Genomic DNA, 118,205 nt, shown 5'->3' on the forward strand with positions numbered 1-118,205 from the left:
GAAAATAAACATTTGTGAAGTCCTTAAAGACATTTCACAGAGTTGATACAGCTACAAAAACATTAGACTGCAACTTCTGCAGCCTCAGAGGCTCCGACATATACCATATGCTGGCAGGGCATGACAGATATCTACAAATAACTTCGTATTAAAAGCCTTCCCTACAGGAAAACTTTGTTTTCATTAATGAAGAAAAAAAAAAAAGGTAATTTCTGCAAGCTATTTCCCTGTTTTGTACTTACACAGCACTTAAACCACCCCAGCCACACGTCCTGGGCCATCACATCTAGCCCATGATGCTGCAGAGCAGAAGATGCAGCCCAAGTCACCTGGGGCTCAAAACAACTGCCTGCCAGTGCCACGTTTTTTACCACAGGCCTGTCCTTTTTCACCTCCAGGACCTGTGACAGAGAGAACAACTGTTTAACAACAAGATCAGGTTATTTGCTTGCATAGCTTTCAGGATAAGCACAAGCAAGGAGCCATCTTCAGAATAAATTCTTGAGAACCAACATGCATAATCAGAGCATCTTCTCTACAAGGGAGAGATGTAAGAGGACTGTATAAACAAAAGGCTGCCATATGAGATCCATCTATTTAAAATACTGTTTATTTGTGATTTAACATTAATTAGCATTACATCTATGAGCAATTTCAGATAACATTTATATATTTTCCACAGGACACAAGAGTTGGCTGGCTCATTCTTTATGCCAAAGCAAGTAAATAGAGGCATTAGCAAAAGGTGCAAATAGTTCACGGTTGCATTTTAAAAAATATTTATGCACATTGCATTCATTTAGATATATTTTTAAAAAAGTTATGAAAAGCGTAGTTCACAGGTTACTGTTTCTACATATGTTGTAATACAACACAAATAATGTAGAACATAAAAAACAAAGTAAGCAACTGAAAGTTTCCACTATGATTAAAAACACTGATTCCAGTATTTAGTGATAGCTAGAAAATTGTTTCCAGGATCCATTCCAACATCGCATTATCACACTTACACGGTCAAAGCTAACCAGCCCCGAACATGCTATAATCAACATTTTTGCATGCCAAACCACTCTCCAGCCATATTTAACAATTATATATGGTATAATATTTCAACCGGCAATTTGGGAATCACATGGATGTTAAAAACATACTTCCTATTGCGATGACTGATTTACAGACATTTGACACAGCGAAGAAACCCCTATGTTAATTTCTATGTTTAGTTTGTATTTACAATACAGTAAAAGTACTAAAATGACAATACAAGTAAAAATGAGTAAGTGGCAGTACCACCCTTACCCATGGCACTAGGCTCTGATTTGCTCTGGGTTCATCCAAAGGACAACACAGATTCACGAGACCCTTTTACAATTTGAATGAAACTGAATTAAAAACCCACAGTGTTGCACTCTGTATGAATCCATACAAATTATTTAAAACATCTAATATGGAAATGTCACTCTGCTGATTTAATAAAAATATCCCGCAATCCATATCATATATTTAAAAAAAATAATCACCGAACTTTTACTTTCTTTGTCTCCTCCTATTTTCCTACTATTTCACTTTCCCTTTTAACAGTTTTGTTTCCTTCATTTGGTTATGTTAAGAGATTATTTTTCTTCATTCATTAGCAATACCATGAGAGAAAAAAAGAACAACCCATGACTAATTTTTAAACATGAATCCAGTTCAATTTTATATGCTTTTATCCTTTGATTTCTAAGTCCCTGGATTCCTGAATTATATTTAAGTATATTCTAAACCAAGCATTCTTAAATACACTCTAACTATTAAATGCTTGGTTCACATGCTTATCATACCTTTATACTGAATGGTATACAAACATTTGAACATATAAAATCTTCTTTTTGTTTTGCCAGTTAAACTAAATTATCAATGTTAAGTGTATAAAATCCCCCTTCTTGAAAAATAAGGGTTTCCCCCGCCCCAACTGATAGAATAAAAAAGAAGTCTTCAAAAATTATATTTCACTAAAATGAAATATTTGGCAAAAAAGTTATTGAATAATGGAATTCTTTAGACATTTTGTATAATTCCAAATAAACTTTCTCTTACACAGTTTTTCCCCTAATATTATGTGCCAGTGTATAATATTTCTATGTGAGCTAATCTTAAAAAAGATTTAAAGGTGTGCTGTTAATATGTACCCACTCGAACAGGGGTACAGAAACATAAAATATATGGTCAAAAATCACAATACAAAAATGTATGATCTGGTTTCCAAATGAGACAGCAGTTTTAAAAAGTCATATGATCACTCAACAGTAACTTTAATAAAGACTTTAACTGTACTGAAAATTTTAAGGTCTGCAAAATACTCCAAGCAGAACTTGCTGCTGCATACTGTGATGGTATTTGACCTTGCTATGATGGTAATGGAGCACCTGCCAGTGTAGTTCTACATGAAACTAATCAATGTTTCCAGCCCTCATAGCAATTTTGGACACAGTTAAGTGAGAGATGAATTAACTTTCAATTAACATGTAAAGTTTTTTTTGTCTCTTTGTTTTTTTTTTTTTTAAAGCAAAACCTCTTCCAGTTTCTTTTTGTTTAGGTTAAAAGTCCAGTTACTGCACACCCCTAACACTACGCTGTTAATGGAAAACTTAAACGTTTAAAATGTGCAATGTCTCCTCACAACAGAACTGCACTTATGCTTCTACTTTCTCCTTCTTTTTACTCTTTTTCAGGAAGGATGGGGTGCGGAATTTCTTCTTTTTCTTTGATGGGGATTTGGAAGGTGACCCTTCAGGAGACAGGGCCTCTTCTATCTTTTCAGAGCTTTTGATGGTAATCTCTACACTCTCCACAGTACTTGTGGTTAACTGACTGACCCTCTTGGTGAGATCCTCTTCCACGTCATGTGCATCTTCCTTCCCATTCACCACCACAACTGGCATCTCCACAGATATTAGGTTTGCATTCTGGGTATAGGAATCCTCATGGTTTTCTGAAAGAGCAAATGATTTTGCAATCATTTATGTACAACACTTTGCAAAAAAACCCCCAGTATAGAAGCAAATACTGTGAGTCTGGACTCTGATCCAAAGAATGAAACACAGAGTGCTTAGATGTGGGTTTTTTCCCCTTTATCCACACTCTTTGTTGTTGTAAGCAGATAATACTGTGAAAATGTCATCAAAGGAAAATGGGCTGAAAAATCTAACTTTATCTCTGCCAGGTGCATACGCAGATCAAACTGTACAGAGTATGTACAAATACAGTCTACACTGCATAGATGTGTAGTCTGTAGCATAGTCTCAAGCACACTCAAAATTACACTTTACTGCAGGAGACTAATTCCATACAGAAGTCTTTGGAGAACTTCCCTTTCAAAATGCCTATGTAGACTTTGCTAGGAAAGTCTTAGGCATAAAATCTAATCTTAACATATTCAATAAAATAAAAGTATAATATCTATTTCCTTCATCATATTAATATCCAAGTTTCAGCATGCCTTGTGTTGTTTTCTGTTTGTGAGAATTATGTATTAGAAAAGACTGGGAAAAATAGTTTTCTGGACAAAGTCCCTCCCAGACTTTGTAGAAGTGGGCTCTTTCTGGCTCAGTTGACTTCATGCAAGTGTAAGAATGCAGCAGAAAAGTGGATAACTTGGGTTATTGGAGCCATTGGCATTGTACAGAAATTGCATGGAATACCTTCTAATTTTTCTGGGACATTTTGCGGGGATTGAGTTTGTGACTGAATTTGTGACACAGATGAACCGTCATCTGAGAATAATTCCTGTTCAGCATCTGCAGGACAAGATTGGAGTTAGTAGCCATGCAAAAGTGAAAGTCAAGCAAGAGTGTCAGTGCTAGTGCTACAAGATTTACAGCTCTGCTATAGCATTGCCTTGCTCAGGCTGACAACTTCACGAAGTTACAATACACAATTGAAACACTACAGAATTGTGGATTTACATGTTTTATCCACTAAAAATCATTATATATTAGTTCTTTAATAGAAAGCATTAAAAAGCTGGCAGGGTTGCATTTCAAGTGCCATGCCCCGTGGTATTCTCTAGCTATAAGTCACAGTCTGCTGTTACAGTAAGCTACTATAGTATGTCCTGAATGTGACATATAACAAAATTGGTTTATTACACAGTATTAGTGAAGAAGAAATCACAGTGTTATTGTTAAAAAAAAACCATATAAAAGATCAACACTGAATTAGTAATTCTCTATGAAACAGTAGTATTGGTAGTATTGGAAAAAGATGTAAAAAGTGAAAGTAGATGAGTTGTGCACACTGAGAGAACAGAAGAAAAATTAAAGGAGCCGAGACCAAACATCCCAGTAAACTTTAGCTCAGTTGGGCACATCTAACTTTAATATCAACTCTGAGGAGGAGGTTGGACTAAGATGACCTTCAGGGACTCTCCCACCTGAAGTTATTCTATGATTCTGACAAGAAAATTCATCATGTTAAAGTGTGTTTCTGTCAACCCTATTTCTGTGCAAACCTTTCATTGCTTCAATTTTACCACTAACTAAAGTAAAAGAACAAACAACATTTAAAAAAGAATTCTACCACCTCAAGGAACGATGAGTTCTAAAGTAGCTGTATGTGTTAATAATTAACACATATACAATTTTACAGTAGGTATTTTCCCACTCATTATTAAAATGTAAACCCCAACAATCTAAACCACATCACTGACCTTCCAGCCCTTGCTGCTTGCGCTCAATTGTTTTCTTGTACTCTTCCAGTTCCTTTTCAGTGAGATGGCTGAACGGGTTGGGCGGTGCCGGTGGCGCGTGCTCGTCATCAAATTGCATTGGCTGGAAAAGAGAAAACCACAGAATTTAACAGTTAAAAAAAGAAGCAACAAGCAAGACATACAGAGATAATGTCTCTTTTTTTTGCCCAGAGTTTGTGACACCAGATTCACAGGGAATACAGAACTAAAACACGGATGCATCCAGGCAAAAGTTACCCCATCTAAGAGGCATTCTCATAATAATGAATACTGACTGCTGAGTTGTAAAGGAATCACCCTTTTGCAGCAGTTAAGTAATTAGTTTGGTTTTTTTTTTGTCTGGGTGCTTTGGGTTTTTTTTAATCAAGGGGGGACAGCTCCAGAGTAGAGACCTGCCTTAAGAGTTTACAGTTCAGGGCCTCTTCACAGAAGTAAAAGTCCTTTCACACAGTTGATCCTAACAGGGGATCAAAAATGAGGTTTCCCTATTTTCTACAGATGCCCAAGCTCTAGGATTTTTTTTTGCAGGAAAGTAACTGTGCTCACGTTCTTGTTTAGGAATCTAAGTGAAAGGTCTCCAAGATGAATCTTAAAATGACAAATTTTAAAATTATTCTCATGTTGAAAGAAAATTCATTTGCAAAATATTCTTTTTGTCTGAAATAAATAAGGAAACCCAGTGTTATCTCAAAACAATAGTTGAAACCAAAATGAGAAAATAAGACTTACTAACTCATGGACAGTTGAAAACTAGATTTATAGGTTTCCAATTAGAATTCATCACAGTTTGTTGGATAACCTTATTAGGGATATCTGTGTTGTCTGGAAGTAAGTATATTCTATTCAAGAAAAGATTACTGTGGACAGGCAAGAAACCGAAAAACCTCCCTCCCAGTAAGAAGCCTGTTTCTAATGAAAGCTGTGTCTTCTACATGGTCAAATCCCACCTTTTAAACTCAGATATTTCAGGGCCTCAATCACTGCTGTGGACATCAGTTCCACAAACTAATGAAGATTATTTTTGGCCCCATGCATTGCAAAGTTCATCCTCTCTCACTTAGACAGGGTCCTACTTCATTAATATTAATAGTGGCAAACTTAACGTGCATATCGTGGTTTGAAACTAACATTTTAAACCTTTCAAATGAAATATGAATAAAATGTATCACACCTCTGAAATTTGGCGTGAAAATAATCAGTTCTAACCAATTACTTAAAAAGACAATGGCCCGAACTGACATTTGAAAGACAGGCAGCCAGACAACCCAAACAGTTGTAAACTAGTGAATTATGTTGTACTCACTGAACTTGGCTTTTTATCCACAACGATCCCTGCGAGCAGCTGAGACTGTGGTCCTGCTGTCTTTAGGTCATATCGGTTTTGCTCCCTTATCTATATAGAGAAGGTAAACCTGGTTAGAAACAGGTATTTCTCTTTAACAAATCCTACACCCATGAGCTTTCCAAAGCCATTAACACAGTGAGTGGCTGGAGGATCAAGTTGTATGCTGCTGCACCTAAAAACTAAGAACTCTTCTTCCACCTCTGAATATACAGCATATATTATTTAGCTATTGCAGTACTCCCAAATATCCACCATAGTCCCAGCTCCTGCACTTCATCATGCAAGCCAATATTTAGAAATAAGCTCCAAGGAATATTCTCTGAACCTGTCCTCCCCACCTCATAAATGACACATGTTCAGCTACTGGAGAGAACTCAGTGGTCATAAAGGTTGGTAAAGTTTTTCCTTTTGTGAATAGCTTATTATTTTCCCTAAACTAACAGCCCTAACTTCAAATTGTCAGTGCTTAAGAGACTGACAGATCAGATATAAATACCAATACAGATCTTATAAAAAAATTCTAAACCAGAAAATTAGGAATAAACTATCTATGAGACAGTGACATGAATTTAAAAATCATTGCCTGGGACACGTATTATTAATCCCTAGATGATTAGAGGGTGCCTTTCCAGTTCTGAGGAAGGGATTTGCTCCTTTTAACTCCAGTCTCCAAGGATACTGATGTAGTGCTTTCCAAAAAAGAAAAAATATGTAATCAAATGAAAAATGTCCTGAATATCTGTTAATATAGTTATGCCGAGGGTGGAGTATTTGGTCAGTCTGATAGTCAGTGACTTATGTGCTGGAAGGGAAAAGCGGTGAGATATTTCTGTTTACAGAGAGGTCCAAAAATAATCTCTCATTTTCTTTTTTTTACTGCCATTAGAAAGAGGACTGGGTCACAAAAACTCTAGCCTAATAAGCACTAGGCAAATTAAAACAGAGCAGAGCAAGATTAGAGTCTGAGATTGAATCATGCTGTAGATGATGCACAGCAACTCGGTTCATGTTGACACCTAATTATCCACTAAATATTACACTAAATAGTAGGGACTACCCTTTCCAATCTATAATTTCCAGAGTTAATACTCATCCTTCAGACTACTGCACTCAAAATTTAAATATATACATACTACGTATGTATCTCCAGACTTCATGTATGTCACACATTTAAATACACGCTTTTGAGTGCCAAAAATCACACATAGTGTAAGAAACTTCTTAATAAAATCAAAACATCTGAAAATGTTATTTTACTGCTCTGCTGAATCATTGCTCGAACATATAATTTTACTTGGAAATGTTACAATTTTCAGTTCATCACACTTCGTTTACCTTATTTCTCTTTTCCAACACTTCACTTGGGTTTGTGTTTAGAGGGACAAATTGGTTTGGATCTTCAATTTTGATTGGCGTTCCTCCACTAGTCTTGGAAGAGTCGTCAGCTTTCATCCACTTAAAGGGGAAGAAAATAAAAATAAAGAAGCTAAAACTTCCAGCATGATGGAGAGGAACAATTCTTAGTGTTGTCTTATTGCTAATGAAGAGATATAAAAGAAAGGACTTTCTGCCTTTATTTTCGATTCCACATGACACTCACAAAATAATCCCATCTCCTTACAGGTTTATGTGTTTGCCCAAGAGGATTTAAGTTGCCTTGAACATGTACAATTAAGATTACTTTTTTGTAACCACTGAAATACATTCCAGAAAAATGCAGTATTACGGTGTACTTATGACTCTGTATTTAGGAAGGATCACAATTCCTAGTAACTGGGACATAGATCCAGAGCCCATGTTCATGCAATTGACTTCCACCTCTGCACATTTTGACTGCAGGTTTTTTCTCTTCATAAGCAGGGTTTCCTTCTAAACTTAAGTTTAGAAACCTGCCAGCCTGCCAGCAGGAGGAGCTGATGCTTTTGCAGTTGTACTGCGCAACTGGGAGTAGTCAATAGCAAATAACACACTTTGTAGTCCCATGAAAGCCACCTCTCTGCAAGCTGGAAACTTAAGTAGAAGCATCTTGGTGAGCTGCAGGAGGGGGAAAAAAATCTTGATCATCATTAAAAGCCGTAGCATGAACAGACTCTTTGAAAGCTGTTTTCAGCAGGCTCACGAACAGGAAAGGGGCAGCTAGAGATGGATTAGAGCTTGTGTCTCCCTTGTATAAAAAAAGAGAACCACCCCTGGATGATTTAAAACCTTACTATGTTTGTTGGTTAACTAATAGCACAAAAAGATCCGGCGGAAAATCTGTTGTCTGCTTCAGGAATCAGAATAGCTAGTAACAACAGGGAAATAATTGTTAAATTTTATCATAAACTGTTACTCTTACAAACTACTAACCCCCCCCTCACCAAACAGAGGGAACCCTTAGTACTAATGTCATTAAGTCTCTGAAAAGCCTATTTTAATTTGCTTGATAAACTTACTTGCTAATCCTGTTAAAGATTTTCTCATAAAAACTGTGCATAATTTACTTTCAAATAGGGCAAAAATGAAGTGGCTGCCCAAAATCTCTACCTACCGTGATCTTAGTCCTGGGACTGGTTTCCCCGTTCCAGGACTCCTCAGGCACATTAACTTTCAAGTACGTGTTTGGAGAGTTCAGCCATCTTGTCTTTTCTCTCTGTTGCTTCTGTGCAAGGAATTTCAGGGGGGAAAGTGGGACTGTATCATCTTCAAAGGAAAAGGCAGTCACAGTGGCTGGGATCTCAACATCACTCTTATGTCTGGGTTTTTCCCTGACTAATGGTTGCCTATAGGCATAGCCAGTTCTGTATCCCTACAGAGAAGTAAAAAAGAAAAATAATTAAAAACATAAATAGAAGGAATTATTTATTAAAAATCAGAAAAAGGTATCCAAAGTAGCAATGGATTTTTTGTGCTGCCCTATATGCATTAAGCAGGTCTGCTGAGTTCTCTTCAGAGACCTGGTTAGTGGTGTTGTCCATCATTAATTCATACTATTTACATTCAAGAGACCCATTTACAACACAGTACAGCAGCAGTTGAACAGGACTCCACTCTCACTTCACCTTCCTCCTGCCTTTGCAAATGTATGACCACCAAATGACCCCCTGCTCAGGTTATGGTCCAGGCAGCTTCCATGAGGACATTTATGTCTTGCACAACAGCACATCCCAGCTCATGACTCTCCCCCACTCCTCACTCTATTGGTATGGGAGGCTGTTCCAGAATTCATAGAGCAGTGAAATGGACATTTTAAAAATAATAAATTATCATCTGATTTCCTAATCATACAATGGTTTGGGTTGGAAGGGATGACCTTAAAGATCATCTAGTTCCAAGTCCCCTGCCATAGGCAGGGATGCCATTCACTAGATCAGGTTGCTCAAGTCCCCATCCTGGCCTTGAACACTTCCAGGGATGAGGCAGCCACAACATCCCTGGGCAACCTGTTCCAGTGCCTCACCACCTTCACAGTAAGGAATTTCTTTCTGAAATCTAATCTAAACCTGGCAGTTTAAAACCATTGCCCCTTGTCCTGTCACTATCTGCACATATTAAAAGTCCCTCTCCCTCCTTTTTATAAGCCCCTCTAAGGTACTGAAAGGCCTCACTGAGTTTTCCCTGGAGCCTTTTCTTCTCCTAATACTAGAGTTAATAACAAAATATATAGAGGGAATCTGACATGTCTATTTACTAGGTGGTAATTACAATATATTTTTACTATTAAGCTACTATAAGGAGCAAATCATGTTTGTAAGATGGTTGGACAAAATCAAAGTCCAAAGCATTATAAATTCTTATCATGACAAAATGCCACTGTCAGAAACAGTGAGATATGACAAACTAAACCAAGTAGAATAGATTTTACATACACAAAGTTACTCTGTCTTCGTTTCAAAAATCACGAAGAAACCAGAAAAAATTGTTTGCTTTCCAGAAGCTAATCCTGCACTCAAAAGCTTACAGGCACCATATGGACAACACCATCCATGTGCTCTCACCAGGTTGTCCAGCATCCGCATGAGCGCTTCAAATTCTTGCTCCCCAACCTTCCATTTATGTTGCGAAGCCATATTAACTCCACCTCCTCCCATTGCTGCCACGGCGTGTGTGGAAGGCTTGAACTTCTGCAGATCCAGTAGTAGGAGATTGTCTATCCCACCTGCTCCAGCTAATGCATGAACCTGGGGACACCAGTGATTATTTCGTTTGTGAAAAAGCTTTTGCAGCATAAGTGTTTGGAATTAAATACAGATAATTCTCTCTCACCTGTGTTTCACAGGCCAGCTGCACATTGAAAATATAGTGGAATGCTTCTTCCAGTGTCTCTCCTAGTGCTACCACACCATGGTTTCTCAAGACTAATACCTAGTAAATGAAGACACTAATGTTAAATGGTAGAAACTGGCACAGGACATGAAAATCGTTTATGAAGAGCATGAAGGAGGTTGAATACCTTGCAACTGGGTCCAAGAACTTTTTGAAGCTGAATTCTTTCATCCTGTTCATCAAGAGATCCCTGGTAGTTGTAATAAGCAACATCTCCCAGAATCAGAGCCTCTTGTGATATGGGAAGGATGCCACATTTCATAGAGGAAACCTGTTTCACGGAAATGAAGTGCTGATAATTAGGAAAAAATGAAACTTAAAACTCATATCTCAACCACCCAAGCCTTAGCAGGATGTACTTTTGTATCTTTGCTACAAGAGAGACAAACTCTCCACACAGTGAAAACTTAGAATCAATCCTCCTCCACCAGACTAGTTTCCAATAGGACGACAGAGGTGCTGCTACCCAGCCTAGGAACAGATTCATTAGAGGAAAATACAAATTAACCCAACTGAGTTAATTTTTGTGAATTTTTATCCAAGTTTAATTCTCAGCATAAGCTTAATTTTTTTTCCTTCTTTCGCACATTTATAATTTCAAAAAGCTAGTATAAAAGAAATTATCGATCCCTTTTTTTTTTGTCTGTGGTCAAAGAATACATATATATTTATAGATAAATATATATGTTTTTTCAAGCCTCATTACATTTTTATCACTATTATGTAGACCATTTTAAATTTACGTTAACTATGACATTTTAATAGTGACGTAAATCCAAACTGAACATAACTACTAATTAAACCACCTAAAAAATGGAACTGCATAATGCAAATGATGATCTATATAGCATAATATATTGTCTAGGATGCTATAAATGAAACTTGTGTAAACCCTACGCTTTACAACCTCCACAACCTGACCATAACAATATCTAAGCATCACTTTATTTCTATCCCATTTCACTGCAGTGGCCCAGCCCTCTTTCTCTGGTTATTTGATTACCTCAGACTCTTCTTTGCCAGTGTAGAGCCGGTATTAAAAACAAAAATAAAATCACTGCCATGAGCAGTGATTCAGATTCAGAAACACACTTTTAAGTTCATAAGGTAAAGCTGTTTTCTTTTTATCCAGAAGGAAGACTTACAGCGGCCGTTGCAGGGGTGTGTATGTGTATCACACATCTGACGTCGGGGCGGGTGGAGTAGATGGCCACGTGTGGACTGAATCCTACACTGTCAATACTGAGAGCTGTACTTCCCTGGTCCACTACATCTCCTAGGATGTTTACTTTAACCTGAAAGAGCCAAAGAAACAAATGATATTCAGAAAGTTCGTGACAATTTCAATAGTCTAGAAACTACCCTCCCTTTCTTATTTAGTACCAAATTCCCCCCTATGGATTTAGGGCTCAGAGCACAAAAAAAAAGTAGGAGAGCAGCCATGAATCTGTGTGTCAATAAACCATCCTGCTGTACAAGCCTCTGATAGCTGTTGGAAGTCCAGCCATGGAAGAAGTAAGGATAAGACTCTGATACAACATATATTCCACTTCAGTCTAGCTGACCTTTCCTGGTTTCTGACTTTCAAAAATTAATTTTGTTAACATTTCCTACATTTTAAATATGAAGAAAATTCAGCCCCTGAGAAATGTCCAGTAGGAACATTAAATGCATAAGGAATTTTCAGTTTCGTGAGAACATTAGAATTGTAATTCCTGTATCAACAAAAAACAACAGCAGGGTCATATCTCAAGGTATTTTGTTTTGTTATGTAATGCTGTCAGTCTCTATCTGGTACCCTTTTGACCTGGAGGTAAGTTTCCTTACAGATATCTACTGTCACGAAGAACATATGGCAGGTTCTGCACCAAAAGATGTGTGATTTATCAGCTGCCATTGCCTAAATAACAGCCTGTAACTTCACTCAGCTCATTTATTGGACCTAGAGAAGATATTCAACTTTATTTCCCCACTTAAAACAATAAGAGCTGATTCTACTAACTCTTCTCCTATGGAGTAATTTCACACATATTATCATACTGTCAGGTTATAAAAGGTTACTGCTACACTGAGGCTATTTGACGAGCTTCATCAGACAGGGAAACAAAACTGCTGCTCCACATTGAAGCTGAAGACGAAGCAACAGAAAGTAAAGCTAAACCTAAGGAGAAACGCTGAGAAACAAAGGATGCTAGTATCTAAACAGTTAATCAGCTTTTCATCTGGTGGATAAATATTAAAAAAAACCAAACAACAGCGTGATTATAGATTAGAAGTCCATTTTAGCAGCCACAAAAGTATTTCAGAAAACAGGTTGAGCCTCATTGGTTACTACAGCAGGTGAATCACGTACCAAATTAGAAGCTGAAGCTTCAGAAAAGGACAGACCTCTTGGAATGATTAGAATATGGTCATGTTCTTTGCTTACTCTTACCTGCAAAGGAAGAATAAAATAGATTACTGATCTAATTTACTTTATTCAGGGGAAAAATAATTTGAATGAATAAGTAGCATTCTAAATAAAAAATGTTATTCTCTAAAATACTTACTGTGATATAGGTATTCGGCAAATGTGCCCACCCAAACAAGTCAGCCAGTCTATATAAACTGGCTAACTTGCAACGAGTAAGTTTTTCTCCCTTAACAAACGAGGAGGTATCTATCCCAGGTAGGTCATTGATGGGTGTAATCATTCCATGGCCTGAGAAACAGACAAAAAAAGATGATAGCCACTTGGACAACTAAATGACTTCCAGCACGATCTTCCAGATGCAGTGTATTTAAGTTGTTAGCTTAGCAGTACCAGCAATTACTAGACTGGAACTTCACTACTGGGATTTCTAAGGTTGTTACTGAAACATCTGTTACTTTAAGACAGTAGGAACCATACCTGAATTTAAATGTTCCTCCCTTTTCAAATCTAAGAGAGGTGAAATAAAGGTTTTCCTGAGTTCTCTCCTGAATCAATATCCTATACAGGACTGGAAATGTGCTTTAAGACATTTGTCACTAATGAAGTATTTTTACATGTTTGCTTTTTTTTTACAGGACAACACATTCCTTATGGACTTCTGACACCAATATAACTACTTCAAAGAGCTATCTCAGTACTTTAATTCAGTCCTAATGAGGAAATTAGGATTAGTGCAAGAGTTCTCAAAGGGATTAACAGAAGGGATCACCTCTTAACAGAGAAATCACAAAGATCAATTCATCTCTTTGACTTGTGACTACACAAACATACCCTTTTCCCCTTCATGAATGCATAATATCTTTTGGACAGCTTACAACCTTTGTTTACAGGGAGAATTACAACCAGAAGTAAAAGCCACTTTGGTTTTCAACAAAAAGAGTATGCACTTTGAGATCAGTCACCACTGCCTCTGGGTAAATGTAGCAGAGACAACAGTTGGACACATAATTTCAGTAACCAACCAGAGATGGGAAGATGAGACTGTTTGGGCTCTCTGCTCTTCTCTTCCACTCGTTTTGTTAAATGAACCCTGAAGCACCATTTTGGGACCAATTCTCAAAAAATTATGAATACTGACAGCTGCCACTGTACTTCAGGCTTGTAAGCTCCTGTATGATGTCCACCCACAGAACCTAAATTGACTTGGGCGTTTCAATGCTTCATGACTTGGAAAGAAGAACTTGGGTGTTAACTGAAAGATCCCAGTGACATCTCTATAACTGGAGTGCAGACTACAAGCTGTTTTTAACTGTGGGAGCTGTTTGTGTAATGACTCAATTTGCCAGGGTATTCTTCCCCCCCCTTTTTTTTTTTTTAGTAACAATTTGTATGCAAGAGTAGAAAAATAAACAATCTGAATGGCAATGTACTTCACATCTCGGTTTATGCTCATGTTAAAACTGCTAATAATAACAGGGCACAACGTTTTGTTCCCTAACCCAGTTAAACTCTTATTTGCAAATTATAGAACGGAATGTGAGGATCCCAACCATTTTGTACATCATTATACAAATCAAGGAATCTGGGAGAAAGAAGCCTAAAAAGGCAAGTTAAGGCCACCATCTGTACTACTTCACAGCTGAGGCAAGCTCTGGCAGAATTTGTATTCAAAGAAAGTGGAGATCCCAACATTGCCAGTGACAATTAAAAAAAAAAAAAAAGGGAAAAGTGCAATTATATGTTTGATTCACTTACTGAGTGAAGCTGAAGAAAAACCTGTAAAAGTGCTCGCTGTAATGTATTCAGCAATCTGCTGTAACGCAAGCAGTCCAGTGGGGTTATTGCCCTTCTTCATCTGTTCTTGAATAAGGCATTCCAGATCTTCTCTAAAAGCCTGTAGAAACATTTGAGAATCATCAAGGAAACCTGGCTTTGATAACCATATTTCTATTATAGGTGGGGCTGGTAGTTTTGCCTCTTATTGTTACATGAAACTTCCCTTTAGACCTTGTTTTTAGCTGCTTATAACTTTGCCAGACTTTAACCATCTGACCTGAAGTTTGTATGCTGGGTATTTGCAATTTGGGGGGCAGAAAGGAGGAGTTTGGTCACAGAGGATTAACTATTTCCCAGTACAAGACATGATAAAATGTATTTCTTTAAATGATAAAAACATTTTTATGAATAATTAAAGTGTTGTCCATATTTTGGAAGATGTACTTGAAATTTGACCAGGATACGCTGCTTTTAGTACTAGATATTTTTTAATAATGTAGTCCCTCTGAAAATCCATCCAAATTTGATAAAGTTATAAACAACTGGAAAACTGGAGCTCATCCATGCTCAAGTAGTATCACAGACATGCAGAAACTAGAAGGAATGCCAGGATGCTATCTTCTCTCTCTTTCCTTCTCCCAAAGGGAAAACCCCTCCCTTCTTTTCCTGAATAAAATGTCTGCAAGCCCAAGAGATACAGTCTTGCAGAATATATCATGAAAAAGGTTTTTATAGTATCAAATTTAATATACTATGCACTGTGGACAAAGCCTGTTCCTTTGAGGTGATAGGCAGATTATCCTCTATCCACAGCGAATGCCTGTCCTATGACTACTGCAATCCTGACATTTCTGGACTAAGTAAATTCTGTTCCTTCAAACTTCCATTATAAGTTACATTTTCTACCTCTCTCATTATTTCTTGGCAGCATCTTCCAGCCTTTGTCCAAACTAGCAGTACCCAAAGCTGCACACAACGCGAGCTGAGGTGTATTGCGAACACTCCTGCCAGTTCATTCCAAAAAGACATTTGGTGTCTTTACCAGCAGCTGGCTCCCATTTTAACTCCAGGCTATTCCCTGTATGTAATTGCTCCTTGCAGTTTGCCTTGCTTAGCGGAGTACTTGCTCTCAATTAAAAAAAGAAGATAGTTCTGTATGACAAATGTGATTTCCTCACTGAATTTTAATTCAGGCCTTCAAAACACCCACTTTGTTGGGTAAAATCCACCAATCTCATGACAGCCTTTCATCAACAGGTTTTGACTCTGTAAGAGAGAGCACTACTGGACTCCTAAAAACGTCCTCAAGATTCTACTTGATATGGCCTCCTGGTTCGATAGTTGAGCCTCCACAACTGCACTTTAATGACCGAGTTTTCAGACACCCATGCTCTCCTTAGAATAATTTTTGTCAGGATTGTGTGTACCTGAGACTTGACAGATAAATAAAGCCTCTAAAGATTCCCACCGACTGACTATGCAGTGACCTGTTCCATGGATTTCTCAACACAGACCAGACTATGCTCGTGGCAGCCCTCAAATGGCTGAACAACCTCTTGGCAGCCTGAAGGTGCACAGGCAAAGTCAGATTTTTGTCTTCAGAGGCTCATGGAGGTAACATCTATGCAGCAGGAGAAAGCAGCAGATGAGAAAAAGGAAAGAAGAAACAGTGAATTACGCGAGGAAAGGAACCTAACTGGGAGAAAAGTGGAAGTATGGGAGGTGCATCAGCAGTGAGAGCCTGTAAGGACCTGATGGGAGGCAGTTATGGGGAGGCAGCTGCCAGAAAAGCAAAGTACTTGTATAAAACACCAAGCGGTTGGAGAAAACATCCTGACTTTCATCCTTCATCTATGAGCAGATGATGTGAAACCCACCCCCTTCAATCTGATTCAGCTCTGAGGATGGCCATCATGCTCGTGTTCCAATGGCAATGCGGATGCCTGGACTGCTGGAAGTTAAGACAAGCAGGGGATGTGTCTTGGTCCCTGTTGCACCTAGGTAATAATCTTTAAGCACAGACACCTTGTCTTCGTGCCTCATTTGGCACACAGTGGCTCATTCTCACTAGAAAAGCAGGTCAGTATTTTTTCTCTTCTTGTGGCTCAGCATGCGGCCCTGTGCCTTTTGTGGAGGCTGCACATACTCTGCTGAGGTAACAATTATTATTTATCTGACAAGATTTTCTGTGGGCAGATAATTACGGTAAATCCAAGTGCTTCACAAACATTAACTTACTAATTCCCAAAATGTGCCTTTAAGATGCAGCAAGGCCCTGTTATTTCCACAGAATGCCAGTGAGGAGGTCAAGGTAAGGTGCTTCCACCAGTTTGGGATGTTCATTCCGAGAGGCCCAGAGCCCCATTTGCAGAACACTGGGCAGTAAGGAGCTTCTCACATACACAAAGCTCAACTCTCACTGAAAATTCAAGCGCAGCCCTGAGTGTCTAGTGCACTGCTGCTCCTCAGGGTATCAAGTGGGATACATGGAAAATCACAGTCTGAAAAATGGGAAACAGATGATTTGGCATCACTCATGCCTGAGATGGGTTAGTACCTGAATCTGAGCATCTCTCACCAAAGTGGTTTTGAATGAAAAACCACCGAAATGGTTTTGAATGAAAATCAGATGTGCATGATTTATACAATCCCCTGTAGAAGACAAGGTTTTTTCAAATAAATAGAAGATGCATTTTGGTGGTCAAACAGCTCAGAGGGCATAGAAAAAGGAGCCCAGGTTCAACCTCCATATTTTATCAAAAGTGAAAAAAATGTAAAACAACAGAGGTACTTCCTTGGTTCTTGGCACATCACATCCCCCATGTTACAAAACACTTAAAACAGACATTCGGGCACCAGCCATCCCAGTGCCAGCTCCCTCCCCTACTGATGGTTCACCATGAGATGATGGCTTTATGTGACTTTCTGCTTCTGTTCCCATGATCTATTAAGATTGCAGAGATGACCGGCCAATATATTCCATCAGGAAGCTACACTTATTTTCAAATTTTGTCATTTCAAGATATTTAGGTACTTCTCAATTATTACTGAAAGAGGTCCCCTGCAAGAAACTCTACCATTTTACACTCTGCAAGGCTGAAATGTTCTTTCAGCCTTGTTTACAATATGTATATATGGAAACTGCACATTTGTAGTCTCCTGGGGGCCATGTGGAAGATGGAATTCATAATATTCATGGAAGCATTTGCTTGGGAGGAGATGGAGATAAACAGTTATCTGTATTACATTAAATCATTCCCACTTCAATTCAACGAGGACTATAAAAAAGATCTGCAAAAACATTCACAGTAAATTCTTACCAATTATATTTAGAATTTTTTTTATAACCTGTACAAGTAATATTACTTCTATAGCAGAAAGAAAGGTAGTATAACTGATAGTATTTTGGGCAATTTTTGACAGAAAGATCGTTTATTTCTTATTGTATTTTTAATTCTTCTGCTTTTTGATCATGTTGTTTTCAGTCCTCTGAGCTTAGTTTTGCTCTTTTCTGCTAACATAGTATGTTACATACTTGCTGAGACTACTACAAATGAGGATTTAGTGTTGTATCAACAATTTTGTTAAAGCAAACAAGTAGCATCCCTTAAAGATAATTTTAGAAATAACAGAAGATAGGTAAGAGCCAGAAAAGTAGGAAATATGGAGGTTTGGGATGAGCTGTAAAACAGAGGTGAGAATATGGATGAAGTGCATAGAATCAAGTATGCAATTTATCCACACGCCACTGAGTAGTGATGTTTTCTAGCAGCCTTCAGCATGTCACACACGTGACTCATGCACACTCCTTCATGGACATTTATGAATATTTCCGTACCTTTCATTCAATGCTACAGACCTTTAAAACCTAAAAAGGTCTTTATGTCCTTAAATGACTATCCCATGTGTGCTCACACAACCTTCCTCCATTTCTGCTAATGGGTATGGAGCCTGGAGACCAAGTGGTTTGGTTTTGCTTTGATTCATAAGACTGTGATGTGTACATATGTGACATTACACTGCAACTGCCCATAAGTGATCAAGTAAAAGTCATACTTGAGAGAGATATTTTCAAAAAGATGACAAACACGCTGCTCTGGGACAAAGCAGATATTTTTCAAGCAGAAAGGTCACTGGTAATTTCAGATGTAGTATTTGACAAGAAAATGCTGACAAAGTAAAACTGTACTGTCAGATAAATGAAAAATTGTGTTATTCAGCTGTAAGCTCAGCACTGCTCAATCAAGAGAAAGTTTCAGCTCTGGGATTTAAATAGCTCTTTGGGGTTTTTGTTTGTTTGTTTTGAACCACTAAAACCTTACATATAAGTTACCACAGTAACTTTTCACAGTGACTTTTCACAGCAGGGTACCCAAAGTGAGAAGCACAGCACTTCATGGCTGTCCATGATCCCATCATCAACAGAGCTGCACCACTTCTGGACTTGGACAACCTGTGTGCCCACAGCACTGCCACAGCTGGATAACCCACCATGCCATAGCTGAGAATTGTTTCCTGTTTGCACAAGCATCCTTCTGCCTTCAGCAAGTTCATCTGCCCAGCCAAGCACCTGTGTCCCCACCTTGTGTGTGCTGAAACAGCTCCCCAAGCACCTCACTGAAAGTTTGCATAGGGAGCAGCCTGTGGTATGACAACTGGGCCCAGGACAGCTACTGGAAAAGAGGTAAAGCAACTTTTCAGACAAGATGCACAACTGGGAGGATGCTTTTATTCACCTGGCAGCAGCAGACACCCAAGTGAGCAGCCTGACCTTGGTATGCCGCAGGCTGCTGCTCTGCTCCCATCTCACCTTCTCAATGCCACTCCACCACCTTGATTTAAGACATGAATTTACTCTCAACTCACCAGTAAAAATAAACAGGGCAGCTCAACCTGTTCCTAAAACTGTTTCTAGAACATCCCTCTTTCCAAAACTGCAGTCAGCTCTTTCAAACCAGCTTAGACAGCCTTACACAGTACTGCAGCTGGCAGAACAGACACAGCTTTTCTTGATGGAGTCATTAGTAGCATGATTAGGTCAAGGCCTTTCTAATACCATAAAATTACTTCTCCAGAAATATTTCCAATCATTTTCCAAATACACATCATAAACTCAGGCAGTTTAGATGCAAGAATCTTACAGTTTAGATCTGCAACAGCTCTCTGAAACTTGAGAGTGAAGTTAGAAGCCTTAGTTCTCACTCATTTACTTCCATTTTCTTTCAGAAGAGCAGTCTAAGTGTGAACTGACAGTGTAAATTTGGGCTTTTAAGAATCAAAGCAACATTTGCATGTACCAGTTGACAACTGGTATTTTTCAGTCAATATATGCAGAAAAACTGGAATAAGCAACTTGCTAGAATAACCTATTTTACATGGGTACGCAAATATATATATATAGCACAGAATATTGACGCTGTTAAAAAATTTGGTATTAATCTCTTCATTTTGGTAGGTAGATCTCTGAGGATATTAAGAAGTACACAGGCTCTTAAGTATTTTGACCATCTATGCTATTTCTTGTTTGTTGACCACTGATTTCTCCATATATCCACTCAAAAGAAGTAGACAAAAAATAATAAGAAAAAACCCAATGGTATACAGGTCACCTACAAATACTCCGCACCATCGCAAACCTTTATGGGGAGAAAGCATGTGCTCACATCAGGACTAATTACAGTAATGTCCAAACAGTCTCATGTCATTCCAAAGGAAAGTAGCTAAAAAAGATCCGTGAGGCCCTTACATTTCATAGAAGCACTTAAAAGCTGCAGAACAATATGAGAAACCCCTTCACCCATTTTCACTTTTGCCCATTTTAATCAGAGTTTATATATCCAAAAGCCATTTTCAAAAAGTGTATAGCTCCACTTATCTGTTACATATAAACGCGCCCACACAGAGTCTCTAAGCTAAATCTCAACCACTGAAGAAAAGTTTCAAAACTTAACTGGTATTTTGTTCTCGAGAGTGAAGAGACGTTAATTTTAACTCCTGTGCTGCAAACACAGCTGCCCGTGGAGAGGAAGACCTTCACCCAAACAGCCGATACAGCTCATAACAGGCTGCTTGAAGACTGGAGTTTAGATACAAACAGCCGGTGCCCCAAGTGGAAAAGGGTGGAGTTGGCCACAAAAAAACCGCCACTGAGTTAAGGCTGGCGGGGAGAAGATAAGAGCCACAAAAAAGTGTTTGTTAATGCCATGGAAAAGAAAAAGGGGGAGGGGGCTTCTGTGTTAAGACAGAAAGAAATAGCCTCAGTAATAACTACAGGGAATTAGCTAAAGTTATAAAAATCTATTCACTTGCAGTGAAGCGTGAGGGTACCTGGGCTGGATTTAGTGACTCAACCGACAGCAAGGCTGTCCCCAAACAGAGCTCTACTGTGCCAGTTTTTCCAGCTCTTCTAACCCAGCACACACTGACTTTCCTGTGAGCTGAAGCAGCATGTTTACTCCTGAGATAAGCAGCCTAGAGATAACCTATGATTACAGTAAAACCCAAAGCACCAAACTCCTTTGCAAAGCCCATCTCCAGCACACCCAGCTGCCGATTTCCCAGCGCCAGCCATCCCCACACTCAGAGCTGCTGCTGTGAATGGGGGTCTGGGTCCATCCCTCGTGTTTTCTCATGGAATAAAGCCACACTATGCATCTTGCTGGATGGAATATAACCACTGAAATTTAAAATGCTAGAAGACATGAAATTTCAGCTCCTCAGGGGTCTCACATTTCTAAGCATAATTAAGTGGTTTTCAGTAAGTGCAGGAGTAGGGATCACATGTGGTGTCAATGCACCAGGAGGGATGGCAGGCAGAGCTCTTGTAGGGCACTCTGGATGAATGTCCTCCTGCAGTCAGGGAGGAAACTCATCAGTCATAACCTTCCAGGATTTTCCAGGCACTGTTAAGAGTGTGTACTAAACCAAAGGATTATTTAACAGCCCAAAATAATAATTAAAAAAAGGATTTAAAAATTAATTGAGCTAAGTAAATACTTTAATTGTTATTCTTTACTTGTACTGCAGTGGAAACCCCTCTTCCTGCCCTCATCAGACCAAGCTGATGCCTTAACTGGACAGAATCTACAAGACCAGCAAATGAAAGAAAAAGAGTGGATTTTGTTACAGTACATTTTATATCTCCTTATTACTGACCTAGGAAAATAAATCAGATTACAGTGCTATTTGCAATTAATAACTTCAACTACACAGAGGATCATAGAAGAGTCAGCACACAAAGGAAGACGGATCTGATTGTTTGATGATTTCAATAATCTAAAGAACATGGCACCAGAAGTACAACAGAATCTGTAGACATCCCCCAAGACTACAAGAACCCAAATCCAAGCAGTTAACAACCAGCAGGAACATTAGAAACACGGATATGAGGGAAAAAAATATCGTTTTGGATACTGTTGGCATTTATATCTAATGGAAACCGCAGTTCAAACTAAACGGAAAGTAGCAACATGGAAATAAGAGAGGAGTGAAAGGCACCCCATTTTTAAGGTGAGGAAGCAGGGAAATAAAATAGCACTTGTGGTGCAGGACATGAGTGTGATTTGACCATGAACCATCGCAGCTACAGAAATGAAAGTTACGCAATGGAATTTCTTGGGTCCTCACAGACATCTAGTGGATGGCCTTGGTTTAAGACAACACCCTTAGCACAAATTCCCTCTCACTGAAATTGTTGTCATGGCTCAGAGAGGATCTTTAAGGGACATTTTTTGGTATGTCTTAAATGCTGAGTTGAGCTCCTGTCTCCCAGTGAACAAAACACTGCACAGGTTGTACGACAAAAGCATGCAATTAAATAAGCTATTGCAACAAGAGGAGAGTCATGACTCCCCAGCAGGAAATTGGGAAGATGTCAGAGAAGACAAAAGCCAGAAGAAGGAGCTACAAGGCAAGAGGGCTGCCCAGTGAGGAGGCCCCCAGGTGATGTACAAGGTTGTGAGCCCTTTGTGGCCAAAGGCTTCTGAAGGATCTGAAAGGCTTTTGAACTTGTGAGAAAAGAGCAGTAGAAGCCAAAACATATGAGGAACTGAAAGGACTTTGATATTTTTAAGAAAATAAACTGCCTCAAAAGGGAGTGGTATTACAAAAATACTAGATGTTCACTCGATACAAATAAAGTAAGCTAAACAACTGCAAAAGCTGGGGAAAAAATAAATCAAACCATCCTTCATCTCTGAACTGATAGTTTGAAAATAACATAGCTAGAAAAAAAAAATTCAAGTGTGGGTGGGATTGCTTGTTTTTGAGGAGAAAAATCTGTCTGCATGCTGCATGCTAAGGCAGACTTCTGAAGAGATGAGTTGCTAAGCTGCATAGTTCTCTCCCCACTTTCTTGGGCAAGACTGGCTAGTGTGGGAGGCAGGGGGAGGTATGCATGTACAAGGCAGGAAGGAAGAGAGGCACAGGAGAGAAGGACATTTTTAACCTCAGCATAAACCCCCCCCTTATTTTGCAATCCCGGTGGATAGACCTGATCCAGGGCCTTCATGTAATGGCAGCATCAAGCCAAAATCATCCTGAACACTCTGCAGAGCTGTGGTGGGTTGGTAGACACTCTCTGTATCCAACACAGAATTAAAGCAGAGCATGATGAGATCCTGCCAACGCAGTGCTCAACTTCAGAAAAATAAAACAAACCCAAGCTCCAAATAGCTGTGCAAAAATAGGAAGTGCACATTCAATGGGTCTCAACAAGCCACTCAACATTTTCATTTTGGAAAATTCAAAACATAAACTGGGCATTTAAATTCCAATCACCAGGCATTTTTATGTTTACATAAAACAGCTGTTCAACTCATAACTTCATACACAAATTTGACTACTCCAACTTCTTATGTCAGTAAAAATAATGAAGTATATCTCACATAACAGCTTATGTACAAGAATGCATCTGCTCTCATTTCCACCCTGACCTGTTGCTTTCCTTCAAATACAGTGATATAAAGGGGATGTATGGTACTCCTCAGTGCAGTTTAAGCTGTGATCCTAATTTCCTGTCAGGTTACACACAGTCCTGTTAGCTAAAACCTGTAGTTAGCTTTCCTGCTGGTGAAAGAGTTGTTTCACAGGGTCTCACTGCCCTGGAAGCAGCGTGGCACTGCCGCCTGCCTGCAGAAACACACATCACCTTCCCTGGCTCTGGGAGGGCTGTGGGGATTTTCTCCCTTCTCTATGTTCATTCAGCTCCTCAATGCTGAACAGATTGTTCAGTCTTCACACACACCATGACTGCACAACCATTGCCTTTCCCTTTTTTTTTTTTTGATAGTCTTTGTCTTTTAAGAGTTTCTGGTTGCTATGGTGAGGGCACCAGAGAAATGCTAGAAGGAAATGAAGGCCAGAAGGACTTGCATACCATAACTGAAATAAGGGGTCTGATGGTGCAGCAAATACATGTTTACTCTTTGAAAGACATTGTTAATCTGTATAACAAGCAACATATGACTGCTTAGCAGACAGACAAAACTGTTTTTAACTAAGTTAAGTTGGAAAATATTTTAAAAAAACCCTAAACAACCAACCCATCTTTTCAAATTTTGGATATATTATAGAGCAAGTACCTCAGACCCAAGAAGCAATAAAATCAGTCCACTGAAGAAACGCAGTACCTTTCCTTTAAAAATAACAACACACTACCTGAACCTCCTCAAACTGAAGACATTACTAAAATAAACCTAAATGGCTTTATCCCAAAGATTGGCCAGCAGTATCTCTGGATGCTTTCAGGCTGCTCAGACCCAGCTGATATTAATTTCTTTCCACCTTTCTAACAGACACAGAACAGCAAACATGTGAGTGCTATCAGATTGTCCAGGCTGTCAGATGTTCATGGGCTACATGCAATATTAGGCAAACACGTCTGAGAACTCACTGATAATGTCAGGACATTCTCTGTGGGCAACGGTCATAAAACTCCTATGATTTGTTTAAGGCTTATTATGAACAGACTCTAAGACATTAGCAAACATCAGAGGTAATGGAAATAGCTTTTCAGTAGCTTTTAAATTATTTAATTTAGGAAAGGGAAATTGCACATCAGAGAGGAGTAGTCAGACTGCACACTAGTATGTGACCAAACAGCACATCAGAGAGATGCAGCAGTTTGATGTCTGAAGATGTCTGGTTAGGGCTGTAGCCCTTTACAATAACATGCACTGAACAAAATACACTGTGGTTCCTGAAATATATTCTCTAATTTATTTTCTTGCTACAGGATTTAGATTTTCCTACTTGAAAGAAAGAAAAAAGCTTGTTAATAAAACCAGATTAAATCAATACCTAAACTTCCTGCTATATGACAGTGATTAACCCTTTAGGTTTGCACCTTTGCTCAGAGAAAGTGCATGTTGAAAGCTCACCTCAAGTCCATACATGCTTGTATATTTTTAAGACAGTTACCAGCTTTGCTACATACACCTCATATTTACTAATACTTGCCAGAATATGAGTCAATCACTGTTTCTCTGATCTGAATCCATATAATCAAGACTTGGTGAAGATATGAATGCATATATCTAAGACTGGGTGAAGATTTACCATCAAGCAAGCTCTTCTTTAAAATGTTTCTGATAACCTCTCTTCCTCTTCTTCTAAACACCTTCAAATGATATCCTCCTTGCCAACTGGAATAATCCAGAAAAGCAACAAAGTTCTATGAAAATGTCTAATGCAATGTAATTCTGCAGCTACAGAACAAAAACACTAAGCACAATACTCATCAATCGATCCTGAACCTGTGTTACACAGACTGATAACAGGAAAAATACTTTCTGGACATTTAGTGATGAATTTTAAATTCAGGAGATCAAGGTTAATTATTTTCAGTCCTGAGTCTCAAGAACAGTATGGTCCATGGCAGCGGGAACCTGGAAGAAATACTGCCCCTTCCATCCCCAAATCAGAAAATCAGTTGTGCAATTTGCTTGATGGACATTTGGTCACAGATACTGTAGAAAAATGCTTTTATTTCCTCACACAAGAACTCACAGTGGGGTTCGTCTAAATTTTCTATATCAAGGGAGAATAAAAGAAGATACTCGAGGGGAAATTGCAGCTCAGACAACTCCTCTTCGTGCCTGATCACACACTCAGCTCCCACGTTCCTGCTTTTCCCTGAGCCAAGCAGGCAGCAGGCCCCTGGCTTATTTGGACAACTGCTCCCTTACACAACAAAAACTTGCAACTTACTGGCAGCTCCAAACAGACACTTTCCAAAAAGTGCTGGGCTCAACTTCTCTTGCAGCAGGACACTAACAGCAGCCCAGCAGCTCTTTGTCCCTCGACCTTCTATTAAAACAGTTACCTAAACTCAGGGGTTGCCCCTCTTCATACCCCTTCCTAAAATCTGCACCCTGACACTGTATGTATTGAAAAAAACACCACAGAGGCTGCAGCAAAGGGACATTAATTACATCTGGCAGACTTGGCAAAAGGTGCCCCCCAAAATGTTAATGAAATAGTTACACTCATCAGATTCAATACTGCCATCAAAAGGACCAAAAAACAACATACATACAAACGCAAACAAGATCTCTCTAACTTATTTTTACCTCTTAGGCTAAAGATTTAGTCTTTTCTGTGAGTCCTGGCTATTCATTATGTGAATATTTTAATAGGAAGGGGGAGACTCTGATCACATTTTACAACTGAGTGTTTAACATAAAATTATCATGATTTAAGCATTATGCAATACCTCCTTAGAATATTTTCTTTATAAAAGAGCCTGGCTGCAAACCCAAGCTTGCACAAATTGACTTGAAAAATAATAAATTCCTTAGTCAACAGGTTCACATTATACTCAAAGCAACACACAGATCCAAGAGACACTCCAGGACAACACTTTAGCAAACAATCCTGTTATTCATGGATGACTATAATAGAGTGATTACTAACAGCTGTTTGCCATCTTATTACATATGGAAAAGCTTCAAAAAAAGTTACAGAAGCAGCACCCCAACTTACAGAGGAACTGAAGAGAGAAGGATCTGTAAAGCTACTTAACCCCTTCTCAGTCCCCATTATTCTCATTACTCAACACCCCCACAGGCTCACCCTCGCACAGGCCTTGCTTGCTCCCTACGGCTTCAAAATACTTAAGGCAACAGTATTATTTTCCAGTGTATTCATCGAGTTAAGCCCAAAGAATACAGGCATTAAAATATAAATTAAAGCTACTATGAGTGTGGCTCAATAGATGTGATAGAATTATATGTAGCCTACACAAGTATTGAACTTACACAACCAGTAGATGAGTGCCAATATGGCCAAGTACACGTATGATTACCCCCAAGGACATAAAAAGAACACACAGTCTACCTTTTAAATAAATTTAACTCAATCATAGATGTTAATTAAAGCATTCTTGATGCAAAGGTTAGGTTAATATTCAAACCTAGAATGCAGAACACCAAGTAATACCCTAATTTATTTCTATTTGACCAATGACTCCTTCACTCTCTTTCCTGCCCCTAAGTTCTAATTAAGTACCCTGCAGCCAGCCACATCCTTTTGTAATACTGCAATGGAGCATAAGAATATAAAAGCACCCGGAGAAAAAACAACACAATAAAGGCTGCTTGTTCACAGACAAAACACTATGCAAACAAAATGCTGGATAATCTCTTTCGTGATTCTTCTTAGGAGATGGTCCAGAGACATTCTATCTAGATGTGACACAGATTTCTTCTTCTAAGTCTCCAAAAATAACACCCTTTCCTTTTTATTCCCCCTTAATGGCACTCACAGGGCTCTGCAGTATCTGAGTGACTCTCTTCCTTTGCTCCATCATGTTGAAGTCCTGTCTCAGGTCAGGAGACATGTTTCTCTCCCGGAGATACTCCGGGTCATTCTCATTGATGCGATCGAAGTACCGCTCTTTGTGAGGCATCGTGGCCGGGGGAGGAGTAGTGACCACCACCTGACTGGCATCAGTACTCATCCTTCAGCAGTGCAGAGGGCAGGCTTCACCTGAAACATGAAAAAGAGGGAAGAACGGTTAACAATTCAAAGCAGGAAATTGCATATAACTTCCAGGTCTGGACACAACTAATGCTCTTCTTCGTGTCCGCAGAACACCATCTGAAATGAAAGGAGACCAAGTGAACAACAGTCATAATCAGAAAACTGTGGAAAAATCCTAGAAAAGTGCTTAAAACCCATTAATAAGTTTTCTGATAGCACATAACCATCACTATCCAAGTTAAAATGAAACCCCAACAGAACACAATTAAGAATGAAATTTGAAATGACCATTATATATTTTATGACAAACTTTCCTGTATCATTTTAGACTGCACTTATCAGCCCCCCAAGGTTTTTATACAGCTCTCCTTCCTGAGCTGTTCAAGCGAACACATCCAGAAAACAAGGCCTCTGTTTAATATCTGCTAAGAGCTCATCTCCCAACTTGAAGGAAGGCATTCCTCAATTACAGCATTTCCAAAGCATCTCATAACTGCAGCTTCAAGACAAGGCATCAGGCCACTCAAAGACCACCAGGAAATTTCTGCAGAGCTCCAGCTGGTGTCCGTACTTTCAGGAGACACTTGGAGACAACTGCAGAGAAGGTTATATCTTGGGTTACACACGATTGAGGTTACATCCACACCAAATAGCTGAGTTTTAGTTTTTCTCCTTTTGTGAGCAATTGTATGCAAAGATTCTCACTGAAGCTCATCACCTTAAGAAAAAAAAAAACACCCCAAGAACTTTCATGTCTTGGTAGAAGGTTCAAAATCTCATTAAAAAACCTGATAAGCGTTTTTAAACACAAACAGAACTGGATCAAAAGGAAAGGAGAAGACACCTGTATTTTCATACAAAGAATAAGGCTCAGAAGCACACTCAGGAACACCATTCCTCAAAAGGCTACTGAAGAGGGATGCTTTCTCAGGTTTGAGGAATAAAGAGAAGCAAGATTTGAAGGAAGAGATAGTACATTATGAAAATGCACATTTTAACATGCAAATATCTACATTCAATAATATATGTAATAAAAAATATCTGCATGCAAATATATTTGGTATGTAGATAATTCACATCTTCAGAGGAAAAAAGCCAAAGTGTTAAACAGCGTGGTTTGACATTATGGTATCAGTGGTTTAAAGTGTCCTTGCTCTGTGGCACAGTTCACCCATCCCTCATTCAGGTCACTGCAAATACTGTTTGGGGTATTCTGCAAAAAGTGGAGCATCTGAACTGCTTCAACTATAACCTCACGTATTTTCCAGATGAAACACTAGGAAGCCCTGTCAAAACCAGCTCCAGCAGCCCAAGCCCTCCTCCTGCCTGCAGCAAGTCCTGTCAGTCCTTGTGCTGCACCCTCTGCTGCACAGCCACACCAGGAACGAGGCTGGCAGGAGGATGCAAATTGGTCTTCAGCCAGTTTCCCACACTGATTCCCAAACGGCTTTGCTGACACAATGCAAGGGAGAGTGCAAGGATGAAATCCTGGGGCACTGCAGCCCTGCAACCAAGCATGAAACTCCAGACACAAAACAAGACAGATACCACCTATGGAGCTGGGAAAGCATTAGCAGCTAAGAGCCAAGACAACCACATCTACAATTTTCTTGTAAATTTGGGATCAAGATGAAATACAACAGCTTTTACAAGTTGTAATCGGGTTTGTTCTTTCTGCCCTCTTTTTTTGTTTTGTTTTGTTTTTGAGAGAGACACACACACGTGATCTGGGATGCAATGCTATCCAGCTGCACACACATAGCTCCCAAGAGGTACCTGGCATGCTGGATGAACATACCATGTTCTGGGATGTATAATTCACATCCTGGAGACAAGCTCCATGAACTCTGATGGCTTCATTCCAGAGGCTGTGGAAACACATCGGTGAGTTTTTCATTTGCTGCTCGAGTGCAACATGAGTTCACTCAGCATTTGCTGACTGACCGCGGGGAAACCTGGTATGTGTGATCAGTTTAGGGATGCTGGGGAGAAAACAAGGGGCTTGCTTCAAGGAAGTGAGGGTTTGGGAAAAATCTAGTAGATAAAAGGAGCTTAAGTTTTTCTAAAGAATTAACTATTGTCTTTCCCAAGTGGGAGCACTGAAGCAGAAGGATAAGCCTCCTGGGTTAGTGCCTGGGACTATGATCACTGCTCAGCTTAAGAAAGATACCTTATAAATGTAATCATGTATTAGGTCTCCACTCCTCTAACCTGAGGAGTGTACCTCCCTCTTTCTCCCCCCACCCAAAGTGATGAGGTTTAAGATGAGAAAGAAAAGAAGTATTAGGAGAAAACACAAGACTTTGAGCTCTCTCGCCAAATGCCACAAGGTATGAAGAACTTGAGACCAGACCTGTCAGTCTAAGCTGTTCTCCATTTGCGCTGGGCTATGAACCTCCATCTGAGCCACTTTCCAGCACCTGCAGGTAACTGAAAGCAGTCTAGAAATGCAGATAGCAAAAATCTTGCTTGAATTGGTGACTAGCTGTGACTCCCACTCTTTTCTTCCTTCCCAGGAGATGTCTTATCTGATTGTTTTTTTCCCTAAAATGCTCCTGAGTCCCGTTACCCCCAAGTAGCAGACTTGCTCAGCTGCTGATTCACTCAGTTGACTGGATCAACTACACGCATGTCTGAACTTCAAAACAAGTTTATTGTTATTGTTATAGGTTTACAGGACATAATTAGTTCAAGTCCGTTACTTTGCAATTCACTCTTACAGTGACAGAAAAGCCCATTCATCTGTAAAAATGACACAAATGTGGCTAGCAAAACCTAAAATCCACAAAAAAGATTTTTCTAATTGTTTTGGACTTTATTTTTTCCTCTTTCCTTTCAGCCTGGTTTGTTACCTCTAGCCATTAAGATTATAACATTAAAGTCCTTGTACTACAAACCCCCCTCCATTACTGAACATAATATGGGTATTGGGTCCAGTTGTTCTTATTAGGTCTGGTTCAATGCCCGCTCTGTTGGGCCCAGGCTGACTCTCATATAACCCCTACTGTATCCAGGAAATTTTTTAAACAAATTGGCCATTCTTTTATTATTTATTTGCATCATCCACTGATTTCTTTTTAAGAAAGAGGACATTTGTTAAAAATGCGATTGGCTTTTGGGGATCAAAAAATCAGTACCTCCCCTTCTCAGCACAGAACTGGCAATGACACAAAAGTAAGTATTTGCAGAAAACCCAGATCCCAAAATCTATGAATGGTGATAGAGGATCCTCTCCCCCTCCCCATTTTTTTTTTTTTTGTTTTTTTTTTTTTTTTGTTTTGCAAGATACTTTTGCCTAGAAATAAAATCAGCTTTGCTGCAAGGCTACTTTTAGCTTTCACCCCTTCCAATGATGTATTTATGAATTGCAGAAATTGAGGTCCCACCCTCCAAAGCAGTACGAGCTAACGTTTCTTCTGCACGCTCAAGAGTGGTTCCAGAGACTGGGGCACAAGTAGAAATGACAGACCCTATAGCAACATGACACTTTATCTAGACAGGTCAGAAAGGACAAACACAGAGAAATCAAACAAACTAGGATCTGATTCTATCCTGGTGAGAGAAACCACTCTTGCTCAGCTGAGACACAATTTAGCCCACATTTTGGCCTAACATGCACATGCTGACATGCTAAAAAGAGATTCAAAGCATATGGAAGAGCAAGTTGCCCACCCATGGTTCAAGTGTTCCAAAGGGAAGAAGAGAAACTAAGAAGAGCAAGTCAGCAGGGATAAACTTTTGTTACACAGAATCTTCACGTCTGCTGAAAATACTTTTAGGGACCTGTGAAAGGAAGAGGCTCACAAGCTCTTGCTACAAAGTAACTTGTTAATCTAACTCTGCTTCCCCCTTCTAATTCTGCCCTCCTAGTTCATGCTGAACTCAATTCTGATACAAAAGAAAACAGGTCGTGTCCTCCCGTGCTTTGATGCCTTATATAGCTCATGGGTTTGGCCTCCATATCCTGTTCTGTATTTTATACTCGTAACTGGGCTAGAGAGAAAGTAGAACATTCCCCCTCCCACCCCATCAGGAAACTGTGTATCTCTCTACTTAGGAGTAAGTTCTATTTAACAAAAGCTTCCAATTTATTCCAGGAACTTGAAACTGTTGATTTTAGGTTGCAACATTACATCCTGAGCATCCCTATCTGACAGTTTGTATAGTCTAAGTAACATGCTGTGCTGCTTTTGTTGCAAATAACTATTTTGAATGTCAAATCACAAAAGAAAAAAAGATAATAACGAGGTCAGAGAAACAAGAAGTACTAAAGAAAAAAAGTGCAAGAGACCAAATGCAAGGAAAATTTATCTTGTCAAAGAACTCCCCGGAAAGAACTGACTTGATATATTTATATCTTTCATAATGTACTGAATGTATATAAAAATAAATACCACCACAAGACAGAGTAACAGAAAAGGGACCAAATCATTACATCACCTAGCAACGGAACATTAACCTACCTTTTATGCTGATTTTTTATGGCTGGTTTCAGACATCTCCATTTTCTCTATGCAGTACAATCCATCTTATTGAGAGTTTCCAGCCCTGCAAACCTGCAGTGTGTGCGCTGCATCATTAACAGGAGCGACTGATCTCAGGTCTGAGCACTCGAGTGAGACCACACTGCGTGTGAGCAGCTCCTTTCTGAGGAGCACGTTGTGCTATTCTGCTCTTGCTATTTCTCGTCTGCTTGTTTTTAAGGAACACTCTGCTCTTTCTTCCCCCCACCCTCCAGTATCTTGTCTGCCAGGAGACTTGTTGGAAGCAAACTGGGTGTCTCTTCATCTCAGTTCCAGCCTCCCTATGAAACAGGCAGGTTCCAGTCTGAATCAAAGACTTGGCTTTAGAGAACACCTCCAGCTGCGTAAGTAAGCTGGCAGAAACACACACACTTAAGGAATATGAGGGAATGCTTAACAGGGACAGGGAAATATGCAGGAGAATATGGACTGAGAAAAGCATTACCAGTGCTATTTTCTTGCATTAGAAAGTCAACTATTCGTCCTTCCTCGTGTAAATCTTAGTAATGACATAGAATTGAATCTCTTTCAGGGCAAAAAATGTAATTAATTTTTTTTAGTCTCCTGATCAGGACATCAAATACTATAAATATCTGACAAGGAGCTGACAGATTTTTTTTTTAATTCTTTTTCTTTTATTTATGTTACAATGGGTTTGGGTTTCATTTATATATCTTACTTTACACACTGTTCAGACGTTAGCATTTTCTAAATGCAATTTGGGGAACTGAAAATAAATAGATAGGTAGCATTTGTTCAAAATTATATTAACTGATCTTACTACTACACAGTGATTCTGTATGCTGGCACTCAAGACAAACTACACCCTTGAATTGACACAATATAATATTTGCATTAAAAAAATAATCGCACCTTCTCTCAACCTTCCCAGCCATTCCATCTTTCTCCCTTTATCACATCTTCATATTCATGCCAGCAAAAGCTTCCAAGGTCAGATGGTGGAATGGGTAGGAAAAACTACTCTATGGCTGAGTTGCAGAGGTTTTTTGCTTTTGTTGTTGTTTGTTTTTCTTGTTTGTTTGGTTTGGTCTGTTTTGTTGTTTGTTTTTTTTTTAATTTTTTTTAAGTGGCTTTATTTTCCAGCTGTATCAGTTCCCCTGCCAGCTAATTGCATATCTACACAAATGTTTGTTCTGAAACAAAGATAATGATGATACAGAGGTGTCTAATACCACTTCTTCCAGTAGCAATGCAGCCATAAACAATTTGTCATACTACAGCCCAAACCAGTTACTAATCAAATATTCTAATTCAGCGCTGCATATTTAAGTCCTTCTGCTTTTGAACAGAGCAAGCTAATAATTTTATTAATCTCTTTTCAGACACCACATTAGAGAGACTATATGGCAGCAAGATATATTTTTCCTGAGAAGTAGGAACTTGTGTGTATTTGAACACAGTTTTTGTGTTGCTGTGTTAAATCTAAAGCATTATTTTTGCCCAATTCTATAGCGCCATGTTAAAGTCAACACGAATATTCAAGCTGTGCAACTTATGCTTTACTCAGCATAAACTGGAACTGAGCCAGATACTCTCTATTGTCAAGAAGTGAGAACTAAGAAATTGCTGAAAACCATCCAGAGTATGAGGGCTACACCTCTACCTTTAACTGAAGATGTGACATTTCTTCCCCATTACAGAAGCCTCCTTGTAATGCACCCAGACTGTAGCAGGTGCAATCTGCACCTCCACATTTGCAGGCCAGCCTGCCAACATTTTATAGCACAAGCGGTGGGAGAAAAAACCTCCCAAGCCTAGAATGATGGTTTGATGTATTCAATATGCTCTACCACATGGCCTTAAATGCTATTTGCATGCATTGAGTCTCATAAGTGAACTTGCCTGCTTAACCCTGTAGCCCCAAACTACTTCATTCATTCACATTTTAGTATTCCTTCACTGCTGCGTGAGCTTTTCATGATGGAGAGAACCCTTGATCAGTGAATTACGCAGTTACCCTTTTTCTAAGAGACAGTGTGATAAAAGACAAAACTGCTCTCAAAAGCACAGCCTCTAGAATCTAGTTCCAGGGTCCATCCTGCCTACTTTGGAACCTCTTGTGCCAAGGGAAGGCTGTTTCCATCACTGTGTGACACTTGAGCAGTCGGCAGCATAAGGGCTTCCTTGCCGCACTCCACAAAACGTTTTCTTCTAGTTAAGGTTGTGCAGACAGTAAGAACATTTTGAGATTATGCTGTTCTGTACAGAGAACATTAAAATCAGAACAAACCTCATCACACAAGCAAACTGGTTACTGAGAAGTAGCAGAGGAGGAATCCAGAGTTAGTTGGTGAAATGATTCACACAGGTGACTCCTGCATCGCAGCAGGAAGGGGTGGCTGAACCATAAGAAAGCACTGAAATGTCAGAGTGGTAAAGGGGGATTCGTGTCACATGCTGATAATTCACTATAAATCCTCTGTACTGCTGGACACAGTTTGCCATACCAGTTCTCTATAACTGTATAATAGAAGCAAGTAAGAACTAATAATCTGTAACTTTGAAGAGACACAACAGATTGTGTCACTAAAACCTCTCTTTAAGAGAAGAATGTTAGTCATACAGAAATATCACATTGGTTTGGTTTTGTCCCTTTCTCTAAACTTGTTCCTTGAAATTTTTTCTCTTTGATAGTTTTATTTCCTCCTTTTGTTTATTTGTTATTTTTAATAACTACCTGGTTCACTGAAATATACCAGAAACAGTTTGGAAGCTGATTTATATTTTGCTCTTATGTAAATTTTATTTACTCATGTAAGTGTATGCCTTTATTTTGAAACAACATTAAGCTGCACTTTGGAGTACTGATATTTATTTGTCACCTCTGCTTGGGTACACAGGGTGACTGGTCCTATGAAACAGTGTGGACAGAGACTATTTCTAAGGCAATTAAAAAAACCCCACATCTCCTTCAATTGAATAAAACCACCAGAACATCTAATACATTGAATTATTAAACTGTAAAATAGTTTCTGTACTCACTAGACTTGAAAAGCATGTCAGTCCTACCTCACACCTACTTTTCCTCTGTTTTTCTCTCATCTTCGATGTTAAACTGAAGTTCATGAAAAAGCACAGTAAAAAATTAGTTCTATGATGAGAATGTAAATTTCTCCTGGCTTAAGCTATTTTCATAGAGGAGTATTAAATTAAAATTTCATGCAGAGGATATGAGATCACTCAAAATATCTGAACATTGAGCTTAAATAATCTGCTTCTATCCAAAGGCAAGACTGCTGTTTGGGAAGCATGTCCTCACCGTAGCAGAAAGCTAAGGACATGTACTGGAGCTGCCAGGGAAAAGAAAACCTCTCCCTATAACATATGCAAAAAGCTGCTCTCACACAAAGCACAGATGCACTGAATGACAACAATGGAAATGAAGTTACTTCCCCTCCTCTAACATTTTTCATCTCACTATGACTTTGCTCCAGGATAATAATTCATCTGCCATTCACAGAAAACCCCCTCCCCCCTCCACTGCTCCAGAGGATTTGGTAAGGACCAGAGCAGCATGAACTGCTGCAGATTTTCAAGTTGCAAGTGTTTTGAAGCTGTTCTGAATGCAGAAGACCTGTGGCAGAGGAGCCAGCCAGCACAGTGATGGCAGCAGTGCCATTGCTCTGGTCCTCCCTCAGCCAGTTCACAGGCAGCAGGAATGCTCCACCTGCAAGAACTCAACCAAGTCTCCTCTGAAAGTGGTTTCTTTTGGCAAATCCAACTGAAGATACAAGCAGTGGCCCTCTCCCAATGCCACCTCGAAGCTTAGGCACTAGAGGGAATAAACTGCATCCAAATATAAACATCACGGGACTGCAGGAAGGCCCAGGCCCCCCCAAGCTGCTCCCATCAGCACAGCCCATGTCAGAGCTGACCCATGGAGCAGAACTGGTGGGCTCTCCTAAACTGGCAGTGTATTTTGGCTCTTGCTGACCCTGCTTTGTTATCCTTCTTTTACAGAGAACACCATCTACCTACTCACGTCAAACCCATTTGCTAATAACAAATATTATTAGCAAATATTGACATACTTCAAAGAATCCATCCGTCATCTCAGCGCTTATTGGGAATTAATGTCCTATATTTACCCATTCCTGACACCAACTAGTGCAGAGGGATACAAGCAAATTATACCGACAGAGCAGAAATAAGATTATTTATTTGTGTTTGACCTTTTCTTAAGTCATGGAACCCCTAAAAATAAAGTCAGGGAGCTTTAACTCCTAATGTGTATTTCAATTTTAATAAAAAAACAGAAATGAAAGACATAAGACACATATATCAGTTTTCATGAGGAATAATTGCTTTTTCCTTTTGGTTTTAAGAATTCCGATGAAATGCAAATGCTCCACCACCAAAGAGGCTTCAACTTTTGGTTCTCACAACCCTGTGCCTATTCATGCTCCAAGAGGACCCAGCAAATTACAAATGAGAGGGGAATAAGAAGTTAGGACAGTATTTTTGATTTCATTTAGATTCAGAGATACCTGGAACCTTGATAATGAAAAAGTATGTCAGTATTTTCCAAAATATTGCAACTTTAAGACAATAAAAAGCACTTTTTTATTTTTAAGGACTGATCTCCGCTTATCTACATAATCACTTGTGCTTAAGTCACCTAAAAATATTTCACGAGTCAGTAGACAACACAGAGCTAAATTAAAAGATTACGTTCTGGTGGCACTTATCCGTACTAAGCCGTGAAAGTACGCAAACACATAACCCGCACACAGACAGCGGCTGAAAAATCCCCCTGAACCTTTGAAAAGATGAAACCTGGGTTCCTCCGTAGTATCAACTAAGAACTTCTCCGTGAGAAAAAAATACATAACTGGAAAAGCTGATTGCAGTCAAAACCTTTTGTATTTTGCAACACTTTATTTCTCTGACAGAGCCTCCAGCTTCCTCTGGTGACTCTTTTCTTGGGGTGTCCCTGAACTGCACAGATGTAGGGGAGACAATTACACTCTTTATGCAGATCTACACAGTCATGGGGTAGAAGAAGCAAGTTTTTATGTAAATATTTTTTTTAAAATCCCACTGACTTATACCAACCTGGAAAGCACTACCTGGAGTAACAAGGGTTGCTCTTGGCAATCTTCAAGAGCCCTCCTCGGTCACTGGTACAACGTGTGACCTTAGAGAGCCGGGAAAACTTATCGATGCCAAGGCACATGAAAAGCCTTCGTGATTTATGGCAGTTTGATTATCCTGAGAAATGTCATGGCCAAAGCAGCTGCCTCCTGCGTTTTGCTGGAGGGTCAGAGGCTGCGATGGTGGGCAAACCAGATGATCGACACGGGGCAACTGCTGGATTGTACAAATATTTACACGAACAACCGATCTCGTGTATGGCAGCATGCAGCCAAACCTTTTTATAGCCCAAACCCCTGGAGTTCCTCTCTCTTCACATCAAATCCTGACCTTTACCATCAGCAACGGTTCTGTCTCAAACCCCATTTAAGACCACCACCGTGCACTGACCATACAGAATTGCAGCTCAACACCCTCTGTAACTCGTAAGTGAGGAATGGGAAGCCTGGCCAACAGCTAATCTCAGTAGGATATTTGTAACTGGAGGCTTGGGGAAAAGATGAAATTGTGCCAGGTCTTCGATCATAAAGTCTTCAGGACAAATTGTATCTTTATTTACATTATGCACCACACCCTGCACGATTCCCCCCAGTTCATCTTGGGACCTCTGAATCATGCTGACATAAATTTTAAATAAAGAGCAATAACACAAGTCACATTAATACACCAATATCAGCTTGACCATGTCAAAATAAATGGCTAGCATCTCAGAAAGGGAATTTTAACATTTTACTGACTTATATGTCATTCTCACATTAAACAGAAAACAACAGCATTTAAAAAAAGCTGATTTATGATAGTTACAGTCAAGAACTCTGAATATTTTAGATAAAACAACAATCGCATATGTTGATTTCAAATATTAACAAGAGGCTTAGTGGAAGTGTTATAGCTGTCTTAAGGTTTTTAACTGGAATTTAAAAATAGTAATTTTAGGGATTGATGCCAGCCAAGTCCAGGCCTGACTGTGCAGGAGGTACATTGCCAATGATTTGCCATGAGAAGCATGGAAAAAAACCCAGGCAACTCGAGAAAAAAGCTACACCTTTACTTTAGTAAATGCTCCAAAAAGCAAGCTCAAATTGAGGTGTAGAGGGAAAGCTCTGCTGATAGGATTTTAACAGCTTCTATCAGCCATGGGATGGCATAAGGGACAAAAAACTGTAAATCACTATATCCAAATTATTCTGAGAAGTGTCTTCTGCCACCCTATTCAAGACTTGCTTTTTTACTGCATTATCAGACTTAATTTTGCCTCAATACATGGAAAAATTTTTCCCCTCCTTGGTCCATTTACAGATATGAATGTTCATGAATGTTAAAACATAACACGAAAAAAGTTAACAAACACGCAGAATTTGATTTAGGTTATGGGGGCATCCCTAATACCTACAAAATTATTATCTTCAGAGGACTTAAGTTAAACACACCTTATGCTACAGTTTTTCATGTTTTCCTGGCTGACTCAAGGCAATCCTGCCCCTTGTGTTTCAGCTCCCCACCTCTCAAAACACTATTCCCCCCCTAGCTGTGCTAGCACACCTCTCCAGGAAGCTTGAGTCTACACTGGTTACACAAAAGGATCAGGGTTAAAAATAATCTGGGCAAGAAGGGCAGGGGAAAGTGTGGAGCAGAGAAGGGCCACAAAGGCCTGGCTGCCCTCACCATAAGTTCAAAAGGCAGCTACTTTATCAGCTGTGTTCAAAGCATGTTGCTTTAATTATCCTTCCCAGGGAAATCCCTAGGATTTACGGTGGTACAGAAACACTTTTTCTGTGTATAGTCACATGGCTAATATTGTCTTCAGCTTGCTGGAAAATAATTTAAAAAAAAAAACCCAACCAATTACCTAACTAGTAAATACAAAAAATTTCATTTGCTTTCAATGTTTAACCTATATAATTATGTACATCAATCTCAACTGACTTGGCCTGAATTTGACCTGCTTCTTGTCTCTGCCACCTTTTGCTCATGGTACTCGAAAAGTAAATTGAATTTAGAGAGCCAAAGGTCTTCTACACCTTCAGGAATGGAAAGTTACTTCACTGAATCTCAAGCAAGCCTGTCTGAAGGCAGAGGGTTATTTTGGACTTAACCACAGAAGGAGACATGCCCAGAGCAGTAGCCAGCACATCCCTGAACGAGAGCTGAAGATTTACTAACAAAAGCTTTGGTAAGACGCACACTGAGGGGGTGAGTCAGCATCAGGCACAGTAGTAAGAGTAGTATTTTAAAAGTCAAAAGCAGAATATAGAAATATTTCATAATTAGGTTACTATTATTTCCCAGTGCAAGCAAGCAATTATCTACTGTTATCCCACAATTCATCTTCTCCGTCGTTACTCATAAGCACTGGAAACTTGCATAAAATAAAAGACACTCCACAGCAAACAACTCTGGTATCACCAGACCTGGCATGTTATGCAAAATCCTGGGGACTTGCAAACATCTGTGTTGGTTGTTTCTAGAATGCAAAACCAGCTGACATTGAACACTTGTCCTAGAGATTCACCCTCTCTTTTGTCCTAAGCAGTTCATGAAGCATGTTTTCGTGTCTAAAAAGGAGAACAGAACTTCCTGGCAGCCAAGGCGGCACAAACACCATCCACCAGAGTCTGCTTCAGAAGACACTTTATACTACTGTATTGGCACACAAATGAAGAAAAGTTTGTTCATGGTTTCTCCTCAAACCATGGACTTGAATGAGCTGCAGCACCAGTGGCTCAGAATCCCAGTTGCAAAGACCTCAGTTATAATTTTGAAGGCACATACAGCCTTTAATCTGTCACACATGCAGCAGGAAGGACTCTTCCTCAAGTCCTTTCCCAGCAATTCTTCCAGTTTTGACTTCTACTGTTTTTTGTTTGTAATTCCAAGAATATGCTGAAGCCAACAGAGATATTAGATGGATCCATCTCCTAGATAAAACTAAAAACATAAGAGTTGTTTTATTTGAATTTCCAAAGCTCATTTGTAAACCAGGCCTGAAAATGCTATTTGTTTATTTGCATTCCAACTTGTTTATATTTATATTGAATGCAAGTATCAGACATGTTACCCATGGGATGGAGTTCAGAGCCTGAGTGCAGAGAGATGCGGGGGCAAATTTTTCTCTTAACTGTAACATTATGATTTAAAAGCAACAAATTTAAAAATCAATTAACAACTGTAAAAATTACATTGTTTTCTGAGCTATAGTGATGTTTATTTTTGAATATTTGAATAACTCATGGAAACCATCCTGGGTAAGTGGAATTTCAGTTCATATCATAATTACTGATGATACAAAAAATCCTTGAGACTAGACAGATCACATCTGTTGGAGGAGTGAAGGTAAGTAACATCTCTTCTAGGTCTTTCAGTTATTTTTTTCACTTATGTATTGGGCATTTTGTGGAATTTTTTTTAAACATCTGTAAAAACCTAACATTGTTCAAAGCATTAAAGATCTCCACATTAATGCAAAAACATGCCAAAAAAATACCACAAAACTTGATTAATAAAGTGCTGAATAATAGGTGATTAGATGCTTGCCAAAGGCTCATTCATGACAGCTCTCACAGACGTGCTGGAATGTTGTGGAGGACGACACCGACCCAGGGCAGCCAGAGCTCTGGATTAACCACAGTGGGGATGTGGAGGAACCACATCTTTTTTTGGAACTCACTTCTTAATCCAAAGAGGAAAAAAGGAATCTGCAGGACTAATCTGGTCTCAGGAGTCTGATCTCAAAGGTTTCTGGAAGTGTTGGAATGGGTGCTGCTTTTAGAGTTGGGTAGTATTTAGATTTTTTTTTTTCCCTTTAAGATGCATTGCTCTAACTTGCTAATTTATTGCATTATTTTGGGTAGGAGATAGCTAGATTTCAAATTTTTTCAATTTCAGCTATTGAGTGATGCTTCCAGTGTGTATTGAAACAAGCATGTCAGATGCCATTTGTGGGTTGCTAAGGGTTTTTCATTTTGTTCTTTTTAATTGCCTGGCAAATTGCTAAGGAATTTTGACTTCAGCCTGCCTCATCAGTATTGTGTTCTCTCTCTGTGATAAATTTTCAAAACTGATTAGAGTTTGTGCTGCAAAGCAGTCAGGATGAAGCGATGAAAAGCATACAAAGTTTTGTGCTATATGAACAGACTTGAGACTTCTGGCTTCAAATTCAGAAAACTGGAATTCATAATGAAAACCACTCCTACCTGGCACACAACCCCCATCCCTCACAGAGTGCAATTATACAATTATGCTATATGAAACTTGAAGAAAGGTTTTCATTACATCTATCCTGTGCTCATTTTCATGTCATATTCAATGTGTTGTTTGCAATCATGTGATATTGGGCTGGAAGACTTGTGGTTTCTACAAGACTAACATGGACGGTTTATTTTTTTGAAGTTATTTTTATCTGTCACATTCCTGAGGCACTGGATAAAGGCTTTTAATAATTACACATCTGATATCTAAATAACAAAACATGAGAAATAAGTAAACAAACAAATCCATCCCTTCCTGGCCCCTCCTGGCATGGTGCAGCAGGTCATGGGCATGCCTAGCTGTCCAAAAGTAAGTCAGCAGTATGCTGAGCTAACAGCACATTCCACCTTTTCATTCTGTATTAGAAACTATTGCCCTCAACAGTAGATGCTCCAATTTGGCTGTTTCATCCTTGTGTGGGATATCCACAAAAAGTAATTACTAAGTGCTGCTTTGTATAATTGAGACAGCACTTTCACAAGTTCAGAAACACAATTAATGCCAAGGTTACTTGCCTATATTAGATGGGAATATCTTATGCACCTAAGAGGTTGTTGCACTTTTTTCAGCAAAGCACGTTTTATTCTTTAAAACTGAGAATTTAAATTGTCTCGAATCTGCAAACTTGATTACAAGTTCAACTGATTATGTACACTGAGCCTGGACTTGTTCTTTAGTCACTGCCCTATGATCAGATGGAATGAGCAACTTGTACCTCTGTTGAAACTCAGCATCGAAATCCTACCTCTTTGTCTTCTAACCAGACATCAACTTTTGTAATGCACAAATGAATTATGTTTTTACCTTTGTACCAAGTTTGGCTCAAAGTAACCAACAGGTTCAAAAGATAGGTGGCAGGAAGGAATACGTGCGTAGTGTGATCAGGTAAGATCTCATGTTCATAGAGCAGCAGGTGAACAACAAACAGGTACCTGGACCTCTCTCTGATCTGCAGCAGAAGCCCAGACATGAGATCAGCCATTTGAAATAACCTCCCATGATAATTAAGCTGCACTTGTGAACAAGCACAATTTTGCAAACATGGGCAGTCAAAAGGAAACTCAGATAATGCTATAGAAGAGTCAATACTTCTCTTTCTTCTTAATAAGTAGCAGTTGTGCCCATGGTGGGCGTACTTCCTGAAACATGAACAAAGCAATAGGTATGCCTGGAAATTTAAATTTAAAATCAGCATGAACTCTCAAAGCATACTAGAGTCTAGCCAGTGTTAAAACTAGTGTCTACAAATAGCATAGGTTCATATTTCTAAGAGGAGACAAACATTCAAAATTCCCCACGTGCCAGCGAGCAATGACCTGAGTTAGTTCTACCTGAGCAATAGAAGCAATCAACAGAATTGAGAATTGTACTAGTAGGGGCAGAATGGGTTGTTTTTTTTGTGCCCTGTTCTTCCACTGCCAGTTGCACCATTATCACTAACAGAAAGATAAATCAATTCAAATAATGATATTCAAGTGATCCTATGTAAAAAAACCTAAAATAAAAAACACATTTTCATTGTTATTCTTGCAGCTCATCTGGCCTTCTCAGTACAACCACGACAAAAGCTTAGGCAAGGGCGGATGGGGGGAAAGGAGGGGGAAAAGAAGACTAAACCAAAAATCTGAACAAACAGTTTCATAGGCTCAAAGTATCAGTTAAGAAATATAGCTGCTCTGAAACACTTAAAGAGAACACAAAAGGGCCTCTACAATAGTATAACCTTTGGCTCTGTCTGCTAGCATCACAGTTTACATGGTTTCCATGGAAACCCTCTGCAAACATATGAATGTGCTTGTTGCATTAGATGTCGAACAGAAAATCCTTTGTGGCAACTCTGGAGGGCCATGGCCAGTGCCAACCTCCCAGAGGAATAATGCCCTTCACTATGCCTTGCCCAGCAGGCTCATGACACACTCGCTCACATGGCACAGCTGCTGCCATCGCTTGTTTTTCCTCAACTGATGCAAAAAAAAAATTAAAAAAAAGGTGCACATCATAACTATTAAATATTTCTTCCCTCATGGATAGCCCATTTTATTTCTTCCCTCATGGATAGCCCATTCTGCCCCCATCAGACTGATGGAAAAGTCTCTGGTTCTGGACTGTCAGATGCAACCCAGGAACTGCACAGTGAGGACCGACTGGGAGCCTTCCAGCAGGCTTCCAGTCAGGACACTGGGGAATACATTTGCATATTGAGTAGATAACTACCCAGGAAGGGGATGCCAGAATTCTTATTACGTGTTAGAGAAAAACACATTTAAAAAATGTACATACATTTACATACTCAGCATACGACAGGTACACCAGTCCAGAAGATAAAGGTAGTTTCATCACCTTGTTAATTCTCTAAGACCAACTGACTTTCAAATAACTCACTGGATGGGCTCCTCCATCAGCATGGGAGGCAGGAAAATTCTACCCAAGACAGATTGATGAGTCATCAGGAAGGCTGGTTTCTTTATTTGTTGTTAAGGGTATGTGTGCAAGTGAAAGCTGAAGGACTAAGAAACTGGTTTCTGCTTTACAAAACAGGAGCTACTGGCAAACATCTGAATGTTGTGTCCCTTCTGAATTTCCTCAAAATGCATGTCTACTCTGCAGCTCTATATATTTTACCAGCATTGAAATATGAGTGCTTCTAATTAAAATGCACCTTTAAGACTAACGGCCCATAGCTGGAACATACCTTGTTCATAGATTAAAACATTCCCCTACACCCTTATTCCTCTGAAAAAACAAATTCTTAGTACAGTATGTTAGATATTAGAAAAAGGTTCTTCATCCAGACGGTGGTTGGGCACTGGAACAGCTTCCCCAGTGAAGTGGTCACAGGACCAAACCTGATTGAGTTCAAGAAGTGCTTGGACAACACAACATGGTGAGATTCCTAGAGTGTCCTTCACAGGGCTAAGAGTCGGATTCAGTGATCCTTGTGGGTCGCCTCCAACTCAGAATATTCTGTGATTCTGTGACTCTAATTTCTGAGATATCAATGGCATAATTTATCTAATTACCTACAGATGCACATGGTCTCAGGAAGGATGACATCTCCAAAGGCTACATTCAAGACTAAATCAGGTCTCTGGACTGTGCATGGATGTGACAGCCTGCTTGTGCCATTCTGTGTAGGACTGGGGAGGCCACCACCTTTCTGCTTGTGACCGGACACTTCACCTGCGATTCAGCCATTTCCAGCCCCTTGGAGTCACAGTGACAAAAATCAGCAATGTGACAGTTTTGTCATAAAAGCTGAAGAATGAAGGAAAACAGATTTCATACCAGAAAGAAAAATCAAACCAAGGGCTTTCAGCTCTGCCAGCTCTCTGTTTCTATGTTTACTGCTCTCCTTTCTCATGGGCAGCCCTGAGGGGAAGCCCTCTGTGCTCTCTCATGGTCACCCTCACCTCACACCCACCACCAGACCAGGCCTCCACACACTGGCTGCCAAATTAACTCTGAGGGCAGCCAATCTCTCCTCTTTTAGCCTCGCCTGCCCAACACAGTAACACGGGGGTCACTCAAAGCCTGTGTTGTTCCAATGCTCTAATAACCTATTGTTCTGCCTTTGCCTCGGCGAGATAAAACGAGAGGCAGCGTTTTCTGAGGATAAGCAAATTCCCACTGTCGGCCAAGGGCTCGGCCTCACATCAGGGCCAGTCTGTCCTGCGACTTGGTGGGAGATGGTGGGTTTGTTTTTGTTAGCAGGAGGTGTTTGCAGGAACATCTGCTCAGGGAAGCAGTGGTGTGGCTCTCGCTATCATCGCCCGCAGGCCCTTCCCGCGGATCTGTGCAAACCTACGTTTGCTCCCTCCGCACATGGCTCTCACTATAGAGGTACTACACTGACATTCTCATGCCTAAAATCTGGCTCCTACCTGATGGATGTTTATGATCTGCTCCCTGCCTTAAATTGCAGAAGAATTGAAAATCTAATGGTTGCTACTGAGTTGCAGCAAATTTCCAAGGAGAGGGGAGCCACAGCACAGGCTCAGGGCAGAGAGACTATGACAGTGGGGCTGAAGCACCTCCAGCATCATATCCACCACATTACAGGTAGCAATGTTTAAGCGCTGGGATGAGAGAAAGGGCACAACAGGCAGAAATTAATCCAATAACATAGCAAGTTATAAGATTGAGAAGTCACTTATTTTATATTTTCACCACATCCTCTTGTCCAGTAACGAAGTTCACTGAACATCATTAACGTCCCACTAATGAGACATCCAACTGCCCAGAACACAGCAATAACGAACGTGAGCTCTGTTTCCACCAAATCTACCAGAAAGATTTGTAAGGCTCTGCTTTCCCACTGACATGAACACATGACTCCCATTAGCCTTAATAAAGGAAGAGAGCATTCAGTGGGAGAGAAATTTCCCAAGGTTGCATAACTGAACTGTGGCATGCTGAAGACAGTATAGACTGCTAAGAGAAGTCAGCAGTCCCAAAACTACACTGACAGGACAAATTCTTTCATTACTTTCCCATTAAGCTGTTCAACTTTTACCACAGTTAGGAATTCCTTGCTTTACGCCAGCGAAAATACTCAAAACTTTTTATACCAAGAAAATGGAAAACCAAATTTTTTTAATGCAACAGCACATCAGGTAGTGGGAAGTTTAGATTCTATTTTTAGGATGAAAAAAACAACTTCAGATATGCACTTTCTTTATCTTAATACATTGTCCCTACATACTATTCTTGACTCCATGGTATATAAATTCTTACTTCTGTAACAATGCAAATTTTTTGACAGGATGACAGGTTAAAGTTTATCTTTCAGGCTGCTTCCCTTGCCCCAGTCACAAAATTCTAGTTATGTCAATTTATGTCCCTTTCAGTGCTCAGTGAGGCGAGGAAATGGAGTGCCAGAATGTGGAAACAATGCAAAAAAACTAATGCCAGAACTGAGTATCTGCCTCCTAGGCTAAGCTCTGCACACCCTCACAAAGCTTTGGGATTAATGCTACGTATCTCAAAAGTGTGTTTAAGAAAAACCTTAATTCCAGATGTTGAAAGTATGATTAATCTACTGAAAGTTAGAAGCTTTTTCTTCATCTTTTCTCCCCAGTTCAAGTTTATAAGTTTATGTATTTTAAAAGTACTTGAGTGTTTTGCCTTGTTTTGTTGGGGTTTTTTTGGGGGGGTTTTTTTGGAGGGGAAGGTGGGAGTGGGGTAGTTTTGGACCTTAGAAAATTAAATTTTATGGACAATTTAAAAATTGTTGGTCATGTTTATCATAAGAATCTCTCTGACATAATCCAAGACATTCAATGCTATTACAGTATACATTAATGAAGGCTGCCTTATGCACTCTGCTATATCTTTAAATGAGAACAGACCTCTCCATTATCTATCACACTGCAACAACTTATACAGGAGAATATCTAGTCTGCTGTTAATCACCCATACTTACATAAGTTGAACTACTTTGACACAATAAGCAGAAATGAAAAACTACAGTGCAACAACTGGTGTAACTGTGTGACCACTATGTGCTGTGTTCTAGAACCATGTGTTAAAATGTATCTTACAAACTAAATCAAGATACCTATTTGTACTCAGCTTTAAAAAAAACAAAAACAAAACCAACAACAACAAAAAAAACCCCAAAGCCAAACTCAACCACAAAACAAAACCAAACACATTTGATTTATTTTATTTCACAGACTTAAAATTAAAACCTCAAAGGTCACTACAGCAACCACGGTACTGCACCACAGCAGAATCAGCCCTGTGCCCCATGTGGTTGTGCACAATTTAGCTGCCAACATATACTCAAAACTCTGAGCCCAGTCCTAATGAGGCTGCTGTTCTAGACTTAAGAAGAAGCAAAATCAGATAACATTCCCTTAAAAAAACCCCACAAAACAAAACACACAACCCAAACCACCCCATAATATGCAGAACAACCAATGTTAAAGGAGTAACTGATTTATGGATACATAGACACTAAGTACAGCGGAAAACTTCATTAGAACACAGAAATCATAACTCACCAGCCATGTCATGACCCTGAAGACAGAAATCACGCAGGTCTCAAAATACAAGACAATTTTCTGCAGCATCCATCCCCAACCCTTCTGTCAAATACACAACTGCAATAGCACAAAGCATCTTTATGACAGGAATAAAAGGCTCTTTAAATGCTCCTTTTATTTTTTATTGAATGAACCCACTCTTATACAAAGTTCGCTCAACGATGTCTCGAGCTTTAGTACTGCCAGATCCTGTATTTCATTAGTCAAATACCACTTGTAAGTCACATACAGAACAATCTGAAATATTTATTAATTGCATTCAGTTTCTTCATGTAGCAAGTCAGGTGGTTGATTAGGACACTGAACTTATTACTATATTGCTATATGTAGTTGTCAAGAAGATTAAAATCTTTTTGGTGTTTCACCATAACTGACCAAACACTTCTCTGCTCCAAGTCACTGGCAAAACCCAAAGGGAGTTTAGAACCAAAGCCACAGACTCCTCCCAGCTGCAATGCTAGTTTCAGCATTTTCTGTGGTTGACTCTTCTCACAGAATTAGTAATCTTTACTAACAGATCAGTAATCTTTCCTCCCTCCAAGGAAGCACATTGCACCACACCTCCCAATTGTTTTAGAAGTACACATATACAAAGACCACAGTTGAAAAAGATATCATCAGATGTGGTGAGTCCAGAGAAATCTTGTCCTAAATATTTTTCAAGTTTATTCATGAGAAAAGGGTGGAGGAAGAAACCACAGCTGAAAGATTCACAAACATGAACTCATTTACAGGTTTGCAAAGCAAATCATGCCACCAACCTGTCACGTAACCCAGAAGAAAGCACAGTGCAGACTCTGGATCAAGATATTCACTGCTGGATGAAATTAAATTGCCCTGCTACTATATGAGTTCCTTAAAACTGGCTGGGTTTTTTGTCTCTCTTAATCTCTCAGTCAGACAGGCACTGGATTAAAGCGAAGGCAGAGCAGAGAACAACCAGTTTCTAAATTTTAACAACTTCTTGCAATGCAGGGTAGTTAAGAGCACTGTTCTCATACACTGTTTAGTGCTTTGAAATGAACACAGTTGGTTACTGGCCATAAAAGCAACTGCAGCTCTATAATTTCTTAAATATTTACTAATAAGATACACCAGAGTACAAACCCCAGAACAGTATTCCTGATACTCAGATCTTTCTGTCAAAACACAAATAGACAAAAAGACCTTCTGGCAAAACCACTCCAGAATGCTTTTACGTTTTGGTTTTGAAGTACATATCTGCCTTTTTTCCCCTCCCTATAACACCCACCCACTCTTCCAAACAAATAAGTATTCCAGCATTGCACAGGAATTTTAATTGTTTCCATAACTTCTGTTTGTTACCTGCCAAAAAAGTACTTTATATGACAGATACGGGACAGGGTGCCTATGATACATGCATATTTATCAATACATATAACACATATATGTTTTATCAAAACATATAAATACAGACATATATGCATACATATATCATACGACTTACGTAACAGTGAGCTTTTATACAGCTATAAAAACTAGAAGGCTTTCAAAGGGGAAGTCTTCATTCTTTGAAGTAACAGCCACGATTCAGATATACTGACTCTCTGGTTCAGATTTACAATTGAATTGCTACAGCTGAACTTCCTGCATTCCACGTGAGCCAGACTTGGTTTGGTGTCCCCTGGTGTGCTATTAGCTGTGACAGACGCAAGGTCGCAGCGGATATCCCTTGCATGGAAGGCTGAAAAAATAGGATGCACTACTTTGTCCTGGCTGCAAGTACAGTCCCACAGATCTCTGCAGCAGTCTCTGCAAGAGTTTGGCTGATGTGGGTGCTGTGACTGAAAGTCTGGCTCCTTTCAAGAGTTGTGTAATTTTTATTTATTTATTAAGATTTTGGTCTGTCAACCCTTCCTCACCCTGCACAGTATTTACCACAAATAATGGCCCTGGTTTCAGTGGGACCTTTGAAATACTCGTCTTGTGGTAACAAGGCACTGCACAACACAAGCTGGTGAGGACATTTTCAGCATATTTGTACAACTTCATTTATTTAGTTATTAGGACCAGGCCTTAAAACAACAAAACCTTTTTCTAGCATTTGTTTAAAGAATCCATTCTGTGTATAAGACTATTTATAAATATACATCGTGTAAATACTGTGTACTAGTGAAATACCTAAGAGAGTTGTAATTATTTTGGCAAAAGAGCTTATAGATCTTCCCCTGAGTAAACTGCATGGCAGCATAAGCCTGCTGGAAGGGGAGGCCTAACAATTCTGTAAAACAAAAGCACATTAAAACAGTTTAATAAACAAGGCAAAAAATATCTGTGGGACTTACAGGGTGGAAGCTCACAAAATATTATCTCCAACAATAGGTACCACACATTTTTCCACTCATTTTACAACTAAATCCAACAAGCTGCAGCTTCTGACAGCATTAGTGCTCAGAACCTACTTTTGACAGCAGTTTTTGATTTGTGATGGGCGGTTTGTTTTTGCATTGTTATGGGCTGGGTGAAGCCTCGAGGCAGACAGGCAGCCCTGTTGATAACATATGTATTTTCCAACCCTGTGATAAATTTCCCATAACTGCTGGCCTGGAACATGACTTTCAGCAACTTGACTGTTCCACACTTGGCTAAAGCAGCCTCAGTCCATTTTGTATAATAGCTCCAAGACTGTAGATGGAAGACAACCATTTTCTTAACAGCTTGCTTTCAGCACTCAACTTCAGACTCCTATTTTCAGAAAACAATGACTATTGCGTTCAGAAATACAAACCTCCCCAAACAGAATTTTTTTTCAAGCTAGAAATCCAAAGTCAGAAATGGAAGGTGCACTTAGAATTTGAATATCAAGGTCAACACTGCTGGTTGTTACAGTTTTATTTTGTATGCAAATCCTAATCTGCATATATATTTCAGTGCTGTTACATCACTACCACTGAGAAGGTCTGCGCTGTTTTCAAAGCCTAAAAAACTTGCCTTTCACAGCTGCAAAGGAAATGACAAGAGAAGAAAAACACGGCCAGTGTATATCAGCAATTAATTCCATCCACAACTGCCCAGCTGTTTGCTCATGGAGGAACCAGCCTTCTTCCCCTCCGAGCTCTTGCCACTGAAAGCTGATCCGGCACTTTCAGAGCCGTGGGCTGTTGGTAACGCGTCAGGAATGTGCGAGAGATCACACGGAGCTGAGGAAGAAGAAATGAAATCCAGACTGGAGCGCTGAGTATCTGTGATATGAGGATAAAGTTATCTGGGGTAGAGGGTGGCAGAGGGGGAGGACGAGGAGCTGCCAGCAAAGCCAGGCTCAGCTTACAGGATGGACACGACTGTCACACTGGTAGAGACAGGGTGGGATGGCCTCAGAAACCCCCATATCTACATCAGCTCTGCCAAGGTGGTTTTACACTGGCTGATGTCAGGTAGATTTGGGGGCACTTTACAAAAGCTGTCACTTTTATTTGGGATCGTGCTTTCCCAACAAAGTTGCTATAGAGACATGGCTTCATCCATGCTGGAATAAGACTTTTTGGTAAGTAATTACTACTTATTGGTAATTATTGCACTCCTGAAGCTCCAGAACTTAAGGCAGATTTCAGCCCTTTCTTTCTTATGAATGAAATCACCCCATGCCACACTTGGGATTTCAGGAAAGGCATAGAGCATATAAAAAGAGGATGCTATCAGTAACATCAACAAACCCCACCGTGCTGAGCACCTGGAAATTTCATCCCACTTAAATAAACTCACCAGGTTACACAAACAGGTCGTTTTTTCCTATAATATATTTAAAACAACAAAAATAACGTTTTTTTTCCCTCCCTTTACCCAAGCCAACCCCCATTTAAAAATCCCAAACTATCCATATGGATTCCTTTTTGCTGGGTAAAGCCACACACAGCAAGACTCTTCTAATATATATTACTGGTGCTTTTTTCTTCAGTCCCAACACCACCAGTTAAAAAGAGCTCCTTTGACTTCTTTGATCTTTAGTAGCAGCAGGTCACCTTTTCATTGGCTGGACCACTCAATCATCTCAAACTGCACTATTAGAAAACATCTTCACTCGGCCACTTTCAATTCCAGTACCTGAGGTAAGAAGTAACTGTCAGAGCTAATCCCTTTACAAAGAGGCAGACTGAAATATCAGCTTGTGTGTTTTGCTGAATAAACCGAGTCTGCTCAAACTACAAGTTTGCATCCCAGTGTGTAGAAAGAAAAATATTCTACAGAACAGGACTGTGATATTGTGTCCACACAGTAATGAAAAAAATGTGAGAGCAACATCCTTCTGTCAAACAAGATTGATGAAGTATTTAAACGTTACCTTTTTTAAAAAGAATCTCTACAATGTAGAGCTCTGCTTCTGGAAGATTGGTATCATCTCCACAATAGCTATACAAGCAGGCAGTGTTATCACTCAGAAAATACAAAAGCAGAGGACTTTCAGTAATTTACAGTTTCCCAAGTAAAGTAAATCTAAATCCTATGGTTGACTGGAAAGTATGAATTTGTACAAATGGCTTAAAATACCATGTCTTTTTTTCTCCCTTGGAACCAGTGACTCAATAACGGGTAAACAGAAGCAGCACAATTTTGTTAAATCAGAAGCATAGCACAATTTTGTTAAATCAGAAGCATAGCACAATTTTGACTGCAAGCAATCTCACTATATTGTTGCATGAACAGTTCCACTGCTCCTTGAAAGCAAGAACAGTACTCACCACTCTTCCCACAATTTCACTTTTATCTGCTTAACACTGAGCAAATCCATTGGGGGATGATTTCTTACATTGCTTATTGTCTGCCACAGTAAAATCAGACTTCCTCATATACTAGAAATATGCACAGAAAGTTTCTGCAGTTGATCGACCAATCACATCACACTGAGCAACACCAAGACCTTCAAGGTACATAGGCCACTTCTCCAAGACTGTTAATTCTTTTCACATGAAGTGCTGCAATACAAAGTATTATATTACTTATCCTAAATACTGGACAACACAAGGCAAAAATTATCCTTAAACAGCAGGACATAGAGAGGTTTTTAAACTAAAAGAAGGATTAAAGGCTTTATTAGACCTACTTCAAAATGGAAGATATTTCAATAAAGTAGGGAATGGTGACAGTGCTGTCAATGCCTTAAAAAAACTACATAGTTCAGAAATTACTCTCACCCCACCCATAATTATTAGAATGGGTATTAGTTATTAATTTCAAAATTTCTTCTCAAGCTGTTTTCAGCAATATTTTGATAGAAGACTGTGAAAATACTGATAGATGTTAAAAGTGGTAACAGTACATTTCACTGCATCAGTAAAACTCAGCTGAGCAGTACAAACAGAAATCACACAAGTGTACACATGCCAACTGTTAACTAAACTCAACTCTTTGCTGACTAGTCTCTTCTCTGTTTGCTACTTCTCCAGAGTAAAACTCTTTCTTGTGCAGCAAATCTATCCAGGATCTATGTTTTGCTTAAAAGCATGGAAGATGTGTCCCAGAAATAAATACCACGATTATTCTGCTCTTAAGGATTTACCATTTAAATTTAGGCATGACACTTCAAGCTACAGATAAATTTCAGTGACTAAGGCTGAAATTCGGATGCAGAGAGGGCTCCAAGCCTGTTTACCACTTATATTCCAAAATAACACCTCACTGCTACTTCCATGTGAGTTTAAGCGGCACACACTTCTCAGATTTGCTACACAGCAAAGAATTTCACACTAAAAGAATGCAAAAGGGGTTTAGAAAGTCCCTAGTTTTCACATCCAGCCACAACAAAAGGAAGTTGCTTAACTTATGCTGAACATGAACACATATCACATATGTTAGAATAATCCCTGAAATGCCTAGAAATGCTTATATTACATAATGGTTAAGGATAAACAGTGCCATCTGAACTTGCAAGAGGAGTTCATACTTTATGGTTAAATAATTTGTGAGTCACTTGGGATGACTTATGCTTTTGTCTCTCCAAAATCTGAATCAGGAACAAAGTTGCTCAATGTCTGAAAGTTCCCAGTCTGAAAGGAAAATTCCTAAGTCCTAAAGTAACAGTTTTCATTTATCATCCATATTATGTACAAACTACTGAAACTTAACACCTTCCTGTTCAACATTTATATTTGTGAATCCATTAGGTCCTGAAGTGCGTTTTTTTCTCCTAACTTTAGATAATTACATAACATTTGAATTCACTGTCTAATTAAGCTCTCTCTTTAGGATGAGGTGCACAATATTCTAGACTTCATTGCTTGCACCACAGGCTTACAGTGATTCCAATGGAGGCACACAATCCACAGGTAGACATCCATATTGCAGACACCTCAAGTCATGCAAGACACGTGCTGCTCTAAAACAGTAACAAGCCACATGCAAGATGGAGGAAATGTGTTCGAAGAGATCACTTAACTACGTTAATAACCAAGGGGAAAAAAAATGAAAAATGGCAGATTTAAAAACAAGAGCCTACTCTTTAAATTCTTAAAATTCACATGCAGGATGTGTAGTACAGTTTTCTATGCATCCCACTAATCAGAGGCAAAGGAGTATTTTACATTGCCCAAGTCAACAACACATGTTACAGACTAATTCGTGGCACTGGGATACAACACAGTATAAAATGAGAACCTCATGGTGCCAAGTAAATACCAAGATCTGGCAACAGTGTGAGTGTAGACTAAAATATGCTGTGAGAAACTGTCACCAGGCACAAACAAGCTTTTGGAATACCAAGTGCAGGAGCTGCTAACATAACAATCATTAAGTGAAAAAAAGAAATAAAATGTCAACATCTAGGGGATAATGAAGGAGAAAAAGTGAAGGAACGAGGAAGGGGGGAAATGTAGCAGACAAATTTTATTGGGTTTGTGATCAAAATACAAATGTACTTGATTAGGAAAATGTTCATCCATGGGGTTAACAAAGCAAACAAGCTTAACAGAAAATAGTGTTTAACAAGTTCCATAAGAGATTTTTAATTCAATAATAATGCTCTCTCCCACTCTCACTAAGTGCTTGAAACTAATGTACATCTCAAAGACTGTCTTCTGTATTTTATTATTGCTGTTAAGAAAGAAAAATGAGCCAAAAAGTTAGAAAATGCATTAGACAACTCACATTTCTGGACATCAACATGGTACTAGAGTCTTTTCATTTCATGTTAGCATGACGTGTAAATAAACAAAGTACTCCTTTATACTGGAAATCATGGTGAAAGTTGGGTCAAAGCAACAATAAACCCCTTGCATTCATTAGCCCACTCTAAGCACCTTGCTATACTCATGGCAATAAAAAGTTTATTGCAGTGAAATGTATTGGATGTACTACACCAAAATGTGTTTGGTAAAAGCTAATTTAAGCTCCTGTCCTCATATGACAGTAGATGATCTGGGGCTTAATTAGCATGGTTCATGGCAAACATGCAACACTAAGTTACAGTGATGATGAAAGGATTTTTGAATACTTTTCTAAATCATACAAGCTTATCAGTACCCACCTACAAACATATGCTTTCTTCCATATGACACAACATGTGCAAACTAACAATGGTGCAAACTTGGTGTTTTATGCTTTAAAGAGAATAGTGTAAATTTATCTGTATATTCCCAAAGACTGAAGAACAGATTTGGTCAAAGAAAATATTTCCATGGAAGTAACCTGACCTTTCTAGTAATCTCCACTCATTTTGTAATTCTTTGGTACAAAACTGATACATAGTTGATATACCAGCTGATGTACAGCTGCAGGTGAAGGCCTTTTGGCTGGTCTAGTAAATCTGTTTCCCTTTAAAGCTATTTCATCATCACAAGGTATTAAACGTTTCACAAAAATCAGTATTAAGGTGAGGTCCTTCCCCCACAGTTACTTAGCTTTTCAAATATCCACAGGTCATCAGCAACTTTCTACACAGTTGGTGAAATGCAAGTTCTTTTTGCTTAGGATGATAAGTAGGAGAAAAAAACCCCTGTATTCAGTCTACATGCAAAGTTAGACACCATACAGAGGCTGTACCCATAGAACAGCTTGAAACCACTATTAGTCCAAAGAATCTTTTTTTCCTGAAGCCCAGAATCTGATGGCAAGATGACACCTTACCTTATTTATTTCGTATCTTCTTACCAAGAAGTGTGTGTTATCAGCAACGTAAAAAAAAAAGAGTCACGCACATCCAGTGTCACGTGTGCCAACCATGCATGAAGACAGGATAAAATTCAGACTTGGTAGATTTCATAGCAAACTAGGTAATGTCCACATCTCCTCCACCACAAACTAAGTTTCATTTAAATCCTGTGGACAGAACTTGACCAAAATTAAATAAACATTCACATCTAAATTAACGTATGTCGGCAGTCATAGATTTTGACTACATACAGGTCATTTAGTGTGCTTGATGCCAGACAGTTAATTTCAGTCCATCATTTCCTACTAAATATTTATTATTTGTATTTATTATTATTATTAATATTTATTTATTATCCAGTTATTTATTGACATACATCTAATTTAACACAAAGTTACACTGTGGTATAGTATACTGTTTCTGGCTGTTAAGTAAGTATCTTTTTCACAAAGTTATATGATTATAGAACAAATTAGTGGGTTTTTTTGCATTTGACACCAACAGCAAGTTCAATTCCACAAGCTGGAGATGAGGAGAAAGAAGAGAGCTAAATAACTGCATGTCCCACCCTGAGGCTAAAGGTCATCTATTTGAAGCGCACAAATATTTCCCTCAAATAATGAGATAAACTGTATATGCCCACGTGTTTACCAATTCTGTGGTCTTTGTTCCTAATGAAACACCCCAACTTGCCTGTACAGACCTGCTGGTCTGTGGTACCCTGACTATTTCTGGAATGCTTTTAATATATTGAAATTGCGTTCACCTATTTTCCTGCCTCTGATCTCGCAGCCGCCTTAAGTAACAGATCACAGTTGCCAGATCAGTGTTGTCACAGGCAGTTACTATAAGATCTCTTGAACAAATGTTATCTACTCCTGGCAATTTGCTACATTTTTTTTAATGTTCTAAGAGTCTTTTATACCAACATTTCAATTTGAGACCAATTCTCAAAATATCACCTACGAAGTGAAGTTCCTGCACTAAAATCTCTCAGGGAAGTCAATTTGGGTAAAAAATATTTAGCTTTTTTTCTGTGGCTTATCTTCATCATGTATTTCTTTTACACTTCAGGCATCTACCAGCTCTCCAGTCTGTCTGGCAGGATGTCCATTTCTGATGTACTTGAAATGATTCAATTTAAATGATTTATTGTAGGCTCTGGTATCTTTAGCAAATTGTTTCTCAGAATATCTTTTGGACAGACTTATTATACTTTAAAATTTAATTTGTGAGAGGCTTTTTTTTCCCCCTTTCTATTTTCTTCAGAGGAAACTTCAGCTTTAGAAAGATGGTTCCTCGTTGCTAAGAGAGTCCTAAAATCTGCTTTGAAACCCTCCTTACCTCTTAAAAATAAAAAGCAGTAACAACAAAAAGTTTGAAGTCTTTGATAGATGGGTATACATTTTATCCAACTTCTAATTCAGTCTTTAAAGAGACACTTTACTACTTCCAATCTTCAACTTCCTTATAACAAGCATTCTCATTTTTATGACTAGCAAAGGCTGGCAGGAGAATTGCAGGGTTCAGTGCACCAGTTCAGATGTGACCAGTGAACTTTAATCATACAAATATACTATTGGGAGCCAGGTAAGAACAGCTTTGCTATTCCAGATCCCAGTTCCCAATGCATCTAAAGCAACAGTGATGCTTTCTGAAGTCACTGACTTCTACAAGCTTGAGAGAGGTATCAGCAGCCTTTGGAAACACCCACAGAATTACCTCCTCCTGTACCTCCATGGGAGCAGGTTGCTGCTCCGAACATCAGGGTGACTTGTTCAATGTATTACAACCAGGACTGGGGTTCTTGTGAGTTACAATGTTTCATAACACCACGTGTTTTGTAACTTTTTTTTTCAAGGTACACACATTCAAAGACTGCAAACAGAATGCAAAGAGGCTTGTTCTGCTGCTGTTAAATTGTAATATTTGGGGGCTTGACTGCTTTAGCTTATTAGAAGAATTAACTCAATCTAAAGTTACAATCTATGTCCAGTATAAATGGTCTATTGCTGTGGAGAATAAAGACATCTAATTCAGCAGTTCACTTACTGATTTGTGTAGCTGCACTACTGTTAATCTGAAAAATGTGAATAAATTGAATTTAAAATTAAGAGAATTACAGGTTACTCCAATTACTTGTATAGACAAGCTTCCAACTGAACCACTTGACATGAAACCCTCCATATCTCTACATTAAGGGGTAGACACCGGGCAATAACAGCAACTGCTGACCACTGGTAAACAGTTCCTGAATGCAGCTCACAAAGAAATCATACTTCCATGCTTTGTTAGTGATTGTTTTACCCCCTCCCCCTCAACCAAGTCTCTCCTCAGCCTAAAGATGACACAACACAAATCACACTTCCTGGCACTCCATGCTGATAACCAGCAGAGACTGGAGTGTTGGCAAGTCCCAGTTAACAGTATAAGCCCTTCAGAAGGAGCAGAATTAAGAGGAGTATCAGCTGCAAAGAACTCGGCTGACACTGTTTTAACCTGGCCCAGCAAGGTACACAACAAAGCTGAATCTTAAAACTAGTTCCACATTTAACAGAGTCTTCTCTATGAAGAGTCACAGGTCACGAGCAGACAGAGAAAATCTTCATGGTACTACAACTGAACTGTTAAGTAAATCCAGCTTCAGCAGAGGGGAAACAAAAAGCTATATGTTTATTAAACTGACTTTCTAAATATCAATATTTGCTAAGGACGTTGTAATTTCTGAATATAGTTCAATGAGTGAAGGGGGGGGAAATCCTAAAAACACAGGCTGTTGTTGCAAGTATTAAATCATTATTGAGTGGGAGAGTTTTAAGTCTTATAACCACTTCAGAAAAAAATTAAATTTTTAAACACACATTCCTCATTCACTCTACTCAGCTTATGAATAAAGTCAAACCAGATGAAATCCAACAATCTCCATGGTAAAGACACAGTGATGAGCTAATACACATCTATCCACATTTTTTTTATGCTCACAAAGATTCAACATTTTTAAGCCATCAGGGACAGACTTATTCCTAAGATAAGGAGCAATTAAAAAAATTAGGTACAATGAGATAGAGATAGGATGACACATTTAAACCCACTTCATTAATAGTTATAATGTTAGCAAAACAGAATGAGTTTACCTTTTGGAAAAAAATATTTAATTTTAAGCTAGATCTGTTCTTTTGTAGTGAGAAGCTGAATCATTTAAAATATGCCAGTCTGCAATTTTGAATATTATTTTCAGCTTGAATTCCAGCATCACATATGAAGATCTAAAAATCTGATTACCATGTCACAATCAACCAAATAATTACATCAACCCCTCTCTGCAGAGCTGTTCTTCATTAATTCATAATTAATTGGGGTTGGTAACACAATCTGTATTACTAACTTTTAACAGTCTGCTAGCATCACCTGAAAAAGGACAATTTTTTGTTTGGTGAACCCCAGAGCTCCAGTGCTTCTCTCCCATGCTCAGCAACACTCCCTTACAATTCTCCTCCTGGAGGTGCCCACCAAGCTCCTCTGCCCCTGCTGTAATTAGAGACTTTACATGAATGCTGTCCTCCTCCTCTTCCTGCCTCTCATGAAACTCCTTTATCACACGGACTGAGGAATTTGACAGGGAATGAGATATAGAAACTTTGCTGCCAGCAAACTGTTTCCATGAGAGAGGCATTGGAAAAAGAAAATGGCAAAGACCAATCCAACACTCTTCAACCCATTTCAGGCACTCGTGGGAAATAAAACAAACAAACAAACAACCCCCCAAAACAGTGAGAAAAGAATAAAAAATAAAGCAGCACCAACGATTTAGGATTTTAACATTATTAAAATAACACCTTCAAAAACTATGCTGTCTGGGAAAGCCCGAATGTCTCTTTCCTCAATCCACACCAGAAGTCACAGCTACAGAAATTCTGTACAAACTCAAGGATTAGCAGTATGCCTGAGGGAGCAGGAGCTTCAAGCACCCTATTCATGTTTTAAAAGGCTGCAGGAATTTGAATAAGCTTTCCTCACTGCTATGGATCATAGCAGGAGCAGCAATTCTGAAAGTATCCTAGGATGATGTTTTTCTGTTTTAATTATAAATCTTCCTCATGCTCAACTACTAAGCTACTCCAGCTTTCTATCACAGTGAGACAAGCAGTGCAAGTGCTCAACCTTAGTCTGATTATACCACAGAAACTTTGGGTTTGGCTCTTTTGAGACAAGATAATCATCAGCTTGATGCTGAGGTTACAGAGAACCAGGTTCTATTTTGTAACAGCAATCTATACTGAAAATTATGGTGTGTTTAAAATAATAATTAAAAACACAATCAACAATCCCCCAGCTCTTTCACACATGTATCAAAGAATAGGAGCTACACACAAAGCAACTGTTTTTTTCCAGGAGAAAGGCAACAACTGTAGAAATGTTGAATAGGATCTCCTTTTGTCTTTTTTTTAATTCCCTTTGATTACTTTAGATTGCACAATATATATCATTCCACAATGTATTTCATTTGTTTATGAGTATCTGGGCAGAGCTGCAGTGCTTTGATGCAAGTGGTCACAGTGAACAGCTCAGTTCAGCATGAGCACTACCACCAGCAGGGAAAGCTGGAGAAGTAGGAGAGATACAGCCTCCATACTGTCAGGAGATACAGCCATTATCCATACTGGACAAGGCTGAGAGCAGCCAAGCAAACGGGAACTGAGTTCCAGAAAGTTTCTTCACCTCAACAGGAAAGAAAAAGTCCAACAAATGCAGGACTCCAGAAAAATACAGTCATCTTCATGATGGGTATGGTTATCTTTTTCCACTCCGTAGGAGAAAAATGTAGAGTGCAGGTACAGTATGAACCAATATTACTGTTTGCTACTGCAAATACTTAGTGAGAAGATTAAGTCAAAGACTCAGACTTTTATGCATTGAAGCTTCCATGCTAGGAACAAAAAAGCTTCAAACTGATTCACTGTGGGGAATGAGGTATCAGATTACATGATTTCATGAAATGTGCATGAGCCCAACTCTGCATTTAATTTTGGTTTTGTTATCAGACTGCAAAACCAACTTCTTTTTATGAATATTTACTGGAAACAGGCATTTCAGGCATAAATACACTTGTATCATATATTCTGCTTCATCATTCATGCAGACAGGATTATCTACACTGACATTTGAAGAGCCTCACCTGGGGGACTTAATCAGCCCCAATTAAAAAATTGACCAAAATAAGAAGCTAAGAAGCTGACTCTAGCAATGGGGCTCAGAAAGGACAATGAAGCCACATTAAGCCAGAGGATTCCAGGCCTCTAGGATGCTGAAGTGTGGTTCCGTAGGGCTAGGAGCTGACAGAAGACAGAGAAGACAATTCCTCTATGTTTGCATGAAACTCCTGTATAACCAGAAGTAAACACTTATTAAACAGTTTCCCTTGCTCAAACCTAGGAAGTAATGTGCCTAAAGGGATTTTGAGCCAATGTCCATCCCAATTCCTCCTTGCTGGATTGGGAGGGTGAGGGCTGGTAGGAACATGGAGATGGACATGTTGAAAGATGCACTGGGTAGGGAGGGGAAAGCACTCAAGGGCTTGCTTGAAATAGTTTCACAAACAACATTTAGCCCCTCTCAAAAGTACAGCAGACTAATTAGGAACATGACCTTCACCAGAGCTGCTACATCCAGTGTGCAAAACAGGTATGCCCTTCTATCATGCATGGGAGGGGGGAGGAATGGGACAATACAGGCTGACACTTCTAGTAGGGCACAGACAAAAGTTTGGGTCAACTCTATATTGGTAACATGCAAAAATACTTTGGTAACCGTCCTGCTCTGCTCTACTTCGACCTCTTCCTCAGTATTATGAGTAAGGGGATTTTAAAAGTCTCAATTTCTAGCAAAATGAGTAATTCTACCTGGGGCTCAGAAACGTGCTTCATATCACAGAGAGGCATTAAAACTGTATTAGAAAAAAAAAATCAACTTTATAAACTTGCTGAATCTTAAGAGTGTTGCGAGATGGTTTCAGAAAACAGCCCCAACAAGTCCCTTGAATGTTTTAATAGTTCAAGGACTGAACTTCCTCACATAAACAATGTGGGACAGCAGAAGCTAAAGTGCAGATGCCCAGGAGCCAAGAGAACACTGAGTTTTATTTAACCAGGTTAAATGGTATGGGGTAATGCAGCCACACTCCCTGTATTTCAAGGAGGGCTTGAGAGTTTTATTATTATTTTTAAAAGAAAAAAATTAATTCAGGTGATAGATTTAAAAACATATTCAGATTAATCTTGAATCTTACTGTATTTTTGAACTATTTACTTTAGACTGTTCCTTAGATAAAGCAGGAAAGAAAAAGGCAATTGCTTTACCATGTTCTCCCATCATTATAATGGCATGCACCAGATTGCTGTTATTGAATAGATCAATCCCCCAGGTTACACATTCTTCTTCATCTTCAGCCTTGCCTTTCAAGTGAGCTCTATCCTTATTAAAAGGACTAGAAGCTGTCCTCAGGCATACCCTGTCTTTGAAGACGAAGCCCCAACCACATTTTATGGAAAAGACCTCTCGGTTTGTACCTCTGCCAAACTGTGTAGCAGGTTTAAACAATTATGCAAGACAGTAGATTTCAATTCCAGGCTCCTCTTACTCAGTCTCAAGTTTTAAAAATAATATTTTTCTTTCTACTAGGGCACTTCCAAACAATGATGATCCAAAGGCATTAAAGAAAAAAAAGTTACAGCTTAAACAGTGTGACACAGATTACGAAAAAAGAAACCCTTCCCATATGGAAAAGCTTTAAAAATTTGACATTTCTTTTCAATATGTGTTAATCAGAAAGACAGTAGTGAATTCTGACTGCTTCAGACAGAAAAGAATCAAAACTCTTGGGATACATTGCACAAAAGAGCAATTGCAAAGAAGGAAGAACAATCCTATAGTTTCTTTTAAAACCGGACTCCTAACAGTGTTTTCTTAAATGGCTGGGAAAGTCAGCAGTTTGGAGCCAGCCACATGTTACTTATCAATGCTTCAAATGCAGGGTTAGTAAGAAAGGCCATGTCTGGTTCCTTTTGCTATTGGGAAAAATCTCTTTTGAACTCCTTCTGAGGGACTGACGGGGGAGAAAGTGTCAGGAAAAGGATCTGACAGGTTCTGCACAGTGAGGGGCAAGGAACGTCTAGAGTAAAATCTCTTGTCTAAAATGAGCAAAGAGACAGAAACCTCTCCTTCAGCACTGGAGACGCCAGATAAAATGTCTGACTCTCTTGTATCTTTTTTCCAGCCACACATTAATTCCTTTTTATGCTTTATGCCAGCTTCTCATCTTACCAGGAGCCTACAGGGGAGGCCAGTCCAGCACTGCAGGGAATGCAGCCACATTGGGACTCCATGTATAGCATTCTCCCAAGATCCCAGGAAAACATCTTATATTTTAAATACCCCAAGCATCACAGAAGACCTCAATTTAAAGGTGGAACCAATCATCTGAGTGATCTTAAAGGAAAAGTCAAAGGACCAGGAAATTACTCTGTTTCTTGAAATGAAAGGCATTATGGATGAACACTGCCAATATCACCGGGTTTGCTCTTGGACAGGATTTCTCTCCTGTATTTTCAATTCCGTCCAAATTACAGACCTGAGTAGTTCTGTGTCGCCTGCAATGTAAGCATAACTACCCACCAACAGGTCAAGAACTGAACACATTTCATATTTACCAGCACTGTAAGTTCCTCTGTCCTTTCTTTTCAGTTCCCACACTCTTCAAGACACCAAACAAAAACACCTGTTACTTTTTTCCTAAATCACAAAGACAAATGTTTGATATAACCAGTCTCTAAATCTGTACTAATAGTAGAAATTTGAGAAATTAATTCCATATAAACTGTACTCTCATCTGTAGCAAACTGCTCTTGCAGGTGTGGCACATGCAACCTATACAGCTACAAATATGGAAACTTAGCATTAACAGGACAGAAAGTGCTAGAGTTTACAGTAATAATTCAGTGCACTCTTAGTGGAAGAAGGCAGCTCAGCACCTCTCAATTTGTAATGCTCAGAAGTATAAAGTCAGCTTTTATTAATCAAAGCCATTGTCTTCACATTTTAATGAAACGGTAATATTTTTACTCCTTCCTTGCTTCTGCTTCACAGCATTCCATTTGCAAGGTACATGTAGCATTTCACAGGTAATATTTCACAGCAAATAAAGGAAAGAAAGTTTCTCCAAGTAGAAAAAAAAACAACCAAGTGCTAGCAACAGGATTATTTTAATATAGTCTTTTTAGTTACATAACAGGTATGAAAATGCAAGTTATAACACTGTCTTATTTTAATCTAGGCCTGAGGAGCTACAGACAAGAGTGGTAGACAAAAAATACTTCAGATAAGAGATTAGGCATCCAAATCCCTAAAAGTCTGCACTGTAAGAATGCTTGCTGCCTATCATTATAAAAATGAAGAACACAACACAATATATGCTATCTATACCACAGGAACACTTGTAAGACATAATAGCAGTGTCTGAAAAAGGTATTAAAAAATCCTCAGTTCCTCACTTGTAAAATACAGGCTGCTGCTCAGGTTCTGCCACTTTCTTACTCCTCCTTTTGCATCTTTAGGAACTGTACATATAAAAGCTAACTGGTGTGCAAAGTCTGCTAACTACTGTGAAGAATGTCAAAGCTGCAAGCTTCGATGATACTTATCAACTACTAGTCCATGCATCCCACTGTACAAATAGGGAATATCCACCTCACTGTAGCTGGAACCAGCAGGACACGTCGTTATCCTTATGCATATGCAGTTCCATTACATATTTAGAGTAAATATTATGCAGTACTGTTCAGACTCTTGCACACACCCCAAAGCTGAGGTACAATTTCATCCCACAATGAGGAAAGTATTCTGTGCAACATTAATGAGATTATTGTAAAAGGTTTTTTTGTCTGTACTTTCTAATAAAACCACTTTCAAAGTGCCAATTTCCGATTCAGTTCCCTCTCCCCCCTTAAAATCATTACACTAAATGATCAGCAAGAACACAGCCAAGAATTCAGACAGTAAAATTTTTTAGGTACCTTGATTTTTTCCACAGCTCTCCTTCTTTCTAGTAATGTAGTTGACCTGTAAAACAGAAGAAAGAGATGACTGACTTCTGGTAGGCTTTTGAATATTACTGGAATATACTGTACACTTAAAGTATTGACGCAACATTCAGTTTCTTGAACTCTTTTCAGATTTTTTTAATTGAATTACACTTTGTTATCATACAGTGCATTTTTCACATACATAAATCTCATTTAAGAGCATCTCATTGGGAATCTTGCCATTTACCAGGTTCAAACCAGAAAGTAAAATCCAGACTACCAGCCTCACTTTTAAAATAGAGTGTAACAGTCACAATTCACAATTCTTCTTCTAGCCCAGCAGAAGAACTGAACTTCAGAGCAGTCACTATGCTGTGGGGCAGGTGGGGAACCGGGACAGGGACACAATACCCCTCTTTGAGGGCTGGTGTGCAAATTCATATGGAAACAACTGCCTTGCTCCGACCCCTTCCCACCACTGAGCAGTGATGGGTCTTCCTCTTGCCTTTGTCTTCTAACATGAAAGTAAAATAATAAATAAAATAGTAATTGTTTATTTCTTTCATCTTTCATCCTCTCAGTCTTTGAGTACAAGTTGTCTTCAGTCAAACCTGAGAAATCATTTCCATCACCTCCCCTTTTCCCTGAACTGTTCCACCAAGGAAAAACAGTTGAATTTCCTGGGGTACAGGGGCCAGACTCCTTGATTTCATACATATATACAAAACATATGCTACATTTTCTAAGATCTATACATGGCAAATTAGACATTTTATGCATTGTGAAAACACCGAGCTCAGCCAACCATCAGGCATGGCTGGTACTTTTCACCAACCTGTTAACCCATTTTTATTCATCAGGTTGTAACAGTCTCTTTCAAACTGTCCCCAGCTTTTCCTTTTTACTCTTTCATGACTTCATTGTAGTATCCTCAAACATTACTGCTTAGGTTTTCTACTATCATACTACAAATACTTCACCAGTTTCAACATTCCAGCAGGTTGGTTATCCTGTTCCCCATCATCACTAATAGCTCAGTTATTCAACGTTCTCTATGAGTTTCAGGAGTAAAGAACCAACTTTTGAAAAAAAACAGGGTACACAAAAATAATGCAAGTAGAATTATGCAAAATTACCGTAAGAGATTATTGCCACAAGATTGTCCAAAGCAAAAAACAAGCTTCCAAGAGAAGTTAAAATGTTAGTGCACATGTGCTCAAATTGTCTATTTTCCCTGAATTATACAGTTACAGAAAGTCAATTTCTTGCTCACTTGAAAAATAAATGTTGCCATAGTATGGCATTATTTTCAGCATGTTTGCATTTAGGAATGAACAATGTACTTACACAGAGTATTAATACAGGTAAACAGCCACAAAACAATTTCACCTACTTTTAGACTTGAGAGGAATATAGATTTAGGGGACAAAACTGTCTCTCTCCAGGTGCTCTGCATGGGGCTTGGGCATATTTGCTTATTTTGCTGTCCTGCCAATGCTCCCTGGCAGAGCACACAAAGTGATAGCAGTGACTGGGGAAAGAAGAGGAAGTGTGTTGGCATCAAAATGCCACATTAAAGCAGGAGTACTCCACAGCATCAGGAATTTAAACACTTTAACGTGACTGTTTATTCTTGGCATGAGTACAGTTTATTTTTCATCTACTTCACACTGCTAGAGATAAGGGAATGCTATTTTTATGCAAGTTCCTGATATGTTATTTTAAGCGTAGCTGTCACCAGCAAGAAGAGACCCCGGTCTTGCAGGCTAGCAGCTACTGTTTCCAGAGGGCATCAGTAGACCACTCTCAGACATGAAAATTTGATAGTCTTTCCAATTTTGCCAGCTTCAGGTCTAATAGTACTGGTTGTTAGAGCACAGAGATGCCCATATCTGATGGTGTTTGACATGCTTTAGCCTCCCTAGAGCTGCAGAGCACTGCTCACACTCCCATGGGGGCCAGTGGAGCATGGGCATCTTGCTCAGCTGTGTCCCCACCTCTGGGCACTGGGGGAGTTGGAGATCCTACAGCTCCCAGTAAAAGGAGGCAGTCTGGGAAACTGCTGAATCCAGGAACCATGACACTCCAAATATATGTGCTTTTGAGCAAGTTTTTTTTCTGCCCTTTGTCACAAGCTCTTTGCTACAATCCCTTTCTTCTTCTCCCTCTTTGCGACCCTTCTCCCTATTACCACTCAATGCACTTTCACAAGCTCTTCCTCCCATTCCAATTCAAAATTCTCATTATTAAAACAACAACAAAAAAACTTGACAACTGTGAAACTACTATGCTGTTTGGTACCATGACCTTATTCACTCTGCTTAATCCACTGGGATCTTTTCACCCTGCTCTACACACCCCTGGCGTATGGGCAAGAAACTCTTTGACGTAGGCACTGGCCAGGAGTTGTCTTCACTGTGCTTGTTTAGGCTGTATTCTCAGCTTTTTTTCATCAAAATGACTCTATGGTCAAAATAAAATTATACAATCAGTAACAAAGGATGCAGATCATATCAAGAACTAGAAAAAGAAAATCTGGAAAGGAGTAACAGTCACACACTAAAGAACAAACTCAAAGTCAGCTCTCAGATCAGGGAAAATAATAACTGAAATACATTCTTGGACGGATAAATTAGGAAGAGAGATGGATGTTAACTCAAGATATGACAGCAGCGAGACAAATATTGAACATGGGTAGCTTCAAAAAAATTTACAATACATCTGAGTAACTGTGTATGTCAGAAATCAGATATATTACACAAATCTTAACAGGATATTGAAAATGCAAGTACAAATTAAATGTTACATGAGGGTTTCAGCCTATAGGACAAAACAATTTGTGTGTCAGAGATACCATTTATCTTCTTGAGAATTAAAGTGCAAAAGCCACTGGGTTACTTGAGAGTTACCACTCCCTCGGTCAGAGAAGCAACATTTTAGAGCTGCATCCAGAAAGTACGAGTAATCATAATGACAGATAGTTCAGGAACTGTTGGGATATCCCAAAGAAACATGTCCTGGAATGAAATTATAATCTTCCTCAGCTACTCATATTATAATGGCTGATCAGTGTGCAATAGGAAAATACGCTTCTGGTTTGAATCCAAACCTTGAGTATAAAAGCAAAGCTCTAGTAAATATTTAAGAGAATTTTGAGTTCCAAACTGAAAGGCTAGCAACTAAGTTCTTTTCTTTTTAACAAACAAAACCATCAAAAGATTGTGCAACTCTAAGAGCCCTTAAGGAAACAATTGGGAATTTTTCATAACATGGTATTTCCTTATACCACTGGCCACAGGAATGCAAACAGTTCCACCAAACAGAGATGTGTTCATTGGAAACAACTGACAAGCTAACCATGTTTCCATCTTTTCCACTCTCAGCACTCAGCATACAAAACAGATGATATAATAGAATACAGAACTATCATACCAGGGCCACAAGACATCTTTAACTCAGCACCTGAGACTTAACAAGAATATATTTCTCCTGATGTTTAGAGAGAGAACTTATGTCTAATTATTTAGCATCTTTATCTAAACAAAATTTATTTCTCTACTGCAATTTCTATTTATTTGTCAGATTTCCCCTAAATAACGTTACATCCCTTTTAACCAGAAACAGATCTCTAGCCCCAACCACAAATCAGCACATCAGTAACAAGACTCACTCCTGCAGCACTCCCTGACAGTAAGTAAGGCAGGTGAGGCTAGGGAGAAGCACTGGCACAAAAACGTGGGTTGGTGCTCAACTTGGTTAGTGAAAGCAAAAGCAATGCTACTGGTAGTACACCCTTTGTATCTTATACACTATCCTCTGTGTAATTCCAGTGAATAGATTTCCACGCCACCTTCTCCATTTGGGATTATTATTTGAGCGATGCCAACTGACACTGCGAATCCCTCCAAAGGAAGCTGGAAATGTTTGTGTATATGTTCAGGCAGTGGCACCCTTAGTGCTCGCAATCTACTGGTCTTCAGACCTTACATGAGGAGACAAAGTATCAGAGACACTTCAAAGGAAAGGCAAGACAGAGTGACAAAGGCACTTAATTTTCTTGACAGCTAATTAACAAGTCACTATTGCAGAGAAAGCAATTTACACTCTGTGCTGAGCTTCATGCTGTGAAGAGGGAAAAGGAGAATAAATGAACATAAGCAAATGTAAAAACAGAGAGTATTGTCAGAATCCAGGGGGGCACCAGGAATGCCAAAAGGTGCTACATCAGCACCCTGACCAATATCTGTCATTGCAAATTTGCAACTCAATTAAGGCAAGATTATAATCAGAGCTACAACTGGACTTAATTCTCTCCATTCAAACTGAAGGAAAGCAAGGAGAAGTCATAAAAACAGAACAAAACTGAAATGTGCTACAAAGACACCAAATTGTTTTCAAAAGAAAAAAAAACAAAACAAAGTCCATGAAAGACACAGCTTTATGGAATTAGTTTGCCAAACAAGTCAAGAATTTTGGATAGTAGAAAAGACAGACAAATGTCTTAACTTGAGATAGAGATGTAAAAAGACTTTGCTTGTGTGGAAGTGTTTACAATCCGTGGCAGAGAGATTATTTCTCTTGTAGTCAAGGAAACCATTCCTACAATTACAAGATTTCAAATTTTGGATTTCCCCTTTTAGGAGGGAACATGGGAAAATCCTCCATGCTCTTCAAAAAGGAAAATGGGATATGGCTGTGATGTCCCATGTGTAGACAAAAAGGGTCAAAAGTATCTGACAACAAACTCGTCCCAATGGCACCACGGAGGAAGAAACATGTCCATACTGTACTTCAATCTTCTGAGATAATCAATAATAAAATAGTCACTGATTGCAAGTCTCCCATAATATTTCCACATACAAAACCATTTACCAGAAGTTACTGAACAGGAAGCTAAAAATTTCAAGCCAGGCTTAATTTTAACTGTTGCATCTCTTAATCTTTTCTTTCTATAGGAGATGCACACTGAACTCTTGAACGCTGACCTTTTGTCACAGCACATCCATGATTCCGGAGAATTCAACCTTTTTGAAGTCAAACACATTAACTCCCCCCTCCTTTTTAGATGATTCTGAAGATCTAAGCATAAGTCATGCAAAGAAGCAGCTTGGTTTAATTATAATAGTAGAGCAAAAATTATTTTTCCAGTTATCTTGACTAGATAACCAAAGCGTGTTACACAACCTTGACTAGTGCCAAAGCGTGCTGAGATTTAGAACACTACTCAAAAGCTATCTTTTATTTTTATTACTGTCAGTGTCCTAGAAAAAAAACATGTACCAAAAGCTTTTCAATTTAATCTCACTGGTGAGGATATAGAGAACTACCCAAACTCTGCAGTAAGGTAAAGTCAGTAGAACACATCATGGATTTCCATAATTAGAACATAATAATACCAAGCTATGCAAGAAATTATTTGCTAGTTTTCATTAAAATGCCCAGTTCATTTTTATTTTTTCCTACAGTCACTGCAACAAGATGCATGTTCAGAATGACAAGAAACTACTGGGCAAAGTCTATGTAACATTCATACTCAGGCTGAATTAGCACTACCATCAGTGGAAGCTTTGGTGTTGATAAGGAAGCAGAGACTGATTTTAGAAAGGTGGCAAAAATCCAAGCTATTGAAGAATATCTGAAAAGCTTTAATTGTGTCTTCTGGCTGCAATAAATACATGTGAAAATGAAGGTACTAATTCACACTCATCTTATAGGTTATAGTTTACGATAATACTTGTTATTTCACTTTACCTCTGTCATCTGATAAATCCCACTAATAAAAGCCCAATGCTCAACAATTTGGTGTTGTACAGAATAGAGCTGCTGTCTGGTAGCTACCTCAACGACTTTCTCAGGAAGACTGTAAAATTAGTTTCAGGTGAGGTATTTAAAGTACTGCATTATTAAATTTCACATAAATACAGTGCAAGCAATAGGAAATGGCACTGTCAGAAATCATCTGAACTGCCTTAAGATCCGGATGCCGGGTACAGTTCTGCTACAAGCCTCCTAAGTGGCCTCAGAAAAATCATTTCTACATCATATATTTCTGCTTCCTTTGGTCCCTTAAAATGAGGTGAAGTGCCTACTGAGATTGGCATGAGCAAAGGTGTGTGTTAATAAACTGCATCTCTTTCAGTAACAGGTACTTCAAACCAGACAAAACACAAGTGCAGCTTTGAAAAGGCCTGTCAAGGGGAGGTGGACAGTGCTCCTTCAGCTTTCATTATGAAAAATGAAAAAGCATAGGTTAAAGCAACACAAAAGGTACAAGCATCAAAGTTTCAAGAAAGGAATGGGCACTTCAAGTAGCAAGACCTCTGCTTCCTTGGGATCCATCTCTCATAGAAGGAAACAAGACCGACTTCCCAACTCGCTCGGGTGTGTGCACTTGAGACACCATTCTCTTAGACTTGCATGTAAAATATATACTTACACACCTGCAGTTACAGCAGTGGTCTGCCCAAGGATACAAAGCAAGGCAAGACTCATAGGGACTCTTTCCAAGTCTTCATATTAAATAACAATAAGACCTGGCAGAGTCTCATGCTACATTTCATTTCACAGCAATTTTTTTTGCAAACTGCCTTTGCCACTTCAGCTCTAAAAAATGTCTGTTCGGGATGTTTTTACTAGGAAGTAATTTTTGCTAATTTGATGCTTCGACCACCTGAGAAGCCACTGATTCTTTTCTAATCTCACCTTTTCCTTTAATACTGTTTTGGTTTTATTACTGAATCATTGAATCCACAGCACCTCTACACCTCTACTCACACAGTTTTGTCTTTCAGCTCTGAACCTCTGATTCTACTACAGCAATATTACTTCTGAGCATTTCCAGCAGGGTTTACTGGCATTCTGCGGCTCATTCTGAGACTGTTGAAACTTGGTTCATACTGTGCCTGCAAACAAGAAGAGAATAGTGGAAATCAAAGTGAAGGCCTGCAGCAGAAGTTTCAAGGGGCTGGAGAGGATTTTCCCTGTGCTCCCAATAGTGATTGGGACACTTAGCCCAGTCACATCAAGGCATGACACAACTTCTCAAGAGGAATCTCTGTCTGACAACAGATGACCAGAAGATGTTTCAAAACATAAACTTCAAAAGTATGGAATTATTTTCTTCCAGTATTAACTTACGGATAAAGCCGTAGCTGGATTCATGACACCACCATTACTGCAAAACTAATAATGTTCAGTGTACATACAGATCTTAAAATATTTTTCCTCAGCTACAAAGTACTGAACCCCTTATTTATTGGAACAAGCTGTATTTGGAACTTAAGATTATGATTTGTTTACAAATTGACCAACTTCTGACCAACTGGTAAAACAAAAACACACTTTCATCAGTATTCTTCCTAATTAATTCTGACATTGTGAACAGAAATGTTGCCTCTTTATATTCTATTTAATCATGCTCCTGAAATGGTCAATCCAGGCCCCAAAGCTTAGAAAGGATAGAAACCAACTACACTTTTTTCCCTTTTTTTTAAACTCTTTATCTCACTTGTTCACTTTTGACTTCTACACAGCTTAATTCAGCCAACCTCCACCCTAACCCCTGGGAGCATCTTGTACTTTCCAGCCATCTGGACTGTATTTACATTACTAAGAAGTAAGTCAAACTTGTTCATGAACAAAGAAAAACCTCCTTACTATCTTTTTGTCCTGTCTGTGCAGTTATTTTCTAGGTTCTTATTTTCTCAAAAAAAACTATTGTTCTCTATGAAGAGCTCACACAATCTTCCTCGTGAGCTCTATTGATGTCATACAACTTCTTTGCTTACCATTTTCTATGCTGCCTTAATAAAAAAAAAAATTAAAAAATAGAAATTACTATTTTTCCCCTCAGTTTTCACCTTTTTGTCACAAAAGTCCTTACAAACAGCATGAAAGTTCCCGTATGATGGTTCAGGATAGAAGAAATTGTACCAAAGTGTTTATTTAGAGAGTTTTGCAAATGAAGTGAATTATTGCCAAACTAAGATCAGAGACAAACTTTAAAAGGAACAGAGACAAACATTTGCTTTTGAACTTGTACCCATTTTGATGGTATCCCTCCCCCTGGCAGCAACTGCTGCATCTCAGCTCCTCCAGAAAAGAGGGACATGTCATTTTTTTAAATGATATTTTCATCGAAATATCTATGCTGTGACCCCTCTCCCAAAACAGTGGATCACATGTGCTGAGGAACACTCGCAGAAAAAGCATAAACTGCAGAAGACAAGCAACTGGCTCAAACTGGTTTTACTTCCAACCACATGTTCTTAAACCCCACCTACTTTTATCTGTTTTTATCTGAGCTGCCATATAAGTCTGCCTTTTAGTGCATTTTATAACCCTATTTTTCAAGGTACACTATCTCTTTCGATCAAAGGTAGTCAACTACAGATTATCATTAAAAGCTATTTTGCAGACTACTCTGCTCCACTTGATACGCACCAGAAATCTGCATCAAGTTTAAATGAAAGCCAGATTCGTGCCTTTGTTACAGGGAAAATTAATGAAAGCAATGAGCAATACTTGACATTCAGCTAACTTTTTAACCAGGAATTGAAGGTTCCCAATGCTTTGCAATGCTTGATCCAAACATCTGATTAATTTCAAATATTAATTCAGTCTAATGAGCTAATTTAATACCTGCATAAGGGAAAAATGCCAGTGTAGAACTATAGTGTAACATAAATTAGAAAACACATACTAGGAAGAAAAATATCTCTCTAGAGGGGTGATTGCTTAGCTGCTGTTTATTTTCAAGTTGAACCTCTGAATTTAATTCAACAAAGTGAGCTTTCAGAAGCATAATGACTTATAATGATCGTGTTAAGTATCTTCTCATCCCTTCAGCAACTCTTCTGGAATACCAAGGAGTAAAAGTTCAATTACAGATGTGTAGGAGGCTGCATACCACCAGTACAGTAAATTCATTAGAGCAGGAAATATACAGTAGAGAGGTAACAGTGAATTAAAAATGTAATGAATAGGTCCACGTGAAAAAATAACTCCTGAAATAACTCAGCCAAACACTACCACATATAAAATAACGCAAAAGCTCTGGACACAAATGCTTGAACCAGCATAATTAAGGGTACAAAGCTGGGGCAGAAACACTTCCCCTGCCAACATTTACCTCTTCCACATCTGTGAAAAGAGGACTTAATGCAATATTAACAGAACCAAACATTCTGCTTCCTTGCATTCATAGATGCCAGTTGCTAGACTGATTCAACACTGTCCCTTCCCATTTTTTACCTCCTCGTCTCCAAAAATCTAAAAAAGACCATCAGTATGAATAAACACAGTTTGTCATTAAAAGTAGCTGAAGTGAAGATGCAACATTATTTCTGCTTTAGGGAAGCACTGCCAAATTACTCACCAGAAAAAAACCCCAAAACAGGACATCTGTTATCAGCTGAGCGATACCTCTACTAAGAAGAAGAACTCCCCTCCATGTGATTTCAAGCTGTTCAAATTTTGCCCATACTTTGCAATACTTTTTTCTTTTTGGAGTGAAGACATGGACAATAATCAATTAGGCAACTGAACTTCCTCTTCTTGAGACACAAGCTGAATGTTTCATGCAAGCTACTAAAAATAAGTTTTACTTCCAGCAATGACAACTCCTTGCAGCTTAATCAAAGGAATAGCAATCACAGCCTAATGGGCTCTATTCTCTAGAACAGCCGAGTTGGAAAATGATCAGTAAGAGAAGATTCACTGCAGAGAAGAGAAGAAACTGCAAAGAAGTGAGGACCAATATATTTGCACTTAGTCTGCATCGATTTGATTTTATAGGTTTCTAACATACAGAATGTGAAGCGACTTGATGCTCAGTCCACAGATACGTTATGAAATCAGTTTCTAAGGAAACAGAGCAGAATCTGAGGGAACAAAATTTCTGTGTTTGTGCTGCTTCTGTAGCAAACACAGCATCAGCTGCAGAAAGCACAAGAAGCAAAATTCCTCCAAACCGATTGAGGAACCTTGAGCATCCTAAACTAGCAATTTAACTGGCAGCCTCACTGGTGAGGCACATGCATCTATTTGAGGAGGGAGAGCACAGGGTGTAAGCAGGATGCACACCAGCTCACTGCCAGTACCAGCCTACTCCTCTCAACTGCAGTGCAGGAAGAGACACTAAAAATAATACCTCTGGCACTTAATATAGTCTGCTCGTTCATGCATGCAGAGGCTCCTCAGTGACTTCTAAAAAATCTGACTGCCCACGTCTCATGGTTCCTCTTTCAGAGAAAAAACAAATTTATAACTAGTGAGGCAGCAAACTTTTCTGTACAAGAACTCAAAGGGAGTCAGGGAAATGGTGGGGATTTTCAAGAGGGGTTTCCACACCATGAATGCCAAGTAGGTTTCCCTGCTGCCATAAGTACTGGACTTCAGAAAGCATCCCTCCAAGCCGGATGGGATGGGGCTGTTTCAGATGCTCTCCCCAGCTGGCAGTGTGCCCCAGCATGCAGGGACTGCACTCAGGATGCAGACAGACCCAAAGGGCAGCTGTATCAGGGGACTCCACATGATGAGATCCTCCAGGCCAAAATAATCAGAATTCTTTGGAGAATTTAAAACTTTAGAGGTACGTAGTGCACTTCCTAAACTTTGAAATGAAACATTCCTTCTACCAACCAGCCACATAACCCACTGCTTAGCAACAGAGCTTGCACACGTGTATGTGTCTGCAAGAGGCAAAGCAAGCTTTGTAATCCATCATTCTCACGACACAGCAAGACAGCTTCTCTCTGGGTATACACAGAGTTTTAAAAATAAATAAAAATAATCTTAAATTCACATTTAAAAATAAATCCATGTCCCCTTTATGTTCAATATAAACTAGATGGTGAATTGAAAATATAATCTTTCTAAAGCAGTTTCAATAAATGTGTTTGAGTGAGGTTAATTTCAACTCCTTGGTTTGCCTATGTGCTCTGTTGTTTTGGACAGTGACAATTCTTTTTGCACAGCTATTTACTTTGCAATAGCAAAGCATTAATGCAACTTGAAATATCAGTGTTAAGAGTCTACTGCTAAAAGCGTCTGCATGAAGGCCAGCAACACAGAGATGACAGCCCAGGCCTGAAATCCCAAATACGTTACCACAGGCTGTGATATTATTTCCACTGTTCTATCCCACTGTAGAATGCACATCAATATTCATCTCTATCTATAAATCAATGGAACCTATTTTAGGCACAAAAGTTACAAAACAAATCCTTCTGACCAACCTCTCAAATTAATTACGCAAATGCTGTATGAAAGTGCACAGATCATTTTTAATTCAAATGTTTAAAACCCTACACACACTCTGAAAGGAAAAGAAAGCAAATGCCTAATTATACATGTTGAATAATCCAGATAATGGTCTGTCACAAGCGTCGTTCTGAATGCAAATCAGAACAATGGTTTTAGCTGCAAACACAACGTGGAAATGTCAAATAACTTTGATCTCGTCTCTGGCAAGAACACGCTTCTTTAAGATACCATTTTGTATTCAATGGGATATATGTATATATAGCATTTTTTCCTGTTGAGTCTCAAAGCCTTTCCTTACAAAATGTACCTTATGAGATATTCCAGTAGAGATGAATAATCATATTTCCCCAAGCAGAAGGACGCTGCCGCTCACTGCCCTGCACTAGAAGCAACAACACTTTGTTTACTGCATTACCTTTGTTCAAGCAAAGTGTGATTGTTTCTGTATCCAAAATGCCCATAAAGGAAGGCTGTACTCAAAAGTTCCTGTGTTGAGGGGCACTTACCACTTCAGAGAGAGGAAGCAAGGCATACCCACAGCAAGCAACCAAACTTCTAACACCTGTTGTGGAAATGAGTCCTAACATGCACTCCAGGCACGTTTAGCAGGTAGGATTTTCTTCATTTCAGTCTATATCTTTCTTACTCAGCAATAAAACCAAGTAGAAGTCAAGAGGTATATGAAAGGAAGGGCTAAAACTGAATAGATGAGAATGTCCAGGTTACACATGCCAGGGAGGCAGCAGGAACCACTGGTGTCCTCTTCATGCCTGGTACTAGGGAAGTCTCTTGTACCACTGCCTGACAAATTCAGCATGTGTTGAAATTCATTTCAAGACAACATTATTAAGGGGAGATTAGGCTCTTAATGAGAAGTTCCACAACTCGAGAAATTTAGGCTATCAATTGGAAAAGAACAAGTAAAGAATTTCAGTGGTGACATGATGACAGTGGCTATTTCAGGTATAAGTGCAACAAGAATGTCTATTTGCTGTATGGTGAAGTAGCCTTTGCTTCCCACCCAGGCTTTGCTTCCTAACACCTTTTTCCACTTACAGGTAAAACAAAAGATATTAAATTTCATGTTGAGATTACACTAGTCTTAAGGTATGAAGAAATTCTATGAAAATAACAATACAGGAAAATAAATGCACAACTTCTTAAGTGACAGATAACTGGAATACATTTAGGGGTCAGCCCAATGAAAACGCTGCTGCTGCACAGTTGTGCCTGGTTGGACCCCCGTGCAGAGACAAAAGACAGATCCTGTCAGACACTGCTGCAACAGATACTATAACGAAGTTTACTGATGCAATCCTTGTTTGTCATTTGCCACACGGATTCCTGTTTTCCAAAGGAGAAAAGAAAAAAAAACAGGGCCATTAAAACTATACATAAGTGTTACAGTTAGTTTACCAAAGATGTAGACAAGAATGATACCCAAACTTACTTAAATTCAGAGAAAAAAAATATCTCCTTTAATGAATGCCTGGACTGTGCAAAGCTTCAGAAGACCACTCAATTAGTCTAACTTGTTTTGCCACAAGAAGCAAAAGGAAATTCTCACATCTTTACTTTGAAAGACACTTCATTCCACAATACACAACTCAAGCTTTCTCGAAAATAGAAGCTACCAGGATATAAGAACAGGACCAGTTAACCTTTCTTTCTTTCCCCTTCAGAAATCAAGGGGACCTTTTTCTTTTTTCCTCAGTTGAGACAAAATATCATTTGCAACTTAGTCAAAATGACTCACTTCCACATGCTCCTCCAACACACTTCTAGCAAAGCCCTTTTGGGAGGGAATAGATTTTCCTCCTTCAAAACCTTCAGTTGAAATGATACTCAAGTGTACAGTTAGAACAGTACAAATATAAATTACTGCTATGTAAAAAGGATGCTAAGTATTTTTATACATTCCTCCCTCAAGAATGGAAGGATGAGAACTCATTTGGTTTCAATCAAACCATGCCATCCCCCTCCTCACCTCTCAGTAGCCGTATTTCTAATAAGATCCTCAGCTTAGGCTAAAGGCATTCATTGTACACACCTTGATCCCTTCAACAAAAATTACTTAAAAGAAGGTTAGAGAACATGTGCTGATCAAACAGAATGCTACATGGAGACTGCATGAGATATATGTTGAAAGGCCAGCAGAATTAATCCAAGTCCAGGTCTAAAATAAAATAGGACATTACAAAAGTGTAAGAGTCCCTGAGTATGTGCATCTCATTCAGTTCACAAAAGCCCTTACTCATCTCTGCAACTCACTTGCTTTCACTGCTAAAACCGCTAAACTTGAGAAAAAAACCAGCCACTTTCATGTGCTGCTTCTACAACACTGTCACATTGAGAACTTGTACATCAAATTCGGTTAGGAAAGGGAACAAAACTAGGACAGACATCTTCAACTTGAATTTGTGGAATGTTTTAATGATTCAAGTCTAATCTTGAGGTTTTAGCTAAGCTTTTCTTTTTACTCTTTGTTAGTAATATTTGCCCATTCAGATAAAGTTTGGAAATGTAAACAGAGACTTGTTACCTAGTTAAACAGAAATCCTATCCAGTGTAACATTTTATTAAGTCAAGACACTACTTAGACACCATCTGTGTTCTCCCCTCACTGTCTTCCTGTCCACCAGCTCACTCCTCATTTGCTGTTCCATTTACCACCTCTTGTTACTTGTTCCATTTCTGTTCAGCAAAATCCGTAAGTTTGTATATTTCTATGGAAACAACCATAACTGCTTGACAAACACCATAGGAATTGCAAGTTGCAATATCATAACATCTTATGAGCTTTCTCCTAAGTTTGCATCAGCCTACGGGTTTACTAGCAAAGTGCAGTCATGCAAGTTTCCTGTTTTAATATTCCCCCTCCTCTTCTTTTAAGCAAGTTTATTCTCATCCTTAGAAACAGGAAGTCATTAAGTCAAAAATGTTTATACTAAATGAAAACACACATATTGCCATGACTTCTATTTAGTGACTATTGGGTGGTCTCAATCTGACTCCACTTTCTCACCAGCAAGTGTTTCCCTTGGAGAAATTATCAAAGCACAGCCTCAGACACCAAGGATTGGAAAGGTATAAACAATCAGCTATTGTAGTTACAGTTCACGATTTTTTTTTTAGAAGACTTTAATATATCCAAATAGAACTCCCAAACATCTGTTTTCAGTAAGTATTTAAATAATGTTTTCCCCAAACTGTATCAGAAATTGGCTAGTGCTGTGCATTTCTTGGGATGAGGTCAGCAATGTGCACTAGTGCAGTGCCTTTGTTGCAGAAATTACCATGTTTATTTGTGACAGTGTGTGGTTAAAGGGGGAAATCCACAGCCCACTGGCATGATCCACCTTCAGAACACTGTCTGCAACTGCCTGTGATCAGTGTCTCCAACATGCCAACCTCTGGTCATACTGTTCTTGTTCATAAACTCCTCATGTTTCCTCTTAAATTTGAAAAACGTTAAAAAAAACAACTTCAATTTAGTAATTTGATAATAATACATTAATAGGTGGCCCACAAAGACTCTCCATACACAGAATATCTGACTGTAACTCCCTCGACACTAAGAAAAATCTGTCACTTGTGATTTGAGTTTACTGCCAAACTAATCCCAATATACTACAGTTTGCCTTTTGCAGACATAAATTACATCCTGGGAAAAATCAAACTTCAGTCCATCAGCACAATTTTTCACTTGATTTTTCAACACTATTTGTCCTTATTAGAGGAAAACGTACTTCCTTCCAACCTCAATATTTTAATTATTAAATACTATTTGGAAGAAATTTAAAACTCTTCTCAGAAGGGAGCTGCAAAGCAGTTCCTCAGTAATCATGAGCATTTTCGGGAAACTCAAATGCTCCTGCAGCACACCCACTTGCTTCCTGTGAACCACTAGTGTTCAGAATTATCTGGAGAGGTCTTCCAAAGTGCTGAGAACATGATTTCTGAGCATTTTGATGCTCTATGAATCACCAAGAACAGAACATGAAGCCAAGAAACAGTAAAACATGCACATGCACATGTACAAACAACAAATAAGAGCTGCTAAGACTAAAAATACCAAACTATATCCTGAACAGAGCAGGAAAAGACCAACAGGAACTTACACACTATACCACTTCCACCTGAGACTCTTTACTTTTGTTTGGACCCACAGATCAATCTGAATGTCAGGAATTAATAAAGCTAAGCAGTACAGATCAGCTCTCCAGAGACCAGGCACATCTGCTCAGCAATGCCAAGCTGCCAGCTGGATAGAGTCCCAAAAGCCTTTAAAGGGTCATCATGCACAGCAAAAGCTTGTACTTGAGTAAAAACCTTTTAGCCTAGCAACTAAAAAGGTAATAGATATTCTGTTAATTACATTAAGTAATTAAGTCATGTTTAGCTCTGTTAATTAGGATGCCTAATTTTAAAAGGTCTAATAGCCACAATATTTAAATTTCTGGTTTGTCCTGGGAACACAATAAAAGTCTATTCTAAACCCCTGCCATTTTTTTTTTGACTGACTCAGAAAAAGAAGTTATGCTGTTAACAGATAAGCTAATCAGTTGAAATGGAAAGAGTCAAACTATTACTTGTTGAATACTGCATATTCTAAGCAACTTTAAAGTATAAATAATCAATTAAAAAATCCAAAATTAAAGACAACCTGGATCTCACCTGAGATCATCAACCACCCAAGGATACTTCATCCAAATATCTCAAATTAGGAGTGCAGTACTGTGCGTGCTCAGTTAAACACAGCTTCACCTACAGCTTTTTCTACAGCTCCAAGTGGCTCAACTTTCATGCTGTAAAGACAAGGCTGACACCCTTTAACACCTTGGTGGCATGTGCTAAAGAGATCTGTTTAGGATCACAACAGCCAAACCCCCACTGCTTAGCTCCCCCTGCTCTGAGGGCATCACAGCTCAATACTCTTTACTACAGGATGTTACATCTCTGCTATTTGCAAGGTATTTCCAATTCTTCTCTTTTGGCTCATTCCCAAGGGGAATCCAAAAGGTGAATCCAGGCTGCACTACTTCACAAGACCCACAAACTGCTTGTTTTGTAAGGAAAGGAGCCACTTTCAAGAGCATAGTTCAGATCCATTATCTGAAATCTCTCTGAACTATTTACATGAGCAACTGCTATACTGTCCACTTTATTAAAAGTAAATCACTGCTTCCAAATTTTACTCATGGCAGTGAGCACTACCAGGGGGTCATTACCAGTCCTAAAAGGCACTGTGTCTGTGAAGGTTTGTCACTACACAGTATTCCTCTTTCTGACCCCATGTGAAGCTTCAGAAGTGCTACCAGCATCACAGGGCCACTACAGGATGTGGGACACTATCCACGAAGGCACCTAGAATTATTAGCCCCCATTCAATTAGCAAATTCAGCTACTAATTTTATATCCCTTAAGCAGGGCTTATAAACCACACAACACAGTGCCCCAGAGCAGCCATCTGGAAATGCAGATGTCATCTGCTCACCTTTGTAATCTGCTGTAAGGTCTTTCAGATGACGACGTATTTCACTGTGGTGTTATATAAATAAACAAAGTATTATAAACAATCATTTTATCTGACTGGGGTTATGTCATATGGTTTGCTTTCTCTATGAAAGAAAACACATAATAAAGTGCAACCAGATGTTGTTGGCAGGGAATCGATTTAATATGGACTCATTTCTAAAAACATGATTACAGATGTGGCCTATATCCTGAACCTAATGTTTAGAGAAAAATTCTCTATATGTATAAGAATTTCACCCATTTTCTACATTTTCTCTAAATCTCTTAATTCACAAAAAAAAAAAATGTTTCCAAGAACTAAAAAAGTTACACACCCTCCCCTTTCACACATCCACCACAAAAAATAATTGAAGCACATTCTTATCAAAGGAAAGCTCAGCATGTTACTGAGGAAACCCTGCTTTGCAGCAGCTTATTGCTATAGCAGCTATGAGAAGGCAATGATGCAGGATAGAACTAAGTCTAGACTGAGCTTCTTTGCAGCAAACAGTACTTAGCTAGATCTGCGCCTGACTTATAATTTGATTTCCAAAGTACAAAAACAGTTACTATAATTCTGCTTGTAGGATTAGGGAAAGTTCAGATGCTTTAAGCAATAATTTTCAGTGTTTTAAGTAAAAAAAAAAAAAAAACCAAAAGTTTTTGATCGCTAATATCATCCTTAAAATCTCTGACCAAATTCATAGAGCTCTCAGTAAATAAGTCAAAGATATGATCAAGATTTAATTGGTATGCTCTAGGATTGCTTAGGATAAAAGGTAGTTGAATTTTGATATAATGACGAGCAATCAACAAAATAATGGAAATAACACATAAGTTTCATATTGAAAATCAGTAAAGTTTGAACAAGAACTTGGTTCTTTCATGCTGGCTGATTTATAAAATCCTATCAACTTGCCTCAAGAAAATTGGAATAAAACTCAAACTCATTTCGAAACAGCACAGAAAGACTGATTGCATCACTCCAGATCTAAACCCAAAAGATTTTCACCATATTTGATATCCAGATATTGAAGAAGATATTGAAGAAAGTCCTCTTAACAATCACTCTCCTGTACTACATAAGACAATTCCATCCTCATATGAATAGAGAATCCAATGGTTAAGAAAAATTCTCTCTATTTAGAATCATTACTCTCACTCCACATTCATGCTCATATAGAATTTAACTAGTAAAACCCCAAATATTCAATGGTTACTGAGACTATTGCCTTTACAATGTATTTATTGAAGGAACTAAAGCACTTGAAGCTAGGTTAGTTAACTACCAGGAACATCACTTAAAATCAACAGTTGAAAAGAAAACAACCCTTTTCCCCAAATTATCTTTTGATTGGACCTTTAGGAAACAAAGATAAGTAACTCTTTCAGAGGACAGTGCCACTTATGAGCACCTACATTTACTGGTAAAGCTCAGATATTTGACTAATCTAGATTACCTTTTCCCAGCAAGGTATTATAAAGGTCATACGAAATGATGAAAAAGTCAGTGAATAAAAATCAAAGTAGAGGAAAGTCCTACTTTAACCTAAGAAATTCCACATCAGATGATGTGAATGCAGCTGCAATTTTAAAATCCTCTCACAACCAGCCAATTTCTAATCAACAGGTACCTAGCTACTTGCTTCTGGAGGCAGGAAGATGAGAAAACTGGAATGTTACACAACTATTTAAAGTGTCCCAAGCAACCTTTAACAAGAGCTTTAAATATCTGTTTTGAACATCATTTACAACAGGATTAAATATATATATATATATATATATATATACGGTTGTATAAACACAATCTCTAATGGAGGAATCAGATTGATTTAAAGCACGGTTAGACCTAATGGCTTGTTCAGAGAGGAAACTTTGGCAAGGATGGATAAACAAGCACTCTGAGCCCAGAGGTGAGCAAAGCACTTGTCTCTGCTCCACGAGGAAAACGTTCTTTCAGTGAGAGAGGCTGCTGAAGTGTCTGAGCTCTGAGGCTCAGCTGTGTTCTCACCCAAGTGTTTCCAGCTACTTTGGTTTGTGGGGGTGATGCGGGTGAGCAGCTCTGCCCACATGCCATCTATCTATGTGGTACCTAAAAATTACTTCCAAACTTCAACTGCTATAGTCTCAAAGAGAAAAGCCCTGCTGTGTAGGTGCACTCATCTACTATTTATAACAGAAGCCTTGCTAGCAAAGCATTTTCCTTAAACATAAAAGAAACCCCAATTTGAGAACCCTACCTATGGCTGGGAGAAACAAAGGAGGATATGTGCATTTGTTTATTTTCTTAAGAAGGAAGACAAATAAACTGAGAAGGCAAAACATAAAGGTGGTTTTGTGGACACATTAATAAATCAATGGCAAAGCTTCCATTCATTTAGTAGTTACCAACTATTCCACAGGAAGGGTTTCACTATCCCAAAAAAGGGGTGAACAACAGTAGCTGTAGCATCACTATGGGATAAAATATCTTAAAAGGAGAAAGATAACATACTGCATCATTTACACAGTTTATGTTAAAAAGTATGAAAAAAAAATCTCACGGTCCAAGTCTGTTCAGAAATTAAGCCAATATGCAGACAAAATACTTGAATATATCTGAATAATGAGCTGAGAACTAAGCAGAGAATCGTTATCTGGGTGTTATCGGCACAGAGCTGAGAGGACCCGGGGATCCAGGGGATCCAGGCCTCACCGTACAAAGAATTTAGATGCAGGCATAATAACCTAAGTGTGCTATTCACTACTCTGCTGGGGCACCTTAATTAGCCAGCCAAGCCCGAGTTGCGTTTGCCTTGTTTTAAGGCTTCCGGCATCCTTAGAGAGTTCTCCAAAAAGCAATTCAGAGCAGGAATGTGATTAAGGGGAGAGCCTCAGCCGGCTGTGCTGAGTGGTGTGAATACCTCCGGCCTTTCTGCTCCCTCATGGGCCGAGCCAAAGAAAGAGGCTGTGGTTCAAGGGAAAGTCTCAGTAGCTGTGGATCCCAGTCCAGTGCAGACTCCTCCCCATAAGATGCTACAAGGAAATCACTGCATCTCACAACCAAGACTGCTCTATTTGCTGCCTTTATAACCACCACCCCTCAACGCTGATCTATCAAATACACTAAAGACAGCGCACTAATTAGAAAGCTGCACAATTGCACACTTTTGGTCATTTGTGATAGTTCAGGCTACCACAAGGAACAAACAACTAGAAGATCAGATCCTCTTACACTAAATACTGTCACTCAGACCTCTCAGGAAACTTAATTTCACACAACTGCAAGATAAATAAATAATCCGACAGTATCAGCTGCAACCACAATTGCACACTTTTGGTCATTTGTGATAGTTCAGGCTACCACAAGGAACAAACAACTAGAAGATCAGATCCTCTTACACTAAATACTGTCACTCAGACCTCTCAGGAAACTTAATTTCACACAACTGCAAGATAAATAAATAATCCGACAGTATCAGCTGCAACCTTTTATGTTTTTTACACCGAGTTACACAACCTTGCAACCCTCAAAATCCGCAGGCTCCTGTAGATGACTAGGATTTTACAAAGCATCCATACTCATCTCGCCTCTGGTCAGAAGTTGACATTGCAATAAATTTTGGGACAGACAAATCCTGCTTTTACAAATGCTTTAATAACTTAGGCACTTCAGGGTAAACCTTTTTTCTTTCTTACGTAATGCCCATTGCTGTAATTCACACAAATATTTCCAAAACTTTATCCTTGGGGCAATGTGTAGTTTTACCCCTTCTATCTTCTTTCTTTTTTTCATCAAGCAGAATCCTGTTGTATGAGAGGCATATTATGGTATTAAAAGAAAAAAGACTAAAAATGCTGTGTCCATTAAATTTGACCATAATGCACAGTGCTGATGCACTGCAAGTGTTCGCCTCAAATCACATACAGCTTTTTGCTCCATGAGGAATCCAGTTTTCATCTTCCAAATTGCTACATGATTAGTCACTGTAAGGACTTTCATTTTTACCAGAGAGTGCCTTCTAAGCCACTAAGGGTAGGAAAGATGTAAGAACAGAAGGTAAAGTTATGCCATTGAACCTCAATAAGAGAAAGAGCATTAGGAAAGCTTCTCCTAGATTTCTATGAATAAACAAATGGATAAGTTATACTGAAGAGCAGGTGCAGAAATAGATGGGGAGAGGAAACAGTTTTGTGTACTGGGTATGATTCAATCATTGCACCCAATTTCACCAACGTGCAAAGATGGAGAAGTTATTGAGAATAAGAAGGGAGAGGAATACTCCAAAACCTTCCAAAATAGTTAAAAGGTTTTTATATAATATATAAAGGCTTTTAAATAATTTAAAGCCATTAAAAACAATGTCTACAGTTTTGACTTGAGCAGCTTTACCATGGTATCTATTAGTTTGTAAATGTCAAAACTAATATTATGTTTTTTCCTCCTCTCTCCTTTAGAAGTACCTGCAGAAAACTGCAGTACTGCACACTCTCTACCCTGAAAGACCAATATTCTGGCATAGCAGAGGCAGTGAAAAACAGATTCAGCATCATTCCCCTTCTGGCACTCAACACAAGAGAGAGAAAGCTACTGGCATACCCTGTGTTCTTGCTTCACACTGTATTTCTGGCTGAGAGGCACAGTCATCTATTTATAGAATCTCTCAAGCAAATTTGCTTGCATGCTGAGGTGCATTTTGATTATTCTATCTCTATTTTAGCATATTACAGTTAATAACATTTTATAACTGTAGTAAAAGACAAAATATACCATTAACATTAAGAGAGTTGCAGTAAGTCACAGGCAACAGAAACAAAGGTCATGTACTCACTCTGCCAGAAAACAGAACTGCTTCTCACAAAGCACGAGCTCAGTGCTTGGAATCAATGTTTCAGAAACCCCAGGCACAGCCAGGTCTGTTACACTGGCTTTAGTGATAGTCCTCTTGGTGACTCTGGATGTCTCCTGTTGAATTTACTGCTCTAATGGCATTTGAATCAAGGCAACTTCCTTAGTAAGCCAGAATTCAGAATAAATGCATGAGGATAGGATACAGCAATTAAAAGTACTGCCCAATTTGTCTGCTATTGGTCTTTCAGTTCCTTCAGGAACTCAAACTGCCTGAGTTTTAAATTCTGCTTAAAGTAAAATGAATTAATGCCAATAAAAAAGTTTGATGGAAAATCCAACATCAGCCAAGTCTAGCATTGTTTGTTTCAGTTATATAGAATCATTGTGTCCGGTCCTCGGATCTTCTTTATTATACCCTCATTTCCCCTGACTGAAGAAACCTCTGTAACAGAAAACCCTCAGGAGCCATAATTTAACAAAGACAGCATCCAAACTTGATACAACTGTATGAATGAAGCCAGTAATCTGTGTATGGTTAGAGTTTAAGAAAAAAATAATTTCCAATGGACAAAATGAAAAACTACATTTGATAATAAATCTTCTTTTTATGAGTAGGCCTAATACACTTCCTCTTGGTACAAGAATGTAATACTGTCTTCCTTGCCAAGAAACAAAAAAAGCACAGGAAACCTACACAGAACAAGAACCGTAAAAAATGGAATAAACATCAGATACACAAAGTATTTTCAAAAACCTGTACCTTTCTTTTGCATATGACCTATATTTCATTAACCAGACTTTTTAAGAACGTCAATGCTTTAAATAAGTCTTCAGAAAGGCAAAAGAAGTCAGAGACAAACCAGGGCTGGGGTGAGATGAGACAATTACATGGGAATTACTAGCAAGCTCCTCCTCATGCTTTACTATTACAAGAAAGCAACAGCCTACATGTGTGCAAGCATGGCAGTCACAGACTGACAGACCTTGGGCTGGAACATACACACACCACCTTTTTCCTACAGGAAAACCACCACAACATCAAACAGCTGAGAACCCAAAACTACTGAGCTTAGATGAGGGCAATGTTGGCACCCAAACCCAGACACCACTGTTTTGACAATGTGAACAAGACCAAAAATGCTGCTACTCCTGTTTGAGCATTTAAAAGATGCCCACTACAACAAGCTCTCTCTCAAGCCATTTGGCTACTCATATTTACAACTCAGGGGCTCTGTTTTGGTTTGTCTTACACTGAAACGCTACTAACAGAAATCAAGTTCACACTGGGGGCGATACGTGCAACAGGCAAAGTGATTTTCAGAAGCTCTTTCTGTTGCAGTCGGTATCAGGTCGTCCAACACGCTGACACAGCCAGAGCTGTTATTTTTAAACACAGCCACAGTCTATTTAACTAAAGCATCTTTACTCTGACTGAGCCAGTATTATTTTGATAAGACTCCTTAAGTATTTACACTGAAGCCTGCATATCATATCACACATACAAAATACAAACTTTTGGAAATGACCCTTCATTGCAGCTAGGAAAAGAGAGAAAAGGAGAAAGAGAGGTCCAGGAAAAACCTAGGAGGACCCAGCACTGAAGACCAAAAAGTGCTATCTGCAGGACAGCTATTCACACTGTGAACTTGTATCACGCACCACCTGCACAGACACTCACTGGAATAATTTCAGTCAACTTAAACAGCAAACAGCTTTTTGCTGCTAGAAACTCAGCATTACACTTCTAAAGCAATTCTTCTGCCAAATTTGTTGCCAGTAACACTAGGTTTTCTCACACATCATTTAACCTATAAAAACCTGGATGAAATGAGAAGAGAGGCAATGCCATCATCAAAGGCATGAAGGAGACTGCAAGAGAGTTACACATTTCAGGAGGCAGGCTGAATTACACTAAACAACTTACTTGTATACATTTTCCTCAATGTAATTCTTAATCTTCATATATGAAGTTGTCTTGTAAAAATACACATAAATTCACTGCTAGAACCAAGCACAACCCCATCCTCCCCTCTTCTATACACACAGCCACTGTGGTCTACCCAACAAATTAAGTAATTAAGTTCTCTTATGGCAGTATTTAGCCTCCATTTCTGGTACATAACCATGAAATAGAATCAAAAAGTAAGAGCAGCGATGGTACACACTGCTCAACAGTGATAACCTTGTCATTTTACAATAGAAAATGCAGTTGTGCATCTTGTGCTGTGCGTGAATACTGCAGGCTCTGAAGGCAAGGGAAGGCAGACAAAGAAAGCAACCCCAAGCACCCAACACCACTGCACTCCACTGGACTGTCACGCACTGGCAGCCTCACGGAGCTGGGATATGGGGGTGTGGCATGGCAGTCAAAGAGCCGCTCAGCCTAGCATGTTGAGATTATTTTCATTAAAATAATTTTGAAGTCTGTGTAGTTTTTCCCAAACGTGGCATTTATCCCAGAATCTCCTTTTAAACATGACTGTTCCCTCTCAGATTTTGACAGCTCTGGAAGGGTAAGGGGGAACCTCCTAACCTAGAGGCTGCCACATTGTGCCTCAAATGGCTTTTTCATTCTTGCTGTCCTACCAAAGAGTCCCCTCACAGAAGGCTCAGCTTACCAACACCTTCCATATACATTTTTGTGTTGCCTCCCAGTACTGCAGGCAGTGCCCAGCCTGCAGAGCTGTCACCACTGAAGGATTAAGGGGCTGGAGTTAACCTGAAGCCCAGTACTGTCAGTGCCCCATCTCCCTGTTCCCCCCTTTCCCCACAGGTTCTCACCACTGCCTTCAACACCTCGTACCCACCCTAGTGTTCACTCAATCCTCTCTTGAGCTAATTCAACTTGTTAAAGAGAGTTAATTCAGTCGGAAAGGGGGGGAGAGGAGCTTTCCTGCTGCAATTCAGAGTGAATTGCACAAGTTCAGCAAGCGGCAGGGCTTACACAAGAGAGGATGGGGCAGGACCACATGGCCAGGAGGGAAAAGCAAGATATCCCCTCTAGCCTGATTGTAATGTACAATCCAAGTATTTAAATCGAATGGAAATCGGAGTCCTAGAGAGGAGTGACTGTATAAAGAGGCGATTATATTTATTGGAACGGTGACATGCAGACTTCTTATTTGACAGGGTTCTTAAATAGGATTACAGGGCTTTAATTTGGTTCTTTAAATTGGTTTTGGAGAGAGAAAGAAAAACACAGAAAAAGTTTAGAGTGAGAGTGGAATAACCTTGGAAAGAGTACACTACATTATGCCATGTCAACTATAATAGCTTCCCCAGCACAAATATATGCCAGTACACATTCTTCAAGTTAACTAATAAACAGAAGAGCTATAAAAAATAATTACTTACACTATGCATTTGCACATTGCAACCAGTAATTCTATAGCTTTAGTTTCATCTTCAAACTATCACTTATATTGACAAGCAACAGTGGCAGCACTGTATAACACAAAAGGGGTAAACAAATGACCTTTATCTAACTTTATTAAAGTAATAAAAGACACTTTTTTTCTTTCTTTTTTTTTTTTTTTTTTTTACTTACTTCAAAGAGAGTTTTATAGCTAACTACCAGCAGGGTGTGGACTGAAGCTAAAAACTTTGAAATAGGTCCCTGTGAAACCTGAAACCAAAATACAGCAGAGGTCACCTCTCTGTGAAGAACCGCCTTGTCTGTATGTATACTATAAGCAAAGCTCTGTTAGCTCAGCCTCAGCAATAATGTAATTCAACTTAGCCCCTGGGAATAGCAACAACATCAGGTTTCTACTACAAAGATAAATGTACTGCACACAATACCTGTTACTATATATTTGCAGCATGTTTGATAGTAGCCAGACACTAGTGTTACATGGTATACCTCAAGCTATTTTTTCCTTGTTAAAGGCTAATCCAGGCTATAAATACGACATTGTTATTCTTACTCCCACCATTAGCCAATTCTTTTCAGTCAATATTGCACATACACTAGTCTTATGCAACATACTAGCCAATAGTAATAAAAAAGGAAGTAATACATCGGGGGATTTTTTTTTAAATTTTTTACTGCTTTTACCCTATAGGGGAAGATTTCAACCCTTTTCAACAAAGAAACTGATAATTTTTCCAGTGGAGAGACAGAACCTCCCGGCACAAGTATTGAGACAGTAACTTTGTTCTGTCTCATGGGCTCCTGTGAAACAGTTCACAGACCCAAATTTAGAGATAAGTGCCACACAGCGCTCAAGGTTCTTGGAAAGGGTTGCCCATACACACACCACTCTGCTGATACATATAAGCTAGGCAGTCTATTCTTCCAGCTATAGGAAAAGACCAGGCAGACAAAGCTGCTGGCATTGGAACCGCTGGGTGAACCTGGGCTCCTGCTTGCCTTGCCAACTGAGGACAGATATGGGAATCTTCACATCTAAGCAAAGACTCCCCAGAGCACAGGAATGAAATGCTGACTACCCTTGCTGGACTACACTTCTCTAATACAGAAGAAATCCCACCACGCTAACAGTCTCCACAGGTCACTTTGGGTCCATTGTTGGAGAGAGGTGTCTTGATCCAGATAATTGGAGACTTTCATATTTAAGATATTTTGAAGGACACAGGATCCCACCTGGCAATACATTGTCACTTGATTTGATTAGAAACACTGACACACAATAAAACATTATGAACAGCAAGAAAACAAGAACATTTTCCGCTGACCAGAGAGGAAAAATTTCCATTTCAGATGGCATGGTGCTTGAGAAGAACTAAGCAGTCTTTGAAATCTAGCCCTTAACTGGGAGCTGTCTTAGGGCATGTAAAATTAGGGGCACTGCTCTTTAAAAACATCTAAATTTAAGCAAACAAACACAAAGAGCATAATGTATATGTAGAAAACATTTAAAGAGGAAGCAGTATTTCAGTTTTTCCCCAAGTGCTTGGCCCACAGGAAAACATCTGATGCAATGAGGGAACCAGCCCACTCTGCCCCTCTGCCACCTAAGGGCAAATTATCCAGGCACCTATAAAAAAAAACCCTCCCAATTTTTTTACAGCTTAAATGTTTTATATAGTTAAACTGAGCTGTCTTGAGCTCACGTGCTTTATGTTATTTGATATGTTTTAACTAGGAAGCTACCTGGATTCATTTCAAGATTTATTTTTTTTTTTTTAACTAACCTGTTTTTGAGCACAGACTCACTCATGCTAGCTCTACACAGATGTATTCAATCTCTTTGCATGCTGCAAAAGTATTTAAAATAAGTTTGAAACAGATTAAAAAAAAAGGAGGGGGGTACACCCTGACTGCCACATCACTGGGTTTGGTTTCTGCTTTTGGGTTGGGGTTTTTTTACTTATTTCAAAACACTATGCATTTCAAAGGATGTGCAAGTTCTGCTGCACATTTCTTACTTTTTTTCTGCCCGTTGATTTTGATCAGGTTGATAAGGAACAGGACAAACATCTAAAGGGGGCTTTGCTGGTTACAGACATACTTGGCTTTACAAAACATGGTAGAAGCCATTATTAAAGCATGTATCACAAGTTCTTTCTTCTTCTTCAGCTGCTCAGGATTAAATCTCTGCAATAAAAATATTCATGAAAATTTGACTGAGAAATCTACTTTGGACACTTTGTCTTAGAAGATGGAGTTTTTTGTTCCAAATCATGCACACGCAGATGTATCTGCCAAGCTCCCCAACTGTGTCACTCCAGTCCTTAAGCCATTTAACACAGAACATGCACGTGTCCTTCGAATGCCAAGTCAGCTACGTGTAAAAGACAAACAACTCTGCATAGCCAACCCATAACAATCAGCACGTCAGTAAGAAATCTAATTTGTATTCAGTATTATATCCATCGATGGGAATGGGGGGGAGGAGAGGAAAAAAGAAAAAAACTGACACATGCCCACAAATTCTTTTACAACCTCAATAACTTTAGGAATAACAAGTTTACACAGCCATTGCCTGAAAATACAGTTTGCCCTAAGGGGGGAACAGTACACGAGTATAAGTGAATTAAAGACTATGAACATCTTTGCTTTCTGCTCTGACCGCTGGGTCAAAAAAAATTTGAGTACCAGAAGAGCCTTTGCACATATTTTTAGACATCTTTAGGCATTTAAAGACAGCTGCAATTGAAAGCCAGAAATTATACAGATTAACTGTGAACTCTACAATTACCCCTTAACTGGGTATTTAATATAATGCTTCATACATGACCAAAACCTGAAACAGGATGATGGGCTTGTTGTGGGCACTATCGCACTTTAACCATGATAAGAGAAATATCTATTAAACTAGTTAGTCATTTATTATGGCAGTAATGCTACATCAGAAGAGCTAATGTTGTATTCAGTTAACACAGGAATGCCTCCTGCACCTTAAATCTCAGCACCTCCACAGAAGACATTGCAGATAATACAGCTGAAAACATTCATAATAGAATACTTGATCTGACCCTCCATGGGCTACTTATATCATGCAATCCCCAAATACAGTTTGTATGTTCCAAGAACGAAGTTGTTCTGTTTGCTTTTGGTGGTTTAGGGTACACAGGAAATACGGTACATTGTCTGATGTATAGCAATAATTGGTATACTAAAAGACAGCTTGCTTAAATTGTGTTTTACTCTTGTTTTAGCACTGACCAGGAGACTGGAGAAATTGTTATACCATTCATGAGCTCTCCTAAAAACAGCAGTGTTTCTGAATCAGGAAAACACAAAGACACTTGTGAGGTCAGTACTTTCGAGCCATTGTATTCAGTTCTAGACAGAGCTGGATGCACTGCCTAACATTGTCTGCTGCTTCCGTCCCAAAATCCTATTTTCAATTTCACCTAATTTTTCATATGGTAGGTTGAAGGTTGCCTCTGCTAAGTGTCTGCTACATCTGAAGCATCTGAGCCAAAACACTCCTACTCTTCCTGACATCAGGGCTCCTAAGTGTACTTTCCAATGCTATAGTTTAATTTTCATTTTTAAACTAAGGATATTTTCTTTGGAAAGCACTACCCAGCTTTCAAACACTTGACTTTGTGGCCTTACCGATGCTCTTTATAAATACGGAGGTTTTTTGTATATCCATCCATAAAGGCTAATATGTTGTAGGGGTTGCTAAGGAAGTGCTGGGATACTGGATTTTATGAAATTACTTACACTGATATCAGCAATCTCTCTGAACCCAGCCAATTTATAACTTACACTGCTCTAGAAATTATTTATTTGAATCATACAGACAACTTCAGTACCAAATTGCTCCCACAACATTCTGTGAAGACTTCTAGAGCTGTCAAAAAAAAGCCAGTCTACATTTGGAGGGGGGAATAATACATATTTCAAATTATATTTTTCTTTCCTTGTTTTGAATGTATTGGAACAATTAAGCAAGCTTTATCAATCAAGTAAGCTTTTCTATTTTGCACTCTATTTACCATCAGAAGGACATGCACAGTTTGAGTGGTTAAATCATCCTGCTTCCAGGACCGACATTCACCATACATCTGCAAACATAAGATGAAGATCCACATGGCCTCCAAACTATGTTGTATTTAGTGTAATAACTATGGATGATATGCAGGGGAATGCTTGTTTTCTACAAGAAAAAAAAAGTATCATATAACACTTAAATATGCGTATCAATAAAAAAACTTGAGACCAGTTATTACAGGTATAGATGAAGAAAACAAGCAGAGATTTTCAAAGCAATTCCAAGAATCCTCTTAGTATGGCCAACACAGCGGACAGTTCAGGTCTTGGCTGAAGTGCCAGCTGCCAGTAACACCAGCACTGTGTGAGGTGCTCATTCAGGGCAGCGCAGCAACAATAGCAACAGCAGCAAACTGCTGTCAACTCTATGGTATTCAGAGCTGCCACGTACTTCAGCTGGAAAAGTAACTTCAGGAGGTTGCTACTGCAGAAGGGAAAAAGGATTTACCAGTTGTTAGCTGCTGTGGGTGAAGAAAACACAATGTGAAATGCTACAAAGCAAGCTGGAGCTCTCACACCAGTCTGTGATTTACTGATCTTCACCTCAACCTGCTGACTCACGTGAAAACTGCCTCTTGCTTTGATGTCATTTGGATTTTAACACATTAAACAATACAACACAAGCAAAGAGTTTATTTCTACCCAAGAACAGAACACTGTAAGAGACTGGGACAATGAATGAGGCTATTATAATATTTCCCTAATTAGCACTTTAACAGCTGATTGCATCCTTGTCAAGCAGAATTGACATTACTACCATAAGACACAAACTAAATTTAGTATGCTCTCAGAGTCCTAAATGACTAGATACCTACATTACATTCACTAAACTGTAACAATCCAGGAGGGAATAAAACAACCAGGAGCCGTCACCCTCACGCTGAGGTCTGAACCTCTCAAGCCTTCTTTCATTATCCAACTGTTCAATGAATCTGCAGAACATCTCAACCTTTTAGTAATCAACATTTTTTAATTTACTCTACAATTTTGAAGTGAAGCCTCCCCCTTCCCCCAGCCAAGGTTAAGAGTGTGCCATAACTACAGATACTTTCTTACCTATCCAATTAAAATTTGCTTGTCCTAACTAATAGTCTGGACCACAAATTATCCACAAAACAGCCATGTACTTGCTAGGATATCTTAAAAAGAAATCCCTCAAAATCTCATTTGTGATGATGTACAATGACTTGTGTTATCTTGAATAAAGAAACAATAGTGTTTCCCCATATGCCAAATGACTCAAATTTAATATGGAAGCCGAGTAGACTCTGTGGGCAAACAGAGCTAATATTAACACACAATGAGTAAGTTACTGCTTGTTCCCTAAGGGTCAAGCAGTTTTATTCATCCTCATCTGCCAAAAAATGCTACACCAAAGACAACTACCCCCCAAGAACCCTGCCAGAAGCCACACCACCATCTACCACCATCTCTCATATAGCAACAGGCATTTCAAAACACAGCTTGAAGAAAAGCCTGTGATGTAATGGGAAGCAATGCTATTAAAAAATATAGATTGCATTCTTTTAAGTCAATACCAAAACAATGACCGGCTCAGTTTTTGAAACAGCAGCACTATGAAAATGCAGAATTGATTTACAAGGGAAATAATAGCCAGAGGTTACTATGACTGCTAAAGTTACAGGACATTTTTTTAAGAAACTAAAATTTGAATTGAGTTTAAAAAAAGCTAGCAAAGGCAATTTTATGCACCATCTCAAAGTCATAAAAGTTATTCTCCTAAATTAAATTGTTTTTTTAAAATCATTAGCATTCCAACGCCATCCACAGCAAGGCAAGGACATTTGCTGCAGTTTTAACCAGTGACAATGATTTTAACAAGGGAAAATCTTGTAGCCTTTTGCCTTCTTTCATTTCAGTTTTTAATCTGTAAAACATTCCCCTTACAAAGGAAAACAAACTAAGGCTGACCTGTCTTAAAATAGTTTTCATTTTTCATCTCTTACACGTTAATTTCTCATGATTTTAACAGCAAATAGAGTCTTATGCCAGGTCATTTGGCCCATAACAAGTGGAGCTGAACAAAAGCAGGCAGCCCCGCATGCAATGTCACCTCTAACATCACATGCAACAGGGACCGTTCCAGCACAGTTTCACCGAGTCTGGCTCAGCTCAGCCAGCCCTGTCGAACAGCCCACGCTCATTTCATTGCCAGCAAAGGGTCGCCAGAAGAGCTGCAGTACCTCTAGCTGACCGTCACGGTAAGACGGCCCCATTCACCCACGTCCCTCCAGTCCAACCACTCCACAAGCAGTGCAAAGCCTCTGGGGTGAGAGGCACCACCTGGACCTCCTCTTTAGGTTAGATGATCGTGGCGTCAGACAGCCTGACTGCACCACCCTAAAAATCACCATTTCCTTAAATAAAAATGTCAGCTGCCTCAATCCTCAGGCAAGAGTCAAGGATAATGACTGATTTAACCAAGAGACCATTAAATCCCCAGATATCCTAAAGCATAGAAGCACTCCATCTATTGGTCAGGAATTAAGGACATGCTTAATCATCATCATCATCATGCACTAACCTCTGTCATTAAACACTCAACCTCTAAACAGCCCACCCATTCCTGCTTAGGGCTTCAGGTTCTCCCAGAGAAAATTAAGCTCAAGTAATGTCTTCTGAAAAATAATGTGGGTATCACTAAAAGAGTTAACGTGACAGCATCTAAAGTTAAAACTGGTACGCTCTATTAATCACACAATTATCATTTTGTTTCACTGAGAAGCACATGCACTTGTTACTCAAAGCAGCATTGAGGAGCTTGTCTGATAATGGCCAAAGAGCTCACTCCGTTCCCAGAGCTGACACTTTCTTTCCCTGTAAGTACAGGATGCCACCAAGAAGGTTTGTACAAGTTGTTCATACACAGTTCCCCTCCAGCAAGGCCACTTCAGTGGCTGCATGTGCAGTCCTGAGAACTGCCTGATACAAGGCAAACCCTGGCAGGGAGGCAAAAGGGAGGCTTTCACAGCAGATCTGCTGTCAAAGCAGGCAGGTGGAGAACTGCCCCGTCTTGCACTGCTCCCCCCAAAGCCATCACCATCCCTTCCCAGCAGATCACACACAGACATACATCTGCCACACCTGCACTTTATTCCAATCACCAGCAACTGGACCAGAAGGCAGGTGAGACAATCTGAATCTGCCCCAGGCACAGCAAAGTGCTCTTTTAAAAGCTGAAGTCACATTTATCAGGCTTCATTCCTCTGGCACCAAAGCTCATTTAAGCAGCAACTTCCCCCACACAATTCAGCAATTCCATACATTCATGCTTTTATAACCCTTGGCCAACTATTTTTTGCCCAGATATTCATTGCCATTGATTTTATCTATTTGTTTTAAAACTTAACTCCTCCACACAGTGGCACCATGCACATGAGGCACGAGCCTACAGATTTTTCCTTTGCTTGGTATCACATCACTACCCTCCAGACATGAGTCCAGGACCTGTGAATGAAAACCAGCAGATTCAGGCTCAACCTGCCTGTAACTTAACCATGCTGAGAAGACAGAAACAGAGGCAACCCAACTCCATGACCAGCTTATTGCTTTTGAGACATGTTCTACCCTCCCTAGAGGGCCAGTCCAAGGCTTCCCTGCTAAAACCACATCGTTTGGCCATGCAGATCCTGCCTATCCTGAAGTCTGCGGTGAACACTGACTGATAACTCTGCTCCGAATTCCTAAATCAGCTTTATAATGAGAGATGAAACTGATCAAAAACCGCGGAAGAAACTCCCAACAGGCCCATCGCAAATCATCCTTTCTGGAGCCTAAAGTTCAAGGCAGCAATGCTGAATTTCCTCCTCGCTAATACAAACACAGAGTGGCGATAATTCCGAACTGCGAGCAGAACAGGGGGGCGTGTGGCCAGCAGCGAGCGCCGCGGGGCTGATGCTGCTCACGCCGATGGGTCCGCGCTGCCGTGACCGGAATGCGTGTGCCTGCACCGGGAAAGCGCATTCCCGGGCTCTCCGCACCGCGATCCACAGCAAAGGTGGAGCCGTGCGCGACTAAACGCACAAAAAGCCTAAAAAACATTAATTTTAAGAAGTTTCCTGAGACGCATAGGGGAGTCCGGAGCCTTGCGGTGGAGCAAGGGCAGTGCGTAGTTACAGCAATCACTCGCCAGGTTTTATTTGATTAGCGGAGTTTCGGAGCAGAGGCGCATTATTTAAAGCCCCGTCCTCCTGCCCAGCCCAGCGCCGAGGCAGAGCGGCAGCGCTGCAGCATCTCCCCGGGCCGGAGCGCTGGCGTAGCCCCGCGGGCGAGTCGCCCTCGCTCCCCGCGGCCGCCGCGGTCCCGCCCCGCCGCCCCATCCCGCCGCCCGGCGCGGCCCCGCGCTCCCCCCGCAGCCCCGGGGCGGCCGCGGGACGGCGGGGAGCGCTCGGGGCCTCCGGCCGCCGCCCCCCTTTCCCGGCTGCGGGGCGGCCACGGCCCCGCGCTCGGCGGGAAAGGAGATTCCCCCCGCTCCCCGCTCGCCCTCCCGCCCGCGCCCCGCGGGAGCGATACCTCAGCGGGCCCGCGCCTTTGTGCTGCAGTCCATCCCCGCGCCGGCGGCGGGAGCGCCAGCACCACCGCGGGAGCGGGCGGGGAAAGGGGTGGCGCACTATGTGGCAGGAAGGGACACCTGGGCTCCTCCCCCCGCGCCCGCCCGCCCGCCGTGGATCACTATCTGGCAGCCGGCGGGGACGCGCCCGCCGTCCTTCTCCAGCCGCCCCTCCGCCAAGTTGGAAGAGCTGCCGCCCTCCCCTCGCCCTCCGCCGGCTTCCAACTTGGCCGAGGGACGGCGGCGCCGCCAGTGTCGTCCGCCCCGCCTGCCTCCATTGTTGTCCCACGCCCCGCGCCTCGGCGGTACCTGCAGTGCGGGGCTGGAGCATCGGTCCCCGAGGGGCCGTGACGCGAGGAGATGGGGTCCCCGGTGCTCAGTGCACTGCTGAGGCGGCGGTGGGGGATACGGGGAGGTGTACGGGGGGGAAAATTAATAAAGAAACCTCCTCCAGCCAAAAAACAACAACGGAAAACCCCCTTGTTTTGAAGTGAAATTTTGAGAGATTTAAACAGTTCTTGGGGCTGAAAGGCAGCAGAAGGCTCCTCCAGATGGCTCATGCTGCTCAGGAAAAGGCTCTTGTGCTGAGAGCAGCCCTGGCTAAAGAAAGCTGCACAAAATGCTAAAGTCATCTTGGCAAACATTGTTCTTTCTTTCTTTTTCTTTCTTTTTCTTTCTTTTTCTTTCTTTTTCTTTCTTTTTCTTTCTTTCTCTTTCTGTCTCTTTCTGTCTCTTTCTGTCTCTTTCTGTCTCTTTCTGTCTCTTTCTGTCTCTTTCTGTCTCTTTCTGTAACTGTTCTGCTTTGCAGCTGAAAACACCCCTGTCTTGTTTCCCCACCCTAAGTTACTTGTTTCTCAGTTTTAGAGCTGGTTTGGTTACATCTGAGCAGTTCTGACCAGACGTTTGAACTCACGGAACCAAGGGGTGATTGTTCCCCTTTATATGCAAAAAAATAGTCTGTATTTTAACTACATTTTTAATTATTTCTAAAACTCAGAACTCATGAAGTCCAAGAAGTCCCCATGATTCAGGCTATGAATGGATTACAAGCAGGATCAGGGAGAAACTTTCTAAAATATGTTTGAAAGGCTTAAAACATTCCTTTGAAATCAACAATACTGCTTACAGGTGTAAAATTACACACGTTAACCAACTTCATGTATGTTCAGGAACAAAACCTTTTAATTCTGCATCCTGATCACTTTTAAAGAGCCCCTAGGGGGCTGTGGTCATGGGGAAATGAGCAGAGCTGGAGTAAGGACACTGCACACCAGGACCCTCTTCTGATGGAGTTACCAAAGAGGCTCCAGCCTGGTTGGCTGCTGCCACCACATCAGGATAGAAGCTACAAGTCCACCATAGAAAGGTGAGCAAGGGCCTTTGGGAGCTAGAGAGGTCCTTGGAGAAAAAAGTGCTTGAGGCATCAAACTATCCAGACATGTGTATTTGATTTGAATAGGGAGAGGATGCAGAACATGTTTTAACTTTGCAAATGTGTACATGGCACTGAGATGTCTCCACCTGACCAGACCAGCACCACAGGAACCTGTAGGTACTAGCCACTAATAATGGGATGAGGTGGTACAGCATCTGTTATTTAATACAAAACCTCTAACTATCTGGTGGATGTTGTAAATTAAAACTTACCTTAGGCACTGGAAGAATATATAACTACATGTGGATTGTGCTATGAAGGTTGAAGCAATTGGCTCTCTCCAATTTGCATATTTATTCAATTTAACAGTCATGGAATTAGTGGGGCTGTTCCATCCATGTTCATCCCCTGTTTTTCATTTCCTTTCAGAAAAAATTACAGCTGTATCATGCCTTAATAAACTTTCAGCCTTGAAAAGCTGCGAAATTACAAACTTTAGGTGTGGTTTTGAAAGTGAGGATGGAATGGAATTGGTGGATCAGAACTTGCCTCGAACTCTGAGCTCTGGCCCAAAAAACTGCTTGGCTAGAGATGATGCTTGGCATACAAGCAACTGGATATGAACTGGCCACACACAGATTTCATCTGGAAATTAGAAGAGGGTTGCTAACCATTAGAGCAATTAAATTCTGCCTTTTCCAAGGATGGTATTGGAAATGGAAAATCTCATTGCTTTTGAGATGAAGTTTATTAAATTCATTATACAATGCATTGTCTGCAACAGCAGGGGACAGACTTGATGTCTCAGGAGGTTGATTTGAGTGCTAAGGTGCTATGTGACATTGATCACACACCCTGATATTTGAATTTCAGAGGCAGCAGCTGCTTATCCCAGCAGATGCCTTTCCTGTTTATTTTAGGGTGAGTTTTCTTCTCCTGGGCATGTGGATGAGTTTTACTTTACTCCTGGAAAGATTATGGAGATGACAAGCACTCATCATGATTCGGGCTATAAATGGATTACAAGCAGGATATCGAAGAAACTTTCCTGCATGGAAAAGACTTCTCCCATTAGTTCTGGAGGTTTTGTTCCCTCTTTCAAAACAACTGCCAGGTGCTCCTGGAGAGTCACTGGCCTGGGCCAATTCTAGTTATAGGCAGATCTCTCCACTGCAGCTCCTGCAGATGATGCAGCAAATGGAGGTCTCTGACCATGCTGCCTGTGGGTTCCTGCAGTGCCTGGGGGCTGCTGTGCATCATTCCGTGGATTAGAACAAGTAACATCTAGAGCAGAGAGAACACAGGAAGTGAAACCAAGCCCATAGTGAGCTACAACAGCATTGTATTTTTGGAGAGTGCGTCCTCAGACATACATCCGGCTCTGTTACTCTCTCGAGCTCAATGTTTCTCCCTGTCTGCCAAGTCAAGGAAACCCTCTCTGTGTACATCTCTGGCTAAACATATCACAAAAAAAATTCACAAAAGAGGTAAAGCATTTCCTTTTCAGGGTCCCAATCTGGCAGAAATGCTTTGCCACTTCACATGGCACTGCAGCCTTTTCACCCTCTGTAAAGCCATGTGTCTAAATCAGTGAACCTAACTGAGCTACTCATTAGAAACTTGGCCAAACCACAAACATTTGTTTCCTTGCTTTATGCCAAACTCTGAGAAAGGGGGAGGGAGTGGCATGGAGCTCATGTTAATGAGTTCTTCAATCCCCACAGAGAGATAATCGGAGCACTGCTCAGAGATTCATCAACTTTTTTTATTAGCACTTTAATGACCTACATGTTGGGATTTTTTTTTTAAGGAGTTACTTCAGCTAAGAGCTAGATAATTCCTCATGCAGCTGTGGTTTAGGAAGCAGCTCAGGGGACACACACATGCCAAATTACTTTAGCTCTAGTTAAAAAAAAAAACACAACACCAAACAAAAACAAAAACCAAAAAAAACCAACAAAACATATACTATGAGGTTTCCTGGGTGCCTCCCTTTTCAATCAAGGGCATTATGTCCTCAGTCTGTGTCTTCTGGGTTACATGTGGGGGGGTTGGTTTCTTTTGCAATCTTTGCAGCTTCATGAGCTGTGCAGCAAAGTGCCAAACACTGGTGGTACTGCATGTTCCCCACGGACAAAGAACTGTAACAGTTCCCTGACCCTGGTCACTCTGGGAGGCAGGTTCCCTCGGGAGGGATGAAAGGCATTTCCAGGGACCAGCACAGATCTTAGAGCACTCCTGCTTCAGATGTCTCTATGAGGAACAAAGTTGCTAAATGCTGAGGGCTGGAACCTTTTCCAAGTTGCTGCAGGGTGAACCTCTAACAAGGGATTCCCTGGTGTCTGCTGAGGAATCAGTGGCCCTGCACACCTGATGGGAACTCATTACAACCATCTATACATAACAGTGAGAGCCGATGGCAACAGAGAGCTCTCACAGGCTTGGTGGAGGCTGCTCAGAAATTACTCCAAGTTTGGTATTTGCAGCTTTCCTCCCATAAGGAACTGCTCATGGTGGCAGTCCATAATGGCAGCTGCTCAGGAGTCCGTTTGATTTAAAAGGGGGAGAGCTGAGATGGCCTTTTGCTGTCACTCAGTAGGGCCGTCGGATGGAAAATGCCGTACAATCTCTTCCCATGCCTCCCCCGCTCCCCAGTGGCCAGATTTCCTCCTGGTGTTGTGGAGAGAGCTGTGAGAATATATACATTAAAGACAGGGATGTAGTCAAATATTGCAGGATAACCAGGGTTATGAAAGTATTATAGAGGAATACTATTTACTTTTTCCTGAATCAAACCCCAAGTGTTTCCTGTCAGACCTCAGTACAATGGGATACAAACGTACAGTCCATTACATTCACATTTCCTCCAAACTGCTGTCTCTTTCCTTCGAACAGAGTACAGGAAAGGATGCTTTCTGCCCCCACTTGCAACTCTCAACTGACTTTATCTCTTTCGAAAAGGGATTTGAGACATTCAGCATGCACTGTCTTCAGTAGGTTGCCTCCTTTCTAATGCCTATTGCCTTAGGATGGGAGAGGTTGTAAACATGAAGAAATTCCTTTGATATCAAAGAGATCTTCATTGGAGTAACATCAGCATGAATGAATGCAAAACGAGGTCCATGGAGAATAAAATGCTAAGCCTGGAGAAAAAAAATAAATCAAGATTCAGAGCACTAGTCCCAAAGAATAGTAGCTTATACCATATAAGAACCCCATAGTTCTCATTTCCTCTTTATCCCTTCAGGACAGGAAAGAACATCCTGCTCTTCTAATATGAACAAAATAAAAGTTATTTTTGGAAGCAAAAACTCATGTTCAGAGCACATTTTTAAAAAGACACCACTAATCTGTGATTCTGATGATGCATTTGGAGCACAGCACATCCTCTTGCATCAAGAAACCCATGTTTGTTGGCTCAGCACTGTCTACACTTGGGCAAAAGGTTTATGTTGGTTGAACAACAAGGTAGGGATTCTCTGCCAGCACATTAACTGTGACTTGAACCTAAATTGCCATCTCTGACAGGAGTGTGCTGTCAGCAGACCCATACCAGATGGGAAGCCCTGTACAACTGCCTGGGGGAGAGGAGCATGGAAGTACAGGAGTGTAAGGTCATGGGCTGGTAGATGTGAGTGTTAATTCAGTAAGTCTGAAAAAGGCTTTCTGTACCAAACCTGGACTCCAGGGTAAGCTTCCACTTTCTTCTTTGTTACACCAAGATAAATTGGACATAGGACACCTCAGTGGTGAGTTATCTTTGTATGCTGTGCTTGTTGTTCTCGCCCTGGACCCACAGAGGAACATGTGGCGTAATTTGCTGGACAGATGTTTTGAAGTTTAGAGCATCAAATCAAATTCAGGGCCTTCTGGGCAAGCTGCTGCTTTTCATATTTGATGGATTGCTTGAAAAGACAGCACAGAGACAAAATCAAACTTTTTAATATGCATAAACAATATTAATTCATGAATAATGTTTTATTTTGGATTGTGCATTGGTAACTGTCACTCCCAAAGCCTCTTAGGAAGCAACTAAGATCAAAGAATATATATGAGCTCAATCTCTAACAATAAGGATAAACAAACTATAGAGGAGTTAGTAATTTACCAATTCAAGATTAGCAAACAGCTAATGTACTATAAAAAGAGTTCCACTTTCCCTTTAAAAGCCATTCATAGAGCATAAGATTTTAACTACTCTCAGTGTCAAGGGCCCCAAATACCTCAGCAGACTCTTGGGAATGACCTCATCTGTAGTTTCGGAGTATATTCCCAGGGATGTGTAATGGTAGGAAGGGCTGGATGGAAAGCTGGGGGGGCAGGAGCTCACTGCCCCAGCACAGCAGGGCTCCCTACATTGCAGCACGGGCCAGCAGCGCCTGCGGGGAGCTCCTGGCACTCGCCTGCAGCCTGCAAGTGTGCGCTCAGAGCAGTGTCCTTCTGTCGCTGCAGCCATCGAGAGCACGCTTAAAAAACCCACCCAGAGATATTCCTATGAAGTCAGTGGATTGCTCACATACTTGAAGTACTCATTTCCCTGGCGGGACAAATTGTGTTCAGTGGTTTTCATATGAAAGGACGTGTGATTGCTGTTGGTGACTGTCTCCATTTGTTCTCAGACAGGAAGCGGAGAAGGGCAGTGGGACCGATGATCAGGTCTGTGCAAACAGACACTGGAAACTCAAAACAAATCAGTCACAGAGGTATGTGGATAGAGAGAGGAGAAGAGAAAAACCTTTGCTTCTCTTTGCCCAGCAAATTCTGATAATTCGACAGAATGTGTACTAACCAGCTCCAAGTCTGTCTCTCACCCTGCTGATGACTTACCCTAAATTGCAAAGTCTGTGGTTTTAACTGGGATAGCTGAACTCTCTGAAACTCTGCAGGGGAAAGATAAATGAATCTACACAGCAGACTTCAATATCTCAGCCATTTTGCTATGGAAGATAGGGAAATTGTGGAGGAATAAAAGCACAAATTCCCTTTAAGAAGAGAAATGTGTAATTTTACATACCATCACTTATGTACTAGAAAATAATATACAGATCCACTATCTAATTAGAGTTCTGAATGTGTGTGTTATATGGCAGAAGAAGCAGCTCAAACTACTGTGCAGAAAACAGACCTTGGATTGTCTAAAGATAGAGGGTGAAAAGCTATCAAACATCCACAGAGATCCGTAGACTTCACCAGAGTGAGAGATACATCAGTACAAATTGAGTCTTTGGCCTCCTGTAGCTCTGCAAACCATCAAAAGGGACATTAATGTCATTAGCAAAACCAACAAACGTGCCTATACTTATTACTTGTTTGTAATAAGATTTGGCTAGTGTATAATTAGCAGGCTGCAGAAGTCTTTTACGATCTCTGAGAACAGTCTCTGCCATGTTGAGGTTCACCAGAAAATTCCTGTTTTTTCCGTGTAGTTACAAATTCCCCACCAGTTTCTACCCCATCAGATGGACTGACATAAGCATATGCAATATCATATAAATCCATGTGAACTATGTATGTATATATACACATCTACAAATGCATTAGTTTGGTTTGATTATTTACTCTACAAGGATAATTTTTGATGAGGAGTGCTTGTTCCCCAAGAGCCAATAACACTTCTGCCAAGTAGGACAGTGAGTTATCTTGTTTTTGTGGTACATAGGCACAGGATTACCCATTAGATGGCTTGAACACATCTCATTGTGAGTGGTTGATCAAGCCCATTCTCTGTCCTTCTGCTGGGATACTTTTTTCTCTAGGCTTGACCATGGCTGTACTGAGTTATTTAAACATGTGTCTAACTAAGCACATGCACAGCCCAAATGAGACTGGAATGGGACAAGTCTCTGAGTAGCTGCTGAATCAAGATCCTGATTTGGATCCCAGTGTCAAAAATATTAACTGGGTGACAGCAAATGACACTGAACAAGAATGCAATTTATGCCACCACCTGTAGAAAGCTGGGGGAACTTTATTCTTTGATTTAGGCTCATATGTTGCTGGATGGGAAAATGGCACACAAATGTTCAGCTGACACTAAAGCAGATGAGAACAGCGGTGTTGGAGTTGGCCCTCTGTCAAACCAAACTGCAGCTACAGATCCGGCATCCTGCCTGGCTTTCAGATAGGAAACCAACTCCAGACCTCGCAGCTCTGCTCCGTTTTTCTACAACTGGGGGGCTTTTCAGAGCTGTTGAACGTATACATGAGAACCGGCTGTTTCACTTCCTTTTCCAACACCCGAGGTGTAAAGAGGCTGGCACGCAGCCAAGAAATGGGGCTGAGAATCAACTGGGGGTTTCTGAGCATCTGACTGGTAGATACCCTTACTCGTATCGAGCGCTCCAGGTGCTGGGGCCGGCTGCTGCTGCTGGGGGCCAGCTCTCAGGTTCCTTTAGAGTGTTCTCTGTGCTATGCTCCGAAGCTGAGCTCAGTGATATGAGTGCTTTGGGAAGCTGGCGTGGAGGGACCTGTTCTGTGATACTCTGTCACTTGCACCGGTGCTCTGCCAGCCACGCTTTGGGAAAGCTGCTCCTGGCTTGTAAGATGTGTATGTTGCCTCTCTGCCTTGCAAGTGTGTGCTTGGGACAGCAATGTTCTGGGAATGTGGGAGGGGTTTCTCCCATCTCATGGATGAACAGTACGGTCCCTTCACTTGTGATATTGTTATCAACGATTCAAAATGAGATAGCAAAAATACTTTCCATGCTGTGTAACTAGCTTCCCAGCAGATCCAGCTGCAGATATGACAGTCACACTCTTGTGCTTTCAAGGGTTATCAGTGTGATTTTGGATGCTAATGGAAAGACAGCACTGAGTGATAAAACCCCCCAAAACAACAGCTATAATAAAATGGGACTGTAGTTCTGTTGCTGCTATGAACTTGGTGTATGAACATGGGCAGATCTTCAGGAGAAAACATCAAATTTCTATCCCCACATATGACAGTCCAACTTTTCAGATATCATGACAGATGGTCTTTCAAATCCTCTTGCAGCAGGTGTGGCCATAATTCATAACCTGTCTTCCACCTGGGTGTTCATTTTCCCAACCCTTGACTGAAGTGTCCTGAGTCACTGACTCCTCTAATTTTATCCAACACTTTGTGCTTCTGTTCCAAAGCCTGTTAGCAGGCAGGCAACAGCAGCCAGCTTTACTCATGGAGTCCTTCTGGTTTGTGGGGAACTTTCATTTCTCTCAAAGTCAGACTGATGATTCAAGACTAATGAACTGCTGTGAATACTCTGCTTTATCAGAGGAAATAGTTGGAGGCTGAAGTCTTGGTCCCTAACAAGTCTTTGCGAAGATATTAACATGTCTTGCCAAGACATAGTAATTCGCTCGCAGCCAATGTAACATTCCTCAGAGGCCATAAGGCAAGATTCAAAAAAAGGATCATGTGGCTGGGTCCAAGCTGAATTAGCTACTCCAGAGAAACACCCCGAGCATGTGACTTCTTTGCAGACAGATCTAAGGTAACAAATCGCACCAGATTTTGGTGAATCCATTCATCTATTCTCAAGATGTTTCATGCAAGAAAGAGAAGAATACATTTTCAAAAAAAGAAATGAAAAACTGTCCATACAATGCAGTAGTCACAGGAAAAGAAGTAACCTTAATGACTGGGGTTAAAAAAAAGGAATTGTGGAAGAGGACATTGCACAGCTATGCCTACATTTTGTTTGCTTGCTCTCCTATGAGAAAAGTGTCAGGAGAAATAAAACAGAAAAATGCTACACATATTCCCTGTAACTGATTATGCAAAATACTGTCCCTCTGGGAGCTGCCTACAGTAGGTTAAACCTGACTTTCAGAAGATGAACAGCAGGTATTCAATTATGGCATTTGAGATCTGTGGGGTGGGGATTATGAGAAGATAGTGTAAGTCAGATGGCTCTTTGGAGACATGCTTTTTATTCAAGCTTTTTTATTCAAGTGTGAGGACAAGCCCTCACACTGGTACTCTCACAGGCACTCAAGGTATGTACAGCAAAGGGCAACACAAAGATCCCCAAACAAGCTCCAGCAACAGTGGAGCATGGTTTGGTCTGGGGGAGGATCAGTGCCTTGAATCCTGGGTGTTACCATCCCTGTGCCTCTGCTCAAATGCCATGCGGCTAATTAGTTGTGGGAATAGTCTTGGTGCCTTATAGTTGGGTTACCTCTGTGCCACATGCTATTGCTGGGCTATTTCTCCAGCCTGAAGGGCAGTGGCGATTTTATCAGCAGCTTCAGTGAAAACAGGCCAGCAGGCAGTGCTTTGCATCTCCTACGCTAAAAATCGTTACTTGGTTCACCACTCATTGTTCTGACAGTTGTCTCATTTATTCACTTTTTACATCAAAATCCATTCCTCTAAAGCTTATATTCAGCCTTAAGCTTCAGCATGTGTTAATAGTATTAATCATTCTGGAAATAGCTCTGTCTGCTCTGCTATCAGTAGCTATCTTGAAGACACACTGTCCTGGCTCCACATTGCTTCCTGCTCCCTGGGGGTGACTCTCAAGCAAATAAATAGGTGCACAGAAGGGAAGAGGGGTAGGAGGCAGAAGGAAGCAGAGGGGGATGCCCTTGGGCTGTGCATCCATATTTTAGAGGCTGTGCCAAGGTGCATTTAGCTGCAGTGTGATTCAGCCATGGTTCTTTCTGGGGGGGTCTGACCTTCCCCTATGCATCCCATCTGTCCTGAAGGAGGCATAACACAACATGTTCGGGGTGGTAAACATCATCTAGGAACCTAGGAGCCTTCCAAGAAGGATCCTACTGTCACAGCCATCAGGGGCAGATGGGACCTGCAGATAGGAGAGCTGGGTCTTGGAAACGCTCTGGGATCCTGCAGTTCAAGTAAGTGTTGATGTTGCTGAGTGACCTGCCCATATGGTTTTGCCTTTTTACTTGCCTGACTTCTATGTATGCATCTCTTCACAAAAATGAAGGGTATTCCGGAGGGCTTTGAAACCTTCTCTTGGATATATTAAGAAATAACACCATATGTGGAATCACCAGCAGAGAAATTCAACTAAGACTAAAAATAGAGGGGGTTTTTTTGCTTTCTTATTAAAAAAAAAGCTAATGCCCAGTTCTAGGATCCTCACATTTCTTTATCTAATGGACAGTCTCCAAATAAAAGCATCCTCTGGGGCAATGTCATGTTCTCTTCACAATCGCCTGAACTGTTTTTCTCCTTCTTTCTGATTCTATAACATCTCACAGTTGACTATGGCAATTGTGGAAAAATGCCAGTAATAGTAGTAGGGGTACAAGTAACACATTGCTACCTTCTTTGAATATAACTCAGCAGCTGAAAAACAAATGATGGTTACAAGCATATGACCAATTACCTGCCTGCTTCCTGGACCATGGCTTAAGAACTTCAAAATAGTACAAAAATATTTCACAGTTAATCAAAAACCTTACTTTTATCAAGGTCAATAGAGGTGGCTCTGCCCATGATTGCACACAAAAAACATTCCAGCACAACTGGCAAATCCCTTCCCATGTCTAAGTTTCCCATATTTGAATAGTACAAAGTACTCACAGACCTGATTTTCCATGATCCACAGCAGGTGCCAGAAGAACAAATTTCCGCATAGGGCATTTGGTCAGGTATAGTACTGTTGTACTGCAAGTTGCACATGATGAAACAGTTATTGAATAGAAAAACATGAGGTCACCTTTTGCTATTGATAATCCATGACAACGTAAAATACGTTGGACATAAGTAGGAGTGGATCAGAACACTGCCATGGTAATTGTTTAAGAAACATTATGCTTTTACTCACAAATCAATAGAGAAGTCAACAAGTTCATCTGAGATCATTGTGTATCTATTTGAGGCACTTCTGTAGTACTTGCATTTTAGAACACTAGTATCCCATAGCACATGTCAAAATATTGTATTGGTAGTTGAAATTAACTTAATTACCTGACTTCTTTGGCTTTGATCATTTATTTTGACTCTGTGGTCCTTGGAGTAATACTCTTCCTTCAATTCAGAGTATAGTGTCAGCATTAACAGTGAATCACAGACAAGAGAGAATAATCAACTTGCAGCCTCATCTCTTTTCTAGCTAACATTTTGCCATGAAGCACATTTAAAAAGGCTGGAAATGAACATAAAACTGAAAGTTAACTTAGCTACTTCATGGTTTTCACTACAGCAGCAACAATATCCGTGCCACTGAACAAATTTACTGAGGAAATTATTTTTGCTGTCAACACTATTGGGAAAAAGCCAAAGTTCCTGTTCAATTGACAGCAGTACTGTCCAAGTCAAACAAATTTTAAAAATGAGGATTTTGTGATTCTTTTTTACTCCCTCCAAAAATGTGGTGCATTTCTTGCATCACAGGCTAAGACTTCCTGTTCAACTATATGGCTTTTTAACCAAATGCTTTCCTTTACCTGTTACTTGACATTAACCCACCACTCCTCCTCTGGATCCGATCCTCCCTCTCTGTGCTCCCCTTTCCCTTCTGCTCTTTAAGTTAACATCACTTTCACAAGTTCCCTTTTAATCAGCCCATGCCTGCTGGCACGAGCTGTCAGCAGTATTCATTTCTCTAGGCTCTAGCCTTGTGTTGCATTGCCTTGGCAACAAGATTTAGCAGCAAGGCAACAGCCTTGAACTTGTCAGAGTCTGTTGCAACGCGCTGAGCATGTATTACTCTCCAGCACCTCAGGTTGCTATAACAACTACTAACAATAAAACTCATCTCCTGGCATTAAATACAGGAACTTCTACAGTCTGTTTCCTGGCAGGACTGCAGCAATATTATGTGATTCCTGGCTGTGCTTGTTTTGCCTTCTTCTTCCTTTTTGCACATGATAGCAGCCTCCAGGAGCAAGGCGCTGAGGCATGGCAAGGAGCTCGGCAATGGGAAGCACAGCCCCTGACAGTGAGCATGGGCACTGCTGGTGCAGGGCTGGAGGAACAAAATGCCAAGTGATCCCAGGGACAATGCAAGGCACAGAGCCCCAGCAGCAAACTCCAAATGCTCCAGACCACAGGCTGTACCCACTGACACTCAGCACCTGGTTGCACCAGGCCTTTGGCTGTAGCATTTTGATTTTTCCCCCATTCCTTCAAAATACATCCTGAGTGGCTGGTAACAGCATCCTGGGGAGGACACTGCAGCCATCAGAGAGGCATTTTTGCTATCTATCAGCACAAAGTATTTCCTCCCACCCTTGCAAATATTCAGCTGGCAATACTGATGAGAATAAAGGAGCAGTGCTAGTGTGGAAAGACAGGCAAGGGACCAATGACTGTCGTAGAATTGTGTCTCTCAAGTTGGAAGGGACCCGTAAGGATCACTGAGTCTAATTCCCTGCTCCTCACAGAATTACCTACAACTAAACCATATGACTGAGAACATCCTCCAAATGCTCTTTGAACTCTGGCAGGTTTGATGTCATGACCAGTTCCCTGGGAAGCCTGTTCTAGAGATCAACCACCCTCTCAATGAAGAACCTTTTCCTAATGTCCAGTCTGAACTTCCCCTGACACAGCTTCATTCCATATTCTTGTGTCCTATTGCTGGTCACCAGAGAGATCAGGACCTGCCTTTCTCCTGCCTGCTGTGAAGAAGCTGTAGTCTGCAGGCTGTCATGACACAGATGTCACAAATTATGTCTGAATCACTAGTGTTAAGTATTTAAAAAACATTTTAGCAGAGACAAGACTTTTAGTGCCAGAGAAGCCCTTTATGATCTACATTTTCAGTTAATGAAAATGCAGAGTGAGGACACAAACTGAGGCAGCGCAGAATCAGGAACCATGGAAATTTCTCAGCAGCTCACCCAGTGCCCTGTCACACCTCCTTCCTGTGCCTCCATTCATGAGGACAGTGCAAAGCATTCATCCTTTTCCTGTATGTCACATCCATGAGTATCTCATGCAGACTTAACATCATTCTCACTTTTCCATATCACGTGTCATATTTCTTCAAAGAGACAGAACTCATAACCTGCAACTCAAACAATGGGAAAGCTTATACAAGAATAGCTCAGGATATAGATCATGTCAAGTGTGCTGAGGGATGCAAACAGGAACAGAAAAGGAGCAGCAGATCTTTCCTCCTGTATGAGTGAAGCCCAGATTCTGCAGCCAGGAAGTACTGCCTGTGATACAGCGATTGGTGGGATGTGGGAGGAGGCTGAGCTGTGTCTGAGCAAAGGTCTGTTTGTTCAAACAGATTTTACAATGTAGAAATGGTGCTTTTCATTTTCCGCAGTGCTTGCCAGCCAAAGGACAGTGGTTGCATGTGGCAGGAGAGGCTGGAAGTCTGGTCACACTGTTTTCTACTGACTGCCATCCTGCAGGGCCAGAGGCTGGGATCCCTCAGGGACCCCAAGCACAGGGCACTGCCTGGACCCACAGGACTTTTAGAAATTACCCCAAACAGGACCCATGTGGGCAATGCTGCTGACGATAAAAGAATCAGTGCAGGGCAGAAAAGTTGAAGGCAAGGAGCATTTCTGGATATATACAATCTTTCTACAAGGATCCTTTTCTTTACCTCACTTGTTTTTTTGAGCTCATGCTTTCTCCTGTATAGAGTTTTGAGCAAACATTCCCTGTACTGAGTTGCTAAGAGTCAAGCAGCCAGCCTGATAGAGACACCCCAGCCCGCAAACTTCTCTGGAGCTTCTCATATTTCATGTTTTATTTGGGGGGAGTTTTCCTCATACTTAATCTAGAGTTTTGGCTTAACAGATAAAAACAACTGATCAAACATAATGAGCCTTTGTTTTAAGGAAAACAGCTCATTTGAAAAGACCAGAGTTCAGTTCTGCAGTTAGATCTAAAGACACTAGTGTCCAAAGACCTGAAATATCATAGATCATGTCTCAGATAGTCCCAAACCTCTCTTAGATATGGGCTATGGATCACCATCCCTTGGGCATGGGAGTAAAAAAAATGTGGCCAGGCACCAAACTAAAGCACCCAAGTGCTTTACATGTTACACCGAGGTTGGTGTAACATGCGGGACATGTGCCAGTGCCCAGGTTTATGCCCAAGTGCTGATCACAGCCTGGGAATGCAGCACAGCAAATGCAGGTTTGCTCCCATAAGGCCAGTTACAAGGACCTGGGCTACATTTTTAAGGTTTAAAGTTTCTACACTGGGCACATGTAGAATGTTTAATCCCAGCTTTTCTGCTTTGTCCCGTTATCTGAGACAGAGAGTAACCCAATACTTTGTGTATGGACTCCTGCACTCCCTGGAATAAACATCTGTTTCTTGTACTGTGATTCATTTAATATATTACACAGCTTGGGACACAAAATTATTTCAACACGATCGGGCTCAAGGGATTTTTCATCAGGTGAGTGGGCCTCGCTTACAAAGGCAGTGACTTCGGGTGGGAGTTGGGGCTTGTAAAATGTGGTCATATATAAATACACATACAAATAAATGTCCACTACACTGAAAATGTTAATTAGAAACAAAATCCATGTCTGATCCCTCACTGGCAATGCCAGAGACTTGAGTGAGCACTGAGAGAAGTGCCACTAACCCAGGCTCTGGCAGGAACTTGCAGGAGGGCTCCCATTTGCCTCCCAAGCAGACAGCAAGAGGAGTGGGACCTATCAGACACCTGGCTCCATCAGTTTTATTGCTGGAGTAGATAAGGAAACGTTGTGTAATAGAAATACTTCCCAGGTGTCAGGCCAAAACACAGACAGGTCATTGCACCTTGTTAATGTTTGTGCTAGTGAAGACTTTGAGGAAGAATGGCATTGTAGGAACTAAATGAAAGTCTCTGTTGTGCAATAAGCATGATTTTGATATTTAAATATGGACTATACCCATAAATGTATGCAATTCATCAGCATATACTTCCTTAGCTGCATGGAGTTTTATGCAGGCTGAAGAAATGATCTCCTAAAGCACTTAACACCAGTGCTGCACCACTGACCACTATGGTTTGTTTTGCATACATTAGATCTAGCTTTTTCCATCTCTTTTTATCTAGAACAGGCAAGGGAAAACTAAAGAGTCCTGGAAATCGCCACAGGGCTCACATTTTACTTGCAAACAGGCAAGTACAGGTGAGTGGGGATCTGTGAGCATTGTTTGGTGTTGAAATGGAGCCAGGCAGAAAACGCAGCAAACATTTCATTTTCATCCCTGTTGTTAAAGGTTTACAGGCAAAGTCTAAACATCTGGTATTTAACTGAAAAGAGCAGACGTGGAAGTACTCAGATATCTACCTGGCCTGCTGCTGCCTCCCTTTCCTTTCCAAATGCAGCTGCCGGGAACCACCCAACCACGATCAAACTTCCACTGCTGGCTGCATAAATTGTCCTCCCAAGAAAAATGAAGATAAGATCTCTAGATAGGCTTGTTTCTTCTCTCCCTGCTATCTTTTCCCCCAAACACACCATTTGTTGTTGCAGTTTCCAGTTTCACTGTTTCCAAACACACAAAATTTATTTTAAACGTGATCCAAGAGGACTGGAGCCACATGTTTGAAACTTTCATTTAACTCAGAGCTGAGAGCTGAAAATACAAACAATATTTTGCTGTTCTCAGGCCCTTCCTTGTCTTGGCACATTACAGCGCTGATGATATATACCACCAAAACACCGGCATTCATTGTTGTTAGGTAATTTTCTAGGGTGGAATAGGAAGAAAACTGGACTTACAATACTTGCTCTCCCCTGCATGGACACAGGTGTGCCTCTGGGTGGGGAGGATGTGACCCTGCCCAGGCAGCACAGAGACATGAATGCAGCCAAACTCGCCGAGGGTCTTTGTGAGTAAAACAACCTGCATGTGACTGTTTGCAGGACAGCCCCTGGAAACACAAACACAAGTGGGTGGGTTATTGTTCCAGCAATCCCAGTGATGTTACACGGATGGGAGAGGCTGTTTGGCCATGCGTGCAACCCTGTAAAAGTGTGTTTTGTACCTGTGTTGACAGAGAGGAAGTGATCCCTGGTCATCACCTCCAACCCCTTATGTATCTCCTAATAAATTTCCCAGCTTGGAAGCACTGCTGAGACTGTGGGACTGTGGGACCATGGAAAGGTATGGTCCAGCAGTGCTGGTGGCACTGGTCTCTGTGTCAGGAAAGCAGGGCTGAGAGCATCCTTTCACCTGTCCGGTGACCAGGAGATGTCCCAAGCCACTGTCAGATACCACTGGCACCCCCTGTCCTCGTCAACAGCTGTGTAGATGCCCAGCCCCCCGCTACAAATCCCCATTTCCTACTGCTGTCTTCCACATCCTGCATCACTCTGAGGGGAAAAAAATCCATTCTGGTCACAGACCAACACCATGATCTCACCAAGGTGCCAAACAGCTTCTGCCAGGAAAAGCCTGTGGGCTTGCTTAAGGTGGGCAGGGATCATTTTGGGAGATTACACTGCAAAGCAGGAGTCAAAATTTCACAGGTATCTAACAGGAGAAGGTAAAGGAAATGAAAGTTACAACTGCAATAAAGGTATCATGGGTATAGGAGGGTTGATAAGATAAAGTGAGTTCTTCTATGGCTTATTTCCTGGCCTTGATCACTTGATACAGATCAAGATTACAACAGAGTAAATGGCTCTGTCATTTGGTGAGGTTGGTGTCAGGGAATTTTGGTTGCTACTCCTCAGGTCTTTCTCCCTCAACTCTTTCTTTTGTAATCTGATGCAAATACGGCATTATAAAAACATAAAAGATAGTCCAATTAGGACAGTTTAATTCAAAGCAAGGTGTATTGAAGTGCTTCCATAAAAGATCTTTGCAGAACTTGCACCATTTTAATTGAGATCAAACAACCACTTAGAAAGGACAGTTCTATCTCTTTAAACATTTCAGAATATATTTCATAGACAGCATTGCCTGATAAATTAATTATTAAAGATTTTACATTATCTACATTGGCAAGTTCATTAGGACCACTTCAAAGCTTCCCAGAGACCCAAAATGCCCAGGAAACAAGCATCAAACATTTTGGCTTAACCGGAAAGCTCACTTTGCTTTCTCTTATTTAACTTACTAGTCATGTATTATTCAAATGAAATAAATATTGCTTCCTCCCGTGCTTATCTGGGCAAAGCCTTTAGCAGCAATTCACTGGCTCATTCAGTCTGGGTATCCATCAGCCGTGGGCCATATCTCAGCACCAGCCTGCCCTGCAATCCAGACTCCCTCAGGGCTCGTCCATGGGCCTAACACTGGTCCTGCTGGCTCAGACCACCAGTGGTACTGGGATGCTCGCAGTGTTTAGACCCAGCTCTCTGCAGACAGACAGGACAGCAGCCCACATGGCACAGTCACGGTTCCACCTGTAAAATGGCTGTTTACTGCAGAGGACTTGTCACAAGCACAGTCAGAAGGTGTCTGCAAAATGCTTTTTGATCTGACTACATCTTTTCTTATGAGATCATTACTCTCCTGGAATGAGGTTCCTATGCAGAATACCCGTCAGTTTGTTATTATTAATTCTACTAGGAAGGAAAGCAAATTAGTCTAAATTTTAGTGCTCAATGAGTCAGAACCAGTTAGAAGTCACCTCTGGGTACAAAAGCCTTCACAATGTGGCTCTGCAATACCAGGCGCTCAGTAGCAACTAAGAAGCTCTTGCAGACATCAATATTTTCCCTTCTGTTTTCTGCTTCCTTTAGCACATTTTTAGGAGACAGGAATGCAGACTTTTTTTACCTTTATTAAATAAAGATCTTGATAAGGAAGACAGAATGGGGACACATTTTGGTCACCACACAATGGAGTAAGGTGTTTTTGAGTGGTGGCTTAATTCATTTTAAATTACAAAGAGACATCAATATCACATTGATAGTCTGTCCACAGTGATGCTTGTTATTTCTGCCCTGAGCTGGGTCCAAAGTAGCGAAAGTTAATCAAATTCAATGTTCCTGTTTTGCTCTCCACTCATGCTGGGGTTGTAGGGTAACTAAAGGAGGCAGGACAGAGCTGCTCTCATGCTGTAGTTCTCCTTGGACTGGCTGCAGGCAGGCAGAATGATATCTCCAGACCTGGAGGAATTGAGGCAAGTTCTGAGAAGATGCTGAGCTTTCCCCTGCCCTGTCCTCCCTCTGGTACTCTGGGCTCTGCCAGCAGCTTGATTATTTCATGCTGTGCACACTCCCCAGGTCACACTCCCACATAGGAGAAGTATTTTCTTTCCTCCCTGTATTTGATTGCCACTGCTCCCACGGTCCGTTAGCTAGCTCAAACTGATATAATAATGATTCACCGACAAAAAACAATCAAACAATTTCACTGGCACAGGCATTAAGACTACCTTGTGTTTAGCTACTGTCCTAAATTCAACCAAACTGAAAGCACTGCAGATCAGGAAGGGAAGAGGCAAGACACGCTTAGCTCTGCCCCTGGGAATCAAGCATGAAGAACAATGCCAAGGGGGACAATGCCAACGGGAGACCAGAGTCTTCTGTTCCCTTGGGTACAACATGCACAAGCCAAAAAGAACAGGAGAGGAAAAGGCATCCCCACTTGGAGAGCTGGAAAGGCATGTGACAAACATTTGAAGTGTTTCAGACTGCTCCTTCCCCCTTCCCTGGGCTTGTTCAGTTCTGGCAGGTGCAGGTCTCCACAACCCTCTATTAAGAGCCACAACCAAATGCAAAATCTAACCCCAAATTATTATTATTATTGTGAGTCAGAGGAGGCTGAAAGGACCATTTCACAACCCTGATTGGATTCAGCTGCAGAGTTCACCATTGGCAAATTATCTCTGTGATCATCGTGACAATGTTGCAGGGCTTTTAAAATGTCCTGACACGTGCTTTAGTATAAGCATCGCTGGATTCTGGCTGGTTTCCAAGAAATGAATCTCCTCAGCAAATATTCTGCAGGGTGAGCATAATGTGGTCTGTAACACAAATGAAAAACACGGCTGTAGTTTACCCTGAGGGGGACACTGATGTGATGATCTAAATGGGCCTTTCCAGGCCAGATTGCCAGGATTGCAGGAATCCCTTGTGGGTAAGGCTGGAATATAGGGTGAGAATAATCGGGAAACAGCAATTAGCTTCACCCAAGGAGGTTAACGAGGAAAGAAAATTTCCTGCTATATCAGTTGTGGTCACCAGCCTCCCTCTCCCCTCTCTGCCATCCCTCCTCAGGGACAGCCTGCAACCCCAGCCCCATCCAATGACCCTTCCCAATGCTGGGATGTTGGTTGCAGGACAGACCTTTTATTCTCTTCTGTTGGATTACAAGTTTTGCTGTGCTGTGTTATGCTCTAAATTTTATTGCAGAGATCTATGAGACAGAGATCTGCAAAGTGGAGAGAGCCACAGTTGCTCGCCGGGACTGGCTGCAGGGGAGCTGGAATTGCTGAGCCTGGAGAATGGTCAGAGAGAAAAAGGAGCCAGATCCTTTCCAGATGTGCACAGCAAAAGGTCAAGGGGCAAGATGCAAAGAGGAAAATCTGTCTGGATATCAGGAACAAACCTTTTTTGCTCTATGGTGGTCAGTGCTAGCATGAGGTGCCAAGGGAAGCTGTGCTTATCTGTTCTTGGACATACTCAAAA

At 40.2% G+C, this 118,205-nt stretch overlaps 1 protein-coding gene across 4 annotated transcripts; it reads right to left on the minus strand.

Annotated features, from left to right (window-relative positions):
* Nucleotides 1-591: 591 nt before the first annotated feature.
* Nucleotides 592-98,401, minus strand: ADD3 (adducin 3). Of its 4 annotated transcripts, XM_051800451.1 has the most exons (16): nucleotides 98,278-98,401; nucleotides 64,652-64,697; nucleotides 27,332-27,555; nucleotides 14,548-14,686; nucleotides 12,929-13,080; nucleotides 12,733-12,813; nucleotides 11,525-11,674; nucleotides 10,507-10,650; nucleotides 10,320-10,418; nucleotides 10,052-10,234; nucleotides 8,605-8,862; nucleotides 7,410-7,529; nucleotides 6,033-6,122; nucleotides 4,691-4,811; nucleotides 3,684-3,779; nucleotides 592-2,974 (listed from the first exon to the last, which is right to left on the minus strand). In XM_051800451.1, the coding sequence occupies exons 3-16, from the start codon at nucleotides 27,524-27,526 to the stop codon at nucleotides 2,676-2,678; spliced, it is 2,127 nt and encodes a 708-aa protein (XP_051656411.1). In that variant the 5' UTR covers nucleotides 27,527-27,555; nucleotides 64,652-64,697; nucleotides 98,278-98,401; the 3' UTR covers nucleotides 592-2,675. The 4 variants fall into 4 exon arrangements, with proteins under 4 accessions (XP_051656411.1, XP_051656415.1, XP_051656414.1 ...); XM_051800455.1 differs by lacking the exon at nucleotides 3,684-3,779; XM_051800454.1 differs by lacking the exons at nucleotides 64,652-64,697; nucleotides 98,278-98,401 and adding an exon at nucleotides 47,441-47,526.
* Between the last annotated feature and the right edge of the window lie 19,804 nt (nucleotides 98,402-118,205).

This window comes from Manacus candei, unplaced genomic scaffold (assembly GCF_025592945.1).
Source record: "Manacus candei isolate 608988 ecotype Guabito, Panama unplaced genomic scaffold, ASM2559294v1 h1tg000050l, whole genome shotgun sequence".
NCBI classification, from domain to species: Eukaryota; Metazoa; Chordata; class Aves; order Passeriformes; family Pipridae; genus Manacus; species Manacus candei.

What these genes read in the sequence shown, in the direction of transcription:
- ADD3 (XM_051800451.1), bottom strand. Translation starts at nt 27,526, where the DNA reads ATGAGTACTGATGCCAGTCAGGTGGTGGTCACTACTCCTCCCCCGGCC. An exon ending in TGCCGAATACCTATATCACA is followed by an intron (nt 12,814 to 12,928) that starts GTAAGTATTTTA and finishes CTTCCTTTGCAG; the next exon opens with GTAAGAGTAAGCAAAGAACA. An exon ending in ACACCCCTGCAACGGCCGCT is followed by an intron (nt 10,651 to 11,524) that starts GTAAGTCTTCCT and finishes TCCGTGAAACAG; the next exon opens with GTTTCCTCTATGAAATGTGG.